Raw genomic sequence first — 144,179 nt, 5'->3', positions numbered from 1 at the left:
TGAAGCCACATAGAAACAGAAGTAAGGGATTCCGGATGGTGATTACGTTAGGCTGCCCGGGGACCGTGACAGGATGGAGACGGAGGAACCGCAATGTTGGACGCAGATGACTCTCCTTATCTGAGCTCGATTTGCACGGTAGGGATCTGCAGGTGCTGATTACCTTATTAGGGAGAAGGGAAGAAGAAGAAAGAAGGAGAGAGGGAAAAGGGGCCTTGCGTACATCAATACGATAAACCCGATTTAAGCCCTCAAGCAAAGAGACAGGGAGAGAACACACAACAGTTGATCAAAAAGCCTTTTCTTGCAACACTCGGCAAAGGTCTCTTTCTAAGTTTATCTGGTTATCTGGGGTGTGTTGGGTAATGTGTTTTTCCTGACCCACTTGTCTATATTTCTGTGCATCTTATCGGAGTTAAAGGCATCCCTCTCTGGAAAGTCTTAACAAAACAAAACAAACCAACTTTACACTTTTCTGTCTCTCCGTCTCCCTCTCCCTCCTGTCTGTCCTGTGTCCTGCGTGTTCTACCTTCTAGATGTCTGCCGAGTCATTCATCCTTCTCCACCTCCAGGTCAGGAGGCGACCTCTCTGCTAGCTGCCCGTTTCTAATGCTAGACTTGCGTTCTAAAGAGCGGCCGTCATCTTCTCTCTAACGTGAAACTCTGCAGCCCGCCCTGCTCAAACCCTTTCATCAAAGTGTAGGATAACGCCAAGCGCCTTAGGATGGTAGGTAAGACCTTTTATAATTGGACCAGCTTCACACCTGCTCCCCGCCCACACGCACGGTAAGTTGCTGTCTTACCCTGATTGCCCTGATTGCCCTTGTTCTGGTGTTTGCTCTCCCTTGTTCCTCCAGCTAGCATGCTCTTCCCTCTGTCTCCCTGACCAGTTTCTGCTCTCCCTCAGGTAGTGACTTCTCTGTTTTAGGAAGGGTTTGCTTCCTGACATTCCCCAGCACTGCCTTCTCGGCCTCTCTCTGCTCCCCGAACCCTCCAGAGCACGTGGACTGAGGGCGGTGCTGCCGTGAGCCCAGCATCCCCAGCCGGGGGTCTGACAGCCGTAGGTTCTCAATCAGTGTGTGTGCAACAAGTGAACGGGTTAAAAGCAATTACCATGTGCTTAACCTGCTTCGAGAAGAAAAGTGGTTCTCTTCTTATTCCTTCTGCAGTTGAATATTTCTCTCAGTAGAGAATTCTAGTAATACCTCTCCTTTTCTCAAAATAAAATTTAGTTAAGTGTTGTGACCCAAAGCTCAGAAGATTCAAATATTTTTGAAGGTAGAAGTAGACCAGATGTATTGAAACTTCAACCACATTTTGTGTAAAGTGTAGACTATATTTTTTAGCATACAGAAATGGTCTCTATTGTTTCAAACATCTCTATTCATATTAAGCTTCAAAGGTGGTTTAAGTAATAGTGGCCTTTTTATATAAAATCAAAATACAATATGTCATACGTATACAATCTAATTCTAGAGGGTCCAATGAAGTGGAAATATATACTCACGAGAGTTACATTAAACAAATCCGCATTTGAAAAATACTGTCCTGAAATTAAAATGCTATCAAACTACAGTAGAAAATATTGTAGCATCAATTAAGTATCAGCAGTTAAACTAAAAAGAGCTCAATCAAAATTACTTTTAAAGAGAGAAAACATTGGCAACTGTTGCGCTGTGGCTGTGGAAGTTCAGGGGTTTGCTGCTGTGAAAGCTGAATCAAGCCTGCACGTGACTCAGAATTTCTGAGCCCTCCCAGCCGAAACCTCCTCCTTCCTTGGGGATCTTATGATCCAGGGGGACCCCCTGATACTTGCAGGCCTTTGTGGCTGCAGGTGGAACAGCAGGAACTGAAGGGCTCCCGCAGGGAAGGCTGGAATTTGAACTGTATTTTAGCCACTATTTGTCTGTTGCGGTCATTTTCTTAGCTCATTGGGCGTTCTCTAGGTTGGCAGGGCTGCCATTCAACTTTCATGAGCTCTTTTCCCACAGAGGAGAATCTGGTTTTGATAGAAGAAAGTGATTCTTTCCAATTCTTTGTCCACATCTTCATCCCTCCCTGGAGAAGCTGAGTTCTGATTTGTGTAGTTTATGTTTCTGTACACTTTGGGGAGCTTGGTCTCTATTTGTAAGCAACACATTCCCTCTAGCAATGTTCCCTGAAGTTGCATTATACGTTCTCAACATAATGTAGGCGGTGTTTGAAGTTTCGGCGGAAGTTTCTGAATCTCTTCCAAGCTCCGAATTTTCAGTCTGCAAAAGTGTTCACTCAGTTTGAAGGTTTTTGTTTTTTTTACTTGTCCTGTAAATTCTTAATTCGCATGTCTTGTCTTCAGATAATTTTTTGAGTATTTATTTTTCTCCTTCAAGTCTTTTAAAAGAAACATCTACATATAACAACATCCGTGAGTTTTTTCAGATCAACTTCTGACTGATAGAGTAGTTGATCTCCCATGTCTAATGCACACTTTTTCTCGAATTCCAAGATGCTGTCACCCTATAATCTTCTCTAAAGAGATCAGGCAAATTTACAACCTTCAGTACAGTTTCAGGTGGAGATTTTAACTGGCTCTCTTCATCGTTCACAACCTGTTTCGTTTGTGTGTTTGAGTTTTCAAGCACGTTCTTCTGTTCCTTCGGCTTGCAGGTACTCTTTGCTTTCATACTGCAGTTTCTTAGGCAAGCAGTTTTTAGACTTTCCTGAAGATATTTTCATTCAAAGCATGCACTGTTTTCTCCTGAAGTCGTTCTGCGTTCTCCTGAGATGCTAAGCTGTTTTTTTGCGTTAGCAGATTAGAAGGACGCTGATGCCTCTTGAAGCGGCTGTGTCTGCTCCTGAAGGGGAGTCATCATCACCAGCCGATGAATTATTTACTTTTTTGGCCAAGCAGAGTAGCTGGCTAATTTCTGACACAGGTGAATCCCAGGACAGTGGCAGACTCTGGGACGAGAGGGTGGGTGTAGGGGCCGGGTGGAACCACACCCTGCACGGGCGCCCTGCACGGACAGGGCTCTCTCGCTGTCCATCACCTGACGCCCGGCGCCCGGTGCCGGCCGCGCCTCCGCTGCTGCCACGCACGCGTCGCCCTGGATGGAGGCGGGGGTCAGGGTTCCCTGGCGGTCGCGGTCCTGCCCCGCTTGCCGGCCGGCAGCCTCCAGCCCGGCCCGCGTGCCCTGCACCCTGCGCTGGTCCTGCCCGCCGGGGACGAGCGGAGCGCGCGTGAGCGCTCGAACTCGCCGTCATCCGCCCGCGGCAGGTAGACGCGCCAGGTAGACCCGGCGCCGGGCGGGTCGCCCACCCACCCGGATGGGCCTAGAGCGGCCCCTTGGGGAGCCAGGGACTTTCTGGACAAGGGGCGCCGACCTCCCTTTTCACTGAGCTCACCTGGTGCCCCCGCCAGTCCCTGGGCTTTGGGGACGGCGGTGCCGGAGTTGGGGTGCGCGGGGCCTCGGTCAGCCGGGCCTGCTCGGGGCAGTGCTTGGGGTCCGAGCTTGAGGCCGGCGGGCCAGGGTGGCAGGCAGGGTGGACGGCGTCTCGTCCCTGCGGCTGCGGGGGACACGGGTGGCGGCACGTGGGGCGTCTTTGCGGTGCTCAGGCTCTCTGGGTGATGCGAGGCCAGGTCGCGGTGGCCTGTGAAGGTGGTGACAGCGCCTGCTGGGGGCAGCTGGGGGCTCCCTTTTCTGTTCTGTCTTGAGAACGTGTACTGCGCCTTCAAGTGAAGCCCTGTTCCATTTTTATTACGCGCTGCCAGTCGCTGGGGTTTGTCACCAGGAGGACCGGCTTCCACCCCTGGAGACTTGAGGATTGCGTACGCTTGTGCCGTGGGCTGTGGGACGGTCCTGACTCGGCAGACGATCTTCTGGCTGTGACTCTTTTTCCCTCCTTAAAGTGCGTGGGCTGTGCACTGTGGAAACGACCACGAGATTGTGTGACCAGGATCGCCTGGGGACACCCAGGGAGACCCGGCCCTGGCCTCAAGCAACTGGACGGCGCGAGCAGAGACCCCGTAGCTGCCCGGGGTCGGCAGGGCAGGCATTCCTGCGAGGTCAGCAGGCCTTCCCTGGCTCCAGAGGTCCCCGGGTTCTCCGCTGACGGCCGGGATCCCGTGGGCACAACTGACTGCGCAGAGCCCTGAGGACTGTTCTGTCCCTGGAGAAAACAAGCGCCTGACCAGCAGGACGAGCATCGGGTGGGCTGGCAGAGGGGAGGGTGGCCATGTTCTGGAAAACAGTGAAGTTCTGGCTCTGCTGCTGGCTGCACACCCGGGAGAATGGCATCGCTAGTCGGTGTGCTGAAGGCGGTGGAAAGAGCTGATTGCAGCCAGAGACCAGCCTGGAACTTGGGCCTTACGGCAAACATGGAGGATCAAAGTCCTGCCGCGCCGTCCGCTTCCCGCCCTCCTGCGTGGGTGTCCCGTCACAACGGAGGGGCTGCCGTGAGGGCTGCTGACATCACGTCCCTGGGTGAGGCTGAGTCCCTTGGTTTAGAGTTTCCTTCTGCAGCAGGGAATGCTGCTTCTTCCTGCAAGGGTCACAGGGATCTCCGTCCCCTGCAGGCACCTGCTCTCCTTTGTGTTGGTCACTCAGGCAGGCAGGGGCAGGGGACTCAAGGGTGTCATCAAAATGAGAGACTTCGATTGCACTCGCAAGAACTCAGGTGAAATCAGTTGAAACTGGCAAGGTCTTGACATTTTACAGGTTTTCCGTGGAGCTAGTGTGTCCCCGTTCAATCCCAGTGTTCCTAGAAGGGGTGACGTTCCTCTGGGGCTCAGGCTGTGACTCAGTGGCTCGGGCTCCCTCCTTCACGTGGCTTTGCCATATTCAGCACGTGCCTCCCAAGGTGGCCCTGGGGATGGTCTCCAGTCCACCGGGTCATCTCAGAAGTGTGCCTCTGCAGAGAGTGACTCCTTCTTTGGGCTAAATTTGCCAACTTTCATTTCTTCAAATCTCACTCTCCAGGGGCTTCCCTGGTGGCGCAGTGGTTGAGAGTCCACCTGCCAATGCAGGGGACATGGGTTCGTGACCCGGTCCGGGAAGATCCCACATGCCGCGGGGCGCTTGGGCCCGTGAGCCATGGCCGCTGAGCCTGCGTGTCTGGAGCCTGTGCTCCGCAACGGGAGAGGCCACAACAGTGAGAAGCCCGGATACCGCAAAAAAAAAAAAAAAAAAAAAAAAAAATCTCACTCTCCAGATTCAGGCTCAGAGCCTCCTTGCCAATCACCTGGGACTCTGGCATGAAAGGCTGGTCCCCAGGACTACTTCCAAGACTCTCTCTGTCTGTGTTCTCTGGGTCAGAAAACGGCTTCTGCATCTTTGGGCAGGATTCACTCCCTGGTTTCTCCTCTGGAGGGAACATGCTTACTGGCATCTCTAGTCGCAAACTTGCACTGGGGGTGTTTCCTGCTGGCGCTGGCTCTTCCCACTGCTGACAGGAAAGGAGGCCCAGGAAAGGAAGATGTGGTCTGCCCAGCGGAGGGGAGCTTGCACAGCAACGCAAGGATGCACCTCTCCCAGGGCGTTCCAGCACCCAGACCGCAGGGCGTCGGGTTCAGAGTCCGAGGGGTAAAGGTGCCTGGGCCAGCAGAGCCGCTGGGCGGGGCCCCCAGAACCGAAGGCCTGTTGCTCACATCCTCGTGGGGGACCATCAGCCCATGGCTTGGAGTTAATGATGATTATAGGGGCTGGCAAGTCCGAAATCCATAGCACAGATGCACAGGCTGGATGTTTAGATGAGAGGTGATTTTACAATCTTGAGTCTGAAATGTGTAGGGCAGGCCAGGCAGGGTGGCAGCTCAGGCCATATTTCTAGGTTACAGTCTTTGAGGTTGAATTCCTTCTTCCTATGTTTTCCTGTATAATTTTACTTCTATATACTGGAGACAAGGCAGACTTTCTAAAGAGGACCAAGAATACACACTATCACAAGAGAGTATAGGCAGAGTAAATAGGGAGAAAAGAACCTCCTTTTCAGGCATTGACAGAGGTTTACAAGGCAGAGGGGTCACCTGCAGTGTAACTCAGAAAGATCAAAGGAAGAGACAAGTTCTCCCTCTTGACCTCACTCTGAAAGCACAGTGTAGGTAAGGGCTGGCCTGCCTCAGCCCAGGGCCCATGCACAGAGTCTCTAAGATGCAGAGCTGTGCCTTGGGAAGGGAAAGAAAACGGTTATGACTTTCAGTCCTGAGGGTTCCCGCAGGCTCGAGAAGTGATTTGGACAGTAGCTGCTCCCGAGGCAGGGCTGGTTTTACCTCCTTGAACCCGAGTGTAGTGCGTTCCCAGCTCAGTGGAGGTGTGACAGGACGTCTGCTCTGACACAGGAGCTGTTGACCTGGTTGGCCCCAAGGCTTGCTTTGAGAAGATTTCCTGCCATGAGTCAGGTCAAGGAAAGTTTCTCACTGATGCTTAATTTATTTTTAATTCACTTTATATGACCACGTTGCCTTCTCCCTTCTTTGGGAGTGCCGGTAACAAAATACTCCACTCACTTGCCTGAATGACGTTCACGGCCCCAACGTGAGAATATCCTCAGTTTCTTTGTGTAGCCCTGGTTGGTCTGTTAAGGGTGTTTTGTTATTTCAGCAGCTTTCAAACAGGTAATAAATAAATTTCCACTGGGTTGGCACTTCCTTTCATTTCCTGAAGGAGGGGCTGATTGTTTCTAACAGCTCCCCAGGGATATTCCAGGCTCTCTCAAAATGACTGAATGACCACTGCGTCATTCCCTTGTGGCACTGTCACACAGAAAACCCAGGGAAGGTCATTTAAAATTATACCATCAGGGCTGGGAGTGTCTGCATCGGAATTGTTCTGAAGCTAAAGAAACCACCAAATGGAGTTACTGCAGAAAATGGTCGAAGAGGCTTCAAACCTGTTGAGATGCTCTTTGGGAATACGTGCCTTGCATGCAGTCATCTGCAGAAGAACAGAAAGGCCTGGTTTCCTCTGAAGAGCCTGAGGGTGATGTGATGTCCAACACAAAGCACAGAGAGTCCTGCCTGACAGGGGGCAGGCAACTAGTAATCAAATACGTCTTGCCAAGATGATGGAGGTTTCTGAAAGATGACTTCTTGTCTAATAATTACAATTAGATTTGAGTGCATATGAAAAAGAAACAAGCAAAGATCTAAAAGCTGTACTGCTGCCCACTCAAAATTGTTAAGTGATTATGCAAAAGAAGATTCCTCAGAAGTGTGGAATGTACAGGACTCAATTGCTTCCAGGCCTGGAAGAAGGACCTATAGTTTGACAGTCCCTTAAATGGATATTTCTTTCAATAACAATGCACTGCTCATTTTGTTAATGAACTCCAAACTGTCAGTCTTAGTAACTCACTAAACTTTCCTAACACCCTCATTTCAGCGATTTAAACATACAATTAAGAAGTGATCAAGGTAGCACACAAAAACAATTAAGTATAAATAATCTTGAGGATTCAGTGGGTCTATCTAAAATGGTAACATTATTGGAATTATTATTAAAACAAATTTGTGAAATACTTATCTTCATAAGTGCTATAAATCATTGTGGTTTTTAACGTTTTTTTTGTAAGGAGAGGAACAACAAAAGAAAAGGGTTAGAAAGAAACCTCTTCCTCTTCCTTTCCTTTTCAGAATTTGAGCTGATTTAAATGTTAAAGATTGGTCACTTGGTGAATGCTCTATTTTCCCCCTTTTCACTCCAGACCCAATGTTATTTTATTCCTTTTCCATTACCAAAGCATCTAGAATGATTTGGTAATGGAAAAGGATATTCTAGAATTCCTAGAAAGTATAGATAAATTATAGTAGAAAAGTAAAGTATCCTAAATTCCAACCCAACACCAACACACCGTAATTTTATCATGAAAAATAAACCCGAGTCCAATTATATTAAATTCTACCGATATGCACTGCAATATAGCAGTGGCATAACCTTAGCTCACTAAGTGTATCTGATGTGAGATTATTAGGGATAATTTATATATATATAATTTATTCTGGTTACAGGCTTTGGAGTTAGACTCCCTGGGTCAAACTACTGGTTTTGTCAGTCACAGCTGTGTGGGCTTTTCCATTCTCCAGTTTCTTCATCCGATAAAATGGGAACAGTAGTACACATACTTCATAAGGTTCATAAAGATTTGTGACTTAATAATTCAAAGCACTTAGAATAGTGCCCACTTTATAGTAAGAATTCAATACATTTAGCCATATTGATAGTGATACAATAGTAATGTGCGAGAAAGTATATTGAAAGTTTTGATTATGCAAAATAAAACCAACTTCCAATAGCAAAAAAAATTAATAAGCCATTGGTGAAAATATTCTCAATGTGTAACACTGAAAAAGAGCTAGAATCCTAATCATATTTTTAAAAGCCCTTTCGAATCAATAAGGAAAAATATTCAGAGGGGAAAAAGCGGGTAGAACATGAGAAGATAGTTTACAATTTTAGAAATACAATAGTCACTAAGTATATGAGATATGTTTAGTTTCATCAGCAATAAAATAGTGCCAGTTTAACCAAATATTAAATGCACTCTTCGGCTGTTATATTTTGCAAATATTAAAAGTAACCACTGTTGGGGAAAGTGCAAGGAAAGGGGACTCGGCTGATGGAACCATAAGTTAACACAGCCCATTTGAAAACCATATTTCTTAGGACTTTTCCATTAAAATAAATATCAGTGTATACAAATATTTATCTACAAGCAAGTTCTGTAGAGAATCTTATAAGATTCTTAAGTAAATGATGTACTTAAGAAATAAAGTGAAATGAATATTTATTGACAGAAGGATGCACACAATTGTTCAACATCCCACTTGGAGGACCAAAACACTCACTGCCCCAGATGTTTCAGGAATGCGTTTTGGCCACTTATGGCTCACAGCTGTGACCGCCCCCCCCCAGGAACTGTCCTCAGCTGAAGGGAACTGGCTCCCTAAGGTCACACACCCGGCTGGGGGCAGCCAGCATCCTTTGCGCACCTAATGAGTCAGAGGATTCTGAGCCACTCTGTTGGGGAATCCCAACTCGAGCTCCTGGGATTGTCTGAAACCTTTTACAAGACTGCATTATACTTTAACTTCTCCCTATTGCCTATGCTGGTTCCTTCACTTCCTTACAGGTACTGTTCTTAATAGCCCAATAAACTTCCTGCAGACAAATCTTCATCTCAAAATCTGTTTTCCAGGAAAACAACCTAAGACAGTAGGTGCCAGAGGGGACTGGAGAGGAAACCAGTGGTGTGCAGGTACATGTTAAAACACTGGCTCTCTGGGAAAAAATACGCCATGATTTGTGGTTGTCGCCAATTTCCATGGTGTAAACACACCCACCTTGGAAGATCTGACTGAATGCAGAGTTGGGAAAAGATGTGTCCAGTCGCTTCTTGTGCTGTGGTGTAGCTAGCTCTGCACTCTAGTAGAAGGAGCAGACTCTGACATGAGATTCGGTACTCGATTACTCACTACTAACTGGTTGTAGGCAATGAGTACTCCATCCAGTTAGTAGGTGGAGTGCTAATCGCCTGTTGTGGCATTTCAGTTGTTAAGACTTTCATTCCTGGTGAACTGTGATGGGATGTGGGTGGAAAGGAATGCTCTGGGACACATAGCAGTGCAATACCACAGGTGTTTGGAAGACTGGAAGGTGATATAAGAACAGTGGAATCGGATGGCTTCTCGTGAGTACCATGGGTGAACTAGAGAAAGGAAATAAAAGACTGAAGGGAATTAATCACCAATTGGAATGGAAGTGTGAAAGTCAGAGGGTCTCTTTGGCTGCAGATAAAGAGACCTTCACCTCCTGCATCCACAGAGCAGTAAAAAGCAGACAATTACAAGCCCAAGGATTGAATTATGTTATGACTATTTGTTGGTGACTTTTGAGTTTCTCATGCCAGCGGTGAGCGGGAAGAAGAGTCACCATCCCGGCTCCGGCGAGGGACCCTGTCTATCAGGAGGAGTTAAGGCTACTGTCATGCCATGTGGGCAGAAAAGACTGTCTGTGACACCTAGGTCATCTGCTAGGGCATCTTTGACAGTCATTCCCTTGCTCACTCTTGTTTATAAATGGACACGCGCTGTAGTCACAACCTGAGAAAGGAACCCCACCTAAGACGTGAGTTAAGAAAACATATTAAATTTTCTGGGATCGGAAGCAGAACCCCTGAGGTTCCTCTGGACTCAGCTGGCGTGGCAGGAGGCGAGCGGTGAAGTGGCTGTTGCAGCGTGGGGCAGATAGGGTGGAATTGGACATAAATTCCACATCCTCGTTCACTGAAAATCCAGGGTCAGGTGTGGCCGTCAAGGTGACTTAATCTAGATCATGGTTTCTCCATCTTGTCACGACTGAAACGTTTTGCTTCCCGGAGCACTCCCTCACTTGTGACAACTGATAATGTCTCCACACGTTGTCAGATGTTCCTTGGGGGACAAAATCACCTCCAGTTGAGACCACTCATGTAAGTATGTGTAGGAAATCTTGAGAGCACAGAGGACAGATCAGTAAACTTTATTTTAATATATCAAGAAAGGCTTCAGACAGCAGGTAATGTTGATGCTATATTAAGGGCTCTGTACACAATCAACGTATTTGGGGGAAGAATCCACAGTGAGCCTTTATTAAAAGAAACTTGGAAATGCTGTTTATTAAGCAAATTAAGTCATTAGGGGGACAGTTTCTAAGTGAGTTACTATGTAAACTGAGGTAAATTTGTAGCATGTCAACATCACCAAAAAACCATCATTGCATCTCTTTGTATCTAGAATGAAAGAACCCTACATCTTGATTAAATTACCCCTTTTAGTGACCCTGAAATGTCCAACTACTGCAAAAACGGGCACAAATCAATTAACACAAAGATGTCATAGAGTAGAATTTTTCTCACAGTTGGATTTATGACTGCAAACAGATGGTGAAAAAGCATGAGAATGACCCTGTTCATAGTTGAAACCGTATAGTCCAAAGCATATACAATCCTCGCCAAATGTTAGATTCTAAGTCATATTTTTAGAAGACATCTGAGCTATTTTAATAGTGTCCCTTCCCCTCACCTGTCCTTAGTTTCCTCTTTAGTGTGCGTGTTTATGCCTAGTGTATTACATACCAAAATTGATGCTGAACTCAAGACCATACTTATATAAAGTCAAAATCATGATAATTAGAAACACCTACCTGATTGATTGTATAGCTACTTTTCATTCAGAATCTTGGCCTCAAGAAAATATTACACAAAAAGTGACTTTTAGACAGAGTACGCCTTTTCAGACTTCTTATACTAAATACCAGAGCCTCTGCAATGAACTGCTCTTCTCACCACTCAGAGCATTTGTATTCTGTGGCCAATTCTCATTTAGTTTTTCACATCTATTATTTTTATGGTGTGATAACCTCCTAAGTGAAAATAACATGGATGAAAATTATTTCCTCATCTGGGATGTGAGTTGTTCTTTATGGGCCTCAGTGGCCTGCTCAGCATCCGTATTCCCTGAAGGCAGTTTTCTGGATGGTTTTCACCTTGATAACTGGGTTGGTGAAGTCAGATGAAAATGATATTCACAAACTGAACAAACTGTGGGAAAAGTCATTCAGTTCAGGCCGATGATGCAAAGGCATTTCTCATGTTATATGGTTTCCTCTTTCCCATCAAAAATATGAGAGAGCATTATAATTTTGGAGTCGTCTGCCAACAATGTTCTGTTCCTAAGTAAATTTTAGGTAACTGGAAATACACTGACATATGGGATTACTATTTATGTTAACATGCCTTTAATCACAAGAACACTCTTTAAGAGTATTTTCTATGTGTAGGTTCCCTATAGTAGTTCCTCATGAAAGTCCTCCAATGGTCGTTTCAACTTGAGGCTAATGGTGTTTTGTAAAATCACTGATAATGTGAATTTTTTCACTTATGCCTTTGAGACAGCACTGTTTAAAAATCACACCAAAAGACTTTGCTTCTGGGAAGAAGGAGTAGACATACTTTTCCCTCTAAGGACAACTAAAAACCACAACCGTTATATACATAACAAACTCTAAAAGTGAAGAGAAGAAAGAGGACTAGCTGGGAAACTCGGGACCCAAGGATTAAAACAGGGGTGCATTCCCCTGTTTTTCTTTTGCCCTCATGTATCCCAGACTTGGAGATGAAGAAATTGGCGATCCAGACCCACCAACAGGTGCAGACAAAAAAAGCCCCAACAAAAACCTCCTCGCTGTAGTCAAAAGACAGGGAGAGGGCACTTTAGAAAGAAAAGTTTTAGACAATAGCCACTCTACTCCAGTCAAAAACCACAGAAAGTATTGTGGCCTCACTCCCACCCCACCCGTGTCAGTAAATGGTGAGTGAGTAGCCTAGACCTCCACTCCCATCAGACTGTAAAGAGGGACCCCAACCCACCTGCCAAGGTGATGTCAGAGAAGGTCAGGTTAGGAGCTGGAACTTTCATCTCTGCCAGGTGGTAGTGTTGCACCCCTTCCCCACTCAGTGTAGGGGAAGAAGTTTGAGGATCCAGGGATTCCAATCCCGTCAGTCAGTAATGACGTATCCCTCCCACTTCCTGCTGAAGTTTTGTTAGTGGATTTTCACCCCAGCCTGGTGGCCATGAGACCTATGCCATGGTGTCAGTGGAAGACAAACGGGGAGCAGTAACGAAGGAATTCCCACCCCTCCCATCCAGAGTGGTGTCAGTGGAGACTCAGAGGGAAGATAGAAGTCCCACCAACACAAGAGTAAAAAGCAACCTCCCTCCTCCCTTCTCCTTATTGCCCCCGTCGTCAACAAAAGCCAAGTAGATTTCTACCCCAACCTGGCTACAAGTAACAAGGCAGCAATCCCCATTTCCCCAAAACAGCTAACATAGAAGATTTAAATAAGATCCAGAGTCTCATAGCTTAATACACAAATCATTCAGGTTTTTACTGAAAATCACTTATCATACCAAGATCCAGGAAAACTACAATTTGAATTAAAATAAAAAACAGTAAATAGACTCTACCACCAAGATAGCAGAGATGTTAGAATAATCTGACAAACATTTTAATGCAGCCACCATAGAAATGCTTCAGTGAACAACTATGAACATGTTTGAAATAAATGAAAAACCCTCACCACAAAATACAAAGTATCAACAAATAGAAGATATGAAGAAGAACCAAATAGAAATTTTGGAACTGAATGTATTAAAAGTGAAATAAAGGGTCCAGCAGATGGGATTAAGAGCAGAATAGAGAAGAGGAAAAATCAGTGAACTGGAAAACAGAACAAGAGAAATTAGCCAATCTGAAAATCAGAGAGAAAATAGACTTGGAAAAAAACGAACGGCGGCTAAGGGATCCTTGAGAGTATAACAAAATATTTAATATTTGTGTCGTAGAAGTCTTAGAAGGACAGGAGAAAGAGGATGGGGATGAAAAGTACTTGAACAAATAATAGTTGAAAACATTTAATATATAGCAAAAGATACAAATACTAACTTGGGTGGGATTACACTACCCAACTTCAAGATGCACTATATAGTTATAGTTATCAAGACTGTGTTGAATTGGTGGAATCACAGATACAAAGATCAATGGAACAGAAGAGCGATCCCAGAAATAGAGCCAAACAGATAAGCCCAACTGACTTCTGACAAAGTTACAAAAGCAATTCAATAGACGAAGGATAGACTTCTTGACAGATGGTGCTGGAGCAATAGGAAAAAAATGAACCTCTATCCAAACCTCATACTCTGTACAAAATCAACTCAAAATGAAACAAGGATTTAATGTAAAAGATAAAACTATACAACTTTTAGAAAAAATGGAGAAAGTCTTTGGGAATCTAGCACTAAGCAAAGAATTCTTAGATTTGGTTCCCAAACACAGTTTCAATAGTCACACCACATATACATATGCCTAAAATCACTATTACGCATAAATCAAGTCCAAAAATATTTATGTTTTTCCTCAAAGAAAAAAAAAAAAAAAGAAGGAAAAAAGCATATTAAGTAAAAGCCACACAAGATGAAACAGAACAAAATGGCTTCGATGAGACATGCATTTCCTCCTGAATCATCAGCGTGTTTCCAAAGTTTACGTGAAGCCTTTCTTTATAAGGTCACCATGCACAAAACTTTATGTTGTGGCTTCTCAAGCTGTTATGGAACATCTAACAGGTTATGATACATTATTTGCTCAGTATTCAATGCAAGATTTTCTCATGGACGCTGACAGAGTAGCAATTTCGGAACGTCTTAGTATTCAGCCGTTTTAACGCAACCACAGAGAAAATGATTATCTTACACTTGTGTGTCTATGGAGATCTCTTATTAATCAGTAATGGCAGTTATATTAAATATATTCTAGAAGAAAATATTTAATATTTAGTTCCTTAAGTAAGTTGCCCCCACCCCCTGCCTCTCTCTCTCTCTTTTCACAAAATAAGAAGTCATTCCAGTAACAGTGAGATGGGATGTAGAGAAAAAGAGATGAGTTGGGTGGTATTTTTTTACACAAAAGTACATCATTAAATTAGTTCTCCACTTTTTTCACCACTGACATTTTTCAGCCCTCTTTATGAAAATGAATTGTAGAAGCGCATCATATATATTGACCAGGTTTCTGGGAAGTTGGGAACTTGAGATTTTTTCCCATCTACTCTGCCCCATTTGAGTCGAATATTCCTTTATGCTCTACGGAAATCAGTGTGAGTTTGAAATCTACTTATCATCCTCACTTATTATATTTTTTCTTGGCCCTTTATAAATAATATCAGGGAAGTCCACAGAGCTAACAAGATGTCTAAAATTTGGCCTCACAATTTTGCCTAGGAAAAATATTATCACACTGTTCCTTTAGTTACTTTATTTCTCATCCTGAAAGTTGATTTGGGGGTGAAGGCACACTCTTTCTTTTTCACATTCACACACTCACCAAACTTATACCCCTCTCAAGCCTTGTTTTCTCAGACATATGGAGTTATATAGAAATATATATGAAATACGTGCAAAAGATTCCCGAAGTGTTACTCTGGTGCAGGCTACTGAGACACTGACAGATTTCAGGCTCTTGTACCTTCTTGTACACGTTCTATTAGCAGAGAAATCCATTTTCAAAAGATTGACATAGCATTAGGGAAAGGCTTATAACTTGCAAAATATCTCAAAATATTTTGATCTTAGACCCGTTGAATTTTTATTTAAAAGAAGACAGATTTGTGAACTGCTGCCTTGGCGCACATGAAGAACAAATTAATCTAGCATCTCTTACGTTTAACCAACTCCCTGAGGCCACACGGTATCCTGGAAGGAAAACAGAAAAGGATCAGGGAAGCTGTTTTAGCCTCTCGCACTTGCCTGAGACTGTTAGGCATTAAGTAAACCTTTGTGTTTCAATTTCCTTATCTTGTAAACTTGTAATATATGCCCTGCTAGTCTCCTATGGATGTGAACTATATCAGCGCTTATATAGTTGGCACTGTTCCGAGTACTTTACACGGGTGGCAGAGTGAAATTATAAAGGCTTACTGTGTTTTTCAGCTCTAGCACACCCAGCTATCTCTATCCTTCCCCATCTCCTTCTCAAATTCAGGGAGCAGTGGGGAAATGGTGATTTATATTACTGCCCTCAGGTAGAGATTCTTGCAGTAGTGATACAAGCAATCTGATCAGCTTTTTTGGTGGTTGTTGTTTTTTTCAATAGACTTTGGAACCTCAAGGCAGAGTACATGTCATTGAGAAAAGGCCTTTTTGGAGTTTTAATCTCTATCCATTGAATAGCAAGAGCCGAGGTTTCCTATCCAAACAATAAGCAAAGAATATACAGTAAGAGCTGGTTTTTCTCCCCTCAACCTCCTAGATCATATTTAAGATTCCATGGGCTGGAAAAGGAGGAAAAACTGGAGAGAGAAGAGGAGCCCAGGGGCTGTATCTCTGTAGGGATCAGGTATCCCCTACTCCATCTCCAGAGTAGCCTTTGGAGGTTTAGCCTCGAGTTGAGAAAATGTGGCACAGAGGCATGCTTTCAGCTTCCTCGAGAAAGTGAGCAAGCAGGGGCTGGGGTTTTCCTGATGTGTGCCCACCTGTCACAGTAGCAGAAGTATAGAAATGGCAGCAAGACTTCTTGAGACAGAAAAGGCTGGATAAGGTTCATTTGCCTCTGGAGGTTTGAAAACCATCTCTGTGTTTCTCCAAGTCCCCCAAAAGGTGGTTGAAAATGAGGTCCCTCAGAGTCAAGTAAAGGAAGATGTAGATCACACAGACCAACGGAGAATCCAGGAAGGCAGGCATCTCAGCATGTGCTGGTGTTCCTGGCTGACTGCATCCAAGGACTGTAAACCACAATAACTCACAGGGGGTTCCGTGTGAACAGACGTCAGTATCCAGCTATAGGTGCTCTCTCCCAAAGCCAAGGTATTATGTCACAGCTAAGAGGCTATCTAGTTGAATGTAAATCTGGGATGAGGGTTCTTCCGTAGTTGGCCAATGTTTATTTCTTTTTGTCATCAGACACATATTGCCTCAAAAGAGATGAAATTATAGAAAAATATTACAATTTTTCGCATGACTGAATAAATGAAATGAAAGACATGGAGGAACCATGAACGCTTATTACTAAGTGAAGGAAGCCAATCTGGAAAGGCTACACACTGTAGGATTCTAACTCTATGACAATCTGGAAAATGCAACCCTATGGAGACAGAAGAAGATCAGCGGTTGCCAGGGGTTGGAAGGAAGTGTGGGGGGGGAAGATGGATGTCTGCCAAACACAGAGCATTTTTAGGGCAGTGAAAATACTCTGTATGATACTGTTATGATGGATACATGTCATTTTACATATTTCCAAACGCAGAATGTATAACATCGAGAGTGGAGTCTACGATAAACTGTGGACCCTGGGTGATGATGATGTGTCAGTAGGTTTATCAGTTGTAACAAATGGACTATCTTGTGGGGAGACTGGGCATGTAGGAGGCAGGGCATTTGGGAAATCTCTGTACCTTCCTGTCCGCTTTGCTGTGATCCTAAAAATGCTCTAAAAATATAGTCTTAATGAAAAAAAGGTGACTACTGTTATTTCTGGAATATAGTCTTTCTTTACTATCTTCACAGGAGACCATTTCCTAGAAAATAAACAAGCGTAATACTAATTTAAGGGAAATATTAACGTGATTTTCTGGTGATGAAATATAAGGATATGCAGAGATTTCTGGAATACCTTAGATAGAAGAGCACAGTGCATTTTATATTCATTCTTCCTAAAAGCTAAGCTCTGAATAAAAATTTCAATTAAGAAAAATAAGTCTATGCAGAATTAAAGTGAAGAATTCTGAATGAAACTAAAGTGAATATGTCAATTTCTTAGTGAGCCTAACGTTAAAAAAAACTGACTAAAATAGATTAAAGATAAGAATAGATTTTCCTGATCTGTTGAGAATCCATTTCATAACTTCCATAGTAACTGAGCAAACTATTAAAACATTTAACTCAGTCTCAGTATTTTAAATGTATTAATTACTGTATCATAACATTGGGAATAATTTCATTATTTTTGTTATATAGGTGGCTATTTTTATTAAATTATTAATGTCTTATACTATCTAGCAATGTTAATGTGGAAACCTAGACAAAGCAGAGAGTGAATTAATACCTACAGTCTTGTTATAATTGTTATGGTTCCTTGAATGAATCTACATTTTTCGTCCCTTTCCTCCAGTACAATGGTTTCCATAAGACTGAAATAGAAGAGTGCTAGGAGCAGAGGATGAGGAAGGAATTTGGTCGAGGGAATTGGTAAATGAAAGCCGAAGAGTAAAAGAAAAAGGAAAATTTATGTTCTCTATTCAAGGTGAAAATAACCACTACCTGCATACAATCATTTCCAGTTCGGTATATCCTGGGGCCATCCTTGCAAACACCATGTGGTCTGTCACATCTAGATCCCCTTGCAATGGAGAAGTTATTTTTATTCTCCAGCTGAGCTAGAAACCACACAGTTCTGGCATGCACAAAGGTTCTTAAGTAATTTAATCATGTACGTGCATAATTGTTGCTCTCCAGTAAGCTAGTGGCAAGAACACACCAGATGTTTCTAACTGGCTCCTGCTTTGTGAGTGCACATTTTTTTTTTTTTAACATCTTTATTGGGGTATAATTGCTTTACAATGGTGTGTTAGTTTCTGCTTTATAACAAAGTGAATCAGCTATACATATACATATGCTCCCATGTGTCTTCCCTCTTGTGAGTGCACATTTAAAAATCAAAGCCAGTTACCTGAACTGTGAAGCAGGGACCGTGAATTCCCAGATTCAGTTTCACGTCCAAGGGATTCCCAGGTCCCTCTTTAACATGGATCCATCCACTGCTCAGGTTTGAAACACGCTAGTCGGTACCCATTCAGAGATTTTTTTCCATGCAGTCAAAATCTTGGCTTTGATGTGTTGCCCCCATTTTTTTGGTCATATGGATCCTTTTAAAGATCTTATCAGAATTTGTTTTGTTTTAGAGAAGTTTCTCTCTCTTGAGCTATCTTCCTTTTTAGAGTCTTTTCTGATACAATTTATTTTAACAAATATTTGAATATTTGTATTATTTACATAATATAAGTATGCTATTATTTGCTAATTATTAATATTATTCATTATAAATTAATTATGTAATAGTACTGTGATTAAGAAAATCATTTATTAACTATTAAATACATTGTTTAGGTGACAAATTTTCTTATCTGTTTTTTGTATACAAAACAAAATGTTACATAAAATTTAATTAAGTCACTAAACATCTCTGAATTTGTTTTTATTCCAATAGTTGTAAATAGACAAAAGTTGCAAAACTACAGTATATTATTGATTGTACATTGATCTCTGTGACTGCATGTCACACTCTGTGCTGGATGCTGCAGGGAACACAAAGGTGAAGGATACACAGAGAAGTAGTCAAGGAATGAGGTGTGAAAAGATAATATTAGCATATCTATCGTGTGGTTGCTAGTGAAAATATAGCTTATGAGAGATTACGTACAGCGTGATACCATTTTCAAAGTATGTACTACAACAAAGTTTAAAGCCTGTCAAGGATGTTGCATCAAAATGTTAACTATGAGTATCTCTTGATGATAGAATTAGAGTGAATTTCATTCCCATGTTCATGTATTTTCCGAATGTTTTAGAATGGAGTTACATTCTTTTTATAATCTGGTTTGATTTGAAAATCATTTTTGAGAAGTTGTGGCATTACTAGGAAGGGTAAGGTATCAATCAGGTGGGCAGGAACGAGGCGGCTATCCCCAAACAGGAAAGGTCGTGGTGGGAAGGGTGAAGGGTCCAGTCCGAAGTTATCAGAATCTGGATAGTAGTGGGAAAACCCTCTGGGGGTTTTTGTGGCGCACTCTGAATGCTAAGGAAAGGATCCCGCTTCTGATTAGTAAGGCAGTATTGTAAATTCTTAGGCAGGTAATAGATTCAGAGTAGTGTTTCGGGAATATTAGTGTATTTGTGGTGCTTGATCTGAAATATAGTGAAAAATGGGGGAGAGGAGACTGGCTAAAATAATGCTAAGTTATTTGTCCTTTACTCGTAAGGATAAAAGAAATATTTAATTATGTACACAAACTAATTTGAGAGTCAAACCGGCTTTACTGAGGGTAAGGAAGAAAAATAATACAGTATGTAACATCTGATCATACTGTATTCTTCCTGAATTAGAAACCTACCTGTTTCTCTGTAGATCTTATGAAAACAGCCTTACTTACAAAAGAGTTTCTACATTCTAGGTTTTCCTTACTAAAGTCTTTGTTATAATAGTCTTTGCGAGTTCATAAGAACTAGTAAAACTTCCATCTTAACTTTTTAATTGAGAAAGTATTTCTGTGACTGGTACTTTGGATTACGAGTGATTTGGCAATTGAAATACAGCTCTCAGCCCAGCAGGAGTCTTATGTAGCTTGAGTTATTTTGTTGGAAGCGTACCGGCCAAATGGAAAGGAATGAGCAAAGAATCAAAGAGAATTTAGACAAATTATCCAAATAGGAAAACAATTTGCATTTACCTCTTGAAAGCTAATTTAAAATTTTATCTTAATATGTGTGACTCCTCAATCATTTATTTTTTAATAATCATAACTCTAACTTTTGAATTCACCTACATTTCCAAAGGTTAGAAAATTTCCAAAAATTTAAAAAACTTTAATTGGGAAATAAAATTTTAGAGTTCTCCCCAGTAATCCATTTCCAAAATCCTTTTAGCTTTTTTTTTTTTTTCCTTTTGCAACTCCAATGATAGAAACCAGCTCTGTGCTTCCAGATTTCTGGAATAGTTGCAGATGAGTCGCTATAAATGCCAGCCTTCTGGTCTGGTCTAGTATGATGATTTTGGTGGTAGTTTTTCATAGTTGGTGCTTTTGAATTCATTTACAGAAGAATTGCAGCTCTTTTCACTTTTGTCTTCTGGAGAAAATTACACTCAAGCAAGACATGTTTTTCTAAGCTTTTTTTTTTTTTTTCAGTATTGGTGAAAAAAAAACAACCAGAAACATCTGTTTTCCTTCACATCTCTGTGACTTTCCATGTCCATACCTCAGTTATTACCAATAACTGATTGTAAAGTGGATGATTTTTCTATAATGCTCTGTACAGAAAAATAGGAATAAATAGACTTAGGAAGGTAATATTTCTGAACCCATAAGATATGCACTTTGGATTGGCAAGCAGTTCTTAGTTCTTAAACCAAACTGTGACCTGGGTTAACTTGCTATTTGAATTTGGTTTGTTTTCATCTCATTTCAACAAGCTGCCTCCATGAAGTCGAGGGTAGAAACCTTTGGAAGGGGTGAGAATGACGCTGAAGGTAGCATTATGGCGCGTGGGTTTGTGTAAGACTTGGGGCTTGCTCTGCAATAAGAGATGACTGTCCAGATCCTGCCATTAACTTATTCAATGATCCTGGAGGAGCTACTCAAATCTCAATTTTCATCAGCAACATGGAAGTAAGTACACTTACCTACATCATTGGAATTTTCTGAACAATGACAAATATAGGTATTAGTAACTTACTTTATAAATTAATAGAGAAAGATATGATTAATATAGGATCTACTCTCAAAAAAATAAGCTTGTTCTGAAATTAACAGAACATTTCCAGGGTTTATTGGCATTATCCTGAAATCAAATTTACCAGATGTTTATTAGTTTTTTCTTTTACACTTGTCAAATTCTCCCACTAAATATACATCGATATTAATTGGTGTAGCCCAACTCCATAAATAACTGGAATTATATTTAAATTTATTTTAATATTTAAAATTAACTTTAAATATTCATTTGCCGGTGATTTACCGCTCTGCCTTCATTTGAGTATTACATGCAGCAAAAGATTGACACATGATGGATGCTCACAGAAGAATACTGATAAAAGATGCTGAATACCTGAGGTGATGGGGATGGACAGTATATTTATAGCTCACCAGTAATTTTATAGAAGAAGGGCAGACAGAGCTTGGGGATTTCTTCTGAATGCTCTCACTAGGTATCAATAAAAAGCATAGGACGAGATACATTTTACACTTATTAGCTCACTTAATTCTCACACGAACCCTGTGGAATGTGTAGTATCTCCTCCTTTTTTCCCCCAAATGCAGTGTGATAAAGGGATATATCTGACATGACAGAGTTGGTCAGAGTCAGAAGGGGAACTCAAAGTATGCTTTGTGACTCTGAAACTCAGACCCCGTTGACAGGCCACAGTGCTGAAGAGCTGAAACTGGCCATCTATACAGGGAGGGCTCAAAGTAAATTAGAGGATTTTTTTCCCCTCTTTTCAACAATGTGGTTCCACTGATGTTGGGATGACGAACCAGTTCACCTTAAAACAGGGAGGTGGTGAAGGTGGGCCTAATCTAGTCACACGAGCCTTTTGAAACCTTCTCCAGCTGGTTGCAGACTGAGAGCGAGTCTAAGCATGAGAGGGTCCTGTGTGAGGCAGGGAGCCCTTGGAGGACTGGCCTCTGCCAGCAGCGTGAGTGGGCTTAGAAGCAGGTCCTTCCCCTGGCCCACACGGGGGTCCAGCCCAGCCCAGCATCTGGCATCCAGCCTCGTGAGATTCGGAGCAGAGGGCTCAGCCCCTCTGGACTTCCGGTCTGTGGAACGTAAGTAAGTTCGTAAACAGGGGTCGTTTGAAGCTGCTCAGGCTCTGGTCATTTGCCCTGCGAAGACAGAGACCCACTGCGTTGAGCGAACGGTCCCGTTCCCATTGTTTACACTGGGTGACACCTGCCCGTGTTCCTCTTGACACAGTTCTTAACCGTGAACCTGTTGCCTCCTTGGATAATTGCATCCATGTGTGATTGTTCTTTAGGTAAAGAGACTTGCTCACCTGGAAGTCTTGTTCTCCCTTATTTGAGCAGGTTGTCGTGTGCCAAATCAGAATAATACATGGATTCTGTCACCTTTTAAAACGTTGTTTATGGGCTTCCCTGGTGACGCAGTGGTTAAGAATCCGCCTGCCGATGCAGGGGACACGGGTTCGAGCCCTGTACCGGGAAGACCCCACATGCCGCGGAGCAACTAAGCCCGTGCGCCACAACTACTGAGACTGCGTCCTGCAACTACTGAAGCCCAGATGCCTAGAGCCCGTGCTCCGCAACAAGAGGAGCCACCGCAATGAGAAGCCCGCGCACCGCAACGAAGAGTAGTCCCTGCGCGCAGCAACGAAGACCCAACGCAGCCAAATATAAATAAAAATAAAAGGAAGAAAAAAACACGTTGTTTATAAAGAGGATATAATTTGATCTAAAAGCGAGTATTTCTCATATGCACGAACACTGAGCCACGTTTTCAACAAAGGATGAAAAGACCTACCCGGTGATAGCATGCTGCCTGCAAAAGGCATCCGTGTGTTTGTGAAGGAAGCAAGTTATCACAGAAGAAGCGTCTGTGTGCTGTTAAGAATTAAGAATGCTTTGAATCCACTGGAATATCTGGCAACTTTGCTATAAAGTCTTGTTTTCATTAAAATGGTTTGGGCTGAAACTTTCTTTGATAATTTAAAATTCCTTTCCACTCTCCCTCCTCCCACCTCCAACCCCCTTGCTTAAAACATCACTGGTATTTTGGCAAATCAGGCGGACTTGAAAACAAACGACTTGCTTAACGTTTGGTCAAGCATCTCTCTAATAATGACACAAAAACGCACTGATGGGCATGCGTCCCCCGTGCCACTATTGTGCATGCATTTGATCTTCCCGTATTAATCACGAGCTGTGTGCGGTGCACGGAGCACTAATGGCCCCATTATCCACGTCCAGGGCCTTTATACCCCACGAAAAGCCCAGCTGCTGACATTGTTGAGGCACGTAAACGAGATCAGTTGTAGTATTAATGTTTGTTTACCTCTCCAAAATTTCCTTAGTGACTTCTTCTTTTAATTGGTACTCTTTGATCATCCTTGTTTTGGTTACTATGTAACAAACGATCCATATTAATTACCGTAAAACTGCATAATTGTATTACGTTCACTGATTCTACTGGTCAGGAATTCAGATAGGGCCCAGCAGGGATGACTTGGGACTGCCAGAGAACTTCTGGGGCCTCTGCTGAGGGATTTTCAGATATCTGAGGGCTGGAGTCATCTGGAGAATGCTTCACTCACATGTCTGGTATCTGGCCTGGGGTAACTCAAAGGCTGGACTCGGCTGGGACTGTTGTCGGGGACTTCTAACCATGGCCCCTCCACGGCGGTTAGGAGACCCACGGCACAGTGAGGAGTTTCTGTGGGAGAACATCCCAGAGGCAGTGTCCAAAGAGAGAGTCTCAGATGACTGGGACCACAAAAGCAGCACAGGATTACTGACCCAGCCTAGAGGTCACGCACCAGCACCTTCATTGTACTCAACTGACTGAACCTGCACAAGCTCACCCGGATTGAAGGGAAGAAGAATAGACCGCATTTCTTGATGGGAGAGTCGCAAAGCACGTTTCAGAAAAGTATTCTGTGTGGGATGCATTTGGTGGCCACCTTCAGGAAATAGAGTATGCCAAATTCACCCTTGGGCCACAAGAGTTCAAATCTCACAGCCCTGCAAAATACAGTCACTCTCTTTTGAGACTCCAGAAGTCTCATTCTATTTTGGTTTCCAACTCAGGCTCAAGGTCCAGACTCTTGTCATCTAAATCAGGAGACATGTAGATAAGACACCTTGGATGCAATTCCTCAAGTATGGTTTCTCTCAATCGGATCTGAGAACAAAAGAGCCAGGTTATCTGTCCCCAAAATAGCAAATATGTGATGGTCAGACTTAGGATAACCAAAATAGACCCTGCTATTCAAGAACAGAATCACTGTTCCATAGCAGTTCTGAAATCCAGCAGGACCATGTTACTGGTTCCCTGATGAAGGCTTAGACCTACAACCTGAGAGATGCTCTCTGAGGCTTTTGGATCCATCCTGGGCTCTTCGTTCCTCTCCCAAAGACATTCTTCTTTTTCATAAGCTGTAGCTTATGTTTACAGCCGAGCAGATTTTTGTTTGTTTCTTTATTTATTTTTGTTTTTATCCTGTATTTTGCCTATAGAAGTTCAGGGATTCAAAGACTCTTCATTTTGTACTATCTCTGTTCCTTTTAGTTTCAGTGAATACACTTCTTTAAGACCTTTGTGGGTTTGTTATATTTCAACTTATGAACCTAATGCTTTAGAGGAAATCCATACTCTCTTAGCGATATCTTAGCGATAAGCCCATTTCTACATTGGCCACTTGTGCAACTTCTTTGGAATAACGTCATTAAGATTTTTTAAAATCCAAATTTTTTCTTAACAGAGGTAGACCCTGAAGAGCCTTAGAAAGCTGTTTGTCCATCTAAATGTGTCTGCAGGTCATGAATGTAAATCTCTCTGAGGTCTTCACGGTCAGACATAAGGTTTCCTCTTTACTCTGTGACGATGTTTTCCTGCTAGCACTCGGGTTCAATATTTGAACCAAAGATCCTTTCTTATTTAAGATTTTTCTGTCTTGAATTGCTTTCCTAAGCCCTCTGTAGTTTTTCCTGAAAACGGAATATAGTTTGTTTTCCAGTTCATCTGTCTGCTCTAACCTTCTACCATAACCAGCTAGAGAAGCCACACGTACCCAGCTCCTCTCCTGAAACCCCCTTACCCAGCTTATTGAGTTCATTGGTGTTTTTCTGATTTTCCCCAGGACTGAGGGCTTCCTTTCCTCTACTTACCAATAACAATCTCCTTAGTCTCTTTCAACCTTCATGGACTTTCTGTGGGCTACTGCTTTCTTATGACTGCTAACGAATTACCACAAGCTGAGTGGTTTAAAACAACAGAGATTCATCTCTCCCGGTTCTGGAGAACCAGTCTAAAATTAGTTTTACTGAACAAAATCAAGGTGTCGGTAGGGCAGAGTTCCCTCTGAAAACTCCAGTGGAGAATCCATTCTTTGCCTGTTCTAGCTTCTGTGGCTTGTGGCTGCATCACTCCAATCTCTGCCTGGGTTTTCACATGACCTTTTTCTCTGTGTGTCACACCTCCCTCTGCCTCTCTCTAATAAGACACTGTGATGGCACTTAAGGCCCAGCCGGATAAGTTATAATTGCCCCATCACAAGATCTTTAATCAAGTCTGCAAAGAACTTTAAATAAGGTTATATTCACAGGTTCCAGGAATGAGGATGTGGGTGTCTTTCAGTGGCAATATTTCACTTTACCACAGGCTTTTCAGACTTCTCCATCACACATAGTCTAAAGACAAATTCTGCCTGGTTTAGGGTTTGTTTTGGCAGTTCTTCATTTCATGGCACCCAGTTCTATATAATTTACTATTATTGCCTAAACATAGCACCTGGGACTTTGCACAAAAGAAATCTCAGGGCTTCCCTGGTGGCACAGTGGTTGAGAGTCCACCTGCCGATGCAGGGGACGCGGGTACGTGCCCCGGTCCGGGAGGATCCCACATGCCGCGGAGCGGCTAGGCCCGTGAGCCATGGCCGCTGAGCCTGTGCGTCCAGAGCCCGTGCTCCGCAACGGGAGAGGCCACAACGGTGAGAGGCCCGCGTACCGCAAAAAAAAAAAAAAAAAAAAAAATGATCATCATTCATAACACCAGGTGAAGAAAAACATGTGGAAGGCTGCCAGGTATAATGTTTTAAATTTACTGTTACCTACACTTGACTTCTGTTTGGAAAAGGGAAATGCATTGTAACTGGAAAAACCACTTCATGGTTCAAAGAGGTCAGAGGCTACATTCCTGTTCCTTTATTATTTTTTATCCCAAGTAGCATAAGCTTTTAACGCACATCACTCGGCTTGTAAGCAGACACATTATTTTGAAGTCTCCTAGGTTTGATAAGCTTCGAGCTGCCAATTAGGGGTTGACGTAAGAGAGTGTAGGTGCAAGAAATAGAAGACTTGGGAATTAGAAGTTTCAGAGAAAGTAAGCACGTTCATCTGGAGCGTGCCCTGGGCACTACTAAAATCACTGGAAAGATACAAAATGAGAAAATACAGAAAGACCACTAGCACTTTCAAATTTAAAATGTTAGTTTTAGGTTCTCTATTTGCAAGTGTTTGGCTCGATGTTTTTGTTTTTATTAGGGACAATCTTCTTTAAAAGTGAAAAAGTAATTATTTGAAACATCACAGTCCATAGTTTGAAATCTTTTAATCATACAAGGGTCTATCTTAGTTACAAAAAGAATGGCTTTTCTCAAGTTTATGGAATTATGTGATCCAAACTTGGTCATCTCCACATTGTAACTTACGCCATGAAATGAATGAATGCATATTTATTCAATGTTTCCAATTGAAAATAACCATAATATGGGGAAAAATTGATACAAACTCTAAGAAAACTGAATGCTTTAGAAAGGCTCAGTCAAGGAGACTCAGTAAAAAAAAGAAAAAAAAATGTGTCCAGTTAGGTCTGGGAAAGCCAACTATCAATGTTTAGGGCAAATGTAACATAAGAATTTTTTTCAGATTGCTTTGCAAGTGACTTTAATTTCTCAATCCCTTTTAATGAAATAAGAACTACTAAACAAACAAAGCATTGCAGTATTTGTATATAAAGTGAATATCCAACTCCAAAGACAAGGTCTTGTTTCTACAGCAAAGCCTAGTGAATCAGTATACATGCATATAAAAAATAAAATTAGGGCTTCCCTGGTGGCGCAGTGGTTGAGAGTCCGCCTGCCAATGCAGGGGACACGGGTTCGTGCCCTGGTCTGGGAGGATCCCACATGCCGCGGAGCGGCTGGGCCCGTGAGCCATGGCCCCTGAGCCTGCGCGTCCGGAGCCTGTGCTCCGCAACGGGAGAGGCCACAACAGTGAGAGGCCCGCGTACCGCAAAAAATAAATAAATAAAAAAAAAAAAAAAAAATTATACTTAAATCATGATTATATTATACTTAATGATCCTCACTTTTTAGATTAGATCCAACTTTTTCGATTAACCAACCACCAACTATGAGTTAAGATTATCTATGGTAAGACACATCCATTCCAATAGATTTCAATCTTGAGGCACAAATTGTACCACAAGCAGAGTCTAAAGACCCTTATTACTTTAATGTCTTTAATCTGAACAATAAAAACTATGCACCTCATGCATTCCATACCTACTACCAAAGTTAATGCCAAAGAGTGTATATAATTTGACAAAAACATTTCCGTTGAGGTTCTGTTAACATTTTCATTCAGAGGGTGCCATTTCCCCCACTCTTTCCTCCCACCCAAATTATTTTTTACTTTAACAGAGAGGTTTTATATTTATGTCTAAAGGCCAATAACCCAAAATGCCATTAGAGAGGAAGAAGTAGTCTTATATATTTCTTAGGAGAAAAGGTGTTCACAAGGTTTCCTTGAGCTTTACCTGGTGGGTGGTGACAAGCTCTGGTATCAGTCCTGTAACCACCTGCGAGCGTCCCTCCCGTACAGAAGTGGTTAAGGCCGTTTCCAAGTTCAGGCATGCTCATCCTTGGCATGTCAAGAAGACACATTGTAAGATGTGACTTCTTCCAATAATTGTGTTCCATGAACATTAAGGTCTTAAGAGGCAGTGGGACTCGGGGATAAAATACCACCTGCCCTCTAGGAGTTCATCATTCCCCTCAACTTTGTAATAAAATTCTTATGAAGACTACTAAAGAATGACACATGATAGGTAGTGTCTGGGAAGAATTTACCCAAACTAGAGGGTTGAAGAGTTAGATTTTTTTTTAAAAAAGTTGTCTTTTGCCTTCTGAAATAGTGCACTCAGGTGGAACTGAATAAAATAGAAAGTCATGCTGTAATTATCCCATAGTGTGACAGTTGGTTTGAGAGATCACCAAGGCCCTAGGCAGCTCTCCTCTTACGTCTTGATGGTAATTTTGAGGTGACTAGGCTAATTTTCTCCCCTTTCTCCATCTTTATACATCTTTCTGAGATTATAATTTCCAGAATACCAGTCAGGGAAGTTGTGGGGTGATTGATAGTATGTCTTAGGAGATAGAATCCCTGTCATTTTCAGGAGCTAAGAAAATTAGGCAAAGGAAGAGAAAGGAGAGACACCTGTTGTATCTAAAAATCTCCGAGCACTGATGAAAGAATCAAAAACAGGTGGATAAAAAAAGTCAGTGGCCTTAGAAGCAACCAAGAGTGCATAAGAAAAGAATATATAACGGATACATAGAATAAGAACACACATGCACACACACACACACACACACACACACACACACACTTACTCCTCCCAAGGAAATAATTATTCAAAAATATCAGTAGGGCAATTGACTAAATAATTGGGGCAAAAGTTAAATTAAGCCATACACTAAAATAAGTTTCTGATGGTTTAAAAAGTTAACTTTTGTAAATGCTACCATTAAGGAACCATTTAGTTTTTTATAATAAGATTTTTTTCTAAGATGAAATAATTAACATTTATGTCATAGATTCTCTGCAATCTTACTTGTAAGTTTGTTTCCTCCTCTAGATAGTTTTACTTCCTTCTACCAGGAATTCTACTACCCTAGGAATTTTATATCCTAGGAACAAAGCATGTCCAGTGACATTAGCACTGAAGTTACAATTCTAAGGAGCATCTGAACGTGCTGACCAGGACAGTCAAATGCCATTCTTGTAGAACCTCGGAAAGAAAAGAGGCTTGAAGTCAGACTTGTCTGTAGTGAATTTCCTCTCTCTGAGAAAGCACAGATTTAGCTCCTATCCCAGCTCCAGTCTTATGGTGCCTTGTAGATATTCCTCTGTGTGATTAACAATACCATTTTCTCCATCATTTTCATAATCCTGAAATATCTTCTGACTACTGCAAAGGGAAGGAGGCTTAACATAAATGAAATGAAAAGAGCAGATAGAAAAAAATGGTTTGACTCCATAAAATTTTTGTACCGAGAGACAACATAAACTACATGACCAGGCCAACAGCAAACAAGGAAAAAAAAATATGTGAACAAGCAGAAAAGTCAAAATTTAAATAGGGGACTTCCCTGGTGGTCCAGTGGTAAAGAATCCGCCTTCCAATGCAGTGGACGTGGGTTCGATCCCTGGTTGGGGAAATAAGATCCCACATGCCGCGGGGCAACTAAGCCTGTGAGCCACAACTACTGAGCTCGCATGCCTCAATGAGAGAGCCCGCGTGCCACAAACTACAGAGCCCACGTGCTCTGGAGCCCATGCGCCACAACTACAGAGCCCATGCGCCACAACTAGAGAGAGAAAGCATGCACGCCACCAATAGAGAGAAGGCCTTGCACAGCAATGAAGACCTGACGCAGCCAAAAAAATAAAGAAAATTAAAAAAAAATTTAAATAGTATTACTGTTTTAAAAGTTCATACAATTTGATAAGTAGAGCAACCTGATACAAATTGACAAAGACTGAAGAGGACTGTCACAGAGAAGTGATTGGTTAACATAGGGAAGTATATTCTACCTCACTATTGATCAAAAGAACTACAAATTAAAATAAGTTACCCTTTTAACCTAAAAATTAGCTGAGATTCTTTTAAAGATAATATTAGTTGAGTTGTGATGGGAATTTATTAAAGTTCTCAAAATGGTAGTGAGAGTTCCTAAGGCAACAATCTTTCCAGAAGGCAATATTGGGACTATGTATCAAGATCCCTAAAAGATTAATGCCTTTGACCCATAGGTTCTACAAATAGGAGGCAGCCTAAGGAAATAGAGCTATGACAAAAAATGCATAAAGAATTGCAGATAATGATTGTAATGGTAAGAGTGAAAATTATAAGCAAATTAATGTTCAAATGTAATAGAACCATGAAAGAAATTTTTGTTCAGCTGTGCTGTTATGCAGTCATACAAATTTGAAACATTGTAAAAGAAAAAAGTATACACAAAAATTAAGCACTAAATCCATGAAACAAATCTGTTTAAATCATATGATCCCAGTTTTGTATATTCATGAAAATAGTCATAAAAATATACACAGTGTACCATAATGATTATGTTTGGACAGTATAACAGGCCACCTAAATTGTGTTATAGATAGACATAATAGCTTATAGTAGATATTTTTATGTGAACTTTTATTTCATATTATCTGTAGTCTTGTGTCTTCCATCCTGCAACATAAAATTTGCTCCTCAAAATCCAGAATTGTGGTTTTTTTCTCTGATCCTTCCTCACCCACCTTGCACCTACCTAAAGCGCAGATTCTAAAAGGAAAGATCTGATGGAATCTGACTAAGGGAATTGACCTTTCTGCAAAGGAGTAAACAAATATGGGGAAAATGAAGTAGAGTATCACCTTATGATATGCCTAACTCCAAAACATATACACACACAATGAATGATATTGAATAACTGTTTACTGAGCACACGTTATATGCAAAATCTATGGTCTTCACACACACTGTTGCATTAAATCTGAACAGGAACACTGATATCAATGTGGATTAAGGAACTGCGGCTTAGTGAGGTCAAGTGGTCTTACAGCTTTTGAGGACAGTAAAGATTCAAACTACTAGACCAAATGAACTTCCATTAGGATGGTTGATTTTGATCAATCTACTATTTTTTGTAGTTTATGTTGATAAAATGAGATGTACAACTTTACTTGGTAATTATTTAAATATAGTTTTGAAATACTGTTATCCCTACATGTAGGAATTTTTCCAAAATGATAAGATTGCTTAGAATTTTGGGTATCCAGCCACCTTCAAACTTGGAAATATAATCTGCAAGGTTTTGTGGCTGCCGGATTGAAATTCATATGGATGAGTGTTTTATTTCAGGACCAGCTGAGTTCCCTGATGTGTGCAGAGTGAGTCATTAGAGAAGAGCTTTATATGGTTACAGTAAAATAAAAGTATCACCTGAAAGTTGAATCTTCTTTTTTTTAAATGTCTTTATTGGAGTATAATTGCTTTACAATGGTGTGTTAGTTTCAGCTTTATAACAAAGTGAATCAGCTATACGCATACATATATCCCCACATCTCCTCCCTCTTGCATCTCCCTCCCACCCTCCCTATCCCAACCCTCTAGGTGGTCACAAAGCACCGAGCTGATCTCCCTGTGCTATGCATCTGCTTCCCACTAGCTATCTGTTTTACATTTGGTAGTGTTTATGTATGTCCATGCCACTCTCTCACTTTGTCCCAGCTTACCCTTCCCCCTCCCCGTGTCCTCAAGTGCATTCTCTATATCTATGTCTTTATTCCTGTCCTGCCCAAAGGTTCTTCAGAACCTTTTTTTTTTTTTAGATACCATATATATGCGTTAGCATACAGAACTTATTTTTCTCTTTCTGACTTACTTAACTCTGTATGACAGACTCTAGGTCCATCCATTGCACTACAAATAACTCAATTTCTTTTTATGACTGAGTAATATTCCATTGTATATATGTGCCACATCTTCTTTATCCATTCATCTGTCGATGGACACTTAGGTTGCTTCCATGTCCTGGCTATTGTAAATAGAGCTGCAATGAACATTGTGGTACATGACTCTTTTTGAATGATGGTTTTCTCAAGGTATATGCCCAGTAGTGGGATTGCTGGATCATATGGTAGTTCTATTTGTAGTTTTTTAAGGAACCTCCACACTGTTCTCCATAGTGGCTGTATCAATTTACATTCCCATCAACAGTGCAAGAGGGTTCCCTTTTCTGCACACATTCTCCAGCATTTATTCTTTGTAGATATTTTGATGATGGCCATTCTGACTGGTGTGAGGTGATACCTCATTGCAGTTTTGATTTGCATTTCTCTAATGATTAGTGATGTTGAGCATCCTTTCATGTGTTTGTTGGCAATCTGTATATCTTCTTTGGAGAAATGTCTATTTAGGTCTTCTGCCCAATTTTGGATTGGGTTGTTTGTTTTGTTGATATTGAGCTGCATAAGCTGCTTGTAAATTTTGGAGGTTAATCCTTTGTCAGTTGCTTTGTTTGCAAATATTTTCTCCCATTCTGAGGGTTGTCTTTTCGTCTTGTTGATGGTTTCCTTTGCTGTGCAAAAGCGTTTAAGTTTCATTAGGTCCCATTTGTTTATTTTTGTGTTTATTTCCATTTCTCTAGGAGGCGGGTCAAAAAGTATCTTTCTGTGATTTATGTCATAGAGTGTTATGCTTATGTTTTCCTCTAAGAGTTTTATAATTTCTGGCCTTACATTTAGGTCTTTAATCCATTTTGAGTTTATTTTTGTGTATGGTGTTATGGAGTGTTCTAATTTCATTCTTTGACATGTAGCTGACCAGTTTCCCCAGCACCACTTATTGAAGGGCTGTCTTTTATCCATTGTATATTCTTGCCTCCTTTATCAAAGATAAGGTGACCATATGTATGTGGGTTTATCTCTGGGCTTTCTATCCTGTTCCATTGATCTGTGTTTCTGGTTTTGTGTCAGTACCGTACCGTCGTGATTACTGTAGCTTTGTAGTATAGTCTGAAGTCCAGGAGCCTGATTCCTCCAATTCCGTGTTTCTTTCTCAAGACTGCTTTGGCTAATCGGGGTCTTTTGTGTTTCCATACAAATTGTGCAGTTTTTTGTTCTAGTTCTGTGAAAAATGCCATTGGTAGTTTGATAGGGATCGCATTGAATCTATAGATTGCTTTGGGTAGTATAGTCATTTTTACAATGTTGTTTCTTGCAATCCAAGAACATGGTATTTCTCTCCATCTGTTTGTATCATCTTTAATTTCTTTCATCAGTGTCTTATGGTTTTCTGCATAAGGGCTTTTGTCTCCTTAAGTAGGTTTATTCCTAGGTATTTTATTCCTTTTTGTTTTTTCTTGTGGTATGCGAGCCTCTCACTGTAGTGGCCTCTCCCATTGCGGAGCACAGGCTCTGGACGTGCAGGCTAGCGGCTGTGGCTCACGGGCCCAGCCGCTCCGCAGCATGTGGGATCTTCCCGGACCAGGGCACGAACCCGTGTCCCCTGCATCGGCAGGCGGACTCTCAACCACTGCGCCACCAGGGAAGCCCTATGAAACACTTTTAAAAGATTAATAGTTCCTCTTAATGGGGTCACTAATCACAGGAGTGGGGCTTCCCTGAAGTTCTCTAAAATGTTCTTTTTTTTTCTTTGCCCCACTCTGTATGTAGTTTAGTACAAAGTTTGTAACTTCAGAGTTGGACATCCTGCACAATTTAATTCAACTCCTTCTTTTCACAGATTAAGAAGCTGAGACTCAGAAGATTTTGGTGACTTGCTCAAGGACAAAGCAGAAAAGTCAGGATTAAAAACCTGGCTTTTGATTCCCAGTCCAGTGATCCTTTTCTTACAGAATGCTTTTTTTTAAAGCAATTAGTTGTTGGCTACGGAATGAAGATAAAAGAGCGTGTGAAACTTTGGTTTAAATTTTTTTTTCAAACCATCAAACCCCATTTACACTTCCACAAGTTAACAGATAGCTATTCTCCACTTAAAAAAATAGCCAATATATTAAAAATTCAAATACGAACATATAAACCAGTACTTACTTTATAATGTACGTGTCATGGACTTCCTTAGACAGTTCTCTGGGTGGACTCTATGCTTCTTTAGGATACAATCATTGGATTTATTCGGAACTTTCTACAATTCCTCTAGATAAAAAATCAGACATGTCAACACACTCTCTTCTGTTGCAGTGGTGGGCAATACTATTTTTTATGTTATTCTCATTTTCAGTTCAAAAGGTAAAGTCCCTAAAAAGCATCCTTTGAAAAATCTGCTAATGGGAGCTCATATCTTGGGAAACGGTGTAGAAATGTAGACAAAGTGGAGCCACAGGAACTTGGTTCAGCTCTTTGCCATGGCACTTCCTAGGGAGGTTAATATAGAAACTTGACCACATAAGGAGTTGCATAAACTTTGGCAAAATGCCAAAACAACTGCTTCAATGTGATCTCTCTCACCTGTTGGGTCTGTTTCTCTCTCACACTCATTGAATAAAATTCCCGCAGAGCAGGGTACCCCTGGAGGAAGCCTGGACTGTGTGGAGGTAAGTGAGTGACCTTTATCCCTCCTCTTAAAGAAGTGTACCCAGGGTATGCCACTGGTGGTCACCCCTCAGATTTCTGCTTTGAGCAGTATGGGTATGGAGGACAAAATTTATTTTTAGAAATTCTAATAATGAGTCTGTTTCACTCAAGCAGTTAGCAAATGTCAAAACCCACTTCCAAAAAAGAAAAAGAAAAAAAGATATGGAAGCTAAATCTTATAACCGCTTACCAAAATATTTTGTTCCATGAGTCTTTTAAACAGAGTATACAGTGTTAGGTTTCTAGACATAAAATTCTGTTTATCAACTTTTCAAGATTTGGATATAGTAACTGTTGCTGCAAGCTTCCAGTGTTTTCTCATTTTTATCCTTGAGATTTGACCAACTGGTAGTTGGAGACTCTTGCAGAGTTTATGAAAATGCTCACTGTCTATTTTAGCTTCTTGCTGAATCCTATTTGCTAATATTTTAAATCACCATTTAGCTTGATCTCTAGTCCACTTTCTTAACCAGTACCACAGAATCTCAATTATTATAATGTAGTGAAGTGAGATTTTTATGGTCCATATAAAATTGTTTGCAAGACTCTCTGGCAAAGTATATTGTCTTTGTTGATGTTACTTTCGCCTTTCATCAAAATTATTACATCTCCAGGGACAAATTACATGTTATTTTTTCTGGCATGCCTCACGCTTTATATTTCGGTCTAGTGATTTCTTTGGCTTACCCATATATTCTGAGAAACCAATTGTCAACACATAGTTTAGATTTTTTTTAAGCTGATAACTTGTAACGGTCATTATATCAGATCCTAATATTCTCTACATGGCCTCAGGGGGCTCACTGGAAACTTAGAATAGACTTTTTCTGCATTATCTAAAAAAAATTAATATATTTAAAATGTATCAAGGCTAAAAATGATTGATGCTAGATCAACGTAACAGATTATATAATGTTTGTTTGCTTACATTCTTGGTTGAAATGTGGTGAAAACTTATTAAATTGGATCTCAGTGGAATTGTATAGCTGGTGACCATTTTATGCACCAAGGGATTGTGCCTCCCCAGCAGGTGGAGAGATATTGTTTATTATGATTCCATTCTTCCTTTTGTAATGACTCCCTAATTTGTTCTGTTGGGGAAATTTTGATAAAACTATAGCTGTTGTCAAATCTACTTATCTTTTGCTTTTGTTTCATTATTATTGTTGTTGCTACTGCTGTTGTGTTTTTGTGTTCGTTTGTTTGTTTTTGCTGTTCTCAAGTTTGAAAATTACCCAGAGCGTAGCTGGTTCATAGATTGTACAATGCATATTTTCATATATTTTCTGCCTACAGGCTTCAGATTCACCTTTACTTAAAAAATACAAAGATGGCCCATAAATGTATAATGAGAGAATTTCAAAAGACTACTTCATTCTCCCAGTGCGTAAAAAACAATCTGACTTTATGAACGAGATGTTCAAGTTGTGCAGGGTACGCACCTGTAATTCAGTAAACCTTGCATGTAACATTGTTTTAAAAGTCAGTATTGAAAACAGTGTTTCAACATTTTTAGGGCATCGACCTTCTAATCAAATATTATAAAAAATAGATTATTTTGTAGCAAAACATATAGATACTAATATTTTGTACTGTACTGAGTAGTCACCTATACCATTTAAAATGTTTTTGTTATATTAAATTTGCAAGTTTTAAAAGCCATTTTTACATAACTTTATAGATTCTTTTTTTTCCTTTCAGGACTACTTATTTTCATGTATTTGCTAGTAGCTATGTATTTTTATTTGCTAGTAGCCATGTCCTACGAGCAAATAATCAATACTCTGTCAACAAGCCAACCACTTATGTGGTTGCATTTATGTAGGCAAAATATTTGTTCCCAGAAAAGGAAATTTGAGTGTGCTGCCTTTTTAAAAAAAACAAAACAAGTGCTTTAATTGTGTGACTGAAAGGTTTCCTTTTTCGCACATATGAGCATTTAACTGTCATTTCCAATTTATTTTATATGTATTGGGTAGGAGTGCTTCAGCTTATGAGAAGTATTTAGCTGGTCAGAAGAAATTAAATATGTGGAAAGATTCTTCTTAAGAAAAATATTTTAAAGCCATTTTAATATGTACTGAGAGCTATTACATCAGGTTAAGAGTCTGAATGCTCCAAGGGCACTGAATAACTTTCAACTGCATAACCATGCTAAGCATGATATGTTTTCTATTGATTCATTTGGATATAAATTCAAAAGTGTCATGTGCCAAAACATTTCTACTCATTAAATATATTAAGAGATGAATTTAAATAAAATTAATAGCAACCTCTGTCCCTCTGAAACTTTCTTTTCCAGGATCACACAGCAGTCAAAATCTGACATCCAATTAGAGAAAAGGGGAAAGGGCAGGGGGAGATGACAGTTTTCATAATATCAAGTTTTGCTGATGGCGTAAGATGGTAATGGACTCAACTTACCAGCTTATAATACAATTTTCATTTTATTTTAAACATTTTGCATGATATAAAAATATTGATCACAGTGAGCTTTACCAATTGTTATTGCTATAAAAATGGATGCAGAAACAATATTTTTAGTGGAAATAAATTATATAGTCATTATTCTTTTTTAAAATCACAAGAGAAAAACCTCAGCTGTTTGGTCATTGACAGAAAACCAGTCTTTTAAAGAGGTCTTTTGCAGATGCGCTCCAGTCCATTTCTGTAACATTATCCACATGGTTCAGTCCCACAAAGTCTCTGCGCTCATAGTTCTAACATGGCAACACCGTTTTCCCACGATAGAAAAATGACGAACTAGAAAAGATACAATCTTAGTTCATATGTGGTCTTTTCCAATATGAAGGGACACAGCGACATACTTCTTCACTAAATGAAAGTCCCTGCTCACAATGCTTCACTCGATTTGTACACGGTCGTCTGTAACAACTAGGGGAACAAAGAAGGACAGACTTTTGTTAAAGACCAAGGAGATGAATTTGTTATGCTACAAATGCACTTTTGTGTTTTTCTAAGTTTCAAACTAGAACAGAGTTACTCATTTTATCATAAAATTGTTCTCCAGTTTATAAATTGCTAAAGTTTGTGCCTGGAATTACCAAATTTAAGAGGAATGGAAAAACCTAAAAAAAAAAAGAAAGAGTCTAGCTTGCAGAAATAACGAATGGAAGAATGAGGTGTTGTTAGCATTAGTTCTTTTGAAGCGCTCTGTGCTTCACAGATGAAAGTAACATAAAACAGAAATTTTGGATGTGAATATTTAAGGTCTGCCGATTTAGCGTGATCACGTAAGAATGGCAGAATTCACAAGACTCTGGGACTCGTTTGGAAGCCAGACTTTGGAGCGATTAAACCCAGCCGTTCTGGCAGGGCTGTGGTCCACAGTGAGGGCCCCATCCTCACTCTTGACTTGACTAGACTGGCAGCTGGCTGGCTGCACGAGAGTGGCTCAGCCTCCCTCCTCCACCTGGGCTCCATGTGAAAACAGTGCGGTCTGGGGGAAGGCACTGGGAGGGACAGTATTCACTGTGAGGGTCCCTTTCCTCCTATCCCAGATGTCCAGTTTCTAGTAGTGGCAAAAAGACAAACGACCCAGCAGCCAATCACATCAGCAGCCCTGTTGCTCCAGTGAATGGGAGCTATCTCTGAAGGATTTTTCTGGAGGATGAGTATACGTAACATGTGGCAGTGGGGATGGATATAATGCAAGAAAAATGCAAGGTGACCTGAAGATCAAACATGCACCACAGAAAAACTACAGATGTGATTTTGAAACAGCATTTCTTTTGCTCCAGAAAAGAAAGCATATCTAGTTAGAATGTTATTTATTTATTTTCAGTTCTAAATACAATTACATTATTATAAGGCCACCGGTATTCCTTTACTAAAGAGATAAAATTCTCAATGATCAATGTAAGTTGCTGACTGAGGCAGTGAACCACAGAATGTATACTCTGCCTGCCACAATTTTGGAATAAATATGAAGAGAAAATGAGGAGTATATATATTTTCAAGATATTAAACTATCTTTTTTTCGCTCCAGTATATGCATAAAGCCTGGAATTATACACTTAGAAAAATGAACATGGGGAGAGAGTTAGTAAATAGAAAGCCATTAAGGAACAATGTATATGATGAGGAGAAATACAATGACAGAAATCTTTTCTACTAAGTTAATATAAGAATTCTGTAGACAAATATGGCTGGTTAGTTTTTTTTTTTTTTTTTTTGCGGTACGCGGGCCTCTCACTGTTGTGGCCTCTCCTGTTGCGGAGCACAGGCTCCGGATGTGCAGGCTCAGAGGCCATGGCTCACGGGCCCAGCCGCTCCGCGGCATGTGGGATCTTCCCGGACCGGGACACGAACCCGTGTCCCCTACATCGGCAGGCGGACTCTCAACCACTGCGCCACCAGGGAAGCCCAGCTGGTTAGTTTTATGTAAACAAAAATTTCAGGTTTTTCAATGTATACTGGGTTCACTCGGATTCAATATGAAAAAATGGTTTCATGATCTTTAATAAGATTTAGTATCTATATTCTGCATTTTTGAAATATCCTTTTGGTGATTAGAGTAGGATGTGCAAGTAAAATTGGAATATCATTGCCCAGAATATTCTAAAGAGGAAAAACAAGGATTCCTATCAGGTCTTCTGAAGTGATAATGGAAGAAAATAAAAGTCATTAATGAGATACCTAGATTCATGGAAGTCTCCTCATGCACTAGCTAACATGTTAGTGTGGACAAATCATCAGAAAGATAAACTGAAGTGGGAATACAAACTCTTGAGAATCAAAAAGAAGGATAGTTTATTTACTGAAGATAAAGGTAATGATGAACATTCATGCAGATACTAAATTGTAGATAAATGGAAGTATTCATGCAGATACTAAATTGTAAATAAATGTAAATAAATTGTAGTTATACAATTTATAAGTGTAAATAAGGTTTTAAGTTGTGTGAATAATCATCTGTTGAAGGGGTGTTATCACCATCTGTAAAGAGTGGGTGGAAAAAGAGAACCCAGTGAGAACTCCAGTGATGGACAGCAAGTGGTCAGAAAACCTAAAGGACAACCAGGAAAGCACAATGTTGTCTCACTCAAAACAGAGGAGAGCCTACAGAGAAACTATGGAAAGGACAGTTTTACAGAAAGACCAAATTGTCCATCGGATTTGACAATGAAGGGTCTATTGAACTTGATCGTGGAATATTAGGGCATAAACCAGGTTCCAGTTGGTTGAATAAATGAGAGATGAAAGAGGTGAACAGACAAATGCCAAATGCCTGGTCTTGGTGCAACTCAGAAGACAAGGACAGAGCTTGGTTGCTACAGAATGCTCAAAATCGCAGCGAGATGCCAATAAAATAGAAAAAATTGAGGGGGACGAACACTAGAGTTGAGGACATTGAAGGTATAGAAGGGAGAGGGCGTGACTGGTGGAGCGAGATGCTGAAGGAGAGTGGGAGCAAACGTCAAATGCACAGGTCTCGCTTATTCTCAGATCAAAGAGGAAGAGGTTCAGGGCTTAACACTGAAAGTGTCTGAGTCCAAGAGACTCATTTTTTTCTGGTGAAGAAGGGAGCAGAATCAGGTTTAAGGAATGTCTTGAGTAACCCTGAACAACGTATTAATTTATTTCTCTGATTCCATTAAATATTATACTTAGCTTAACTATTTTCATTTCTAGATACAATTCCACAGTAAACGGTATCATCCTATCCTTTGTAAAGCTTGCATATTTTCTGCACTTAGAACAGCTGTACAAAATTACATCTGATGGCATCATCATTTTGTTGGGGGCAGGTGTGCGCTACCTGGATCTATTTTGAAAATGCTCCGCAAGTGACTGTCCTATGCATCTGTTCTCTAACTCATGTGGAGAGCTACTACCTTAGTCTCTGGAACAAGGATTTAGTGCAGTCTGAGCTTGGATCTGGTTTTGGTTCCCAGGACTCCCACCTTATTTTTTGGGGGGCAAAGTCTCACAGAGATTTAGCATTGGTTACAAATATCAGAATTCATCTTCCAGAACTTAACTAGTTCCATTCTAACAAAGAACCAATATCTTGGTTGAGAAAACTGCTTTGTGTTGAGAAAACTATTTCCAGTAAGAGAAATGAATACTGTTTATGAAGATTTCTTACCTGCATGTTTGATGCTGAAACTTCTTTCCTTTCAAGAAGCATTTCTGTGGTGTTTCTGTACATTCACAGGCACATTTTCCAGGGTTTAGGGGTTGATTTCTTGGGCAGGTTCTTTTACATACGCACTGGCATGTGTTTTCGTCAAATTCTCTGTTGGCCGCACATGAGCTGGGGAAGAGTTTGTTTTTACAGACACACTGGCATGAGTTTCTGTCCAGTTCCTTGTGGGGTCCACAGCTGGAAGGCCAAAGCCCCCCTCTGCAGACGCACTGACAGGTCTCTTCATCCAGCTCCTTGTTGGGCCCACAGATGTCATGGAATCCGTCTGCAGAGTCTAGACAAACACAGTCAGGACATCTTTACTATCCCTTACTTGGTTCTGGGTGTGGTGGGAAACAATAAAAAGCCTTTACAAGTGTTTTCATTTCCATGTTGTTCATTAAAGGGTTGTACACACACACAGGTAGGTTCCTTTACAAAGAATTTCAAAATAATACCAATACAAAGCAGAACGTGTCCTATTTGGTAGTGAGTGATTTCAAAGCATGAAAATGAATATTGTACATGTGATTTTAATATTACAATATTTGTTAATCAAAATAGAGACATTTAGTCTTTAATACAGCGTTTGGCTTACCGTCTCCAACATTAGAGGAAAAAATTAAATCTTGCTGAGCCAGGCATCTGCAGATGTGATTATTCCATATGTAATCTGTGGGGCAGGTCTTGTTTGCAGCCTGGCATCTATGGGAGAGGTGGGTTAAGCAAGAGAATAATTGTTACATGGAAGGGATCATCTCTTTTCTTACCCATGTGTTACAAAATCAACAATGCTCGTAAAAAAGCACCAAGATGACGTAAGAATATATAAAATGAAATGCAAACATTCCCTCTCAAACTGCTCCCACCTACAGGTGCTGTCAAATTCTAATCCCAGAGGTGACCACTGTTAGTGGAATGGTCTTATATCATTCATTCCAGATTTCTATCTTTTTAAGGCAAATACATTTATTTGTATAATCACATACTGTTTTACTTCATGAAAAAATGGGATAAAGCCTTTTATACTACTCTGAAATTTCCTTTTTCCATTAAACAATACATTATGGACCTCTTTATATGTCACTTCATGAAGTTTGCTCCATCGTTTTTACTGGCTGCATCGTAGTCCATAAATGGATGTACTATTATTTACTTTATTAATCTCCTATTGGTAGTCATTGGAGTTTCTTCCAATTTACGGTTTTTTCAAACAGTTCTACAGGAAACATCCTTATACATGCACCTTTACGGCCTTATTTCTGAAGCACAGATGCCCATAGCTGTAAAGCGTCCATTAATACAGATTTCCCACTCCTCGCTCCACAGAAAGGAATCAAAGACCATGTTCTTTGTTGTTATTCTAGTTTTTCCTTCCCTTCCTCCTTCTGTCTTCCTTATTTATTTAACTAAAAATCTGAACATATGGGCTTCAAATGCTCCTTTGATGTGCCAATTGTCTCACTGTTGCCTAACTGGGACCCCTTCGTGTTGGTGCCTGTATGGCATGACCCCTTTATTTTTCCAGCTTCTCTGCTTTCTGGGATGAACAGATGCCATACACTCATGTTGCCCGATTTCTCCCCCATGCCTGGATCAGCCATCCCTTCAGGGAGCCCTAATTCTCTTTTTTGGAGAAGAGCATTATTATATTTGGGGGAATAGGTTATTGATCTTAAGCAAGAAATACCTGTACATATTTTTAGGGGAAAAAGTTCATAGTGCTATTTCCAAATCCAGTTGAACATTACTGGGGTTTTAAATTTGGTCCTTTGACTGCAACTAATAACTTCCATTAAAATCTTGGTTTCTAACCATTCTTGCTAAAAGTATATATTGAGATATTTGCTTTATCCTGCAAATACTACATGCTTTTTCTTTTCAACTCATTATTTTGAAAGTGGAAAACATTTATGTGATCATCAGAGTTAAAATTATGAGAAAAAGTATATTCAGAGAAGGTCTTTTGGATTCATATCTCCAGCATGCTGTTTTCGTAGCTTTTGGTTTATATCGTCAGTGTTTCTTTTTGCAAAGAAAAGATGTAAGTCTATAGGTATGTATTTTTTTCTTATTTTTTTACACAGAAGATAGCATCCCTTATACACTGTTCCAGACCTTGCTTTTTCACTGAATAATATTTCCTGGAGAACATTATACTTTCCTAATAATTTGAGGTATCCCTGAGAGCAAATCTCTACTCATTACATATTTTTGTCATTATTTTCTTGGGAAGTCATGAACATGTTTCTGTTCCACATAAAATCTAGACAGTATTTATCAATTTGCCAAAATAGTATCATTGTGTTTTTAAATTTACATCCTACCCAAAACTTTAGCAGCCTTCCATCAAATAAGAAGCAGTTATGTGTAAGTGTATAACAGCAATGCAATTAATCCTGGCTCACGAAACTCAAGTCACTCTTCTGTCTATCAATGATGATGAAACCATTCTGGCTAGGCTGTCCCAACATTGACGTATATGTCGTTTAAGTAATACATTCCTGGTACCATGTTGGTATCAGGTGGGTACAGAGCTGTTCTGGTCGCAGTAGAAAACATCTTTAATTTTGCCAATATGTGATTTATACTGCTGTAACTTAAGCCAGTGTTTTTCCAGCTGTTAGCAGCAACCCATTAGTGGATCTTGAGCTCAATTATATGGGCTGGGAAATGCATTTTTAAAATATAAAAGAATAGCATATAATAAAATATGAACTACTAGAGTGCACGTGGTAAAGAATGTTTTCTGCAACTTTATTTCAATTATATATATATATATGCATATAAATATTTTTGAAATGTATGTAATGTGCACGGACAGAAACGTGTGTATAAATATGCATATACAACCCCCCCACACAACCTCCCTGTCTCCCACATGTGTGGTGTATGTGTGTTTGTGTATAGATGGTTGCAATGCCAGATGTATTTGTTTTAGTTACAGTCATTAAAGTAGACAAAACACATCTAAGCTATTTAAATGGGAAGTGTCAAGCATAATCTCCATCACTAGCCTAAGGGAGGTTGGTGAAAGATAAAATCTTCAACTGCAGGAGTATGTGTTAACGTGTCTGTGTTTAAGTATAAATATGTATGCAAAGTTGCTTATCCCAAACAGGTATGAAGCAAAGCCAATTTCCTCTCTCTTATACAGTGAGGAAAAATATAGTTTTCTCTCTAATATTTCACATCTTCAGAAGTATGAATTCAAAAGTATGGACTGTGTGTAGAAATGAATGTAGGAAATGACATTTCTGGAAGTGTCATAAAAAACAAGAAGGTGCCTTGCCTAGTTTTATAGAATTAAATAGTGATTTCATAGTTCTTTTGCTTTTGAATGTTCATGATAAAAATACGGCCTTCAGAATAACACTTTCAATTGTGTTATACCTGAAATGTTTTGCCAACATAAACTTTTATTGCCAACTAATTATGGTTTGCTCAAAGTGAATTAAATATTTTAATTTCTAATATTCTTAAAACTTAAATTTCTAGAAAACTATAGCTTCAGAAGCTTTGCCAAAAATAAAAAAAAACTTCTACTCATCAGTGTTAACACACAATTCAATGCTGAAATTTGGAATCCTGGTAAGATACGACTTAATTAAAGAAACATATATTTGACTATACTTCAGTAAAAAAGCATATTTGGATAGAATATATTTTTAAAATTACTTCAAGTTCCCTGCTCTAAAAGTGAATAGCATCTTCTAAGTGTTTAAAGCTTCTCATGTGAAAAGATGGGAGACACAATTTCCAAAATACTGTTATGTTAGAATGAAAGGAAATGTTTTCATGGTGGATAGAAGATTTAGCACAATTTACTTACCTTCTACACATCTTAATTTCCAAAGCTTTTTTATCCTACTGAAATTTCTCTTTGAGTTCTGAATATTAATGTGTGTAAACATATTTTAAAATTTTATAAATTCGTTATCTTGTATACTGTGTTTATAAAACCTATTGATTCAAAGACACATTTTGTTTGCATAGAAAAGCAGAACATTGTGCCATTATTTGTGAAGTAATTTATGTTGAGAATCATATGTAAATAGGTTTACTTTCCTACTTTTCCTTTCCCATCCCTACACACACTAACACATCCACAACCCTGTTTATCATTTGTATGGAGGATAAAGATGCTTTTCTAAGAATTACTTCATTAATTGTTTCAAAACTTCACTTGGCTGGTTTGGTAGCTATTGCTTTTTGCTAATTAAAACCGGGGAACAGGGCTTCCCTGGTGGTGCGGTGGTTGAGAATCTGCCTGCCAATGCAGGGGACATGGGTTCGAGCTCTGGTCTGGGAAGATCCCACATGCTGCGGAGCAACTTGGCCCGTGAGCCACAACTACTAAGCCTGCGCGTCTGGAGCCTGTGCTACTCAACAAGAGAGGCCGCAATAGTGAGAGGCCCATGCACCGCGATGAAGAGTGGCCCCCGCTCGCCGCAACTAGAGAAAGCCCGCGCGCAGCAACAAAGACTCAACACAGCCAATAAATAAATAAATAAATAAATAGCGTTACCAAAAAAACCCCAAAAAACCGGGGAACAAAAATTTAACGGTTTGTGTGTTAGAGAACAACAAATTTAATGATCAAATCAATCTTATTTTGCCATTGACCTTCCTTTCGAAATGCTAAAAGATTAATCTGCTCCAAAATGTGTTAGGTTAAATTCTACACATTGGGTAATAATTACTAGCTCTTGTGCACTGAACATTGTAGTAGGCTATTTTGTGCATCCTATGTTTTGGACTCTCATCTCTACTTTTTGCCACTCGGGTTTTTATATACTTGAAATTCCCTGACTCTCCAAATCAATATTTAAGGAATGAAGACATACTACCACCTTTATTTGGCATTAGTTAGAGCTGAGCTGAAATGTTATTCTTTTTCAAATAACTATCATCTTGGTAATATATTTCTAAGTGGAAAAAATGAACTGCATCTTGATTTATATTAAAATGCTTATTGATATAATTTACTAAGTATCTCTTTAAAAATATTTCACAGGTTGCTCAAAATGAATGTTGACGTTAATTGAATACTAATTCAACTTGTAGCACTCAATGACTTCTTTAAAAAGCAAATTCTTTCTATGGAGATGAACTGTGCTGTTAATCAATTAATCTCATTGGAAGCTCTTTTAATAAGGTATCTTTACAACATCCCAGCAGATTAAAATTCTGCTGATCACGTGGCATCTATAGTCCACAGGTGTGTTCTTCAAATAGCTATCCTTTGCTAAGTCTTGTTAAAAGTGGTGTGTGATCCAGTAATATTAGTTTGAAAGCATGTACTACGAGCTCCAAGGAGCTTTACGTCATTCAGTTGGACATTCAATAAGATGTTCTTGTACTCCATTGTGAAAACCGTAAGGGGAATTCTGACTACATAATTAATTTTGAAAAAAATCAAAATAGGGTTTTGATTTCCTAACGGCCAACTGCTGATGTCGTTTGAATTTCGCCCACTATGATCAACATCACTCAGACCTGTAATACATTATGGGTTAATATCAATCCAGACCCTTTTTGCTCAAGATTGCTCTCAGCATAGGAGGTGGGGGGGCAAATATATTCTCTCGTTATCAGAGCCACAGAGCCCTGGGCAAAACCAGCGCCCTGGTTTCAACAATTTTATTCCAAAAGTCTTTGAATTGCTGTGTTCATCTTGAGTTCATCATGCGTGGCCCTTGAATACACTCAGCAATCTACACAGATGTTGATTTGCTTATATTTTTGCAAGAGTGGTAAATATCAAATGAAAAGTGGTTAAGTAAAAATGGCCTTGAAAGTGAATGTTACTAAGTAGCTTCTTCAGTACTATGGGTAGAAATCAGAATTATAGTCATTTTAAAGGCTCTATATAAATTGTCTTTAAAAAGGAACATGTTTAACAGAAATACATCTAAATAAAACGCATATATTTATCATACCTGGTATTGATTTTTTTTGATTTCATGCTCATTTGTGCTTACATCTGCTTATGTTACTATTTTGCTTGTGACTGGAAGAACAGTGGATGGAGTTGGGTTTGTTAAGATATAAAAAAAAATAGTAATTATGTCTGATTAATGAAAATCCATAGTTTTACTAATTTTTCTAGACTTAATAAGTGAAAGGCTAATACAATCATTGCATTAGTATAAAAAGTGGGCTTAGAAATCTAATCTTTCACTTTTTGTGCGAATATAAATGATTGTTTTAAAGCAGTAACCTGCTATATACAACCACCCAGCTACCATCTAAGACTTGGGTATAAAGCACGGGTTATGCCATGTAGTCACTGCTTGGCTAGCTGTGTGCAGGAGTGCTTGTTTTTGAGTTGGATGGTCACTAGAACCGGAGCACAGCAGCACAAGAGGCTGGGAGAAGTCTAGAAGCCTAGGTGGTTTCCTTTTTTAAACTTTTAAACATTTTGGATTTGGTTGGATATACAAGGTTGAGAGAGGTACGGTAGGTTGAAACAATGGAAATCTAGCAGTTACTCTATTGGTCAGTTTGTCAGTTTTTATTGCTATATTTAACTCGAACTAACAGAATCAGAACAGAGAAATGATAAAATAGTAACCAGGAATTCAGTAAAAATGTCCTTCAATAGCCACTGGTCTCATCATCTCATCACAGTCACATCTCAACAAAAAAGCAAAACCAAAACAATGACAACATGTGTTGAGGGCATGAGAGTGTCGCTACGACATCAAAATGACTGGTTGAGGGCAGTGTTTCGGGGAAGGGAAGTAGGGCTGAACAGGGGTTATGAGGGCAGTGAAACATTCTGAAAGACAATATAACGGTGGATACCTGTCATTATGCATTTGTCAAAATCCATATAATGTGCAACAAAAAGATACTAAAGTAAACTATGAATTTTAGTTGATAATGTATCAGTATTGGCTCATCAATGGTATCAGAGGTACCACACTAATTATACTCCAATAAAGACCTATTTTAAAAAAAAAAGATGCTAATAATAGGGGAACTAGTTGGGCGAGAGCAATGGCTTCTTGCTCAGTGTTTCTATAAACCTAAAATTTCTAAAAAAGTCTATAGATTTTTTAGAAGATTATTGGTAGATGTGGTCTAATAATATGGACATTTATTAAAAATAATCATCAATGTGATCTGGGTAAACTTGACATTAGATGTCACAAAATCTTTGATCTAATAGCCCCTACCTATGGGTAACATTACAGAAACAGCCTAGCGCAGAGGACGTACTGATGAAATCTTCTCAGTCATATACATTTTGCTGTCATTTCTACCAGTCAATCAGCAAGCCACAGGGATGCTGTGCTCTCCATTATTAACTTTTAGAAAGCAGAAACAGACAGCCCAAAGACAGGCACACTCTACAGCATGGCTGGCTTCCTTTTGGAAAAAAATACGCTTCAGGGTCTGGAATCTCTTACCTGAGTTCATATCATAGGTGCTCATTTGAAGGTGTTTGACAATATTTAGATGATGAGCTTTGTAGGAAAGAGGATGAATAGACATATGAATTAAGATTTCAAAAATAATTGCATATGAACCTAGGGCTTGACCTGCAAAGAGGATATTTTCAGGGAAGAATAAAAATTCATGTTTTAAAATGCTGAAAAAAAGGGTGGTTTCTGATCAACTGGTGCTAGACTATGTCACAGTTTAACTGGCAGGTAAATTACCTTCACATTTCTGCTCTGAAATAGTTTATTAAAATCAACATGCTATTCTGTTTATCTCTATTTTGTGTAAAGCAACAATGTACAATCTTGAAATCAAAAGGGAAATAATGAAAAATTAAAAGGGGAAAAAGAAAAACTCATGGATATTCAAGTTTCTAAGCATTAGGACTAAGGATCCATTGTAATAGATGAACAGTCCAAAGACACCCAGATTCTAAATCAAAGGTTTTCGTGGCTGTAAATCTACTCTGTTTGTTGAACAGATGAACTGTCACAAGAATGAAGTTTCCCTAATAAACCTGAGTAACTGTAACTTCTTAGAAGCAGGCATGCTTTACTGGGTATCTTAGTAAACATTGTTAACACTTTTGTAAAAGAAATAAAGGCAGTAAACAAACTCACAAATTAGCCTTCAGGCTAGATTTGTCAATTTTCGCACCTTTCTTCACCCTTCCTTTTTGTCTTTCTCACCATAACATGACTCTCCCCCATGATACAGCCTCTTTATCAGGCTGAAATAATACATATCCTCTATCTTTATTAACCATTAAAACAACTCAAGGTACCTTGGCCATGGTGAGCAATGTCTTGTCATTTCTCTACTCACAGAACTCCCTATGCTTCCCCAATACCTGTAAAGAGGCAAAACACCGCAGGCTGTGCTCAAAGCTCCAGAAGCATAGTCTCAGCATTGCCTTTGTAATTTCTCTCTACTGCTTTTACAGATTTAAATCCAGTTAAATTACTCGATTCTGTTCATTGGCCCCAGAACGTGTTATTTTCTTTAGGATACCTTTAGGAACATTGTTCATGATAACCAATTGGCTAACTAATAAATTTACCAGTGGGTAAAATTAACTGCAAGGCACTTGGCTCTCAAATGTGACATCTCTCTCCTTTGATTTTATTCTTTTCCTAATGCTTGAATATTGCCTTCCCTATAGTATGTCATAGAATAATCATGAAAAAACTCTCTCTCTATCTGTATCTATCTATCTATCATCTATCCATCCAATGGAATACTCTACAGCTGTTTAATGAACAAACCAGGCCTACAGAAATCAATATGATTACATCTATAAAACATACTGTTGAGACAAAAACTAATGGCCCAATTTTAACACAAAAATTTAAACACACAAAGGTGTACCCTATAATCTCTCGTCGTATGTTAATACATCCACCTGCTATAAAAAGAGCAAAGCACGAATGAGAATAGTACAATTTCTGCGTAGTGGTTACTTCTGGGAATCAAGGATGAAGAACGGTGACTGGGGCTTTGGGTTGTATCTTAAGTGAATATGACAAAATGTTTGTTAAATTTTGAATTGGGGCAGAAAGATGTCATTTTTTGTCCTTTACTGTATGCTTGAAGTTATTGTTTTTAATTTCAAGAAGTTAAAAATGCAGTAATGACTGCACCCCCAAAGGGATGAATTGGCTCCTAATTTAGTTGGAATCTCTGCTTTCCTACATTTTTAGTTGTGCGACACTGGGGAAAGTTACTTGATCCCTCTGATTCAGCTTCTCATGCGTAATTGAGACTTTCTCTCTCACTCTCTTGCTTACCCTCTTTCTTTCTCACCCTCTCTCTCTGCGCTTAGCACATAGTAGGTCATTAATAAATGCATATGTTATCTCTGTATCACGTCCTTCGGGTCATGGAGTCAGTCCTAACCATTCTTAAGCTTTTTCTGATATTTGATCCTCTCACCACTTCTTTCCTTCAACTCTTGTTGGCTTTTTGCAATATCTTTTGGATTTGGTAATATATTTCTCGCCCAGTTTTTATGCCTAAATTTTCTGATTGGTCTCTCTCAGTCTCGTGCTAGTCTATGATTTCTCCGAGTTTCCAAAACATTCATACTCCCCATGGTGTCATCTGCTGCCCCTCTTCCCTGCTTATGTCCCATATTTTCCTTGGCTGGTTTAATTTCTTCCAATCGCTCTAAGTGCCAGTTACCTATTGGCAGCTACCCAATGGGCATGCCCCCCCACCCCAGTGTCTCCCCAGCCCCAGATCCACTGTCTGCTGAACGTTCCACTCTGATTTCTCAGAGATGCTGCAAAAACTCAAAGTGTCCACGTAAATACTAAATTCTCCTTTACAAACCCATTCTTCCCGTGAACAGGTATTCCCCCCGTCTTTTTGAATATCATACATGCAGTTTCATCTTCAACTTCTCCCTTTGTCATCCCACACACGCAGTTGCCAAGTCATATACTTTCTTATATTTCAAATGTCTTTCCATCCCCACTTCCACTGCCTTGGTACCCACTCTTATTATTTCTCTCTTGGATTATTTCAGAAGTTTCCTCTCCACTTTTTCCAACTCCTGTTTTGCTTCTCTAATTCACGTACTACATTGCCACCAGGCTGTTCTTTCTATCATATAAGATGTAAATATCACGTCCCTACATGTGTCTTTTAGTGGTTCCTGAGCGACTGGAAGGGAAAGAGAGGAGAAGCCCATCCCTGGAATGGCGTTTGCACTTCTGCTGGCCTCTCTGGACTTCTGTAGATCCTCTCCATCACACATTCTGCTGCAGTCATGCATCCACCGTCACCTCCTCTCCTACACCAATTCCAGTCCTAAGGTTACATGTCTGACTCACTTGTGGGATTTCTTCTGGAATAGCAAACCTATCTATCTCTATAGCCTAGCACAACAGTAGTACCTAGAGGGCACATAATAACTGTCTGCTGAATGGCTGAATGAAGCAGAGCGTAATGTATTGTACACTTATTATATTAGATTTGTTTGTGTATGTTTGTACTCTGGTACATAAGTTGCTTTAGTTAAGAAATTACATAATCCATTTATAAAAATCCTACGTTTCCTAGCACAGTGCTATGCACATAGGAGACTCAACGTAAATACTCATGAATGAATAAACACCAAGTAGAAAAATCTTGGGCATTGCTTCTTAATCATAAACGGCTCCCTCCATAAAAAGAGAGTCTCCATCATTAACGGGGCCATAGAAATTCATGGAATTTAATCTGAAGGAAAATATAAGAGGAAATAATTGGAAAAAAGAGAATAATCTATGAGAACATCCATATGAACATGATAACTAACCCTTTCTGTTAGAGATACTCTCCTCCACCTCTGAATTTATGGTATTTTTTGTTGCTGCTGCTATTGAGACTTGAATTTTGTTTTGAAAATACTAGAAATGCTATATGCTATTGGGGGAGAGCTTAGGGTTAAGAAAAAGGAAAACTTGACTTTTTATCTCCTTCTGACACTTTTTTTTTTTAGTTTTTAGCTTTGTATATGCTAATTACATTTCTAAGACTCAATTTTCTCATTTGTAAAATGTTAGTAAAAATAGCAGCCAATGTTTATTGAACGCTTACTGTGTGTCAGGCACTGGGCTAATATTTCACATGAATACTGACAATAAACATCATTACACCCTCATGAGTTAGATGTTATAATCATCATCATTGTTGTTCTATCACGGTGTTATAATCTTAGATTAATATGTAATATAGTGTCATGTTATTGAATAGATTGTGAGGACTATAGGTTATAAATCTTACACTGTATTATGTTATATGTGACATTTTATTGTTTTGTTTTAAAGATGAAAAAGTGTCACAAAAAGTTTATAGAACTGAGCAGAACTCAAAAGGGCTAGTGAGCAGAGGAGGAATTTTCAAACCAAGAAGCCACCTACAGCGAGCACACTCTGTGCTCTGTGGTGTGTGTCATCAAGGCCACCACCTGGCAGCACTAGTTACGAGCATGAGTGGCTTGGTGCCCAGTAATATTTAGGAAAACAAATAATAACAATAATAATATCAACATAACACACGTTGTCCCTTGACTCTGAATGTGCAGAGGTTAGGGGCAACCAAGCCCATCTCTGTCCTCTCGCACAGAACCTAGAAACATTCTTTGTCCTTTTTAGAGACTCAAGAATTATTTTATGAATGACTCATCTTGTGAATGATTCTTTCAATTACTTAGTGATATCTGTTCTTAAATAACGTAAAACGAATGATATGTTACTTATTTAACCTCATAATAATGTAAACGTAACACCAAGAGTCTGGAAAAGACATGATTCGTCTTCCTCCTGGCAGCACTGAGCGGGATTTCATCTCCACAGGAAGGAGTGCTGGGAAGCCCTCCCCCCGAAGGAATCATTATAATCTTGACTTAAAGTGTCACCATAAAGATGTTAAGACATCTACCATTTTGAACCTCAACTAATTTCAAAATTATAGTTAATGAAAGGGGTCTTTTTCTCTTGGCATTTCAAAAATCAATTTTACTGAGGAATAATTTGCATATAAGAAAATGCTATTTTTTTAAAAACCTGTTTTGTAAAAAATATTTATTTATTTAGGTTGGTCTGGGTCTTAGTTGCGGCATGCAGACTTCTTAATTGCAGCATGCGGGATCTAGTTCCCTGACCAGGGATCGAACCCAGGACCCCTGCATTGGGAGTGCAGTGGACCACCAGGCAAGTCCCAAAATGCTATTTTAAATTCACTGCCTTTTTACAAATTTGTGCACCTGTGTAACGCTCACCACCATCAAAATACAGAACATTTCCATCACCCACAAAATGTTCCCTTTGCTCAATCCCAGTCAATCCCCACCCCCTGCATCTTCGGGCAACTACTGACTGCTTTCTCTGAGTCTAGATTATCTTTGTCTTTTCTAGGGTTTCATGTAAACTGAATCATGCAGTATGCATTCTTTTTAGTCCAGCTTCTTTCACTCAGCTTAACATTTCTGAGATCCATTCACGTTGTTGTGTGTATTAACAGTTCATTCCTTTTAGACTGCTCAGTAGTATTCCACTGTATGGATATACTGCAATTTGTTTATTCATTCATCTTTGATGGATGTGGGTTTGTTCCCAGTTACAGGCTAAAGAGCTTATATGAACGTCTGTCTACAAGTTATGGTGTGGAAATACGTTTATATTTCTCTTGGATAAATACCTAGGTGGGAAGTTATTGATCATATTGTGTGTATTTAAGCTCAAATAATGTTTGAGCTTAAACGTTAATCAAAACATTAGTATGTCATATGCCGAGAAGAAAAACTGTTGATACCCTCTAATGAATATCTAGTAGTTATATAGGTTAAACATTGTTTTCTCATATGAAGCTGAAGTTAAATTCTCTTAAAAATTTTTTAAAGTTATTTTTAAAAATTATTTTACTTTTGCTGGAACATGATTATTTTGAATGTTTTAAAAATTATTATATTTGTATTGTTAGTTTATATAAATTGCTAATTTCCATATGTAATTTGACATATTACCATTCTTATAAGTAAATAAATTACTTTAAAAATTTCTCAGCAAATAGTTATGTTACGTTCAATATTGATAGCTTTTACATTTTTATTTAACTTTTCACTATAACATTTTTATTTTGTCCTTTTTAATCCTACGCTGAATAAAAAAGTATGCTTTCTACTTCCTTTTAAATGTATGAAGCCCAGATATACTTAAGGTATATAAAGAGATATAAATGTGTCTGTGGTATTCAGATTTCATGGGGGAGGTGATTAGGAAAAAAATGCCTATAAAAGGATCCTTAGGGGGTGATAATGGGAAAAAAAAAAGGTTGACTAGCACTACTCTAAAGGAAATATTTTAAAATAATACTTTGCTTTATTTTTATAGCTATATATGGGTATATAACTACATGTAAAGTTATATATAGTTATCTACTTTAAAATTATATATATATTATAAATATTACACACATACATAGATGGATATTACATATACACATAGTTATGTGCCCACTGGCTTGGAATATAAAATACATTTCTTATTGTACACAGTGAAACACACTGAAAAACACAAGAGACAAGGAAATGAATCCAACATGAATCTTAACGGTAATAATAAATCTACCCTTTAATGACTATCTCTTAGATGCTGGACACTATACTCAGCACTGCGGAAACATTCAGTATTTCCTTCAATCATCTTTACATTTTACACATAAACAAACTGAGGTTCAGAGACATGAAATACCCAATGTTAAAACGCTAATTAATGGCAGACCTAACTCAGCTCTGCTTACTAAGACCCAAGCTCTCTTTGCTCAAACATTTGTCTCTTCTTGACCTCCAACAGCATACAGTATAGTAGTTAGAAGAATAAGTAATGATGAAAGTATGAGTAAAATACACAAATGCTATGAGATATATACAGATAAATACGTTATTTATTTAAGAAGCATTTGTTGATGAGTGTAGTATACTTGTTTAGCTCCCAAGTTTGGAGCGTGATTACCAACTTCAACTGTAAAATAAGGCTACGTACCACCAACTTCACAGATGCTTTTGTCAGTGTTAAATGAGACAATGTGTGTTAGGGCCTGAAAGTAGTTAACAGCTCAATTATTTTTAAGCGTTATTAGCTGGACATTACAGAAGACATAAGCCTACCTGAAATACTCTCGTGATCCAGGTTCACATGCAACAGTTACAGACCCCTAAACAACCCATGCAAGGATAAAGTAAGTATAGTAATTGCTATGGGAATTCACGAAGCAAAGGTGACTGTGGTATTTGGACACGACAAAGGCAGCAGAAAGACCTTTACCTGAACTCTGAGAAATGGATACGGCTTTGGAAAGGCAGAAAAGAAAGTTAATTTATTTTAAGCCAGGTCAGAATAGAAACAGTTACAGAGCAGGAAATAAGCGTGGTATTTAGGGAACCAGACTTTGTGAAACACAGACTTGGTGAAGAATGAGAAGCAAAACAAGAAAGGAAGGCTGACACCAGAAGACAGAGGTGGAAAATCGGTGCCCAATTCTTTGAGAAGTTGGAAGTCACTGACAGTTTCTGGTCAGATGAATGAAATGATGCCTTTGAAAGCTTACTTGTGACATTATACAGCAGTTGGAGACACATTTGACACAAGAAAGCTAGTATTGAAACCACTGCATTAAATCAGAAATCCATGCAGAATGAAGTGGATCAGGGTGACAGTGTTGGAAATGAATAATAAGTTTACGTTGGAGCAGATATCTCCCTTCTCCCCCAAAATAATCAATAGCTTTTGGGTGTGATATAAGGGAAAGACGGAATTAATGACAACTGCGTGATTTCAAGGCCTCAAAGAATATGAAAGGCCATTACTGTGAATAATGTAGAGGTAAATAAACGGACTTAATAAATCTTTGACTTTGTACCTATTACGTCTAATATAATAATAAACACAGCTATATAAAAGGGACTTAATAAAATATTATAAGTCATCAATATGGTCAGATCTTGAACTGTAATTCTGGAAACCATCAATACAGAGGTAACAACTGAAGTGCTTAGAATGGATGAGTTGCCAAGGGATACAGGTGAATAGAGCTCCCAGGGCTGCGTAAATGAAATCGCACCTACTACTTCAGGGGGCCGTTGTCTCCACTTGCATCAGTGTGAATTTATTCACAGATGCCTATAAGATTTTTTCTTTCTGTCAGTCAAATTAGGCTATCCTTGAGTTTTTCCTACGGTGTCCCTGGAAAGGTAACGCCTCCTACCTGTCACACTAAGTAAAGCAGCACAAAGAGCTCCAACAGGGAAAACTGCTATTAGCCCATCACTTTTATTGTCAAGCCCACGAAAATGAAAGGTTTCTAAAAAGGTTTTTGGTAAATGTATATGTTTACCCATCAATTTATTTATACTTTTGTTACAAATGTTGGAATTATCTAAGGTTTATTTACACGCCCATTCCATATTCCCTGGCTATACTAAAGAACAAAGAGCTACATCCTAACCTGGGGGCAAAAAGTTCCTACGTCTCAGATGGCAGTGCGTGATGATTCATTATAAACTGTTCATAGAGGCAATACGTGATGCTCTATCCAGGCCCTTTATAAGATCTAATGAAGCATATGTTGCCATATACCAAACTAAAAAATAGGATGCAAAAAAAATTTGAATAACAAATGTTACTTTGATTGTTAATTTGAAGTAATATTAAGAAAAATTATTTCAAGTATTAATCAAAATTTCAGTATTCAATCCTTGCTGAAATAAAAAATATGAATCGATATACAGAGAAAAACTAATTGAGATTGAAGAGAGGCAACTGAATGCTAAGAGATGGAAAATAAGGTATTTATATTTACTTTTTGTTTTGGACCAAAAATCTTAGGCTCAAATCTTTTTAGTTTTAGCATCGTCTATGAATTTGCACAGTTGATTTCATGAATGTTGAATGTCTTCTTTTTATTTGATGCAGAAGTATATTATCGCAAATTTCACAAAAATTCTTTCAATCAACTGTGTTTACTTGGAAATAATTTTATATTAGTAGAGGATGAAGAAAAAAATAGATTTAATTCATACTCACTGTGGTAGTGTTGCTGGCAGGGAACGTCTAATAATTGAATGGACTTGTCTGTAAACATCCAGCTTAGACATGCATCGGCAGGAAGTGTGATTGGCAAAACTGATTGTTACTGGTTTGGGGCCTTGAGAGAGAGGTACTGTAATTTCAAACAACTACAAAGAAGGGACAAAAGAAGAAAAATTATATAGATGCTATAAAGCATTTTTATGGTACATGTTGGAGTCCAAAAAGAGTGAGATTAACTCTTCACGATTAGGTACTGCTGCATAATGCATGCAGGATGCTAAAGTTTTTTATGATTACAACGTAAAAACTGTTTTGCGTCTAATAAGTATCCTTTATCAGAATAGTAAACAGTCCATATGCTTATCTCATGTCACTATTATAAAGCATATTAGAATTTTGATAACCAACTAATGACTACAGAGCAGAGATGTGACAGACCAACATGTTCAAGGAAAAAAGGATTGTTTCAGAGTCCTAGATTATTCCAGGGGTTTAAAAAAATGGCACTGATATAAATATCTTTGTGATGTAAGAGCAAATCTATTGGTCACACAACCTTGAAATGTTTGGTTAAGTCCTATTTTATGTAAATTGAATACACAGACATAAAATACATAGATGTAAAACTGACTTTCATTCCAAATTAAACTTCAACCTCAAAGTAGTTTTACATTTATCTGAGATATCTTATGAATTTATTATGTTTAAAAGAAAAATAAATACATTCATTAGTAAAGGATCGTTTCTGCTATTTTGACGAAGGCATTATTTGAATATAAGTGTGAAACAGGGTAGGACATTATACATGATGGTGGATTAGAGTCTTAACATTTCGTTTAAAACCTCATTCTGAATGCCTCATTAGTGGAGAACTTCAGCTTTTCCTCTTCCTTCCACAAAAACAATGTTTTAAGTTGAATATACAAATAAATTAGTGATTAAGTAAAACTAAGAGGATTTAAATTCCAAAGATTCTTAAAATCTAAATTATGATCAGTAATAATGGTGAAAGTGAAATCCTGACCATTACCTGCTTGATAAGATCAGTTCATAGTAATTTAATTGTAGTTAAACCATGTGTTGTTTGCTACCTTTACAGACATTTGTGTAGTGCTAAAAAAGACAACACACCCCGGAGCCTTGTGATTCCACCCTTTGCTGTAATTTCATGCCAACAGTTGAAGATTACTGCAGATATTTAGGGAATAGACTTAGTTGCCCATTCTGCCCATGCCTACCGGGAGATTCACTGAAATGAATTTTGAAGAATGAAATATAGAAATATCTCAATTATAAATGCACATTTTCTTCACTTGAAATGTATTTCTTATATATTCACGTAAAACTTCAGCTACTTTCTTAGCCTAAGTGCCTTAGGAGGAATGGGCACAAGACAGGGCACCTTTATTGGCAACCCCACTTGTAAGTTATGTGAACTTGGAAAGGTCATTTAACTTCTTGAAGCTGTATATTTCTTTAACAACCAGTAAATTCAGGGTAACATTTGACCCATTAATTCATGGGACTGTTTTAAAAATTGTGTAAGCTAACGTATATGATATGCATTTTGATTGCTGTGTAGACGTGAGTTACTATTATTTGCATATATTCTCAAGATTCTAGATGTGTTCCAGAATACTTTCTACTCTATGTAGATAATCTCAACATATGGCCTCAATGTATCCCAGTATTATCATTTTGACCAGTTTCTTCTCTAAAAAGACATTTGTTTATGCAGTTTGGATGAAAGCCTTTTATTAGGTAAAATGTCACACTGGCAGAAATCTTTTGCACAATGGATAACTATTTTAAGAGAGAGAATTCTGTACTATCTATATATACTACAGTTTTTCTACTTCTTATGACATCTCTCGACCCTACATTAAGAACCAGCATTATAGAAGAAATATAAAGTGGTTTAGAATTGCTTATTTCATTTTCACATTTATATATTTATAAATTACTTAATTAAACTCTGCCATAGTGGAAATGATAGAAAGATGTACAGGTCAGCTCAGAAAAACCTAAGAATTTATGTTTAACTGGCAATTAGATATATGTACTTAGAGCTTAGGAGAGCCCCTTAAAGGCCACTGGTATTAAAGTTGGAATTAAATTCTTGGGCATTGATGAGAATACTTGGTGAGCTCATTCTGAATGAAAACAGAACACGCCTAATAATAGAAACCTGGGCAACAGGAACGTATAAGGGGTGAAAAAAGGCACGTGAACCAGTGAATATGTTTGGGAAGAAGTCTGACCCTCCATGGAGAACCAGGAGGGGAACTGTTAAGCCAAGGGAAGCAAAAGAAAGAGAGGAGGGCTTCCCTGGTGGCGCAGTGGTTGAGAGTCCGCCTGCCGATTCAGGGGACGCGGGTTCGTGCCCCGGTCCGGGAGGATCCCACATGCCGCGGAGCGGCTAGGCCCGTGAGCCATGGCCGCTGAGCCTGCGCGTCCGGAGCCTGTACTCCGCAACGGGAGAGGCCACAACGGTGAGAGGCCCGCGAACCGCAAAAACAAACAAACAAACAAAAAAACAACAAAGAGAGGAGAGCCTCATGAAGGTGGGTGTGGTCACAGGGTCAAAGGTCTTCAAGCGCGATAAGGACTGAGTGGCGATAACTGGGTACCAGAGTGAGTCTGAGGTCTGGAGCAGGTGGGAATGAAGAAACAAGAAGGGTGGCCTCATGCGATTGGAAAGAAAGGGATCAGACGGGTCAGGCCACGAAGGCATTTCTGCTTACAGAATGCGTGTAATAACCACTGCAAGATCTGGCATCGTCTCAAGTGACACAAGGCAGAACAGGGCCTGATGGCGAGGGATAAGGCACTATGAGATAACAGCTATTGTAGAAGAGTGAATGATGCTTTCCCACCCCCAGACCTCAGCGGCATCTTTCCTTTCAATGACTGCTGCCATTCCAGGTTCCACCCTGGCATGGTTTCCAAAGGGGAAAGAGACCACAGTGAGTGGTAACAGTGATCGCGGACAGATTTCGGCCATTCCTGGGTGGACAGTGTCCCCATTCAGGACCTGCCCCAAAGCACCAGGTGTGTATTCAGGAACTAGGGCTTCGAAGAATGTTCTAGTGAGATGGAGATCAGTAAAATGCATATTAAGAGGCATCTTCCTGGTAAAATAAGCCTGGCGCTATACTTTCAAAGGGTGGAAGGGATTCGTGTTGGTGAATACACTGACTAAAAGGATAAAGGGACAGGTAAAGAGGCACTGAAAAAACGAATCACTGTTCAGAGAACTGTTTTTTTCCTGTAAGTTGAAGATTTTTCATAGGCATTAAAACTGTGGTGCAGTTTGAGAGAAAAATTATTTCTAATTAAGGAAAATAAATATTTAATTATTGATGTCATAGAAATGTCTCTCGTTTGAGTCCAAGTAGGCAATTTGACAGCTCAATTCAGTTAATTTGATCAAAAGGAAGAAACAGGCTGAAGATTAAAGTAAAAACCCTTTTCTTCTCTTTGAAACACACCTTCCACCTCCAAATTTTGACCTGAGATTTTCATGCAGTTTCCTTAACTTTCTAATTGACTGTGTCAGTGTGGAAAAAATTTAAGGGTCCAGAGAAAGATGCTTTTGACCAATATTAAAGGGAAAAAGATTTTTGATAATTGAGTTTTATTCATCTGTTGACTTCAGAAGAATTAGAAACACCTACTGAGATGTGCTGTATGTGTGGACAGTAAGATGTAATGGTGCCAGTGCCAGCTGCTGTCACACATTAAAGGAGCCGCTCTCATTTCCCACCTCCTTTCTGCACTAGCTTTAAATGTGAGTATTGACTGACTTTTTTTTCATTTAAAGTGATTAAATACAGTTTCTACTCATTTTTAATAAGTATAATAAATTCCATTTTCTTTTTTACAGACCAATTTGTGAATTTTATATTGCTATATTTAATCCCTATGTTACTAAGAATGTCTATAGCCCTTTTTCCTAATTAGATAGTATGCTCAGAAAATGTAAACTTTTTTTGAGCTGAGAAATATTAATAATTAGAATCACATTATAAACTCACATGCTTCCCTAAATAAATAAACTTTTCAAATAACTGGCAACTTCCCTTTTCTACTAGAGATATAAGAATAACCAAGATCCTAGTCTTAAAAAGAGACAGACATTAATTAGAGTCCTGCATCTGTGCTACTTCTGTGATTTGGGAAAATCACCTAACTTCTCTTAGCTGCTGTTTCATGATTTACGAAATAGGGATAATAATGGTGGTGATTTCACAGCAGTGTTGTTTGGATGATTCTTCTTCCTCTTCTTTAAAACTGAGTTGAGCCTTCATGAGAGGAATTACAATTTTTTAACTTATTTAAAATCTTTCTTTGTTCAGTTTTCAAGAACTATTTATTGAGAACCTATACGTCATCAGTCATCTCAAGCCAACAGTCATCTCAAGATAACAGTCATCAATCAATGACTCTTGTCCCTAGTTTTAGTTAAGCAAAACTAACAATGAGAGCGAATTAGGGGGAAAAAGATCTCTGTGTATGTATGATGATACTAGGTTAGAATTTTAAACACAGCAAATAGTTTACCACAAATGCTGTTGGTAAGTAAGAACCTGCAGTTTAACTCCCTTATGAAATCTGTGCTTGTCATTTATATAAAGACTGAAACCAACACAGTGACTATAATTTCCTCTCAAAAGAGTTAAGGTCTATCCAAACACATCAGTCTTTGAAACAATAAATAGATTCTTTATATTTTAATGCAGTAAAAATCCTTATATTCTTGTCAGATTGTTCTGTTCTTTAATGTGTGCACAATTGTACTCTCTATTTTAAATTTAAACTCATAGAGTGCAAAATTTATGTACTATGTTCAGCTTTAGCTAATAACTCTATGTATATACGTGCACCTAGTAAATACCAATGGATGTGTTTAGTATCATCATCCATCATTAATGGATGATGATAATTATAACTTGGTATTTTGAACATGATGATTTTCCTAAAATAGTTTTATACCATAAAGTGAATTGTTCTTGAACAATAGATGGTATTAGCTTGTATATAATTAAGCATCTAAATAATAATAAAATTCACTATGGAGACTGATGCTATACTATCAGCACATGCCTATTAAAAGAGTGGCTGGTTTTGGAGAAGATCAAAAGAATTTACATAAAGATGACATTTAAACAAAGATGGAAATTGAAAAAAATTTTTGATTGTGTAGTCAGTAAAAACTGTAATAAACAAGAGGAAATGACAAACATTTCCAACAGACAGGTCCCCATTTGCTATCTACTGGAATTCTTTAATAAGAATATTTAACAGTCCATTCCCACCAACAAGAATGGCCTTCAAATAAAGCCACATTTTGAAACAATAGGTTGTTTACACCAGCATAGCAACAGTTGTAAAACAACAATTCCTAGTTCTACTTCTCTTGCAGGCTATCCAAGAAAAAGGTGTAGAACTTCCTTTTTGAGAAGATCCTGGATTACAGTTAATACCAAATTCTAGAGAATGTTTGAGTGGATAAAAATATGACACAAAAAGTGCCTTCCTTTACAACTTTTTATCTCAAAATATGACCAGTTTCTCTCCAGTGAATAATATTTCACTACCATATGTAATTTAAATATTCCAACCCTGAGTCCGTTAATTAAGTGTAGACACATCTGTAGCCCCTGGAGAGCATGGCTAATAACTGCAAAGTCAGACAGAAAAACTGCACAACATTTAAAGAAATAATCCCTAAACATGGGAAAAGACAAAAATTGAGGGTGTATTTTAACCTTTTAACTGAGTATATTAACCACATGGCCAGCTATCAAGGGTCTATGGAACTTAACTTGGGTCTGGGAAGAGAGCAGGTCCTAACAGATTTACATCTGGTATTGAATTCATTTTACATGTTTTTATAAATAAAATGTACATACAGTGCTACAATTAAAATAAAAATCCCAATTCAGGAGTTTTAGAAATACTGAATAAAACTTGTGGACATGATCAGTACATTAAGTTGGAAAAAAAATGGTATGTTTAACAGATGCATTAACTTCTGATAACTGGTATTGGTATAGAGTTCTTTTCCCACATCTGGATAAAACCTGATTTCCAACAACCGTGCTTGCCAAATATTACTTAGCTAAAGATTCAGAACTAATTGCATTCCACTTGTTAAATACATATGAATGTAATAAAGTAATCCTTCAGACTGCTGGTGTTCTGTTTAATTAACGGAAGAACTATCCCTATCGGCAGTGCAAAATAATACTTCTAAGTTTCATTCCAGAGTTGCACATTTTACTTAGGTTTAAGTGAATTTTGCAGTAAAAGACAATTTTAGGAAACACTTGAACTCCAATATGATCTGGCATGCTTTTGCTAGTCTATATGCTCATATGATTTCTTTATAAGATAACACAAACATAGAATAGCTATTTCTAAGACGGCAACACAGAATTTTAAATAATGTAGTTCATGTATGTCAGAACGAGGAAAGGAGGTTTAGGGCCCAGACTGAGCTGCTTCTTCAGTTGATACTAATGAACACATACAGTTTCTCCAGTTCTAACTCCAAGATGCCCAAGGAAAGCCCATAGATTTAGCAGCTATCTTTTCATTCCTATCTTCAGTGACACTATTCAACAACAATACCAACATTTAAATAACTTTTTGTCCATGTGTTTGGCTCAAAAACAGATGACTTTCTTCTGCTTCTACTTTGGCCATCAAATAATTTACATTCTGCAAAATCCACTTTCTACTTTTTGGTTATGTGTCTTAAACGTACAATTTCTCATGAGAAAATACACTTAAAGCATATGTTTAGGAAAGAGGTCAAGAAGACATCCGATCTGTGTAACTTTTCAAAGTCACTTAGATATTAGTTGGGAAGGACTTCGGAGCAGTTGTTATGGATTAGCTCACTCTGGAATGCTCAGTGCATGTGGTTTTACTTTTCAACTCACGGCTGGCTTCCTCACACACGCTGATAACCTGTCCTTCATGGAACCCCATAAAATTTTTCTAGGAAGTTTCTACTAAAAACTTGGGTTTTACATTACTTAAGGTACATTGTTATGTGATTCTAACTGGTGACTTGTTGCCAAAAGATGTGTCTGGAATTCCTGGAACAAAACACTTTTTTCTTTCCCCTTCAGAAAATATCGGTAAGAAACTTCCTTTTATGTTTGAAAGCAAACTTCACATGCTCCCATTTATACTATATTGAAAGTATAAAAAAACAGATAAACTCAGGAAAGAGTGTTACCTGAGTGCAAGCTTTTACAAGCTGCAAAATCAGTAAAAAGGTCAAGGGCAAATGAAAACAGTGCCATCAGGAATTTCATGTCTTGTTCTCCTTGGTTTGTAAACCTCCTTGATAAACACTACTTAGTAGGTGCTTTACCACATTTGCTTAATTGAATTTAAATTCAAATCATCCCTTTTACCTTAAAAAATAAATCTGAGTGGATTCTTTGGGTGGGAGAAGGGCATGCTATTACAAAATCAAAGGGAGAAATGGGTGGGATATCAACGACTGAATCTTGGCTTTCCCTGGGTATTAGCTTCCGATCTCTCTCCTGATACAAGAATTCTCTCAGCAGCAGCAACCACATAACGGCTTCAAACCACATTCATCAATAGGTTTCCTCCCAAGTCTATAGCTGGAGATCCAATCACTGCTGTAGAATTCTAGAATTATATGCCCAGTCTTCCTCTGGTATCTCCACCTAAATACCACTCAGATGCTTCAAAACCAGCCTATTCGAAACTCTGCCTTTGACTCCAAATCTGTTCCCTTTTATTTAAGTATTTAATTAGCGCCCAGTGTTCACTACGTGCCAACTACCGCGCTGTTATGCCCCATGGTAATAACCAAACACAGCCTTTGCTTTCACGGGGTTTAGAGCCTGGGGAATAAGATAATCTGACAGACAGATAAGGTAATGATGCTATGTTGTATGGGTAATAAAGGGTGCTATCGGAGCACAGGACAGGATGCTGTGAAGGCGACGTTTATGTCTAGGCCTAAGGATGTGTAGAAATCAGCTCGATAAGTGGGGACGTGGTGGTGATGTGTAAGGAGGTGTTTCAAAGCCAGGCTGCAGTACTGGAATGACTTGGAGGTAAGAGATTTTGACATAATTTAAAGAGTAAAGGAATTGGGGTATTTGTGGAAAGCAGTTTTTGCGGGAAAGAGCAGAGACGATTGAAGCTGCAGATTTAAGTAGCAGCCAGATCACGGAGGGCCCAGGAAACCATGTTAAAGGATTTAAACTAAAGAAGACACCTGAAGAGGAGCGTCATCCAAAATATTTCACAACTTAGAAGGTTGGTATCAACCGATCAGAAGAGATGCTAGCCTGGGCAGTCCAATCAGAGAAGGCCAGCTTATCAATACCCTCGCTGTACGCTGGCTCAGTCGCAATAGGCAGTGTTACAGGAGAGTTTTGAGCAGCATCTGATTTCTCATTTAGAAAAGAAAAAACTCACTGCTTATAATGTGGCAAAGGGATTGGAGGGAAGTAGGAAGGAGGTATGACATCAGTTAGTGGGCTGGTCCATGCGTCATGCCCCAGGTGATTGACGGATGCAGCCCAGATCAGAGTGGAGTCAGCAGAATGAAGACACAGATGGGTTCTAGAGACGTTTGGAAGGTAGAGTTAACAGGAATTATTGACTGGGCTTCTGGTGAAAGCAAGAATAATCAGACTGACCAACTAAAAGAACGGCATCATTTACTAAGAGAACGCTGGAAAAAGAAAAAGATTCATTGACTTTTTTGTTTATTTGTGAGGGTGGGTGGAGGTGGGAGACAGGCCGTAACTCCAGCGTGACACAGGCTGACTCTGACCTGTCTGGGGAAAGCTGAGTCACGAGGCTGAGTTGGTTGTGCGGAAACCACGAGAGAGGTCTGAGCTGGAGATAAAGATTCGGGAGTAATCACCAGGAAGGGCAGAAAGAGAAGGTGAGGAAAGAGGGTGTGTAGAGTCAGAGGCGGGTGTCCGGAGCGGAACTCGGAAGACTAAGTACTTCCTTTCCAACTGACTTCAAACTTTTAACTCCAAAATTCTGCACATCTTTAAAAACTTGAAATGCTAAAATGAAAACTACTCCGTTGTTACACATTTTAAAGCCACTGCTATGCAGATCAGAACTTATAAGAATTGTGATTATCGCAAGTATCAAGTCTACCGAAAAAATCCAAACAAAATGTGAAAACATACACCAACAAGAAACCAGACAGACTTCAAAAATGGCATAGGTAAATCCCGATTTTTTTTTTCATATGAGCAGATAATTGGGAGGAAGCAGGTAAAATGAATCACAGCAACATCATAAATGTATTATAAAAGTAATCCTAAATTCTGTGAAGCTTGGAGGTGAAAGAAGATTAAGTACAGCTCAAGTACCATAATAATGAACAGTATTGTCTAGGACCCATGTCATACTGCTGAACTGAATTATTTTAAAATATACACAATTAAAGGTATTCAAAAAAATTTATTTTAATTCCAAAATCCCTCATGTTTATTTTCTCTAACTTTGAAAAAGATAGCGTTTTCTTTTCAAGAGACTCAGAAGGCTGCCATGCCTTTGATAGAGTTTGGCTTGAATATAAAAACAGCATCATGTTTTTAAATCTTAATATCTTTTTAAAATGAATATTACTTTCTGCAGAATATGCTACTGGCATAAGCATTTCTATTTGACCTTTAAAACGTGGCTTGGATGCCACTCTGCAAAGAGAGTTCACGAAGCATCAATTACTCTTTCGGTGATGGTCTACCATGGAAAGCACCAACTACTGGGACGTTAACTTCGTTCCCCAGAGACAAGACAAGAAAGTGTGAGCGGGACTAAGGCCCTCTGAAGGCCGCAGGGATGAAGGCGCCCGGGTGCAGGGCTCACGCAGAGCCCGGCCTACCGCCTTGCTGAGGTAGCTGGCGCTGGTGTTCGTGCACCGCTGGCCCTCGCTGTTGCAGCAGCCGCCGCATCTGTAGACGGACACGCACGGAGGCTTGAAGAAGGTGTTTGTCGCTGCTCCGAACTCCTTCCCCACATCCACGCACACTTCCCGCGGCACGCACTGGGTCTTCCTCCACTCAGTATCGATACCTGTCGGGTCACAGGGAAGGCCGTGAGTCGCACGGAAGCCGCCAAGGCGGAGACACCCACAGCAGCTGGAAGCCACTCACATTTGATTTCAGAGTGAAGAGTTAAGTACAATGCATAACTTTAGAGGAATAGTTGATGGGATCCTACATCGCCCCGTGAATTGGAATAGGATATAATCTTTAACAGAGCAGCTAAAGGTATTCTCTAAAAGAAAAAACAGCTAACATCCAGACGCTTTCTCAAAGTGAGAATAGAATATTGATTCTACGGCCCTTATGTTTGGTTTTCTTAAGAAAATGAACATTTAATATACAGATGTTTATAAAACCCACAGAGACTCGTGCTCATTTGCTATCATACGTAGCATTTTTGACGTCTCAGAGCAAACATAAACGTGTTTAATTTTTCTTTTTTAAAAGGAGATGTAAATGAGAGGACGGCTTTGGTTTTGGATTCAATTCAAAACTCATTTTCAGGCAGGCGATCTGGCAACCTCGGTAGTGTCCTGGTGATAGGTACTTGAAGTGAGAGGGTATTTTCCAGCAACTGGGACATGTATCCTGAACTTAAGCTTTTTTAGGAAAGTCAAAATCTAGTCCTTTCATGCTCTCTCTTGGAATTCTGTTCCCAATGAGTCAGTGCTTTACCTATAACACTGCTGACTCTTTAAAGACTGCATTAAAAATGATGTACTTCTTAAATGTTCTAGTTTATTTTCCCCCTATTTCCCCTCAAATAAAGTTTTGGGGAAAAAAAAGATATAAACTACTGCTATTCAACCATAAAACCATTTTGCTTGTTTGCTTTTGTTCTCAAAATAATTTGCAATCTCAAACCTTTACAGCAGTTAACATCCAACAACAGGAAGGAGTTAACGTTTTAAAAGTGTCCACCTATTTACGCTATGGCATTTTGAGCAACATCATACTTTTTTGTGGCTGTAGCTTTACCAAAGTCCTGCTCTCAAGCAAGTTCCCGAAGCAACACAGAAGCAAGTAGCAGTTGATAAGGTGATTTTGGATGATCTAGAAATTAAACGTTTCTATATCCAAAGCTAAAGAAAATGTATGCGCAATTATTTTTATGATGCAGAATGTTTAAGTGATTAAACTGGTACAGTGTGTAAAATGTATCTGTATGTTTTAAAATTTTTTCCGATGGGACATCACCTCAGTTAAAAAAAAAAAATTACAGTGTGTTGATATGCACGCACCTCCCTGTCTTTATTTTTCAAGAAATCATCTTAACCACTCAGAGTGAAGTCATAAAATTCTGTAGTTTGAAAATAATTCTTGATTTTGTTGGTTTATTTACTTTCGGCCCTAAAGGTATTCAGTGGTATCACAAATGCTGACAGCTTTTCCTGGGTGGACGTGTGAAGCTGACTAGATATTCTCTTCCCCGTACTTACTTTTTAAGATCTCTGGGTTGTAGTGTGCTGCGGCCAACTTTAGAGTCCCTTCTGTCCTCGTATTGGCGTTGGCCTGCTCTCTACTGTGTTGCCAGCCGCCTTTCCTTAACTGACACTTGTACATTTTCCAGGATTCAGGGTAGAGCAGAGTCATGAGCTCGTCTACACTGGACGCCGACCGCAGCTGCTCCTCCAGCTCTCTGCCTGCATAAGCCTGTCAAAGTGGCGTGCAAGATCAGTTACCTGTCAGAGTAGGCATGTGGGACAGATGCACCAGAAAACCTTTAGCCTTGCTTTATGTCTATCTACCTACCTATACAAACAAATAAATAAATAAATATATACATAATATATGCATTAGAAAACCTTTAAGCTTGTTATATATGTATAAATATATATGTATATATAGTTATATATGTTATACATGCTAAATTTCTATTAAAATATTAGTTTTCCCCAGATTAACTATTCTTGGTAAAATTACATTCATCTTTTAATTTGAATCGATACAATTAAAATGAAATTAAATACCACAATTAAAATGTAAAATACATACTTAGTTTTTTGTTTGTTTTTTTGCGGTACGCGGGCCTCTCACTGTTGTGGCCTCTCCCGTTGCGGAGCACAGGCTCCGGACACGCAGGCTCAGCGGCCATGGCTCACGGGCCCAGCCGCTCTGCGGCATGTGGGATCTTCCCGGACCGGGGCACGAACCCGTGTCCCCTGCATCAGCAGGCGGACTCTCAACCACTGCGCCACCAGGGAAGCCCCCTACTTGTCTTTTGATGGACAAAGTATGCATTTGGGGGACTTCATAGCTAGAAACAGAATTGACAGTTCAGGAGGTATGTATTTATAAATACGGCCAAACCATTTTCCAAAGTGATTGCACCAACTGACAATTTATACTTCCGAGGGTTGTTCCCTGGCTCCATGCCCTTGCCCACAACTAGCAGTTTTTAAACTTTAGTCACTCTCCTAAGTATGGGATACTAACTCATTGTGGTTTTAATGAGTAACGCCTGGAGGACTGATGACACTGAACACTTTCATTTTATTTGGACACTGGGTTACCCTCTCTTAAGACGTGCCAATTAAAAGGTTTTGATCCATTTCTGTTGGCTGTTTTATTTGTTGTTGATTTATAAGAGTAAGATGTATTCTGGATACAGGTTCTTTGTCAAATATGTGTATTGCAAACATCTTCCACTACGAAACTTGTAATTTTACTCTCTCAATGGTGTTTTTTGATGAAGTAAAATTCTTAATATTAATGATGTTTGAACTTTTCTTTACGGTCAGTGCTTTTGGTGTATTTTAAAAAAATCTTTACCACAAAGTCATGAAAATATTCTTACGTTGTCTTCTAGAATCTTTATTATTTTACTTTTCAAACGTGGACCTACGATTAACTTAGACTTGATTTTTTAGTATAGTGTGAGGTTGAGGTCCTGATTCTCTTCTTTCCCACATCTAATTTTAATGAAAAGCCCACACTTCTGCCATAGCACTGCACTAGTTCCTTTGTTGTGAATCATGTGACTATTTACATTGGGTCTGCTTTGGAACTTTCGTTCCACTGGTCCTTTTTCTTTATTTAAAATTTATTTATTTATTATTTATTTATTTGTTTTTGGCTGCGTTGGGTCTTCGTTGCTGTGCGCGGGCTTTCTCTAGTTGCAGTGAGCGGGGGCTACTCTTCATTGCGGTGCACGGGCTTCTCATTGCAGTGGCTTCTCTTTGTTGCAGAGCACGGGCTCTAGAGCGCAGGCTCAGTAGTTGTGGCGTACGGGCTTAGCTGCTGCACGGCATGTGGGATCTTCCCGGACCAGGGCTCGAACCCGTGTCCCCTACATTGGTTTACATTAGGCACTCAAGGATAGCAATAGCTTAGTAATAGTAGTAGTGGTGGTAATAGCAGTAAACATGTGGGCAATAATTATATTAAGGGATATTCATTAAACTCCATAAAAGTTTCAGTTCTCAAAGCATACTTTAACATTAATTCCTATTCACTTAAAACCTGTGTTCCTTGTGAAATCTCGTTTTCTCCCACCACATCTACACAGTACTTAAAATCACATAATGCATACACAGAGATACATTTCTAACAAAATATCTAACTGAATTCTGATTTTTCTATGACAGATCATGTTTTGGAGAACCACACATACCTCATATAGAATAACACTAAGAACATGTGTTTGGGGCACAGATATACCTGCGTTTGAATTTCACCTTCTCCACTTACTATGAGTGTGACCTTTGAGGCTCATTTTCCCCTGTGAAATGTGACGACTGCTGTAAAAATGAGCTACTTTGAAATAAAGTATGTAAATAGCCCAGTGCTTATTTATAGTAGGTTTTTCGTAAGTGTAGAAAATGCTGATACTAACAATACCCCAAGCCTCTGGTTTCCCATTTATAAATGTAGATATTAAAATGTATTGTGCAAAGCTTCTGTGTATGTAAATAAGACAGTATTTGGAAAGGTAAAAGCTCATAGGAAGAAGGCTGGTACACTAAGCAGTCACTTGTCCCTAATAAGATGTTTAAAATAAATACCAAAGGGAAAATTTTATGCTTTTACAACTTTTACTGAATGACTACTCCGTGCCAAAGACTGTCCTAGGCATGCTAGTTGTAACCAAGATTTCATTGAGTTTACCTGCTAGAAATGATATATAATTTTTTGAGGGCTGAGAATATTAATTATAAGATCCTCAAACTTGTTTTTTTTCAAAGAATTTGCTAATTTTAAGGCATACCTGTTTTGTATATTGCAATTACTTCCAGATTAAATTTTTTGTTCCTTATGTGCTTCTATGTCTAAAAGATTCCAGATTATTTACCAAAGTGTCGGCGGGGGTGGGGGGAATTTGTTGCTATGAAACAATGTTGAGTAAAGCAAAGTTGACTTATTTAACCAGAAGTACTGTGTCTGAAAACACAAAAATTTCATTTTGCATTTTTACTAACCTTTGAGCTCTTAAATTTCTCTTTATAATTAAAACCCATTCAAGGATTTTTTTTCAAAATAGCAAAAGCATAAATTCTAAGCATGCTTTTATTTCTAAATTCATTTACTCAACTACTTATTTTTCTTTGGTACTGATTTTGGACCACAGTTGCACTCTGGCTCTGAAAGGGGTGTGCGTGTGAGTGTGTGTGTGAGTCTGTGTGACAGTGTGTGTGTGTGTGTGTGAGAGTGCATGTGTGTGTGTGGTGGGGTATGCTGAGCATACACACTCAGTAGGTAACGGAGCTAGAAGAATGATGAGAGTCTGCTGCCATGTGGAGTTCAGCGTTCCGGATCTGGAATGTTTTCTGGGGGCAGGACCTCTCAGTGTTGGGAGAACCACAGCCATTCCCTTATCAAGCCAGGTACTCCTAGATCCCCAGCTGCTTACTTCAGAAACAACTCTGCTCAACCCTGATGAAGTTCTCAGTAGTCTTCCTTAGGGTGTTAGCCAGTGTCAGAATAAGTTTTCCTTTAACAGTGCTCACCACCAGTTCATTTATCCCATGCTGGTTTATTCCCGTGCTAATTTCAAACCATCTCCACTTACTTCCATTCCCTCATTCCCGCATTCAGTGGACAAACCTACTTCACACTTCGTAAAGGAAACAGATGTTAAAGAGCAACTCAGACACAAAGCGAGTAAAATGTTTTTCCTCATCCTGTCCAAAGATAGCAACCCGGGCTTCCCTGGTGGCGCAGTGGTTGAGAGTCCGCCTGCCGATACAGGGGACATGGGTTCGTGCCCCAGTCCGGGAGGATCCCACATGCCGCAGAGCGGCTGGGCCCGTGAGCCATGGCCACTGAGCCTGTGCATCCGGAGCCTGTGCTCCGCAACGGGAGAGGCCACAACAGTGAGCGGTCCGCATACCGCAAAAAAAACCAAACCAAACCAAAACAAAACAAAAAGCTGGCAACCCCACAGGTGCTTGGAACCATCCTATTCTAGCAACACTACTCTTGTTCAGCCTTTCTCTCGCTCTTTCTCTACTGTACTGTTCCTATTAGCATAGGAAACTGTGGTTCTCCCAGGTTTTAAAAAATAAACACAAACAAAAGCATCAACAAGCAGAAGAAAACCCTGTGTAAGCCCACATCCCTACTGAGCTATTGCCACTGTTCTGTTCTCCTTCACAGCTTCCATTCTGGAATGTTCTGTATGTATCTGTGCTTTTCCTACCTCCTAATCACTTGTCAAGGCTCCCACAATTAACCCACTGGAACTGGCTTCCCACAGCTTCTGTGCGAACCCTCTGTACCCCACCATACTTCACACCTCCATCCTGCGGATCACCTGCTCTTATTCCAAAACCTTGAGTTCTTTTTCTCCCTGAGTCACACTTTTCCGCTATTCCTTCCGCTATTCCTTCCGCTATTCCTGGCTGTTATTATCAGTAACCTTTGCTGACTTCTCTGATACATAATCCTGAATGTTTGCATTCTCAGGGCTCAGAAATAGTTCCCTTACATCCTCCTTACACTTCTTTCTGAGTATCGTCATCCATTCCCAACCCTGAAAAAATGATTAGGTTTCTTAAGGTCTCATTCTTAACACATCTAAAACGGAACTGATGAATTTCCTCTCCAAATGCATTTCCTCCCGGGTTTTTCCCAGTTCATTAAAACTTACTAATCTATTGCTCATTCAAGAGTCTGGGAATTAACACTTATTATCTCTCTTTCCCTTACTCCTAAATATAATGTATCAGCCAGTACTAATAATCTTACCTCTAAAATATAGCAATTTTTCTCCATGTCCTTTGCTGACCTCCTAGTTTCTGCCACCAATATCTCTCGCCTGATTTATTGCATTACCTTCGTAACTGATCTTCTCAGCTGCCCTGTTTACCCCTCCAATGGACTCTCCACCCACAAATCACAAGAATCCTTGAAAAACACTCATTGATGGAATGATCCCACTCATCCAGGTTTCCGTGGCTTAGACATCAGATAAAATCCAATCTAAGGCCCTGAGCATCGACTCCCATCAATGCTCCAATCTCATCTCATACCATTCCCGCCCTCAGTCATAGAACATTGGTATCTCCAAAATGCCAAGCTTTTTTCAAATTTAAAACCTCAGAAAAATCTGTTCCATTCCTAAAATTGTATGTAGAGGCACTGTACACGGGTGGTACTTTCTCTTCGTTGAGGCTTCAACTGTAAGGTCACATAATTACTGCAGCTTTCCATCCACTGTAACTAAATAACCTAATTGACATAAACTATTTCAGCACCTTTTTGTTCCCTCCATATTATTTCAGACATTGCAAACACTAGTTTATTTACTCCCTTGCATGCCTATCTTATTGCCTACTGTCTACTACCTTTGTAGGCTGGCAAATGGCATTTAGTCAAAGAATAAATGAAAGAGTAGGATAGGTTAAAATCAGTTTCCTGTCATTTTTCATGACATGGAAGAACTCTATAAATAATGCTTTCCTAAACCCAAAGAGAAACATTAGAAAAATATTTAAATGTAATTTAACTCAAATCTTATTAAAATGGCCCCAAAGTAATTATTGATAATGATGTATTTTTTTCTTAAGATGACAAAGGTATCATTTAGGAAAGAGTTTCCTGTTTAAACTGAATCAAGGAATAAGAAAATAAACACAATTTTCTTTTTAAAAATAATATTGAAAAACAGTACAAGATTTTTATTTTAACTATTTCAACATTTAATATTTAAACTCTTTGACAAGGTTAAGTCAATGGTAGATAGTAAACATAGGAAATCCACAATACTTTAATCTGGATAGTTTTCTCTATCTTATTTTCATACTCAAAAATCATGTATGGATAGGAAAAAAATTTTAAATCCAGGAATACAAGAAAGACAGAAAGAAGGAAAAAAAGAAAGTCTGATCCATGCAGACTTCATAAAAAGTCACAAAACAAGTGTTTATCCATGAAAAGATAAATAAATAAATATTGGATTAAGGAAGACCCTATTCATTTTATATTTTAAGTGGAAATTTTTTAAGCACTTAATTGCATTTTCCCCCTTGAGGTAATGCAAAGTGAATTAAAGCACATGGCCTCAGAAATACATTCTGAAGTCAGTAGTTTGGGGCATGAACAGGAAACACAGAATTATGTTGTAACTGAAACATTACACTTTTAGCTCCTTTTTGCCTCACATCATAAAGGTTATCAAAAGCGTTGCAGAGCTCTATAAGGCTGCCATTCATCTTATTCCTCAAACTCAGGGATCTAAAGTCCAGGACCTTGGAGAATGATCTTCCTTTCACCACCTCTGTATCTCTAGTACACAGAGCCTTACTGGACTGTCACGTACCCTGTCTGGCCCTAACCTCTTATTGGCTAGAAAAAGCAATAGAAGTTTACAACTATCCCCATTTCATCAGAATGGAAGTCCTGCCACCCAGAAAACAAAGGTGAAAAGGACATAAGGACAGAGGTGCTTGCCAAAGACCCAAAGCAAAAGGGTACCAAACGAAAAACCAACAATCACAAAGTTCACAGAAAATTTAGGGGTAAGGACCATGAGTTCAGTATCAGTGAGAATTAAATATTTAATGTATACAGCCTTCCCCTTGCGATGGTAAAATATCATTAGATATAACATTTCTAACGTGCCGATTCTTGTATCAGTCAATGAGCAGAAGCAGTCATGGGTCATGACAAATGTATGACGAAGTAACATCAAAACCTGTCATCTAGTTGGTTTCAGTTTTTCTGATAGATCTGATGCTTCTACACACATTTTTTTTAAGTTTACTAACGATATTTATTGGCATCAGAGCTAAAACCAAGTCGGTCATGAATGAAAAATTAATCTTTCAACTTCCAGTTAAATTTGGCAAATTCAAAGCAATCGTACAGCTCTGCTTTCCTCCCCAGAGCTTCACCCTAAAGTAGGGGTAATGTATTATGAGCACAGAGGTAAAAAGAACAGGATAGGAGAGCATGGTAGATGAAAGATACTGATGTTTATTTTAAGATAAATACATAGAAGTGTTATCAGAGGAGACAGAGCTGAAAACCATGTGCCTAGAGCTGGGAAGAAGCAAGTCATTTTATGCCTCAGATCCACAAATGTATTTACTCACAGGTACTCGGCTAAACGGAGGTGAAGAAACAGGTGAACACGGGGAGACTGGTTGAAGTTAACGTAAAGCCCAAATTGAGCCCTCAGGTACTCCATTTATCCCCTCCACCCAGTCAAGGAGATAAGTCTCTGAAATCCTAGCCTGATCCTAGAGGCTCATTCCAGGGAGAAACTGAAAGAGGCAGCTCCAGACCCAGGGTCACTAGGAGAGCGAAAAGCAGGACAAGACTCACTGAAAAGAAGAGAGAACTAAGGAAAAGCCTACACAGAAAACAGTACATTTTCAAGCTCCTTACTTTTTTTGGTCCCCATCCTGGCTGGCAGCCGGACTCACACACCCTCAATAGCCGTCCACCACCGTGCACACCTACCCCCGCCCACCGAAGTCATAGAATGTTTTTTCTCTGGAGAGTCTCTGTGGCCACAGGGAAAAGATATATAGTTGCTTACAGAGATGTCTCCCCCAGTGAGGAAAAAAAACCCCAGATGTCTACCCACTCGCTCTATATTAAATCCTATCAGTTGACTAGCTCCACACTCAGAGGGAACTTCCGCTGATTTTTTTCAGTGATTCAAGCCTTAAATATAAACAATAACAACAGCAAAGGAAGGTAAGAAATTTGAGGGAAATCTCCAATGTAACAAAAAGAGAAATAAAACAAACAAATGGAATCTAACAAAAACAGAAAATACAGGAAGTAGAATAACCCTTAAAGAAAAACCCTATAATATTTTCAGATATTATTAGAGAAGACATTATGAAACATCAACAGCAGAAGAAATAATACCAAACTTACACAAACACTTTGAAAAAATAAAGTAGGAAAAATACACGTACCATCTTATTCGATGAAGCCGTTATTACTGACACCAAAGTGAGATAAACACATACAGGCAAAACAATTTCTTAGAGGCGTATTTTTTCTTCAGGCATTTAAGCAATATTTTTAAATTCGTCTCTTGGCTCCTGATTATTCACTTTTTTAACATGTGGCAATTGCAGTTATCACTATTCAACAAGTACTTAAGTTATTGTGTATGCGAGACTATTCTCTTTGTGGACATGGAGTCGGGTAATTGGAGAGCTATTGGGCATTGAAACCTGGACTACTTCATTTATATTTGCACAGTGAGGGAGACGGGAAAATATCCACATGAAAACCCAGTTTCTAGAGTGTGCGACAAAGGATGAAAAGAGAAGACTATGGGAGGACCCATTTTGAGGGCGAATACTGATTCCAGTCAGAATGGCCACCATCAAAAAATCTACAAACAATAAATGCTGGACAGGGTGTGGAGAAAAGGGAACCCCTCTTGCACTGTTGGTGGGAATGTAAACTGATACAGCCACTATGGAGAACAGTATGGAGGTTCCTTACAAAACTAAAAATAGAACTACCATATGACCCAGCAATCCCGCTACTGGGCATATACCCTGAGAAAACCATCATTCAAAAAGAGCCATGTGGGCTTCCCTGGTGGCGCAGTGGTTGAGAGTCCACCTGCCAATGCAGGGGACACGGGTTCGTGCCCCGGTCCGGGAAGATCCCACATGCCGCGGAGCGGCTAGGCCTGTGAGCCATGGCCACTGAGCCTGCGCGTCCGGAGCCTGTGCTCTGTGACGGGAGAGGCCACAACAGTGAGAGGCCCGCAAACAAACAAACAAACAAACAAAAAAAAGAGTCATGTACCACAATGTTCATTGCAGCTCTATTTACAATAGCCAGGGCATGGAAGCAAGCCTAAGTGTCCATCGACAGATGAATGGATAAAGAAGATGTGGTACATATATACAATGGAATATTACTCAGCCATAAAAAGAAATGAAATTGTGCCCTTTGCAGAGACGTGGATGGACCTAGAGACTGTCATACAGAGTGAAGTAAGTCAGACAGAGAAAAACAAATCTCGTATAATATCACTTTTATGTGGAATCTAGAAAAATGGTACAGATGAACTTACTTGCAAAGCAGAAATACAGACACAGATGTAGAGAATAAATGTATGGATACCAAGGTGGGGGAGGGTGGGATAAATTGGGAGACTGGGATTGATATATATACATTACTAGGCATAAAATAGATAACTAATGACAACCTACTGTATAGCACAGGGAACTCTACTCAGTGATCTGTGGTGACTTAAATGGGAAGGAAATCTGAAAAAGAGGGGATATGTGTATACATATAGCTGATTCACTTTGCTGTACAGCAGAAAGTAACATAACATTGTAAAGCGACTATACTCCAATACAAGTTAATAATAAAAACGAAACAAAAAAAAAGATTCATTTTAGGCATGCTTGTCGGGAAGCATTTAAGACATCCATGTGGAAATGAGGTGGCCGTAGGATATATGGTTCTACTGATCAGGAGAAGCCTATCCTGTAAATTTAAATATGACAGCTGTCTATGTGCCTGGTTGGAAAATGAAGCCATGTGTGCGGTTAAGAAAGTAAAGAGTGAGCAGAGAGCTGCACAGAACCTAGGTTGGGGAGCTACAACCTGACCTTCAGAATCCAGAGGATGAACCAGTGAAATAGCCAAAGGAGAGAGAGGTATGGTCATGGAATCGAAAGATAAGAGAGTGTTTCTGGAGGGAGGGAATAACTTAAAATGGAAGTCTAGGGCTTCCCTGGTGGCGCAGTGGCTGAGAATCTGCCTGCCAATTTAGGGACACGGGTTCGGGCCCTGGTCTGGGAAGATACCACATGCCGTGGAGCAACTAGGCCCATGAGCCACAACTACTGAGCCTGCGCGTCTGGAGCCTGTGCTCCGCAAAAAGAGAAGCCGTGATAGTGAGAGGCCCGAGCACCGCGGTGAAGAGTGGCCCCCACTCGCCACAACTAGAGAAAGCCCTCGCACAGAAATGAAGACCCAACACAGCCAAAAATAAATAAATAAATAAATAAAATTTAAAAAAGATTAAAAAAAAAAAGGAAGTCTAATTCTTCTGCACACTTTGTAAGATGACAACCGAAAAGCTGCGTCACTGGACACTTGAGCGAGGGTGGTGACTGGTCTAGCAGCGTGCAGGGCAGAGAACAGGTGGATGAGACAGAGAGGTGGTGAGTCATTGGTTGATGTCTAACCCAAGAGATTGAGAATTTTCCTAACCAGTTCTTTCTAATTTGTTAAAAGAATGAACTTGGGTTTCGGGGTCTCTGAGATATAGATTTGAGGAACCCTGACAAGAAATAGACTACTAAAAACACACCTACAGGAGGTTTTCAAGGGAGCCAAATATTAATAACAATCACAAAATCCAAGATTCTCCAGTTTTTGAGAATAGACTTTGAAACCGCCTCACCTTCTAGTGGAATCCATGAAAGTGGCTGAAAAAGGCATGAATACATGACTTAAACATATCTGATAAAGCTCATTCCAAAATATAAAAATTTCCATTCAAATTCAATGGTAAGAAAACAAAAACAAAAATGGGCAAAAGATCTGATCAGACACCTAACCAAAGAAGATTACCAGACGGCAAATAATTGCATGAAAAAATGCTCAACGTCATTGATTATCAGGGAAATGGTCCTTATAACCTTCACAGGATGCCACTTCACATCCATTAGAATGGATACAATGAAAAAAAATACAATACTAAGTGCTAACAAGTATGTGGAGAGACTGGAATCTCATATCGCGGACGGAAATGTAACATTGTACAGCCACTTTGTAAAAACCGTTTGGTGGTTTCCTATAAAGTTAAACATATGCTTAGCAGCCATCCCACTCCAAGATACTTATTTAATTGAGACGCAAATTTAAGTTCACATAAAAATTTGTACACATGCATTTATAGAGAGTTTATTCATAATCATGAAAACTGAAAACAATGCAAATGTCCTTTAACAGAGTAGATGGACACAACTATGATACACCCATACAATGGAATATTATTTCAGCAATAAAAAGGAACTACTGATATTTGCAACAATATAGAGAAATCTCAACTGAATTATAATGAGTAAAAGAAGCCTTTCTACAAGGAGTAAAAGGCTCCTTGCTATATGACTCTCTTTATACAACATCCTGAAATAGGCAAACCTATAGGGAGCAGATCTGAGCAGTGGATGCTAAAGGCTGGAGGTGGAGAAAAAGGTTGACTCCAAAGTGGTCCAAGGCAACAATTTTTGGAGAGGGCGCTGACTGAACTATACTACATCTTGACTGTGTCAATGGTTAACACATGTATATAATTTATCAAAACTCACTATAAAGGGTGAATTTCTCTATATGTAATTATATCTTAATTAAAAAGAATGGAACCTAAATCTAACTGAAATTTAAATATACGTAAACTGAAGGCTAAAGTACAATTTTAAACATCATCAAAGTACTTACACCAATAGAAACTAACAGGTCAGTTTAAAGCGGAAACACAACCTTAACACTACTGTTTTTTTCTTTAAAAAGTTAAATATATAATTTAGCTTTTTCCTAGAAAAAACTGTTTGGTACACACAGGACTTCATGAGATTCCTCTTCTTTTTTCATTTCAAATAGTATGATTTTACCTTCTGAGTTGAGAGCAATACTGTACTATCTTGCAGGACTTGAGAAACGTGGTAAACTGCCGTCAAATTTGGGCTTTGTTTCTAGTTACTAGCTAAGCAACTTTGGAAGAGTTACTAAAATTCTCTGGGTTTGTTTTCCCATTAAAAGGATACTGATTTTAATACTTGTATACAAAGTTGTTCTATTGACTTGTTTTTATAGACACATGCAAAGTACGATTAAGTAAAAGATTGAATAAGAAAGTCAAGTCTACTTCGGGTTTAGGTGAAAACTACATGGTGGTCTGCTACATTATCATCTGTAATTTTAGCAAATATTTTATAATTTAAAAACATTTAATAGTTACAATAAATGAGTTATATTGTGCTCAATACAAGCACTCAATAAATAGAAGGAACTAACACATTCTTATGTTAGAAAACCCATCTTTAGACTGGTAACAAAAAATGCACAACAATTTCTAAAACAAACGTGATGGTTATATTTTTAATTAAAAACAACTACCTTTACAAAACCTAATTTGTAGTCAGCATTGACTAATTACTTTTAGGAAAAGTGAGTGAAAGGAATTTGTAGACTATAAGAAACGGGTAAAAACTGCAAAAGTAGGAGAAGCCTAAAGGAGTATAAAATTATTTGAAAAGAAAATGTTTAAAATAAATATAATGTTGTCTGTATGTATATGTATATAAACATATTCATTATAAATTATATACTCACATGCAAAGTTTAGGATGTCATTAATAAAATGGTTGTGGAGAAATGTTTACCCAACTTCTAAGTATGTGGACTTACAATAATAATTTCAAGAAAATATTAGACAATGATCATTTTATGACTGTACCAAGGCAGAAGTTTCTTCCTTTTCCTTTAAACTATTGGCAAAGCAGCTATTTCTGATTTTGCTAAAGATGTCATCTATAGCTGTTGAAGGGGCCATTCTTGTTTGGAAAGAGTTTCCAGTGGATTCCTCTGTAGTGGAATTTTGCTGTTTATTTTTCAATGTACAGGGAATCTTTTTTCTGGCAATATTCAGTTCTCTCCTCTCTTGGAGCTTCTTCCTACCACACATACTAACTCTAAATAGATCCAAACACACCTTTCAATTCCCCAACTTCTATTAACAGTTCTCAAAACTAGTCTTTCGGGTACAATGAAAATCTGTCTTTCATTCTTTATTTTTCTTCACATATTTTTCAAACATCATTCTCTCTTATCCAACACTTTTATCCACACTTTCAGGATCAAAAATAAGATTGCTTTGTAATCTTTCTACTTCACCTTGGTAAAACTGGTGACTGCATGTGTTTTTACTTTTAACAATTTAAATTTCAACAGTATAAAATAACTTGCATTATTCAGAACAGTGAAAATCTTTTGCATGTAAAAAGATAGAATTCTGACTCATAGGTTTTTGACCCAGTTCTATTCTTTATATATTATAAGACAGAAAAGGAAAAGAAACAAAATATTAGTAGATACATACCACCACTACCTTTTCTTTTTCTTCAGCACTGGATGCTTTGGACAGAGGCTCTTAAAGGAAATCTTCCCAGAAACTAAATTCTTATCTTTGCCTATTTTGGTGCATAGGAATTCAGTGGAGTAAGAGATTGTGAAACATATAAGAGCTTGCAACTGCAGGCTTATGAATGCTGACACTTTGAACAGAATACCGTGAGGTTTAATCTTGGGGGACCTAATACTGACCTACAAGTGTGAAGGGACATTGGGCCAAGTAGCATCACACCTACTGCTTCAGGAGGTGCTTGCCATTTGGCTCAGTTCCAAAATTACTATTTGAAAAGACTGTTGTTTCCGTGAGGTATGTAAAATTCTTTCTCATAGTCTTTTGAAATCTATCTTATGTAAACTGGCACATTTTAATAGCTCTCTGTAATATGGAAAAGAGCAAGGGCTTTGGAAATTAATTGGTCTTAATTGAAAAAGGGGTACCTGTTTATTCAAAAATGGATTTACTTCCATTCTTTCCTGCTAGAGCAAAGGCACCATCTCCCGCTTTGAGGATCATCTCCTCCACGGAGATTTATGCCTTAATTTTTGTAAGCAGAGAATTCTGTAAGGGCTCCAGCTCTGAAAATTTTTTCTTGAATGAGAAGAAAAATATTGGAATAATTTGCACCTAAATCACTAATACAAAAATAAAAGACTGCATGCTTTTAGACAATAGATAGCTTTGAATTTCATTATTTGTTAAAGTTCACCCACATTTCAAGTGAGGTTTTCATAATAAAGTGACTATATTCTGTTTAAGTAGCCTATAGATAGATTTTGTGGTGTTTTCTCTCGAATTGTAACTTTAAATAACTATTAGTCTGTCTATGCACTCAATATATAAGTTAAAAGCCTAGATTTTAGATCTAGCCTTAGAGGTAAAACTCAGCTGCATATACATTATTTAGTCTCTTTGTGCCTCAATTAATTCTACTCTAAAAAGGATATAATAAACGCAGCTGCCTCACGACTTGCGATGGTTAAAAGAGATGATGTGCATTAGAATTCAGTGTAATTCTTGGTATACATAATAAACACTGCATAAGTATGAAACTATTTTCTCTGAGGCTGCGAGAGAAGTATTTATTTTAAAGTTAAACTTATACACATATAAGGAATGAAAGATTATCTTGGATATAAAAATTCATTTCAATGAGAGTATCTTTTGTTGTGATTTTTAAAATGCTTCTTCTTTTACAAAATTGTTAAGTATTTTGTAATTGCTTCAACATTTTTCATATTCCTAAATGGGGTACTGTTAACCAAATTAAAAACAATTCTTAGCTAAACACACAGACATAGAAGAAACACAAAGAAGAAAACTATAGACTAAATATTTATTAGTAAGCTACACAGTGAATCATAACTCATTTTATTTTTAAGGATGCATTTTAAAATAATGATTCTTCTAGTTCAACAAATGATAATTGTTTTTTAAAAAAACTCTTCTTAAAAAATATCTAATGTATCAGTGTACAAATTCTAAATGGTTATACAAAACGTATTATTTATAAACCTGAGTGGTAGTATTAATTAAAAGACCACACAGTTTGTTACATTAACTAATAAACACCCTAACATGTAAACCAACATTGAAAAAGAAATGTAAATGGATATAAAAATTTACTAAAGGGGAGGGAATTATTATAAAATAAGTTTGAAAGTATTCTATAATTGTTAATTTAACATAAAATGTTAAATGTGAGATGTTTCTCAGATCAATAAGATCTAGATTAATCCAGAATTTATTGTTTCTAAAAAAAGAATTCATCTTTTAGTATCCATGTAATACTCATAATTAAAAATTATTTGAAAAGGAGAAATACCTTCCTTCATCTGATAAAAAAAAAAGGCCACAAATAACAATGTAGTGTTCTGAACAGAATAATCATAAAGATAGTCTAGTTATAAAACTTTTATATGATAGCTTTGCTTTTTTCCCAAAAAAACACTCCCTGGGAAATCACATCAATTCCTTATAATTTATTTTTCACATTTTATTCCTTAGTGGCTATTTAAAAGTAATCCATGAGTTCCATTATATGTAATTACATTATATTACAAAATTTAGTTCAAAACATATTTCTATATCTTTATAAGCTGCAGATGCGGAAAGCAGAAAATGAGCAGAATGTTTAGCAAACTTTGAGAGATATTGTTCCACATTCTGTAGCTGCTGAATTAAGTTTATTGATTTTGAGGATGATAAATTGAACAAAAGTCTCTATAATGTCCACTTGACAGAGTAAGATGCTGAACCCAGGCAAAAGGTGGGAATACACCTCAGCTTGAGAAGAAGGTTTTAAAATATTTTAAGAAAAGACCAATAAAACTAAAAGCTGGTTCTTAGAGAAGATAAACAAAACTGATAAACCATTAGCCAGACTCATGAAGAAAAAAGGGGAAAAGACTCAAATCAACAGAATTAGAAATGAAAAGAGAAGTAACAACTGACACTGCAGAAATACAAAGGATCATGAGAGATTACTACAAGCAACTATATGCCAATAAAATGGACAACCTGGAAGAAATGGACAAATTTTTAGAAAAGCACAACATTCCGAGACTGAACCAGGAAGAAATAGAAAATATAAACAGACCAATCACAAGCACTGAAATTGAAACTGTGATTAAAAATCGTCCAGGGCTTCCCTGGTGGCGCAGTGGTTGAGAGTCTGCCTGCCGATGCAGGGGACACGGGTTCGTGCTGTGGTCCGGGAAGATCCCACCTGCCGCGGAGCGGCTGGGCCCGTGAACCATGGCCGTTGAGCCTGCGCGTCCGGAGCCTGTGCTCCACAATGGGAGAGGCAACAAGAGTGAGAGTCCCACATACCGCAAAAAAAAAAAAAAATTAATTACTTCAAAATCGTCCAAAAAACAAAAGCCCAGGACCAGATAGCTTCACAGGCGAATTCTATCAAACATTTAGAGAAGAGCTAACACCTATCCTTTTCAAACTCTTCCAAAATATAGCAGAGGGAGGAACTCTCCCAAACTCATTCTACAAGGCCATCACCACCCTGATACCAAAACCAGAAAAAGATGTCACAAAAAAGAAAACTACAGGCCAATATCACTGATGAACATAGATGCAAAAATCCTCAACAAAATACTAGCAAACAGAATCCAACAGCACATTAAAAGGATCATACACCATGATCAACTGGGGTTTATCCCAGGAATGCAAGGATTCTTCAATATATGCAAATTAATCAATGTGATAAACCGTATTAACAAACAGAATAATAAAAACCATATGATCATCTCAATAGATGCAGCAAAAGCTTTTGACAAAATTCAACACCCATTTGTGATAAAAACCCTCCAGAAAGTAGGCATAGAGGGAACTTGCCTCAGCATAATAAAGGCAATATATGACAAACTCACAGCCAACATTGTTCTCAATGGTGAAAAACTGAAAGCATTTCCTCTAAGATCAGGAACAAGACAAGGTTGTCCACTCTCACCATTATTATTCAACGTAGTTTTGGAAGTTTTAGCCACAGCAATCAGAGAAGAAAAAGAAATAAAGGGAATCCAAATCGGAAAAGAAGAAGTAAAGCTGTCACTGTTTGCCGATGACATGATACTATACATAGAGAATCCTAAAGATGCTACCAGAAAACTACTAGAGCTAATCAATGAATCTGGTAAAGTAGCAGGATACAAAATTAATGCACATAAATCTCTTGCATTCCTATACACTAATGATGAAAAATCTGAAAGAGAAATTGAGGAAACACTCCCATTTACCATTGCAACAAAAAGAATAAAATACCTAGGAGACAAAAGACCTGGATGCAGAAAACTATAAGACACTGATGAAAAAAATAAAGATGATACAAACAGATGGAGAGATATACCACGTTCTTGGATTGGAGGAATTAACATTGTGAAAATGACTATACTACCCAAAGCAATCTACAGATTCAATGCAATCCCTATCAAACTATCAATGACATTTTTCACCGAACTAGAACAAAAAATTTCACAATTTGTATGGAAACACAAAAGACCCCAAATAGCCAAAGCAATCTTGAGAAAGAAAATCGGAGGAATCAGGCTCCCTGACTTCAGATTATACTACAAAGCTACAGTAATCAAGACAGTATAGTAGTGACACAAAAACAGAAATATACATCAATGGAACAGGACAGAAGGCCCAGAGATAAACCCACGCAAATATGGTCACCTTATTTTTGATAAAGGAGGCAAGAATATACAATGGAGAAAAGACAGCCACTTAAATAAGTGGTGCTGGAAACACTGGACTGATTTACATCGGTCCATGTAAAAGAATGAAATTAGAACACTCCCTAACACCATACACAAAAATAAACTCAAAATGGATTAAAGACCTAAATGTAAGGCCAGACACTGTAAAACTCTTAGAGGAAAACATAGGCAGAACACTCTATGACATAAATCACAGCAAGATCGTTTTTGACCCACCTCCTAGAGAAATGAAAATAAAAACAAAAATAAACAAATGGGACCTAATGAAACTTAAAAGCTTTTGCACAGCAAAGGAAACCATAAACAAGAGCAGAAGACAACCCTCAGAATGGGAGAAACTATTTGCAAATGAAGCAACTGACAAAGGATTAATCTCCAAAATTTACAAGCAGCTCAATATCAAAAAAATAAACAACCCAACCTAAAAGTGGGCAGAAGACCTAAATAGACATTTCTCCAAAGAACATATACAGGTTGTCAACAAACACATGAAAGGATGCTGAACATCACTAATCACGAGAGAAAAGCAAATCAAAACTACAATGAGGTATCACCTCACATGAGTCAGAATGGCCATCATCAAAAAATCTACAAAACAATAAGTGCTGGAGAGGGTGTGGAGAAAAGGGAACCCTCTTGCACTGTTGGTGGGAATTTAAATTGATACAGCCACTATGGAGGACAGTATGGAGGTTCCTTAAAAAACTACAAATAGAACTACCATATGACCCAGCAATCCCACTAATGGGCATATACCCTGAAAAAACCATCATTCAAAAAGAGTCATGTACCACAATGTTCATTGCAGCTCTATTTACAATAGCCAGGACACGGAACCAACCTAAGTGTCCATCAACAGATGAATGGATAAAGAAGATGTGGCACATATATACAATGGAATATTACTCAGCCATAAAAAGAAACAAAATTGAGTTATTTGTATTGAGGTGGATGGACCTAGAGTCTGTCATACAGAATGAAGTAAGTCAGAAAGAGAAAGACAAATACCGTATGCTAACACATCTGTATGGAATGTAAAAAAAAAAAAAGGTTCTAAAGAACCTAGGGACAGGACAGGAATAAAGATGCAGATGTAAAGAATGGACTTGAGGACACAGGGAGGGGGAAGGGTAAGCTGGGACGAAGTGAGAGAGTGGCATGGACATATATACACTACCAAATGTAAAGTAGCTAGCTAGTGGGAAGCAACCACATAGCACAGGGAGGTCAGCTCGGTGCTTTGTGACCACCTAGAGGGGTGGGATAAAGGGGGTTGGAGGTAGACGCAAGAGGGAGGAAATATGAGGATACATGTATATGTATAACTGATTCACTTTGTTATAAAGCAACACACCATTGTAAAGCAATTATACTCCAATAAAGATGTGAAAAAATATTTTAAGAAATAAAACAGAACAAGATAAGTAATGGGTTGAAACTTCTGATTCTAGATGGCAGGCTAATATGTGGTTATGCTTTGTAATTTTAATAACTTGTGATGGACAAGTGACTGAGAAGATATTTTGCACAAAGTTGGCTCTGGGCCAAAGTGCCTCTGCTGTAGCTGAAACCAGACTTTCAAGAATCTAAAGTCACTTTGTGGATCACCTTCTCAAAACAAATCAGACGCAGGAGTTTTCATAAATGCCACATTTAAATTACATGGTGACTTGCTAGTTTCCACACTGATTTATGGCACCAACCATTTGTTTATAGCTTGATGATGGTTAGACTGGTCCTCAAAGAAATCAACCCCAAGATCTCTTAGTCTTGTGCAAGAAAATGTAAGGAGCCCTAAGCTAGGATCAGTTTCCTCCTCTTATAAGTTGTCTGGAGGATTTGTCCTCAGAGGCTGTGAAAAGGGCTAGGAACAAGCCACAACCAACGGTCTGAAATGGTTTTCAGAATACAAAGGAAAAAATCATCTCATCATTTTATAGTTATATAGACACTTTGATCAAAACCAGCCTTCCATAATAATTGGAACACTTACACTATTACCAGACTTGGCTCCAAATGATTTGGCTGATATTATATTTGGCATCATTTAGATTCAAAAGAAAAAAAAAAACTCTATAGCTCATGGAGATATTTTCCAAAGTAAATATTCCAAAAATGTCTTAAGCAAAAGAAAACTTCTCATTTGTCCCAACTGCAGGTAATTTTTTTCATTGCACCAAAACCAGTTCTTTATGTATAGTAGGACCTCAATTAATACTTATTGATTTAAATGAATAACTCAATGATCAAGGAATAAACAGCAAGTTCTCAACAAATGTTTGTTGTATAGTTATTAATCCATTAATTAATGAGTTAAAGAGAACTCCCCGAATTTGAGAGATAACCAAAAATTGAAAAAAGAAGCTAATGAATAAATATTTAGCTTTACATTCTTAGTTTATCAATGTCACTATCCAATACCTATTATAAGTTGGATCTTGTTTTTGCCACACAGAAAAGTCTAAGTACTCATTTTTAAACCCAAAGCTCCATTTGATGTACTGTCCGTATAAAATCATTCTCTTAGACTCCATATTTATGTGTTAGCATACAGTATTTGTTTTTCTGTTTCTGACTGACTTCACTCTGTATGACAGACTCTAGGTCCATCCACCTCACTACAAATAACTCAATTTCGTTCCTTTTTATGGCTGAGTGATATTCCATTGTATATATGTGCCACATCTTCTTTATCCATTCATCTGTTGATGGACACTTAGAAAAATGGTCATGAAGAACCTAGGGGCAAGACGTGAATAAAGACGCAGACCTACTAGAGAATGGACTTGAGGATACGGGGAGGGGGAAGGTAAGCTGGGACAAAGTGAGAGAGTGGCATGGACATATATACACTACCAAATGTAAAACAGATAGCTAGTGGGAAGCAGCCTCATAGCACAGGGAGATCAGCTCCGTGCTTTGTGACCACCTAGAGGGGTGGGATAGGGAGGGTGGGAGGGAGGGAGATGCAAGAGGGAAGAGATATGGGGATATATGTATGTGTATAACTGATTCACTTTGTTATAAAGCAAAAACTAACACACCATTGTAAAGCAATTATACTCCAATGAAGATGTTAAAAAAAAAATCCTCTTACAGTAAATTGGAAAGCTATAGAACACAGGGAAGGTTCCATTCATTTGACTTCAATCCTAACACTGTAGCACGAAAACATTCTTAATATAAGAAACAGAAAACAAAACAATTCTTATGCTAATTCCAGCTGATTGAATTGTTGGAATAATGACTTAGTTTATGTAAATCTCTTTAGTGCCCAGGGCTGTACCAGCTGAACAATCAACACTGATGAAGGCTGTATTGGGACACTCTCCAGGCATATTAAAACGTGAGAAATCCAGGCCGGCGTCTACTTTGGGGCTTGATTTATCTGCCACGGTTATCTTTAGTATCACCGAAACTGGGAAACTGCCAGATTGCTACTGAATGCCTTAGACCTCGAGCTCCTAATTGTAAACCAATAAGAATGTGCAGTGTCCCATACATCCTAAAACACACCGTGCTGTGAAGAATAAACAAGATAAAGTGTAACCTTTACTTGAAAAGTCATTTAAGGTGTATTTTAAATTGAAGTGTTCGGTGCAACTGTTACTGATCATGCTGTTCATTAGAAGAAGAAAACTCTGGACTGTACCCAAGACCTACATAATGCAAAGTAAAGGTGAACTGGAGTGATCCTCATGCTTTTCCTTGGCACGAAACCACCTAATGTAGGAAGAAAAGCTATAAATGATGTAGTATTAATTAATTCTCTTATTTAGTTAAGTGTTCCTTCTGTTTTCTTCTCTTCCTTATCTTTAAGTGCATGGTTTAAGGGAAGATCACGAATTTGGGATCACACGTACCTCCAAATTGTTATTAATAATCATCCTGAGTTACAGTTTTATGAGGTTTAAATGTTCCCTAATAACTAGCGTCAGGGTGACTCTGAAGATTAAATGTTCAGTGTATTCCATAATTGCATGTCATCATCCTCATGCATTTTGTTGGCACTAATTATTAAGCTGTAAAATTCTAAAAACAACTTTACCCTTAGTCAATTCTGTTCAAATTTTTCCATGATTGGTGGTGTAAGTCTTGCTTATCATGATGTGAAGGGCCAAACATTAAATTTATTCCAACAAGTATTTATTTGGCAAGAACAGGGCCAGGTGCTAGAGATGGCAGGTGGACACTGTCTCCTAATCTGAGACAGCAGTGATGCTGGCATCAAAGCAACCAATGCTCCACCCGTAAGTTCCCCCTTCTGGGAATTCCAAACTTATAAAGAAAATGCAGAGGAGGACAGTCTTTGGAACTGAACAATCTGAACATAAATATGTCAGATAAAGAGATGAGGTTCTACTGCTGAAAAGCAGAAGCAGCCAGGAACCGTCCAGACTCTTGACTAGGCAGTTTTTACTTGGTTCTTTGCAGTTTACCGGTCACAGGTTTTTTAAGGGGGAAAAAAATCCCTTTTAACTAAGTTTAAGTTAGCAGTTAGTAATATTCGGTGTGTGTTACTTGCTGAATAATGTAGTTTTGAAAATCTCCCACTTCCCATAATCATTCTTATATTTTGACTTGTTTTCTCTCTTGGTGCTTATATTTTGGAAAGTTGCACAAGCTAGAGTATCTGTGTTAAAACAAAAGGCTACACAGGCTTTGGTTGGAAGATGCTGTGATTTTCAGTATGAGTAAAGCAACCAAGAGGATGCTGGTTACAGTATCAAAATTCACAACAGCACACTGACACTATTAAACCACTGCTGAAATTCCAAGCAACCCCCCAAATTATCAAAGGTCACCAGGCATCAGCTATTCACATAAAGCTAGTAAAGTAAGGCAGATGCCAGACGTTGATAAACTCCTGTTTGCTTAATTGATTAACCGGATGTAGACATTTACTTACTGCTTGAGAGGTTAGCTTCCAGGGAGACATGCACTTTAAGAATATGTAAATAGGGGGATACACAGCATCATTTCACTGCTGCATGGCACTGCACACTGAATAAGGCATATGCTTCTGCTTCACGGTTCCCATTTCATAATTCAAAGCTTTGACATCATGAAAATGTATCATGGGATTGTATCCAGTGACATCATGTGTGAAATTTAACAGCATGGTTATATATGCTTTGAAAGTGGAAGCACAGGGAAATGAGATGCTTTTTTTAAAATTACTTTTTAAAAACTAATCAAGACGGATACAAATTGAAGTTATGAACTGAATATGATCTTCTTCACTAGGGCACTACATTAAAATAGACTGATTTGGGCTTCCCTGGTGGCGCAGTGGTTGACAGTCCGCCTGCCGATGCAGGGGACACGGGTTCGTGCCCCGGTCTGGGAAGATCCCACATGCCGCGGAGCGGCTGGGCCCGTGAGCCATGGCCACTGAGCCTGTGCGTCCGGAGCCTGTGCTCCGCCACGAGAGAGGCCACAACAGAGAGAGGCCCGCGTACCGCAAAAAAAAAAAAAAAAGACTGATCTGAATGATTTACCCAAGAATGGTGATGCCAATCTTATTTTGAGTAATTAGTAACAGTAAAAATAAAAGCAGAGATAAATTAGATAAAAACAAATTCACCATTTTTTAAAGAAATATTACAATCAGTCTTCCTTCAAAAACTATAAAGAATGTGACTGCAAACTCTGGGTCAGAAGCAAAGACGGGACTTGTTAAGTACACCATGCAAATAACGATCAAGTTCTGTTTCATTAAGCAGATTATAAGAAGAGCAGATGAAACGATGGTCAGGAGGGAGGGAGAAGCCAGCTTAGACCAAACAATATTTACTTTGCCTAGATACACCTTGGGTTTAGCCAATATTTCTCAAAATATTAAAACAATTCCTTTGGGGTTGGCAAAGGCTTTTTATGTATTTATCGAGACATTAAAATGTGAACAAAAAATCCTGGAAATTTTAGACTATACTAACACTGCACTAGATTACTTTTGTATAGACCTCAAATGGGTCACATTATCATGTGATGACATATGTAAAATCTGTTGTAAAATAAGATTTTTTGTGTTTTAAAAACAGTTCTTAGGTAGCTGTTGAAGTAATGAATAATTACCTTGCTATAAGATAACAAATCAAACTGACATTGTAGATAGAGCATGGTTCTGCAATAAACAAAGACCTAAATCCAAATTCGAGCTTTACAAGGTTATGCTACAAAATATTTGGGGCTGTTACCGAACATCATTCTCAGTTTCTTTAACTACAGCTATAAACTGAGAACAATAATATCATATATTTAGGTGGTTTGTGAATTACATACAGAAGAGCAATTAGTAAAGTGTCTGGATATTTAGGTACTAGATAAATAGCATTAGATCGAAAGCTATAAAGACAAAAGAGAAAGAGAGAGGAGGAAGAGAGGGGAGAGAAAGAGAGAGAATAATTAGATGAACTGATTTCACATTTCATGTTACATCTTTCTGCTTTGGTTTCCTCATCTGTAAAATCTGACTAACAAGAAAAGTCCAATTTAACTTGCATTCTGTAAAGTGTGATACAAAATTACTGCTAAATATAATAATTTTTCTTTAAATTTCCATTAAGTTGCATTAAAACTTTTGAAATGGATCTTTCCTGGGCTGGATACTTCTGTCTCCTCAATATTAAAGTGGAGACCTCCACACAATTAATCAAGAAGTTCTTAGAAATTTTAATACACTAAACAAACAGAAAACATCAGACTGTCCAGGATCCTGTAAATGCCAGGAAAAAGCAGGACATAATTTATATGGAAAATAGAGGCCTGAAGAGTAAGTCCTCTCCTATTGGTGGTGTGGCTTAGACATAGCTCATACTGGCATTTGTAATGGTCTCCTGACTTTCCATAGTCTGCATGTAATACAGACAAGATCTTCTAGCTCTAAAGATACAAATGGGACTGCCAACAAAAAACTGTCTTCTCCTTCACTCTGATATCTTTTGACAGAGTAAAGTCACTTAGATATAAAGGGATGAAAAATGCAAAGAGAATCATTCCTTCTACTCACTATTAAAATGGAAATTTCTTGAGTCTTTTGTTAGTTCAACAGTCTTGCAAAGATGAGGACATCCTCTAATAAAAGTTTTCCATGTAAGATATAAATGTGCACATTTTATATAACCAAAAAGGGTGTCCCTCACACATAAGTAAGAAACATGACTTTCTCACAGAAGAATCGAAACTTGGCTAATAAAAAGAGAGGTGGTATTCCGAAAGAGCTAAGATATCCAAGTCCATCAGCTCTGCCGCTTACGAGCTAGATCCGTGACTTAGAAGTCTCAGTTTCCTCATTTGTAAAATAAGAACAGTAATACCTATGATCGGATGTTATTTTTAAGGACCGAAAACTACAGTGCAAGGCATACAGCGTTCAGTGAATGGGTTAGTTACAATTTATTGATGAAAGGCAGGAACTAAACACATAGAAACAGGTCCAAAACAGCTCACTGATACTGACCGCAATGAACTCAAATCTATAAGAAGGAAAAATTTTGACACACCCTGGCCTTCCCTGCCCCTTTCTTTTGCCTCCAGCCTGATCCTGCTGAAATACTAAGTGACAGGTTGCAGCTGTGGCATTCTTAAGGGCTGTTTGATGGTAGTGCTGTCTAAAAATCAAACAGCAAATTGTTTATTATTGTTTTGTTTGGGGCTTATTTTAGGTAGGGGTGGGAAATGGCAGGGGATGTCAAAGAATGATGCATGGCCTACAGGATAAAAAACCTGAGCACCAATGCGTTATGTCTAGGGCTTAAGAAGAGAGAAGCCAGCAATCACACCTTCTGGAATTCATTAGTGTGTCGATTCCTCACCCCTGAATCCTTGTCTGTCTGGAGTATGGCTACAAAGCTTCTCAGCAGGCACCTCTTTTGGTCACTGGCAGCTAGGATGACCCTTTCATCAAAGACGGTTTGTTCTTCGCTGTGCCCCCAAAGAAAGTTTGCTAATATTAACACAGATGCAAAGGAAGACTCAGAATCCGATTTTGCCAAAGTTTTAGAAAATCTAGAATCAGAACACAGTCTTATAACCCCTCCAAAGTAGATGATGCAGAGTTCAATGTCTGATAGACCACTGAAATGTTTTTATTCCTACATAAATGAATTGGTTTAAAACATTTCTAATGAAGGGATAGAAAACAATGCAATTTTAAAATGTATGATAGAAAAATAACAATGAGATTTTTCACTCTCAGTAAACAGTCAATCTTTTAACATAGTTATGGCTTGTTCAATATAAATATAACATATACTTGCCATATTTATTCAGAAACACTACAAAATCTGTAAATTGACTAAAATTTTGTGGCTTAACATATCTTTTGCATTTTTGATTTCTGAGATTAATTCTTTGGCACTACCATTTGCTAACAAAGCCAATTAAGACTGCCTGTACTGATAAACCCACGCACATATGGTCACCTTATTTTTGATAAAGGAGGCAAGAATATACAATAGAAAAAAGACAGCCTCTTCAATAAGTGACCGTGGGAAAACTGGACAGGTACATGTAAAAGAAGGAAATTAGAACACTCCCTAACACCATACACAAAAATAAACTCAAAATGGATTAAAGACCTAAATGTAAGGCCAGACACTATCAAACTCTTAGAGGAAAACATAGGCAGAACACCCTATGACATACATCACTGCAAGATCCTTTTTGACCCACCTCCTAGAGAAATGGAAATAAAAACAAAAATAAACAAATGGGACCTAATGAAACTTAAAAGCTTTTGCACAGCAAAGGAAACCATAAACAAGACGAAAAGACAACCTTCAGAATGGGAGAAAATATTTGCAAATGACACAACTGACAAAGGATTAATCTCCAAAATTTACAAGCAGTTCATGCAGCTCAATATCCAAAAACAAACAGCCCAATCCAAAAATGGGCAGAAGACCTAAATAGATATTTCTCCAAAGAAGATATAGATTGCCAACAAACACATGAAAGGATGCTCAACATCACTAATCATTAGAGAAATGCAAATCAAAACCACAATGAGGTATCACCTCACACCAGTCAGAATGGCCATCATCAAAAAATCTACAAACAATAAATGCTGGAGAATGTGTGGAGAAAAGGGAACCCTCTTGCACTGTTGGTGGGAATGTAAACTGATACAGCCACTATGGAGAACAGTATGAAGGTTCCTTAAAAAACTAAAAATAGAAGTACTAAAGGACCCAGCAATCCGACTACTGGGCATATACCCTGAGAAAACCATAATTCAAAAAGAGTCATGTACCAAAATGTTCATTGCAGCTCTATTTACAATAGCCAGAACACGGAAGCAACCTAAGTGTCCATCAACAGATGAATGGATAAAGAAGATGTGGCACATATATACAATGGAATATTACTCAGCCATAAAAGGAAACGAAATCTGAGTTATTTGTAGTGAGGTGGATGGACCTAGAGTCTGTCATACAGAGTGAAGTAAGTCAGAAACAGAAAAACAAATACCGTATGCTAACACATATATATGGAATCTAAAAAACAATGGTTATGAAGAACCTAGGGGCAGGACAGGAATAAAGATGCAGATGTAGAGAATGGACTTGAGGATACGGGGAGGAGGAATGGTAAGCTGGGACCAAGTGAGAGAGTGGCATGGACATATATACACGACCAAATGTAAAATAAATAGCTAGTGGGAAGCGGCCACACAGCACGGGGAGATCAGCTCGGTGCTTTGTGACCACCTAGAGGGGTGGGATAGGGAGAGTGGGAGGGAGACGCAGGAGGGAGAAGATATGGAGATATACGTATATTTATAGCTGATTCACTTTGTTATAAAGCAGCAACTAACACACCATTGTAGAGCAATTATACTCCAATAAGGATGTTTAAAAAAAAAGACTGGGCTTCCCTGGCGGCGTAGTGGTTGAGAGTCCGCCTGCCGATGCAGGGGACATGGGTCCGTGCCCCGGTCTGGGAAGATCCCACATGCCGCGGAGCGGCTGGGCCCGTGAGCCATGGCCGCTGAGCCTGCGCGTCCGGAGCCTGTGCTCCCGCAAAAAAAAAAAAAGACTGCATGTCTTTTTTGCATGTCTAGATGCAAAAAAGTACATGCCTAGAATGTACTTTCATGTCAATTGCCTAAATTGATTCTTACAACAAATTCCTGAGAGAGGCAAGAATATTATTATTGTCACTAGTTTCCAGATGATGAACTTAAAGCGAAGAGAAATTAAACGTTAACTGAGATCAAATAGAGAGTAATTAGGCAGAATTCCAAACCAGTTCTGTTTTCTCAAATTCCAAATTCTTTACAATGTTCAAAACACAGCATTTATCACCACATATATATTAATCGATATGATTTTTAAAATGCTGGTCAACGTTTTCTTTACTCAAAGTGACAGAAGCAGCTATGTGTTTGATTAGGTAGCCCATGATTTTCCCATTGCTGCTGGAGTAGATCACCACACACTGAGGTGATGGTTCTATGCTGATTCCCAGAGTTCCGCAGTGGAATTAAACTCCAGATACTCACAGTGGTAGCTTCCTCGATTATGGGCCATTTACTGGGTCCTCTCCTATCTCGTCTTTTCTTATCATTTCCTTATCAGTGTACCCTGGGATCATCTCCCAAATAAACTCCTTGCCTCAAATCCCCATCTTAAAGTCTACTTCTATGGAAGCCCAAATTAAGACACTCAGAAGTAACACGATGCCACTGATACACACACATTCATAGTTATATAAGAAAACTCCATACAAGTGAAAGCATAATTTTCCAGGACATTGCCTGTATTTCATAAATCTGCAACTGTGTATCATATGTCTTGGCACTATCCCATGGCCATCCCTAGAAGAGACCCTGGTTCTTCCATGTATTAGTCTTGACTGGCGTTTTCTGAGTGCTACCCCAGCCTTTGCAAGCTCATTCCACTGTCATCCAAACCCAGTGATAGCAGAGCCAAGGTAACTCATCTTCAGGTCCATTGTTACTGAATTGTATTTTAAGTGCACTAGAAGAGTTTCCTGTTGATATGATTAGGGGACTTTCCAAAACACTAAGAAACTCCCACTGGAAGGACAATTTTCAGTGTTATGAAAATTATCTACCTTCGTGAAAGGGAGAACCAGTAAAAAGTCACAACTGAATTGTAAAAATTCATAAACACAGAAAAAGCTAAAATAATGTCTCATCAAAGTAAAAACTCAGTAACTATACTGTTCGTTGAAATTTAGAATTGTCAGGATAAATATTCCTCAATTTATATTTAGAAATTAAATTTAATATGCCTCCCTTTGGAAAGACTTCTTACACCTGGTATTTGGGGGCTGAGCCAATTCATTTAAGAGAGCGGGGGAAATAAAAGACACTTGTGGAAAAATCTAACCATTAGGATACTTTGGACATTATTTTAAAATGAGTGAAGCATATTGAAACAGTTCATACATGAAGATATCTGGGTTTGTTTGCTTTATTTTCACTTTACAATCTAAATGGTGACTTGAGTGCATATTTCTAACCCCATTCCTCCAAGATTCTCACTGAATGTAAGTATAGAGAGAGGGAGTTTTCATTGCATATAAAAAGGGACAGAAGCTGAAAGAATTCAAAACTCTTATAGCTATATTTTTGGACCTAAAATATTCTATTTAACAGGAACTCATATATCCTCTAACAAAACCCTCCTCAACTTCTACTATGCGGTCATTTTCATTCATTTATAAGGCCGGAGATCAGAGAAAAATGATCAGCTGTGAAAGTATAAAACAGCTTCAAAAAATTCACCTTAAAAATTAGAATAAATGACTTTTTATAATACTGTATAACATAGGAGATTATTTCAAAATATCACACTGTGTCCACAAAAAAGGGCCCAAAAAACCCCTTAAATGAGGAAAGCTGAAATTAAGATAAGCATCAAACTACTTAATTCAAAATTGCTAAAGAGGCACTCTGTGACCAAAAAATCAGTGAATTAAAAGATAATCCTTGCAGATTCTTTCAGAATTCAGAGGAAAGTGGTAAAATTATAAAAACAAGAAAAATTATAAAATTTCAAAACAATTCCAGGAGAATCAATACAGGAAATTGGAATTCCACAGAAAAGAAGAGGAGCTAGAGAAGAAGCATCATCTGAGGGACTAATATTAAAGAAAATAATGGTATCATCAGCAATAGCTCCAAATGCACGAAAGCTTTGTGGCAGAACGCTCACTTATTACCAGTCTGAGCACCAGTCACAATTTGTGAGAACTGAATAATATGTAGACACATCCCAATGAAATATTTAAACTCTAAGGATAAGAAAAGTTTTCTGTAACATGTAAACAAATAAAAATAAATAAAAAGAATCCCCCCAAACCTGGAAATAGAATAATTACACAGGTAAAATTCTATTGATATCTTATATTTCTCTTCCATAACATAAATGCCAAAGAGCAATTAAAGAATGTTTATAGTTTGTTCTTGTAGTTGGGGGTAGGGGGGTGGATGAAGTAGGGGATGCTGTGTGCTATGAATTCTACTGCCTAGTATTTTGCCATTAATGTGTGAATAAAGCAGAACGAAATGATATCCTCATATGTATAAGGAATACAATCCATAGACTCCCACACTTTTTCCTAGCATTTGTTTAAAAGACATCATTCAGCTGACTCAAAACTAAATCAAAATAAAGAACTTACATTATAAAATAACTGATAGTGAGCTTGGAAATCATTTCACAGGGATCTGGGTTTACATACATCTCAAGGTAGTTGTAAATACATGTACAATATGGTTGTAAAAAGCACCGACATGTAAATTACATGTGAATGTAAATTATATGGGGTTGCATGTCTGTAAATTACATGTGCATGAAATACATGTGCAATGTGGTTGTAAACCCTTATTCAATTTTCCATGAAGAAGAGATAAATGTAAAATATAATAAGATATTAAAATAATATGTCTTGATTCTCCAATTACATCACCAAAACTAGACATGCTTTTTGGAGAGGATGGATGCAGCAAATGTTTTATATCTCTTTGCCAGAGAAATAAATTTTACTACTGGTATTGTCAGAGTAAAACAGATTAAGGTATTTTTTAAAACTTAAAAGGTAAACAGGAATATCACTGAAGAAGGCACACCTCTCCAATTACTAGAGAAAATATGTAAAGAAATAAATTTACAGAGAAAAATGAAAATAGTTAACAGCAAGGAGGATACAAAACATAAGTAGAAATGCAGTCATTAAAATTCTTAAGGAATAGTTCAGGATATGAATAATAGTGAATATTATACTTTAAAAGTGGGCTATAAAATAATATTTTAAGCATGACTTTATTTTCTCTGAATATAGTTTGAGAATATATAGAGCAAAGCATGGCAGGTTCTGATGGTAATGTTACAGATAATTATTTTAATGTATTTCTGCTTTTAAAAAATTACCTATAAAGACCCTTATATTTTTTCTATATTTAGGAAAATAATTTAAAATAAAAGCTATTTTTAATTGAATTGTATGCAGACATTTCAATTACGTTACTAAGCAATGGGCTTTTCTCTAACAGTTACTGCCGAAGAATAAAAAATGTCTCCAGGCAAAACCATCTTTCAGTGCTTCGCAGGATTAATCTGACTTAATTATGTCTAGCTAAAATGTCTTCTGATGTTTTTAGGCTATACTGTCTATACATTTTTAATAAACATTTATAAGCCAACAGACTAAAGGGTCCCCAGAGTAGCAGGTACCAAGGAGATGTAACAAGAATTCCACTTTGTAACAAACTTTTACTGTTTCCTTTTCTTATCCAACACTTCACAAGTTTATTCCAGAAGTTTTCTCATATAACCTAAAGATTCTGTGTGAAACATGGAATGAAAGAAAGAGCTCTTTTTCTGGCCATTTTTTTCCCCATGCATGGGCCTTCAAAAAGTCCTATTTATTCCCCAGAAACATGCCATTCATTAATAATCTGCTGATTCCAAAACAAAGAATTATATTTTAAATAATTGAACAAACACCACATCGAGGCAGCTCCAAGCAGCATCAATCTTGTTTAAGATGTCATTTAAGCTTATTATTACTCACAGTACCAGCACCAGTGGTCTGCACATGGTAAAATCACTCAAGGTCAGTATAAAGAAGTCTGGAACCCTGCAAGCCCAGCCCAAAGAGCAAGGTCAGGGATCCTAGGAATTTAAAGTGATTTGTTCCCTAAGGTGAAAATATTCTGTAGATTCCTGCTATTGATCTAATAAAAGCAAATGACAATCAAAAACAAACTAAAAAGTGTTATGATTACTGATCTTCTATGGAATTGTCCTAAGTTTGCTAGAATATTAAATAATACAATTGATAAACAAATATATTTACCTCTTCTTGCTAAGCCTTTTCCCTCAAATATCAGTGGGCATTCTAAGTATCTTTAACCTAATATCTGTGAATATAAGAAAAGCTGATATAAACTGTTTAGTGACATATGCACATGTGAGTTTTCAGAAGAACAAATATACAGTTTTTGTAGGTGCTAACTAAAAAACAAATAAATCCCCCCAAAACTGTCACAGATTTATGAAGATTATAGGATTTCTACTGTTGAATATTGCCTCAAGGACAATAATGAATTACTCTATGTGTGTGTGTGTGTGTGTGTGTGTGTGTGTACACTCTTTGCCTTGGTCAATCTGCTCCCCCATGCACATTATATACAGCCCATGTAACACCAGAAAAATAAACATATACTTAGCACTTATGTTACTTATATCTTATGGGACACAAAAATAAGACAAAGTGCATACAGGCTCCTCATAGGCAGATGGAGAGATCCAAGGGGAGAAAGAAGGACATAGAATATAAAATGAGATGACAGAGAGTACTAGAACTCATTCCGAATTGGAAGAAATCATTGTCTGAGAAGAAAATCTGGTCAGAGGCAGAGAAAGTTTAGAAAGTGACAGGTAGACCCAGCTGTCTCTGACCTGTTTATTAGCCTTATGTAGCATAAATTTAATCACTATGACTAAGCACTGTGCCATGCCTTTGGGCCAGCCACGCGCAGAGAGGAGAGAAAATCTTCTATTTCACCCTGTATCTATGATTCAATTGCTCATGGCTGCGCAGAGCTGAGGTGAGAGGCAGACTCAGAACATGAGTCCTCGAGTCAGCAGGTCTTAAGACAATCCTAAAATCTCTTATAAATTAGTTATTTATGTTTCTGACAGTTTGGTAGAACAGATTCTTTCTGATAAAGTGCATCCATTCATCTCTTTATCTTTCTATCTACACACACACATATATACATATACATGTATGTGTGTGCGTATGTGTCTCCATATATAGTGAAGATCTAATAAGAAAGTAAGCATTTTTAGGAAGCCAAAAATGAAGTGAAAGAGGGAAATCAGAGATTACATAAGCACTCAAGTCGTACTCACCCTGGGCAACAAATTCTTTATGTGCATTTTTTCCCATTAATCCTCACAAAAATCTTATGAAAAAAGTCTGATTTTCTGATTACAGATGATAAAACTGAACTTCCAGTGGGTAAGCATCTCAAACACAGTAAGTGGAATTTAACCCATGAGCCTATCCAGAAGCTTTGTTCCCTCCGTCACTAAGCCATGCTAACCTCACGATAATGACTCAGATGGCTCATTTAGTGAATTCCACTTCTAACCATGATGGAGCAGCTTGTGACAAAACAATGCTCCCGCTGAGAATTAGAAAACAGGAGATAAAATTTAAAACAGCCAACACCTACTTGAAGGCAAAACTGTAGAGGCATCCCAGGCTTCAGTGGCCGAGATCCTGGGTAGGAAAAAAAAATTCAGAGAGGTGAACTGACATTTTGAGGGCTACTTTTTCCCTCAGGTAATACGCCAGTCAATGGATGGGAAAGAGGCTGAGAGTCCAGGAGAAGGTCAAAGAGGTAAAAGAAAAAGGTGAGGCTTCTGGCATTCTTTCTGTCTGGCACACTTTCTACTCTGGATGGACAGGTAAAACACTAAAGTTTGAGGCTGCAGGAGTCAGGATTTGAGGGGCTCAGATCCTGGAGAGAAGGTAACACAAGAGACACAAGTCTGACACTTATGGTTTTCCTCTTGAGGCACTTGGCTTAATGTCTGAAGCGCCCAGGGCAAGAAGCAAAGTAACCATACAAAAATCTGCAAAGCACAAGGATGTTTTCAGCAGTATTACCGTGCTGAGAAAACCAAAATCGGAGTTCAGGACCTGCCAAGGAAGGACCGCATAAACCCATAAGCTCTCAAATGGTTCTTCTGAATGACAACTCCCTAGCAACGTGGGTAAACCAGAGCAGAATGACCTTCACAAAGACTGGAGACAAGCCTCCAGCCGTGTCACACTCCGACTGAATTGGAGAGATCTGTCCCCAGTTTACCTGACTACCAGAGGATACCGGAAACCTTCTCTGGATAATCAAACAAACAAAAAACCCAAACAGCATAATTCTGACAGTTATAATTTTTCATAGACAATGTGAGACACTCAATAAAAAATTTCAACTATACTTACAAATAAGACTAAGAGGAAAAAAATCCTAGAAAAAATAGACAATATAAATAAAACCACAGATGAGCCAGATATTGAAACAGGTATTGTAAAACACAGTGACTAGTATGTTTAAGAAAATGGAAGGCAAGATGAAGAATGTTTGCAAAGAAACTGAATTTCTTAAAAAAATTGAAATTTGAGAACTGCAAAATATAGTAACTAAAAATAGATCTCAACAGATTGGATTGATAGTATTAGGGCAAAAGAGAGGACTAGTGAACTGGAATGTAAATCGGTAGAAAACATCCAGAGAAAACTAGAGAAAAAGCATAACAGACATAGACAACACAGAAAAGTGACACAGAGGGGACAGTGGAGAGTGCTAACATACATTCAACTGAAGGATAGAGACTACAGGGCAGAAGAAATATTTGAAGAAATAATAGTCTAGAATTTTTCAAAATAATAAAAAAAAACCCAAGCTATAAAATCAAGAACTGCTATGAACTCCGAGCAGATTAAATACAAAGGAAGCTACACCTAAAAGTATAACAGAACTACTTAAATCCAAGACAGAAAACCTTAAAAGCCAACAATGAAAACCATTTCTTGTTCAAAGAAGTGATAATAAGATTGGTCAGAAGATGATGGAAAAAATCTTTAGAGTATGGAAAGAAAATAAATGCCAACCTAGAATACTTGACCCAGAAAAACAGACAATAAAATACAAAAACAAATCCCTTTCCAATAGCTTCAGAAATGTCAAATACCTAGGTACCAACAAGGAAGATGTGCAAGGCCTCTATGCAAAAGGAAAAACTTAAAAAGTTTTAATATTATTTGAGAGAAATTTTAAAAGACCTAAAAGGCGGCTCAATATTGCTAGCATGCCAGTTTTCCCCAAATTAATCTTTAGATTCAATGCAATAATCCCACCATATACTGTCAAGGCAATATTAAAGGACAAATCAGAAGTATTTGTGCCATGTATCAAGTTTTTCTATGGAACTACAGAATTTAGGACAGTGTGATACTGATGCAAGACAGCAGAGTGAAATATAAAACAGGGAGTCCAGAAAAAAACTGTATACGTATAGAGAGATCATTGATGGCAAGAATAACACTGCAGAGCAGTGGGAAAGACACTGAGATACTTAGACATCTAAGTGGAAACAGTTAATCCTGATTCATACTCTCCTCCCTATACAAATATCAATTCCAGGTTGATTATAAATCTAAACATGAAAGGTAAAGCAATAAAGCTTCTATAAGACTATCATCATGACACTGAATAGACAAAGATTTCTTAAACAAGATATGAAAAGCCATAAAGGAAAAAGAAGAAACACCACTCTACATTAAGGAAAAAGAGGGAACCACTCACTCTACATTAAAATTTAAAAGTTCCAGTCATTAAAAAAAGAAAAAAACAAAAACGAAAAAATAAAAACAAGGCCAGTAGGAGATGGAAGAAGATATGTGTAACGTATGTATCTTACAAAAACCTGGGGTCCAAATCATGTAAAGAAATTCTAAAAAGTCAATTTAAAAAAGATATATAGCCAAAGAGAAAAATGAGCAAAATACTTAAACAGGCATTTGAGAAAAGAGAATATTCAAACGGGCAAAAAACTTATAAGCAGATCTCCAGCCTCATTAGTCACTCTGGAAAGGCAAAACAAAACCACAATGAAATATCATTATGGAACCACCAGAACCACTAAAATGGAAAAGGCTAATAACAAAACCGAGTGTTTGACTAGGACGTGAACAAAAAATAGGTTGGGATATATATTCCCCTCACTGCCTGCCTGCCTCGCCGTAGACACGAAAGTGTGTGCGTTCCATGGTTCCAGAGCCTGTTGGGCAGCCCCTCTGCCATGGTGCCCCGCAATTTCCAGGGTTGATTACACCATTCCCTTCATCCTGGCCCTGCAAGAATAGGATGGTTAGGACTTCCCGCCACTGCTGGTCTCTGGGTGCTTCATAAACACCTACAGTTCTATAAAACAGACCACTCATTAAGTTCTTTTCAACTAAAACATTTGCAGAACCCTGACTGCTATTCCTTTGCAGAGATTTTGGCTTTTAGTTTGTGTAAAATAGGGAGCTATTCTAAGGCCTTAAATAAGAGACGGATGTAATGTGACTTACAGTGTAAAAGCGTTAGTGTGTCTGCTCTGTTGAGAATACTCCACGAGGTGGCTGAGTGTAGACCCAGTGGGACTAGTGGGCAGACCGTGCTGTGAACCAGCTGAGAGACAATGGTGGCTCAGGTGAGAGAAGTGGCAGAAGCCACGTGCAGAAGTGGTTCGATTCTGGATATCCTTTGAAGGCTTAGCCACCAGGACTGGATTCCCTGATGAATTTGGATATGAGGTAGGAAAGAAGTAAGCCAAGGATGACTCCACAGATTGGGACTTGACCAAATTAAGGAAATTTGTCACCCTAACTGAGTTAGGGCAGGCTGTGGAAAGAGCAAATCTGACCAGGGGTGGAGGAGATCAGAAGTGTGGAAATGCCAAACAGGAAGTGGAAGAGTGAATTGGTTATATCTTCTAAACTTCAGAAGAGAGATCTGGACTGAAGACCCAATTTGGGGGCTATTTACAACCATAGGACTGGGTTACACCACCAAGGGAGTGAGCGGTTGTAAGAACAGAGGACACGGGGGGGAATCCCTGGGCACTTCAATATTAAAAATTCTGGAAGAAGAACAGCCAGCAGTGGAGGAGAAAGAACCACTGAGTCAAAGAAAACCAAGATAGACAGCGTATCAAGAAAAGGAGAGATCAACTACTGCGAATGTTGCCAAGTCAAGTAATAGGACACACTGTATACATTTAAAATTTTCTGCATATTCCGATGTTTTGACAACTGAAAATTTAAACACCTTTCTGGTTGGGGAAAGACTGCCGCTCTGAGGCTGACCAGTTCTTAGAAGCGCTCAGCTGGGAGCATGCCTTTGATAGACAAACTAACCCATCACAGAGCCTGGCCTTCTCTTCTGGCCCAAACACTCCAGGAAGCAGTGTTCCTCTGCCTTAACCATCCCAGGGCCAGGTACCAGGCAACGAGGGACCGCCCCTCTAGCTTAGTGCCACTGAAATTATTCAAACTCCCCAATTCCTAACTGTCCAAGCTGCCCTGCCTCGTCTTTCCCTGGGAAACCCCAAGGGAGGCTGTATGTAGTCTCAGCTTTCCCCCTCGCTCTTGCCTTCTGCCTCTTCACCAAAACCTCCCCTGGCGACCCGTTCCTCCGGGTACGATAAGACTTTGCTTTCTTGAGCCTCTCTTGTGGCCACACCTGACTGACCACTGCATAAAAGAGCACAGAACAAGGAGTTCTAACCGTCGTACACGGGCTTTGGCAATGGGGAGGTCACAGCTATGCTGAAAAGAGCAATGTGTTATTCATATGTTATTAAAATGTATTGAGCTAGCAGATACTACATTAATAAATGGATATTTAGGTGAACTTTATTCCATCTGTGGACCTTGAATCACAGAACCTCAGGTAGGGACACTGAAGGCAGGAGTGGGGAATCCCACTGATGCACTGAATGGTTTTGACAGGCCCTCGACGGAGAACTCATGTTTACCAGTAGCTAACTTGTGAGACAGCGTTTCACGTGAGTTTACAATGCTGTACGGTACACACTCTTTGCCCCAGTTTATAGCTGAGAATCTGACTCAGAAGTGTTAAGATCATACACCTCCTAAGTGCAGTGCTAAATTCAAATAGAGTTCCCTCAAAGTCCATGCTGTTTCCACTACCCTATGCACTCTAAAAACAAAATAAAATAGAATATTTAAAGAAGGCATACTTGAATTATCTGGGAATCAAATCCGGGCCCCTGTATTCCCTGAAAGTCCTATTTCCTGGTAACCCTACATATTGAAACTTCCAATTGTAGATGGATCTTATTCCTCTTTTCCCATTAAACTGAAAATATTTAGAAATGTTAAATGAACAAAAACCAAGTTAACTTCTCTTCCCAGCTACCTAATGATTTCAATCAGTATTACTGCTTAAAATTAAGAGGCTATGTTAAAAAAAACTTTATATTAGTAAAAGTCTTTCTAAATATACTTAGCAAGTATATTTGGCTGCTCATAAAGTCTCTTTGAAGACTTGACAAGTCATTTCCAATGCAAAAGGGTAAATCCTAACATTACCAACATTGTTATTGTGGAAACACTTTAAGATATTAGTCACTAGAATGATTTTCTAAATATATTTAGCAGGTTTAGTTGGCTACATATGAAGTCTCTTATCAAACCTGACATGTTATTTCCAGTGACCTGAATAGGCTATCTCCCTGAGGAAGCAGAGTGGAATAAATTCTCAATACAGACTTGCCAAACAGAGAATAAAAGTAGTATCTAACATATACTCAACTTTGAAATTATGTATTTCTATTATCGTGTCCTCTGGACCACTGCCCCTGAAAAATAACTGAGCTCCTATTTGAGCAACAGATGCCCTGCCAAGCTGGTTTGAAGTGATCAGGATAAAGAGTTCAATAAACGTTACGAGAATTCCACGGCAGCTGTCACACACGAAGGTCTGGCTTTTCTGAATGACGAGCACCTTCTCCTCTGCCTCCCCTCCACCCTCAGAGTAGCCAATTGTGACGTGACCTCTAGGTACATACCCATTCCTTCTCTCCCTCTGCCCTAACACACTCTCATCATTCATTCACATAAAGTACAAATCACCAATGAATGTGCAAAACTTAACTTTTCTCAAGAAAATGCACTTAAAAAAAAAAGAATCAGCGCTTGGCATCAAATAATTAAATTCTAATGGAGACTACTTTGAAACATCAGCACGTATGAAAATTGTCCCTAAGGCAGATTAGGAAGAATAATTCAAACCATTAAGGATAAATAATCCAGTTGCAGGGGGAAAAGTTTAAGATAACATAAACTGGTCCAATCTTATTAGTGTATCAGGTGATGATCTATGGAAATTAAACAAGGTAAATACTTGAACTTCAAACACTCATAATAGTCGTTTCCTTCTCTGTTCGAAATGTCTTTTCATGTCAAATTCCCATTACATTTGATACATGGTCTGCTCACTGGAAAAAAAAAATGTGTTTAACACATAGGTTTACAAATTTGAATAACAAAATCAATATGGCGAAACATTAAAGGTAATGAAGAAATAACAGAGAACTGTGCCCAAGGGCTCCATGAGCATCAGACATGCACTGAATACATGCTTATGAGCTTCCGTTTCCCATTTTCCTTCTCAGTAAATGTATAAGACACATGAAGAGGTGCAGGCAGAAACCACAGAACACACGTGAAGATTCTTGTATCTGGTAGTAAGACCGTGGACACTCCACCTGGGAGAAGTAACCCCTGCTTTTCCTTTGTGAGGACAACCCAGCTGAATCTGTACCTGGTGTTTTATTGGTAGTGTGAAGAAATTTTAATCATCCATCTCCCTCTTATGCGTACCTTTTTTGCCATTCTCACAAGCTGGTGATCTGAAAATCAACACAGTAAGGTCATTATCTGTTATCAGATTATCTGTTATCAGAGTAGCCTGTGATCTGACAATAGTTGTCCCTCACTTTCCACACAGACACTGGAAGTCTCCACAAACACCAAATTGGTCTCACAAAAGTTATAGCTCAGTGAGAGGAAAAAATGAGCATGTTGGCTGAAGAAAGTCCTATTACAGTTAGGCATGAAGCAAGGGAGATGAATCCATTAGAAAGAAATCAAGTAAAATCAGAAAATTTTCTCTTTCCAACCTCACACAAAATACAGAGTAAAAGGAAAACCAACACCAATATTAAAAACATTTAAATTAAAAATGTTATATTTGCTTGATTTGGTATTGATTTTTCTTACACAGAAATCTACATAACTTGAATATCTTTCAAGGGTACTAGCTTTCCCAAGTTTTCCCCTTCTGTTACTACACCTACTTTTGACACAACAAAATTAGTAAGTTTAAATTCTCATGTTCTACAAATGTTTCAGGTAAGAACTCTCTCTCCAGACTAAACTTGAAATCTTTTGAACAGTCAAAAGGTCTTACATAATAACATTCATATAACTTAAAATTTAATCCTTCAATAACATTAATCTTTCACATGAGTATACAAGGAAGGCACTAAGTTTGCAAGCATGAGAAAAAAGTGAGAAATCTGTGGGAAAAAGAAAACAAAATTAGAAACCATATTGATACAATGTTACAAACCAAACACAGGCTACTCAAAATCCATTCTCCTTTTCTTCCTTATAAAGGGAGCTCCAATCTTGTTCGAAGTTGCCTGTGCTTTATTTCTCAGCTTCTCTTGCAGCTAGGGATGGCCAAAAGACAGTTCTGTCCAATAAGAATAAGTGCAAATCTACTACAGATTTCAAGAAAGCCTGTGCTTTCCTGTCAAGGCACCAGATTCCTGTCTCCTAATTCCTCCTTCCTTGAAATCAGACATAATGCTGTAGAGGAATTAGTCTTGTTGCAACTTTGGGGGAGAATATGTGGGAGAGTCTGGGACATTGATAGCCAAATAGAGTTTCACATGGCACCAGCCCTTAACTCCACTGGCACGAAAAATAAACTCAAATTTGCTTAAGACACCGAAGTTAGATTCTTGGTACATACAACCAAATCCCATTTCAAATGCTATTCTTGAAGTAGTTGGTGAGACCACCAGAGGCTGAAATAAAATTCTTTAATGGTGGGGTCATAGCTATAAAAAACAAAAACACCTCCCAAGCATCAAAGAACAGAAGTATAGGAGAAGCCTTGGGGGAAAGGAGGCAAAAGAGAGAAGAATAAACATAAATTTTAAAAACGTGCAGAAGTGACTGCATAGCAGAGGTGGTAAATAATGGTCACAAGAAGGGCAATGGAGGAATGCAGTAATTCTTGTTTTCATTATAGCTGAGTCATTAAAATGAAGTTATGTATAGTACACTTTAATCAACGCGATAACTTTGAGTTTTTATACTTAAAACTGCTAACTTTTTGGGAGTCCAGAAAATTCACTTATGAAGATAACCTTATTTCTTTAGAACATTGAATAAATGGCAAGTGCCTTTAAAAATAAAATCACTAACACATAATACAATATTCCCTTCTGTTTCCCTCGAAGCTCTGGGCTCTCCAGCCAAAGGGGTCTGCTCCCAGTTGCCCAAAAACCCCCTGACCGCAGTGGCATTACTAGCCTCTGTACTCTGCTCTCACACTCCAATATTTGAAATACCCCTCCCTCCCTCCCTTCCGTAACCAGCATCTACCCGTTTTTCACAGCTGACTCAACATCACCCCACCTTTCCCATGACTGCCCATGCATACCCCAGAAGCCTAGCCAACGACTTCTGGTAAAGTGGCAGACTCTTACAAAAAAAATCCCTTATACTGTCTGCGTTTAACTCATTTCTGGTATTTTTAATGAGTAAGTTTCTTGATTCCTGTCATAGACAGGAATCACTCACTCTACATTTTTCTGTATCACTCACTGCATTGTAATTTCCTGCTTAGAACTGAAGCTGCCGCTAGTGAGAATTAATTAAAATGCCCCTGAATCGAAGTAGATTTAACTATGAGAATCTGGAGTGAAAAGTACATAAACCTTGTTCTAATGGGTAAAATGGAGGTAGGGGTGTCCACAGGGCCTCCTTCTTGAGTCCTTCAATTTCCCTTCCAGGCTGTCACTCAGGCAACAGGTGACTGAGGAAGGAAGCCCTTTGGAAAAGAACAGCTCTCCAGTCCAATCCCTTACCATAAGCCCTGGGGATTGCATGAACTTCAGATCCCAGAATTTTCAAGAAACCCAGTCCATATACATTTTAATTCTCTCCCAACCCCCAGCAAGGTCTATGGCAGCATCTCATAAATACATCACTATTTCTTCAATGAAGTTTAGATATATTCAAACTTAGAGGATAAATAAAGACTATAAATAGCTTTATGTCAGATCAGATCAAGGTATAGCACCAAACAATTTACAAAAATGAGGTTTGGGGTTTCAGAATTGCAGAAAAGGAATCATCAGGAATCCCTTCTAACATCTGAAAGCTACTAGGGTGCTATCAGTACCAGGAAAGGGTAAGAATCCACCGGCAAAAGGTATTTCAATTTAAGGCGCCTATTTGAGTCTATGATGGATGCCCAATAAAGAGAATTAAATCAACACAACTTCTTCTCTCTCCAACAGTTAAACTAGGAACTCTGAAAAAAACAGTAACTCAGTTGAGGGCTGGAAGCACCTGAAAGATCTGCCTGAGTAAATTTCAGAAGAAACGATTACACTGACAGATCTAAACTATGTACAGTAAACTTTAGCGTTACATTATAAATCAAATGAACTATTACCTCTTATTGTTTAAAGTTCTCTGCTACGCGAATATTTCTAATGTGAAAAATTAATGATACCGTAATTCACAACTTGTACAAATGGGAAGTGACAAATATGTGTTTTGCAACAAAAAGTAGGCCTGTGTAGTACTTAGAGAATGCTTTTATCCGCCAGGAATGATGTAACAGTTCACTGAAAGGGGGGACAAGGTAATGTTTAGACGTTGGAGGAAGTATCATGCCTCTGCAACTAAAGTCTGTTCTTTCCAAATCCAATTAATCCTGAGAGGTCACTTGACATAGTAAGATCACAATGTTTCACAGAAGTTATATTAGTGCAACTTAGAAAAACTGTTCAATTATCGTCAGGAGGCCTGCTTAGGCCTCCAGTTCTGCAGCCATTCTTACAACAGTACTATGGATTAGGCCAGTTATGATCCATCTTTAATCAGAGGGCACCATATGGTGAACCCTGGAAGAAAGTCCAGGTTTCTTTCAGATTGTTCCATTGTGGGGAATGTGGCCGAAATAAAAGTAATGAGGGGGTCCTCGCTGTACAGCAATACTTCTCTCTGCCCCCTTGCACACTGCTACAGCTTACAGGAAGGAGGAAGGCAGTATGGACAGTGGGTCTTTAGCAACGCCCAAAGGCTCAAACCCATTACCACGCTTTTCTAAAATACATGCTGCAAAAGTTTTTCAAAAAGAAAAAAGCTCTATTCTTGCTCCTGGTTGAGTCACTCGAGTCTTAGATTCGTCATCTTTAATAAAATATAATAACATCCATCTCCGGGGGATGTAGTGAAAAACAAAATGAAATTAACTTACAGATACTCAGGACATTACAGTTATAACCTAATTATGTCAGACTCGGAGCCTCTAACATGAATTGATGCAGAGTGAGGTAAAGAGAGGAAGAGGGTTCAAAGGTTTCCATTTTCACAAACATTTCACATGTCCCTAATACTGAACTTCGTTTCTAAAGACTGATGGTTGGTTACTGCGAAAAAGTATGGGTATCTGAAGTACATCAGAGAAATATCATGAAGCAAGAAGCAGCACCGAGGGCTTCCCTGGTGGCGCAGTGGTTGAGAGTCCGCCTGCCGATGCAGGGGACGCGGGATCGTGCCCCGGTCCGGGAGGATCCCACATGCCGCGGAGCGGCTGGGCCCGTGAGCCATGGCCGCTGAGCCTGCGCGTCCGGAGCCTGTGCTCCAGGACGGGAGAGGCCACAACAGTGAGAGGCCCGCGTACCGCAAAAAAAAAAAAAAGAAGCAGCACCGAGCAGGCTGCAAGTAAATGATTAAAAATTACAGCCACATTTATGGCCTATTTTATTTGAATAAAATTTACCTTCTCATTTCTAACGCAGGGTAATAGGATATGCACACTGGTAATTTTCCTTTCAGGATTGTAATAATACTTGTCAAGAGCTCACACAGTTCTTGAAAGTTTAAGTCCTATTGATGCTAGACAGTTATTTTCCTTTTATGGGATGTAAATTTGTAAAGCTTATTTTACTTCTCCAAAGAGTCTTAGGTCTAGTGAAGTCTTAAGTGACTTACGGAATAATGCCTTCAGCTTCCAGCATACATCAATGAAAACCAGCCTCTTCTATTCTCTGAAGTGCGCTAGTCCTACAAGTAGGACCAACGTTTTCCTATGGTTAAAATACTGATGCCAAGGTTAATGTCTCCCACTCCCTCACTTTTCATATTAATCAGTCACCAGATCTATGGGTTCTTCCTCTGTAACATCTCCTTCTTCTGTCTCCACTGTCCTCACTCTGCTCTATTTGTCACTTCCCTTCTAGACTATTACTGCTGCCTCTCAACTAGATCAGGCCCCCAGCAGAAGTCTGTCGGACCTCTAATCAATCCCATAAATGATTTCCAATAGCCTTCTTACTACCTATGTCTTTCAGGTGCTTAAATCATGAATAACCCTCCAAGACTCACAGCAAGACTCAGAGCATTCAAATTCCTTAAACTGATTCAGGCCATATACACTGTGATCTCCATCCACCTTGAAAGCTTATTCTTATTTAAGAGTCTTCACTGTTACTCTATATAACCCCTCGGCTGTCATCAAACACTTCTACTTGCGCTCTCACTTCCTCACTCCATCCAAGACCTGAAAGGGATGTCTGATGTAGTCATCTGCTGGAAATTCCTATCCAAGTTACAGCTCAAGTTCTGCCCTAAGTCAAGGCACCCAGACCGACTAGGCCACATGGATGACTCTCTTGCCCAAACCTGAGGACACAGACAATGCTTTGGTACTCTTCTTCCAATAACTCACAGTATTTTTGTGCTTCAGGCTTTATTTTTCCTACCTGAGTTGCAAGCTCCTTGAAGAGAGGAAAATGGCTTCTGTCTTTTAAGATGCCCCATCCCTAACAGATTACCCTGCAAACACAAAAACTATGTAATGAATATGATAAAACCAATGAAATTAGTCATTGTTACACACCAGAGATACTGAGTGTAAGACTGTCACTGTGTATGAGAATGACTTAGGATGCTAGTTAAAAATGTATGTTCCTAGACCCAAGTCCAGGGACTGCTTGTTCTCAGGTAAGGAAAAAATAAAAAATTAAAGACCCGTAGGGAGTTCAGATGCAGTTAGCACAAAGATGGTAGTTTGAGAAACACTGCCACTGATTACTTTGAAACAGTAAATAAAAAAATAAAACAAATACAAAAGTGTGCAGAATTATAAATGATGAGAAAGAAAATAAGGCATGTTACAAAATAGTTGCCATCATTAGGAAGTTTTTTTTGTGCCAGTCACCATAAACCATATGCACTTTTACTATGTTAACTGAAAATAGCTATTCTCATTAAAGCAACTAGTGTTAATACTAAGCTAATCAGTTTTTTTGCACTTAAACTATAAATTTAGGGATATTTAAAGTTATTTATGTAATACAGAAAATTAGATAGTTACATTTGTCTATGTAATAATATTTGATCTTTTTTTTTTTTCTTGCGGTACACGGGCCTCCCACTGTTGCGGCGCACAGGCTCCGGACGCACAGGCTCAGCGGCCATGGCTCACGGGCCCAGGCGCTCCGCAGCCTGTGGGATCTTCCCAGACCGGGGCACGAACCCGTGTCCCCTGCATCGGCAGGCGGACTCTCAACCACTGCGCCACCAGGGAAGCCCTGATCTTTTTGATCATTCACTTAATTGACACAAGATTGTAAATCTTTAAGCTTTCTTTTGTTGAGTTCAATCTTTATTAACAAAGGCATTTGCAATGTAAGATATGCTCTCCTTGCATTTATTACTCTAACAACCTGTAAGGATCTAGATATTTAAACTCCCAGTCCAACCCACCTTTTGGAATAAAAGCATATTTCATGATATGAAGTAATGAAGTAACTCCTCCTTTTGTTAATCATAAACCAACCTTTCTCTTAAAACCACACTCAACTCCAACCAACCACGGTGAACTGGTTGTTCTCAGGTAAGGAAAAAAAAAAAACTATCTAATCTCACATTGGCAAACGATTATAGTCAGTAATCTAGTGCTTTTTCTAGGTTTTGCAGGTTTCTTTAGTTTGATGATAATTTTAAATATTTCCTCTTTTATCCCCATTATGTGTGGTTAATTTTAATTATATAATTAGGCAATGCTTTGCTTGCCTTACTTTTCTGATGTTGACTTGCTTGCACTAACATCCTTGGGAAAAACACTTCAGAAGTTTTTAGTAAGTCTACAACCATGAATAATTAGAAAGAGGAACCTAATAACAGTAAATATAGGTCTAGAAACAAGGAGATCTGGCTTCCATTTGTGATTTTACCTCCAATTTTCTGTATGGCTTTGGGGATGAGGTGAAGAAGGGTATGGCTAACATTGGTTCACACCCTGTGAGCTGTTTTCTATTTTATTTTAATATTAAAAAACACTTCTGAAGCGTAAATTACCAAGAATCTGCATTTATTGGGGACTATGTATATCTAGCATCTTCTATTAACCTTCCTCTAATCTCTTCTTGGGGTTTATGTAAAGCACAGAAAATTAACAATCAGCTCCCGTCCAGGGCTTACGTCCAAATGAGGGACTAGTCTTGTCCACTAGGGAGAGACATGGAGTCTTTGGACCACGTGTCTTGGACTCTTCCTGGCAAGGACACAGCAGTTCGCCACAGGCATTAATGACACATGCCCTCTCAGGCTGCTACTCAACCACTGGGGAACACTTCGGTGCGGGAGTAACACTGCCTTGTGGTCTGTGGAACTCAGAGCCTTAGAACGAGGTGCCGTCATGTGTGGAAAAGCGTCCATACCGCATACAGAGTTATCAACCCATACTCACCATACAGAATATATAAGAGACGGTCAAATATGAAAAGCCAACAAGAATGCACAAAGATTCTCATGGCAAAGGGAAGCTCTCATTACATCACCAATGAAGACAATTTTGAAAACTAAAAACACATTAACTTTTATCCTCTAGCCACACAGATGTAAACACAGGCACACACGGGCCTATCCATCCATTCAGGATCCACCCAGCAGGCAGCAACTCTCACACAGGCTCTAGGCTTATCAGGACAGGCTGCTCATTTCACCTCCTATTTCACGCTTTCTTGCCGTAAACCAAAGTGAGTTAACATAGGCAATAGGGAGGAGTTGCCTTCCTAAGTCATACTTGGAATAAATCATTGGAGGAAACAAAGTGAATCAATACCATGAAATCCAAGGCATTTAAATTACAGGAAGTGTTAGTGGGTCTAAGGTTACATTTTTGTGGCATTTGAGGATAGGAAGACTTTCTCAGGGCAATAATTACACCAATGTAAATATCTGTGTTGAAAATTATTTCACAATGCACATAGAGCGCTCTTTTCTGAACTTTAATGTATATGTTTCTACTCCATAGTTTTTCCCGCCCTTGATCCCACAATTGAAATTCCAATATTTCAATTTTTTCCCAAAACTTAAACACGAAAGTATTTTGGTTTTTCAAAACTCAGTCTTACAGCGTATTTCAAAATAAAACCGGGAAGGCAATTTAATTTGCACACGTTCGATAGATGCTAATCAATAAAGTCCACTCAAGGGTGGCAACTGCACACCCCTGGCCCTTCACTTGCCGTCAGGTGAAATAAAGTGCTGCAATCTAGTTCCAGCCAGGGGTACTGCCAGTGTGTGAACCGACACTTCCAGTCTTCTGTGGAATATAAAACTTCTTCAGGAATTTAAGAACTCCTCTAAGCATACTCTCCATCCTTAGGTCAGTTCTGAACTTTTAAGGTAAATAGATACTCTTTCAGGAGATCAAGGGAGAAGCGGGCACCAACACGATACGACACTTGAAAATCCCAAAGTCTCAACAGTCTCCTGGCAACATTTTTTAGGCAAAGAGTTAAACATCGCATTTAAAAAACCAACAAGGAAATCCACCTTACTTTTCAGTACTTGACGACCAAATTTCAGAAACGCAGCGTTTACTAAGTTGAAAAGCCATGCGTGATGGTGATGGGAGATCCTGTTGCACCTCCAGCTCGACCAACTGCTCCGAGTGAATCTGCAGTCTGAGGCCCTCAAGCCCGGTTACTAAATGCCACATCGGAGGAATTCTCCAGGAAAGCAAGCCTCGGAGGACTGCTCACCTAAGCCCGGGAGCCGCTGGAGTCCCGCTAACCTGCCAGGTTAGAGCAGAGCCCTCCCGACGGCTTGAACTCGGGCTCTCCCCGCGCCGGGTTCCAGGCGCGCTCGGCGCACCGGCGGGGGCCGCCCTCCGGCGGCTGCACGATCGCTGTCACCAGCCACCTTCCGGACCCTTCGCTCGCCTAACTTGCTGTCCTATTTTCTATGAAAACCTTCCTCCCAGAAACCCTACCTTCAGCGCTGTAACTGTGGAGCCCAGGCGCACAAGGTGAAACACAAACCCGCCCTCTGCTCCCGTTCCGGGTCCTCAGCGACCCGAAGCCCCCGCGGCTCGACCCCGCAGCGCGCGGGCGCGCACCCACCTTGGCTTCGCCCGCGTCCGGCTCCGCGTCCGAGAAGCCGAGTCCCGACTCGAAGGCGGCGGCGGCGGCGGCGGCGGCGGCGGGCGCCCGGCGCGGACCCGGGAGCAGCGCGGCGGCGAACAGGGAACACGCCAGAGAGAAGCCCAGCAAGTGCATGGTGGACGGGCCGCGAGCGCGCGGGGCCGGGCGCCCCGGCGAGGCTGCCTCGCGGCTCGGCCCTGTCCGCGAGGGCCGTCCGGGGACCCCGCGGAGCCGCGGCGGCGGGAGCGGGTCCGGGCTCGGCGCTCCCGACGCTGCGAGCCGCTCTCCCGGCCAGCGCCCGCGAGGCGACGGGGTCAGGGCAGAGCCTCACAGGAAACCGGACATCCGAGCGCCCGAGGCCGGGGCCCGCGAGGCGAGGCGAGTTGAGGCGAGGGCGCGGGAGGACGGCGCCCCGCTCGGCGGCTCGGCGCGCGCCTCGGTGAGCGAGGGGGGCAGACCGAGACGCCCCGCGAGGCTCGGGCCCTGCGGCGCCCCCGGAGCCCGCGTGCCCCCGCCCTCCCCTTCCCCGCGGCGGGGCGAGCCGGGCGGCCGGGCGGCGGGAGCGGCGGCGAGGCCGGGGAGCGCGGGGCGCGGGGCTGCGCGGCGGCGGGCGCAGGGGCAGGGCATGGCTGACGCGCCCTCTGCCTGCGCTTATGTGAGAGAAAGCGGCCGAGGGAGGGAGCGTGCCGAGCCCGGCCGCCCTCCCCTCGCCCTTTCCTCGGAAACGGCTCCCCGCGCCCCGGGTCGCGCCGCCCCCCGCCCCTCCCCCCGCCCCTCCCCCCGCTCGCTCGCGGAGCGCGGCCCGGGGCTCTGGCGGCGCCGGGGCTCGGGGGCGATGCTCTCGCGCCGGGCACGGGGGCCGCGGGAGCCGGGAGGTGGCTCGAGAGGACCAAGCCCGCCCTTTGTCCTCGGCAGCCAGGGGCTCCGGTCCGAGTCCCGGCAGCCCGGCCTTGGGCGTCCCGCTCGAGGGGTGGAAGGAGCCCCGGATTCCAGAAGGGGCGAGAGAAAGTCAGCCCCGAGGGGAGACCCCGCCGGGGCCCGGGAACCCCCGCCCGTTGGGCCACACGGGGGCCCGGGGCAGCCGAATGAGGGCAGGCCGTGTGGGGAAGGCCCGGGAGCGCAGACTCGGGGCAGATGCGGAAGGAGCAACTGGCTCCTCACCGAGAAGCTTAGGGGCGGCGTTGGCTTTCAGTGAGAAAGGGGGTGACGGAGAGACACGTGTTAAGCACGCTGTCGTCGGAAGCGACATCTGCCGAAGGCGACAGCATCTCCTGGTTGGCAAGGCACCCCGGGGACGGTTGCCCGGGGTGGAGAGGAGACTTTCCCATCTGAGGCAACGCGCTGCAGGTTCTGAAACTCCCCTCCCCCCGGTTTACTTGAAGCCTCGGTCCTGCCCGGGACGGGAGTCCCCGCTCTGCGCGGCTGTCCATTGCCCGTTTGACGGTCAGCATCGCTGCGAAGTGCTTCCTCCCATCTGTCCTTTGCTCTGACTTCTGGACTTTACACCGCAAAGCGACTCTAACTTCCTTATGTGAGTTCTTCACATACTTTGAAAGTATCTGTCGTGTTCTCCCTATGCTCTTTTCCTCCCCCCCGCCCCTTTTTAAAGACAGCTCCAAGTTCCCTCATCCACCATGATCTAGTTCTCCATGTTCTTCAGACAGTATACGCCCCAGAACGTAACTCCGTACTGAAAGGGTTCCAGCAAGCCTGCAGAAAGGGTCTTCCTTGTCCAGACATCATACATTTGCTGATGCCGCCTTGGATGGAGTTTATTTTCTGGCAGCCAAATCAGCGTTGACTCACACTACGTTGAAAGTCAGCTGAATTCCTCAAAAATGTTTCACCTGTACTACTGTTTAGTCACGTCCAAGTTACCCTACATCTGTGTAGTTGGTTTACTGTGCCCAAGCTTTGAGCTTCGTGGTTTCTCTTGGTTAGGTGCTGCCCTCTCAGAGCGAGTCCATCATCATAGCTTGTTGAGGTGTTCGAGGATGCTGGCGCTCTCAGGGTAGCAGTGTTCCCGCTGTCTTCCTGCTATCTGCCTGTTTGATTAATTCGCCGTATTTGTCTTCAGAGACCGATAAAGCCCTGGAAAGGAAAGAGCTAAGGACAGATCTGGGTGGGATTCAAGTAGACGCTGGAGCTTCCTTTTAACCATTCCCTATTCCAGTGGTTCTCAGCTTTGCGCCTGGAATACCAAAAGGAGACTTCACAAACACGCATGCCTGAGTGCACCGTAAGAGATTCTGCTTGATTGGCCTGGGGTAAGATGTGAGCTTCTGAATCCTGATAGGCAACCAAGCTGAGAATCTCAGGTGTTTCCACCACTCCTGGAGCCTAGCATAGGGTGAGGACTGTGAAATCAGCAGAATCAGAATGTGTCATATTGAGTATATTATTTGTTTTCTTTGAAATACAGCAGTAAGCACGTACAGACTTTATTTTTTTTTTCTCAAAAATGTTATCTTCCTACTACAGTTATTATTTTAAGTAAAGGAAATCCTGCAAAAAGTGTACCTGAGTGGGGAAAAAGAAAAAATCCCAGGAAACAGTCCTGCGTTAGTTGTTTCAGGGCTTGTTTCTTTGTTTGTTTGTATGTTTTGGTGTTGCCTGCTTTCCCCCTAGAAAATGTTTCCTACCACCAGCACACTCTGACGCATAAGAAGGGCCTTTTTCCTGGTTTGTGAGTCCAGCACTAGCTTCATACAGGACCTGTTTAATAACCGGGCTTCTAAAATGATGATTTTTCAGTGTTCCTCAGCGGAAGGAAATTGAGGAAGGGGACTTAGGGAGCAGGCCTCCTCTTGTCCTCTCCCCAGACCGCAGCCAGAGTGACACCTCTTGTCTGTCTTATGTATTGGGTTTCTGTTTTGTTTGAAGGCACATAATGAAAATACTGTATTCGTTCTATGTTCTCCAGTATCCATTCGGACCATCTTCTTTAGTTCATTTATTTCTAATTTCAGTTATTCTGCCCTCTTGCTGCTTTAATTTTACTTTGTTGCTGTATTTCAAACTTCTTTAGTTGAATTCTTAGACTGGTTTTCTTTTGTCTTTCTATTTTCTGATGAACATACTTTAAAAATATGCTTCCATCTACATTCTGCTTTACCTGTATATTTGCCACTTTTGGCCTGTTGTGCTTTCTTTGCTGAACAGTTGTAAATTTATCTTAATTTCCTTATGATTTTTTCTTTACCTGAAAAGTTATTTTATTTTCTTTTTCTAGTTTACAGACTGATGGAATTTTTGTTATTAATTTTAAATTTTATTATATTTAGTTGTATTATAGATTATGTTGATTTTAGAAATGCATTGAGGCTTTCTTTGTGACTGTACATGGTCAGTTACTGGAACTCATTCTTTGTGTGCTCTCTTTGTTGGATATTGAGTTTGAGCTTATTAATTATAGTATTCAAATCTTGTTTGGAAGTGACTTGTTAAAATCTCCAGTTATAATTATTGACTTTATTTTCTGGTTCTAACTCTAATTCTTTCAGTTATTTCTTTATATAATTTGAGGCTATATTGCTAAGTCCTGGAGGTTCATGATGACTGTATCTTTTTGATATAATTTTCCTTTTACCAGTGTATAATGTCCATTTTTGTAACTTCTGATGATTTTCTTTGAAATTCTACTTTCTGTAATATTAAAATCTTAGTCTTTGAGAATTGAGACCATCTGTGATCATGACTTAGATAAAATGATGCAGACTTAAAGTCAATGTGATTTAGTTGTTCCTTCTAGGAAGCTTTAGCCTGGGAAAGATAAGATTGTAAACTAATAATTAAGTCCACTGTTTGCTTCAGGAAATGCCCACAAGTCTGTATATTGAAGACAGTAATCTCATGTGACAGACAACCTGCTTGTCAATGACATTTTGTTCATCAAGACCCTCACTCCCCTGTGTCAGCCAGTCCTAAACTACTACATCATGAACTTTGCCCAGTCCTACACAGTTCTCCACTTTTGCAGACCCACTTTAACCTACTCAAGTCCAGACCCCAGAGTCCTACAATTATTCTACTTCTAACTTAACTCTCTTGAAACACGGCTTAGACTCTGTCAAAACAGTATTCTCCCGTACTGCAGTAAGTTATACTGTGACTTTTGTTTGTTCAAAGGTTTGCTGGTGATATTTTGGGAAGTTCAACAACCTGGACGTCCTACCAAGATCCTGTTGACACTTCCCTTGCCGCTGAAGCCTAAGACCTTCAATTCAGAAACATGGGAAACCACTGAGGCCTACGGTGAGGGGGTAAGTCTCACAGTGGATCTCAGTTCCAATTTCTGTTCATCAGGCTACCAAACGCTAAGTGTATTGTGTCCCCTAAGAATCCCTTTCAGGAATGCTTTGATTCTTTGATCAGTTTTGAAAACAGTGTATCCTTGGTCGAAAGCTGCCTCATTACTACAACGTTGCTTTTTGTCACTACTCTTCATTATTTTCTGTTGGTAGTTGGTAGCAGGAAGTTCATGTCCAAACCTTCCAAGAGCTTAAGACTTGTCAGGTTTGCCTTTGGAGATTGCCTAGCCACTAGGTTGGAGAGCCCAGGACATAAGGTGAGCAAACCACTGATTGGACTGACTGTTGCCAGACTGTCATGGGTTTGTCTCAGACTAAACCCAAGTTCCTGTCTCCTACAGGCCAGGTTCCTGCCCTGTACATATAGGTACATTCTAATACATGTGAGCCTCTTTCTAAATGGCATAATTTTCTCAGCGGTTATATAGCATTTCAGTGGCCATTCGGGGAAACTTTTCATGAGAACAGAATGGTTCCTTTGAGCAGTGCCTTAGAGTGGACATGGAGTAGATCTCCAAACATTCAGTGACCTGTATTTTTTTTTTAATTGTTTAAGGAAGCTTGCAAGAGAAATTCAGATTCCATAGTTGCCTCTCTAACTATTCTGTGGAAGAGGCAAATGAAAAATGCAAAAGGCTATCTCTCCTTTAGATCCACCCAAATCATAACTTGAATCTGTTATAAAACCTTTCATTTTACTACCCCTCTTCTTCCATCCCGTGGCCCTCTCTTATCCCTTGCCCCTACACTCTTTCCGACTAGCTTCCCTTTCCTTGTGGCCAGCCAGAAACTCTAAAAGCTGAATTGGCTCTGAAAGTTACCCGGATCAGAACAAGCCCCTTATGGTGGAATTTAAGCTCTGGTCATTGTCTGACCTGAAAGTGGTTTTCAAAGACTTTCCAAAAGCCTAGCCGGGTCGGCAGAAATTTAGAGAGCAATTTGCAATAGTTCTAGGAACATGTAATTCCAGGCTCCCAGATCTACATCAAGTCATTTATATGTTATTAGGAACCACACGTGCAATAAAACTGAATGGAAAAGGCACTGTGAATACCCTGAGTGTGACTTCAGAATCCTCAAATTCCGTAATAAAACCAGAGGAATTCAGAAAACTATAAATTACTAGACAGCGTTTTCGGAGGACATGCTCCAAAACAAGCAAACAAAAAGATGAATACGTTGGAGACGTTCAGGATAGGCTCTTTAACGCATTCAGAAAACATTCAGGTGTCGATCTTGGAGATGATGTGACCACAGCTCTTTCCCCATTTTTTCTGAGTGGCCTTAAGTCAGAAATAGGGGATTTAATAGACAAGCGAAAGCTGGAATGGAAACTAGTCCTATTGCCAGACCTCCAAAACTTTGATGAGCGAAACAAAAGGGGAAAAAAAGGGAAATCAATGGAAACTCCTCCAGTGTAGTACCAAGCACTCAAATTTCCCATTTACCCTTCAAATCCCAAAGACTAACTGAAGAGGGTTCTTTGCGACACAAGCTGTTTTGGAGGATGAAAAGAGTTATCGAGAAACATCACATGAGGATAATCTCTGTCACCTTCAGAGTGACTGCTTGGTGTCACCAGAAGCCTTCAACTGGAATGTTGCAAGAGTTTTATGCCAAACCCCAAGGAGGACCCATTGATCACTGTACTTTCTCAGTGTCGTTGAGAAAATTGCATTAAGTTTGCTGAAGCTATCGCAGTTTGCATGTCTCACCTGCACCAGATTAACCCCAGGAAAACTGTAAAGATGGGACATGGATGAGAACTCAAGTGTCAGGATACCTTTGAACACCTACGAATGGGTTCTACAATTACACCTTGTTCTGGAGTTTGAACGTCCTACTCAATATATGCTAATTTTCAAGGTGGAACAAAACTTTTTGGCTAGAAAGGTATGGTTCGGACGGTAGCAAAAAAGTTAACTTGACTTTGTGTTTCCAAACTGGAAAATTCCAACCTATCTCTCCACCATTAGAGGCACTCATTTTACTGGGATACTTACTGGAGAACTTTGCAAATCCTTGCTGTTTACCCAGAAATCGTATGGTCCCTATCACTTCCAATCCTCATGAAAAGCAGAGAAAGTCAGTGGTATTTTTAAGCTCAAATGTGTACTCATTGACTCACGTCATAAAAACATATCACAGGTCTTCCTTTAAGGCTGTGTATTTCTCCCCCCAGTTTGGGGGTCTACCTTGCAGATGTGGCAAAACACTGTAAGGGATTCCTGCAAGCAATAAAACCAGTCTTATCACCAGGAAGTATGAGTTGCATTTCCTTCACATTCTCCCAGGTGGCCTCTACATGCCCTAAAAAACAGAGACTTTGTCATCTGGAAAATACACCATTAAAAAAAAAAAAGAGGCCTAGGACCCACAATGGAAAGGAACTGTAGGGTAATTTTGACCACTAGAACGCAGTTAGACTCCAGAAAGTGAAAACCTATTTTCATGTGTCCTAGCTAAAAAAGACACAGGGTTTAACCCACTGGCAACAGAATTGACATCCCTTTAGGACATTTAAAATTAGGGATTCTTAAGAGTTTTTTAGAAGCAGATGGTCTTCAGATGGAAAGAGCTTGCACCGCAGGGCTTTGTGTCAAGGTGGTGGTTGTAGGACATGACCAGCTTCCACTCCAGACCTACAGAACTAGATTTAGATGACTGTGGCTATGCTTGCATCTGCATGCTTTTTTTTTTTTTTTTAAGCTGTTTTTCCTTAGCTATTTTCTTACGTGATTGTATCCTTGAGGTTCTGGGTAGTTAACCAACCACTGTTATTTCTTAACCAGTGAAAAGTCAAGGTCTGTAACTTTAATATTATTTCCTCTCTCTGTAGTCATTTCTTGCTATAACTCACATACTGGGAGAAATGTGTGCATATTTTGTCCAAAACAAACAAACAAACAGTAAAGTTCTCTGTTTTGCACACATTTCCCTGTGAGGGCCAACCAGCTAGTGGCAATCCTTTGTTAGGAAGTATTTGGTTTTATCCGTAATTGAACTCAACGACAAATTGGCTCTTTTTGTGGAAGAGAACACAACAGGACAGGTAACCAAAATTAAAAACTCCTTAGAAACAGAGTTTCTGCAACCACTGAAACCATACTCAAGGACCATTTCTCAGAGATAACGTCTATAAACAAACTTTCATGGAGGAAAGACTCAGAAAGGGAACAAGGAACAGATGGTTTGTATTTAAGACCTGTCTCACATTTACAGATCTTAAAAAGAAGGCTTACTATGGCGGTAACTTGATTGCCTATCAGATTTACCCTGCGTGACCCTTGGTGAACCTCTCTTCTCCACATGGGGCTTATGCGAATAGTATATTAGTTCATATATATAAACAATTTAAAATAATACTTGGCACTTAACAGTCCCTCAATAAACTTTGGATAGAGCATGAATAATAGTTACAAATTCATATATAATTGTAAGTTATTAATGTCATGTCTGAAATATTTATCTTGATTTCTTTCTTATTTTCTTTCACTCTTGTATTTAAATGATTATTCAAATAGATATAAAATTCTAACATGGACTATCTTTTCTTAAGCACCTTGCAAATGCTATCCTGTGGTATTCCTCCATCAAATAATGCTACCAAGAAATCTGAGAAAAATAATCATTTATAGCCATATAGTGACTACTAATGTATTTTTACGGGTTTCACATATTCTAATGAATTTAGTACTTCCAACAATCTTACGACATAGAAATTATTATTATCTTTATTATATAAATGAGGAAACTGAACTATGGGGAAGTTAGATGTCTTGTTTAATTTTAGAGCTAGAGCTAGTGTTTGCCATCAAGCACTGCCCCCTACTGCCTCCTAAAGAATGTTGATATGATGCTTTTCCTGGTTTCACAATCTGCCATTTCTTGTTGGGAACTTATAGAATGCTTCCTTGGTCTTTGATATTAAGTTTTACTGTAGTATGTCCAGAGTGATTTATTTATCACCTCTGGCACACTTTGGGATCTTTCAGTCTGAGTTTATGTTTGTTTATGGGTGTTTGTGTGTGATATATCTGTGAAATTATGGATCACATGTCTTCAGATAACTTATGCAAACTCTTACATTTTCCCCTTATATTTTTCTAGGATTTATTGTATACGGGTACTGACATTTAACCTTTATTTTCATGTGTGTCGGCTTTTCTTGTGTTTATTCCATCTATTCATCCTTTCCTCAGGCACTCTAGAATTTTTCATCTGATTTTGAACTTACCTTCCATGGTTTGTGTCAATGATTCTTCTCTTTCTATGTATATATACATATGTAACTTTCCTGCCATAATACACCTGTTTTATAAATCACTTTTTTGACACTTTCCTGTGATTATTAAAGGATTATTGAAATTCCTGATTATTAAAGGATTATTGAAATTCCACCACTCCCCAATTGTGATCGTACATCCTACCCTCACACTCAAGAAAGAATAGTGGAAAACCAGTTCATGAGTGTGATGTTATGAGAGTGAAAATTTTGAGTGACTTTTTAAAAGCATATAATTTACAAACATGAGTTTGTAAATTATAATTAACAAACTACTTGTGGCCCATCTCATAACTGATTGGAACAATTGGTGGTCATGCTACTGTTTTTCAGTGTCCGTGTGCTTATAGAATTGGTTCCAAACTGCCTCCTATGGGATGCAGTTTCTTTCACAATATTATCACAGCCCCGCCTTTTAGCTTAGTTTCCCATTACTTTCCTTTTATGTGTCCTGTTTGCCAGCACTGCTTGAAGAATTCTCATTCTCCAATCACACCAGATAAACTATCTCACGTCTGGGAATTTTTTAGCTATTTCCATAGGAGGAACGATAATTTACATTTTTTTTTTTTTTTTTGCCGTACGCAGGCCTCTCACTGTTGTGGCCTCTCCCGTTGCGGAGCACAGGCTCCAGACGCGCAGGCTCGGCGGCCATGGCTCACGGGCCCAGCCACTCCGCGGCACATGGGATCTTCCTGGACCGGGGCACGAACCCGTGTCCCCTGCATCGGCAGGCGGACTCTCAACCACTGCGCCACCAGGGAAGCCCCCAGATTCTTTCCAGTTTTGAGGTTCATTGAAATACTTTTTTTTAAGGTCACGGTCAAATATTTCTTTCTAATCCATCAGAGTGAATTCTTTTCTCCTTTTGTCACTAGAGCACTCTAATATAAATCTTCATCTTTGGTGTGTATTCCATGATCTACATGTACGTTTCTCTCCTCGGATGCTTACTTCTTAAAGGTATTTTCTCAATGATGGGCATAGTGCCTGGAAAATTATAAACATTTGGTAAAAGCTTGAACGGTGAGTGAGTCTCTTGTTTCTCTGATTGACCAAAGCACCGTTGCTTCTTCTTTTTCGACTCTTTCTCTTTCTTCTTTCCTTCTTCTCCTCCTTCCCGTCCTCCTTCTCCACCCCTTTCTCTAAATCACAGTCTGATAAAATTATATTTGCCTCTGCCTTAGCCCTTGCATTTAACTGTAACCAGCTTGAACGTAGGGACTGGATCTCACTCATCATGGTCTTCCTTGTAACATTAGCGCAGTGGTTTGTTGAATGTAATTAAAAGTGAGCAAGGAATTTGAAACAAAAACTTATTTATTTATTTATCCATCTATCCATTTATTGATTGATTGATTCATTTATTATTTTACAGCTTTTTTCTGAGATATAAGTGACATACCATAAACTGAACATATCTAAACTGTGGAATTTGATACATTCTGACATATGCGCACACCCATGAAATAATCACCACGATCAAGATTGTGGACCTATTCATCACCTTCAAAGGTTTCTGTGTGTCACTGCCTTCTGCTTTCTCATCTCCAGGCAACCATTGATCTGTTTTCTATCAGATAGATAAGCGTGCGTTTTCTAGAATTTCATGTAAATGAAACCACACAGTATGTACTCTTTTGGGTCTGACCTCTCTTCTTTTCAGCATGATTATTTTGAGATTCATCCATGTTGCTGAGGACATGTGAAGTTCATTCCTTTTATTGCTGATCAGTATTCCATAGTATGGACAGAGATACCATATTGTGTTTATCCATTCACCTGTTGATAAACATTTGCATTCCTGTTTTTAGCTATTACAAAGTTTATATGAACATTCATATACAGATCTTTGTATGACAAAAAGACAAAAGTTTTCATGAGATGGGCTTCCCTGGTGGCGCAGCAGTTGAGAGTCCGCCTGCCGATGCAGAGGACATGGGTTCGTGCCCCGGTCTGGGAAGATCCCACATGCCGTGGAGCGGCTGGGCCCGTGAGCCATGGCTGCTGAGCCTGCGCGTCCGGAGTCTGTGCTCCGCAACGGGAGAGGCCACAACAGTGAGAAGCCCGCATATCGCAAAAACAAAAACAAAAACAAACAAACAAAAAAGCTTTCATGAGATGATCAGACGGTTTTTCTTTTTTAGTTGCTTAGTATGGTGAGTTACATTGATTGGTTTTTGAGTGTTAAACTAACCTTCTGTTGCTGGAATAACCCCCAGAGTTTGTATAGAATTGGTATTCTCTCTTTCTTAAATGTTTTGTAGAATTCACAATTGAAGCCATCTGGACCTTAAGTGTTCTTTGTAGTAAAATTTTTAACTGTAAATTCAGTTTCTTTAGTGGATGTAGGTCTCTTCAGATTAATGATTTCTTCTTGAATGAGTTTTGGTAGTTTTTAACCTTTCAAGGATTTCTTTCATTTCATTTAAGTTGTCACACATTCATTGGCATAACAGTTTTCATATTACCTTCTTCCTTCTTAGTAAATCTGTATGGTCCATCATGATGGGGCTCATTCCTGAGATGTTAATAGCTTGCGCCTTCCCTCTCTCTTTCCTGATCAGTCTGGCTAGAGGCTAATCAGTTTCATTGATCATCTCAGAGAACCAACTTTATTTCCTTGATTTCCCTCAATTCTTAAGTTCTGTTCCATCGATACTACCCTTCATTATTTTCTTCTGTCTAGGTTGGGTTTAGTGTATTTTTAAAAAATTTCCTAAGCTAAAAGATGTCACTGATTTGAGACTTTTTGTCTTTCATAATATAAAGTTTTAGTTCTATAAATTTCTAAGTACTGCTTTAGCAGCTTACCACACATTTTGATATGTTGTGCTTTTATTTTCATGCAGTGAAAAGGACCTTCTAATTTGCCTTTTGATTTGTTCTTTGACAAATAGGTTACTTATAATTGTGTTTTATAAGTTCCAAATATTTTCCGATGTTCTAGAGTTCTTTCTGTTATGTCTAACTTACATTGTGAACAGAAAACATGGTATGGCTTGAATCTTTTTAAATTTATTAAGCCTTATTTTCTGGCTCAGAATGTGATCAACTTTGGTAAATGTTCAATATGCACTTGAAAAGAATGCATATATAGTCTTCCATGGTAGGGTGGAATTTTCTATAAATGTCAATTCAGTCAAGTTGACTGATAGTGTTATTCAGTTCTGTATCCCTTCTGATTTTTGGTCTACATGTTCTATCAATTATTGAGAGAGGAGCATTGATACCTCCAGCTGGGTTTGTCCATATATCTTTTGCAGTTGCATCAATTTTTGTTTCATGTATCTTTAATCTCTCTCTTGTGTGCTATATTTTATCCAAAAGATGTTTGAGGGTAAAAAGGGGCTCTGATAATAATTACACTGTAACAATAGACATAAACCCCAGTTGTCCTGGGAATACTGGTACATATATTCGATCTGCTTAAAAAGTGACAGAGATCTTTTCTTTTCTTATGTAATATGAGTCTGTAGGTGGGAAGTACAGGGTTGATGTGTGGTGGCTGCACTTTCACCAAGGTCAGAGCCACTCTGTCTTTCTGCTTTTTGCTGTCTGTCTCAAGGCTTCTATCTCAAGGTTGCCCTATTGCTCACAAGATAGGAGCTAGAGCTTCAGGCTTCATGCCCTCAGCCCTTGATTTCTCGTTCTCACTGGTCATTAGATTACAGAGTTCTGCATATTTTACTTGCTCAGACTGGTGCATCGAACAAGAAAGATTCACAGTGTATAATTAGAAATCCTTATTTTTTTCCACGGGTACGTGCTCACACTTACTCCTGCCCGTTGCATGAAAATTAAGGCGGGCTCAAAGAGTTTTCGGCTCATTTTTTAGATAATAAAAAGGCTTCCAGTTCCTTCTAGACATAGAAACAGTCTGAATTTTGTAGTTTGTTGCTGTAATTCAGTTTCTTAATAATATCTATAAAAAGAGTTTCTGGGCTTGGCTGGTGGCGCAGTGGTTGAGAGTCCGCCTGCCGATGCAGGGGACGTGGGTTCGTGCCCCGGTCCGGGAAGATCCCACATGCCGCTGAGCGGCTGGACCCGTGAGCCGTGGCCGCTGAGCCTGCGCGTCCGGAGCCTGTGCTCTGCAACAGGAGAGGCCACAACGGTGAGAGGCCCGCGTACCGCAAAAAAAAAAAAAAAGAGTTCCTATATTTGTTAAACTTGCAGCCTTCCTCCACTACTGGTCCTGTTGCCGCCTCACTACCAATGGCAGGAAGCGGGTGGTTACAGTTGCTACTCCTCAGCCTCCTTGCTAGCTGAAGGTTTTGATGCTTTGATATCAAGGGAGGGGAAGGGAAGGGACAAAAGGAGAGAGGTATGGGGATAGAAGGAAGAAAAGTATTTCCTGACTTTTACTTGCCTGATAGTCTACCTTCAGTATACTCTGAGCTTGGCATATGTTAGGAGCTAACTCTCTTTGTCTACTGCTGTTCTTTTGAAACCCCTTGTACCAATAGGAGTGTTACACCTGCAGTTTGCTTGAATTGCATGGACTCATTAACTTTCCAGCTGACAGCTGATGACTTAGTTCTCAGCCAGACCCCATAATGCCCTGGAGGAATTCATGATGATGTAGTGATATCATTAGACTTTTCCTTTTAAATTAGCACCCTTACTACAGTGCTGAAAATGGAATGGAAGAGTTTATGAGCAAATAAGAGTCAGGATACAATAATGAGGGTTTGGTCAAGAAAGGACATAAGTCTGACTAGGATAGTGCATAGAAATGGAAGTAGCTGGACTGATTCAAGAGAGGTAAAGTTTACAACACTTTGGTTTTATTGGACAGAAGAATGAGCAACAAGAAAGTTTTAGAGCTACACCTCAGGTTCTGGCTCTTACCATTGGATTGGTGATGATGCCACGCAGCAAGGTCTAAAAGCTGAAGAGGACCAGGTGTACGCAGGAAGATTTTAAGTTCCATGTCGGATACGTGGAGTTTCAGTCACCAGTGATTCATCCACGTGGAAATGTTGAATACTTAGCCAATATACAAGACTAGATCCCAGAAGAGAAGCCTGGGGCTCAAAATATACATTTCTGAGCAATCAATGTTTGATAATTAGAGCTGTCAGAGTGAAAAGTGATCCCTTCCAGAGAAAGTATTAGGTGAGAATGGAAAACTCTGAGACCAAGCCTCGGTGGACACGATCGTAAAAAGTCAAGAAGAAGAGGATGAGCCTGCAAAGGAGCTCGAGGAGTGACCTGTGAATTAGAAGGAAAGCTAGGAGACGGGGTTGTCACAGAGGCCAAGAAAAGAGAGTGTATTAACATACAGGTATCCACCAGCAGTGTCAAATGCTGCCAAGAGAGTAAGTAAGATGGGCTCTCAAGAGCACGCACTAGAACACTGCTGACCTGATAGATACATTTTGGTGTAATGTTGGAAGCATAAGGCTTATTTCAGTAGGTTGAAAAGACAAAGGGAAACAAGGAGATAGAGACAGTGAGTATAGAAAATGTTCTGGAAAATGTGTGGAGGAAAGAGAAGAGAGAGTTCAGGGCTAGCCAGAGGGGGAACTGAGGTCAAATTTTGCTACCTTCATCTCTAATTAAATATTATGTATGCATTAAAATTGTGTTTTCAAGGAATATGGAATTTCATGGACAAACATTCAGGATAAAATAGAAGTACAGTAGGATCACTCATATATACACTCGTACACCTCACGATCGGTGGCTTGTTGAATCTGAGAATGAGGAACCTCAGATACGGAGGAACCTCAGACAGGGAGGAACCTCAGATAGGGAGGGCTGACCATAAAGTTATAGGGCTGCTCTGACGGTCAGTGCCCCAACCTCTGCTGTTCAAGGGTCGACCGTATAAGCAATGTAGAGATACATTCAATGGAATATTACTGAGCCATAGAAAAATAAAAACAAAATAATGCCATTTGCGGCAACATGGATGGACCTAGAGATTCTCATACTGAATGAAGTCAGAGAAAGTCAAAGACCAGATGATACTGCTTATATGTGGAGTCTAAAAAAAGGCTACCAATGAACTGATCTGCAAAACCGAAATAGAGTTACAGACGTAGAAAATAAACTTACGGTTACCAGGGGTTAAGGGGAGGAGGGATAAATTGGGAGATTAGGATCGACACATACACACTACTATATATACAATAGATAACTAATAAGGACCCTGTACTGTATAGCACAGGGAACTCTACTCAATACTCTGTAATGGCCTATCGGGGAAAAGAATGTAAAAAAGAGTGGGTATACGTATTTGTATAACAGATTCACTTTGCTGTACACCTGAAACTAACACAACATTGTAAATCAATTATACCCCAATAAAAACTTAAAAAAAAAAAGCTAAGTTTAGGAAAAAAGATGATATGGGAATGCAGATGTCTAAAAGTGTTTGGAATTAAAATCTAACTTTACTAAAAAAATAAAGTATATGCGAAGGTGTACATAGGTTATGTGCAAAGACTAAGCTATTCTATATAAGGGACTTGAGCATCCATGGATTTTGCTATCCATGCGCGTCCTGGAATCAATCTCCCTTGGATACTGAGGGACAACTGTAATTTTTAAAATGGCATTTTTTGAATCCAATCCGAAGACTTTATTACCCAAAATTATTAATAGAAATTCCTTCTTTCCTTCCATCCTTCCTCTTCCCTCCCTCTCTCCCTCCTTCCTATCTTCCCTCTTTCCTTCTCTTTTCTATGACTCATTGTCTCTTATCTGTCTCTGTATGGCCATCCGTCTGGATAGACATCCATCTATCCATCTATTATCTATTTTTCTCACTTTTTTCCTGCAGAATTTATGTCAGTTTGTAATATTTAAACAGTATATAAATTAAAAACAATTAACAGGATAATAAGCTTAGGAAAATATAATGGAGAAGGACTAAAGAGGAAATAAAAAGTATGTGAAATAAATGTCACATAGAGCCGAGTGAATTACTTTATCAATGATCATTATTCATAGTCAGCCAAATGGCTATTTGTGTTTAAATACAACCTTAAGTTCATGACAGAATATATTTAACCATCCGTTTTTTCACAGGTTATTTTTGAGGTTTTGGTTTTAAAGAAAACAAGATATTTACAGGAATTTCATTATAACAAAATGGCATGCACATAAATATATAGTTGTTTTAGGAGTGGAATGATTTCATCCATAGTTATTACATTTTAGGATACAGATAAGCTGCAAAAGAAATAACAGGAAATGCCTCTTTTCTGAAAGAACACTGTAAAGTGCTATAGATAACATCACTTGCTATTTGCATTGAATAGGTCCTTTAGAGTTGACAGCATACATGAATAATTTTTTTACAGTAATCTATTGTTTAGTAAAATAACATTTATTTTGAGAGAAATTCACCTAACGTTGTCATGTTTAAAAATGATGATCATATCTAAGAAGGCGTTAATAGTTCTGAATGTCTGTAAACTAGTTAAAGCAAGAGTCAAGGTGGCAAAAGAAAATTCCTCTAAAATTATTGATTGGCAGAGAAATACGGCATGAGTTTCATAATTTTGAATTAATTTTTTTAGCTTGTGCCTTCTCACTTCTTTTCTGTATATAATCTGAGCTCCTAAATTCATATAGATAGAACGAAAGAACAAGCGGTGGACAAAAGTACAGGTGGAAACTGCAGATGTCCCATGCACGGATTCTGGGAAAAATCTATATTCAAATCATTCTAGAATTGAGATACATAAATACCCTGCCTCAGAAGCAACTTGGGTAAACTTTTTTTCATCACCACCCTTGGGAAGAATGATTTCTTACATTTGTCTAAATTCTTCATCTGCATCTTAAAAGAAATTCCACCTTGAATTGCCCTCGTGGAAGATGAGATCACCAAGTAACACTTTTTTGTTGTTTGTTTGTTTTTGTGTTTAATTTCTATTGGAGTATAGTTGCTTTCCAATGTTGTGTTAGTTTGTACTGTAGAGCAAAGCAAATCAGAAACAAATATTGTATATTAATGCATATATGTGGAATCTAGAAAAATGTTAGGTATAATCTTATCTCCAAGTAACACTCTTTTAAAGAAAGTTTACTCAACTCACTCTTAATCGCCTGGATAGCTTACATTCAACTTCTTCTTAATTATGGTCTCTTGAATTTATTATTATTTAGCTGATCCTTCTATATATTTATTGGACCTGTATTTTTTTTGTCCTTATGGCTTATATCACTTAAACTTTTAAAAGTGAATTCAAAACTGGTCAGACTATTGTCTTATCAGCCAAAGCAATTTTTATTTCTAATAGTACAGCACCTATGTCATTATTTAATTTTAACTGTCTATTGGGACTTTTAAGTCTCTCTAGGACAGTGGATTTCAAAGTACAACCCCCAGACCAACAGTGACAGTATCACCTGAAAACTTGTTAGAAGTGGAAACTCTCAGCCCTGCTCCAGAAGCCTGCTAAATCAGAAACTCAGGGAGCGGTGCCTAGCAATCTTTAACAAGTCTTACAGGTGAATCTGATGTACAGTAAAGTTTGAGAATCACTAATTTTAAAATCCCAATACCCATGCTGAACCCCAGACCAGTTCCATCAGAGTCTCTGGGGGTGGGGACTGAATATCAAGTTCTTTAAAATACTCCCTTGAGGGACTTCCCTGGCAGTCCAGTGGTTAAAACTCTGTGCTTCCACTGCAGGGGGGCACAGGTTCGATCCTTGGTCAGGGAACTAAGATCCCGCATGCCTCATGGCACGGTTAAAAAAATAAAATTAAATAATTAAAAAAAATACTCCTTTGGTGTTTTTTACAGCCTTGATTAAGAACCACTACTCTGGGAAATAATTCCTGAAGTCTGAGATATTGACCATATGGTATATCTGTGTCCCTATTTGCTTAGTATCCTCTGCACCCAGCGGATGACAGGAGCTCTTGTTATAAGTATCAGGGAACATGTACTACGTGTTCAGACAGTTGTATCAGTAAAACTTAGAAAAACAAATACTCAGAACTTAATTTTAATGATCAGATTTGGGATCAGCACCTGTCATCAAATCACTTTTACTTACTCTCAGTAACCAGCGAGTCCCCGGGTTCTACCTCCTGTCTCTGATTTTCCTCTTCTCCCACATGAATTCTATTCCAGCTTGTCTTTTTACCCACACGTTTTACTCTATAAATTTCTTCATCCATACTGTTGGTCTTTCAGAAATTCATATCTTTTTATGTTTCTTTTTTGCTTAAATCCTGTCAGCAGCTCCTTATCACCTATGAGCTAAAATGCATGTGTATTTGTGTAGCTCTTTTTCCATAGACTGCTCTCCAGCATGTCCTATCTTCTAAGATATTAAATCACTTGGAATTCCTTGAATAAGCTTTGCCTTTGTTAATGTATAGCACATTTTTAAGTTCTGATGAGTGTGTCTTTAATGAATGAACGGGACTACCATTTAGTGTGTTAAAATATAAACAGTGAGGGGTTTTAGCTTCTGGTAACGGTGGACTAAGCCAGCTACAGATAACAATGATAAAATCTGTCTCATTCCCTTCCTCCCCCAAAACTTCCGACCATTTGAAGTCGGTGAGAAAGTTGCCAAAATCAGACAGAAACTGGAGGAGTATCTACTCTCGAAAGGCAAAATGAAACAAACCTACACTGTAAGAAATGCTAATGGAAGCTTGTTAGGCTAGAAGGAAATTACACAACAGGTAGAACTTGGCTCTGTAGGAAGGAATGAAAATCACCAAAACTGTAAATATGTAGTTAAATATTTTTTAAAAATTAAAAATCTGTAAATACACACCCATATTTTATTTTCTTAGACAATGCAATAACTGTAACATATTGAGGGATTTATAATGTGAATAAATTATAAAGGGAGATGGAAATGTACCATATCTTGATGGGTTTGGGTTGCATAGCTGTAACCATTTGTCAAAATTTTACTGCTGAGATTCCAAAGCCTTTTTGTATATCTTATACCCAAATTAGACCTATAATAATAATATGAATAGTCCTTATTCATACCCATAAAGTAATTGTCATTATAATTATTATTGTTAATGTTATTGAGTGAGAAGTAGGAAGTCAATCAGGTATAGATGTAAGAAAGGACTTTTATAATTATTGAAGCTGAGTAATGGAAGGTGGCAGTTCATTATACTGTTCTCTTTGTATGTGTATGATATTTTCTGTAATTAAAAAGTAAGAGAAAATGTAAATAGTGACTATCTCAGACTTTTCTAACACCATTCAGTAATTAGATCATGAGAAAGGTATTTCTGAAAAGGTATACCTTTTGAGAAAGCTATTCTCAAAATCAACACAAGGGAACATTAATGGTCCTTTTCCCCTAAATTTCTTCACTGGGTGTTTTTCTGTTTTGTTTCTCAAAGCTGTTTCGTTACTAGTGATTTGAAATAAAAATCTCAATAATAACGATAAAAAATAAAATTAATAATCTAAGGATTAACTGTTTACAATTATTATGTTGAGATAGTCCAGAAGAGACCACATACATATTAAATACAAATCCATCTTTGCTTCACCCAATATTTCATAAAGCTAATCTGACCCTTGGGAAAGTTCTGGAGTAAACTTTTTATTATATTTTTTTTTCCATTTTGTAGAGACTAGTATATGATACAGAAATATAACCATTGTGAATGGTTATGTCAAGAATTATGAAATTTATCACCATCACCCAAGCCCTCTGGGGGTTTCATTCTATTTTAAAAGTGAATTAGATTACACTGACTTTCTTGTTCCTCACAATTCATAATGATTGCTGCCCAGTGTCTAATTCTATTAAAGGTCATGTCAGATTGAATCTATAATTCCAGTTTGCAAAATTCGAGAGTATGTTGTATGGTTTTGATTTCTAATGCTTCAGCCACAATCACTATTTGATACTTTAGAACTTATAGACTAAATTGTAAAGTTACCTGCCAATGACCCACCTTAGACACAAGATGGAATCAAAAATAAATTGGCATATAACAGTACCAGAAGAAATTAATGGGTCCTCATTTCTGCAGCACACTGTGGGTCGTGATCATTATTTGTTACTTCCTCCTTTTCTCTGCATTTTATATTTGTTTTGCCCTCAGGTAGCACCCCAGCTGGTCAGGATTTGTTACCAGAGGGTATGACCTGAACTTTTATTCCCGCAAATTCTGAGCCCTTTTTGTTTCTGCCTATGTGGGTTGCAGTAGTCTATAATCAACTTTTTCTTTTTAAAAAAATGCTTTCTTTTTATAGCATTTTAGGTACGTAATAAAATTGAGAGGGCTTCCCTGGTGGCGCAGTGGTTGAGAGTCCGCCTGCCGATGCAGGGGACACGGGTTCGTGCCCCGGTCTGGGAGGATCCCACATGCCGCGGAGCGGCTGGGCCCGTGAGCCATGGCCGCTGAGCCTGCGCGTCCGGAGCCTGTCCTCCGCAACGGGAGAGGCCACAACAGTGAGAGGCCCGCGTAACGCATAAAAAAAAAAAAAAAAAAAAAAAAAAAAAAAAAAAAAAAAAAAAATTGAGAGGAAGGTACAGAGATTCCCCGTATACATCCTGCCTCTACACATGCATAGTCTCCCCCATTGGTAACATCATTCATCAAAGTGGTGCATGTTTTACTAAAGGTGAACCCAACTGACACATCATAATTACCCAGAGTCCATAGTTTACATTAGGGTTCACTTTCAGTGTTGTACACTTTCTGGGTTTAGACGAATTTATAATGGCATATGTCCATCATTGTAATGCCATACAGAGTATTTTCACTGACTTAAAAACCCTGTGCGCTCTGCCTATTCATCCTTCTCCTCTCCCCGTGCCTGGCGACCACTGAGCTTTTTACTATCTTCATAGCTTTGCTTTTCCAGAATGTCATATAACTGGAAGCATACAACATGTAGCCTTTTCAGGCTGGCTTCTTTCACTTAGTGGTACGTATTTAAGGTGCCTCCACATCTTCATGGCTTGATAGCTCACTTTTTTTTTGGCACTGAATAATATTCCATTGTCTGGATGGACCACAGTTTATGTATCCATTCCCCTACTGAAGGACATCTTAGTTCCTTCCCAGTTTTGGCAATTATGAATAAAGCTGCTATGAAGATCTGTGTGCAGATTTTGTGTGGACATGTTTTCAACTCCTTTGGGTAAATACCAGGAAGTATGATTGATGGATCGTATCATAAGAGTATGTTTCAATGAACTTCTTACCTCCAGATAAGGTATTACCAGGAGGTTCCCTAGAGCCTTGCTAGTCGAAGGGTGGTCTTCCAACCAAGAGCCTGAGCATCACCAAGGACCTTGTTAGAAATTTGAGGTCCAGTGCCCCGCCCCAGACCCACTCAGTCTAAATCTGCATTTTAACCAGATTCCTTGGGTGACTGATACCACGTTAGCTGTTTCTTAAATACTGCCCCTCGAGCATCCTCTGAGTTCTTGGCGTAGAGTTGCCTGGCTGTCCTGTACAGCACCAACCCTATTTCCTCTCCGTCATCCTTATGTATCCTTACCAACATGATACCTCCTGGTGATCGTATTGACTTTATATTTCTGAGACACTTTTTGCCACCTGGGAGTTAGGGGTGCTTCTAATCAGTGGCAGAGTAGCTGCTCTCTAGGTGGAGGGAATTGAGGGGTTAATAAGCCCCGAATGTCCCCACTACCATTATAGGAATTTGGCATCCATTTTGTTGAAGGCAGTGGTGTTGAAACCGTGCCCCGTAGATGCTGGCATCCTACTGAGGGTCCCCAGCAGCCACTGCCAAGGTCAAAGGCATAGCTGAGGCAGGTAGCTCCAAGCTTCACCCTGGGCAGCTCCTTCTGTGCCCTCTGATATATTAGAGCTCCACTTATGCTTTCTTTGGGGGAAAAATACCATTTTCTGCTAAATAAAGGAAAGTTAAACATCTCTGGTGTAGCATATAACCAAAAGCCATTAAATTACATACCGTTCTCAGGAGAGGTAACCTGTTAACCTATTATCACTTATTACTTCCAGGAAATACTCAGTTTTTCAGATTTGTTACTTAGAGAGATCAGGGTGCTGAAAAATTAGCTTAGAAAGTTAACTTTTAATGGGAAAAGCCATGGTAGGACTGGCCCGACTCTAGTACGTAATAGGGAAAACTGGACAATCAGAGAATTATCCGTGGAGCCAGGTAAGGGTAAGAAAAAGATTACGGGGGACTTGTGTGTGTGTGTGTGTGTGTGTGTGTGTATGTGTGTGTGTGTGTACACAAAAATATAGAGATTCCATTACAGATTTTTTTTTTTTTTTTTTTTTTTTTGCGGTATGCGGGCCTCTCACCATTTTGGCCTCTCCCTTTGCGGAGCACAGGCTCCGGATACGCAGACTCAGCGGCCATGGCTCACGGGAACAGCCGCTCCGCGGCATGTGGGATCCTCCCAAACCGGGGCACGAACCCGTGTCCCCTGCATCGGCAGCCGGACTCTCAACCACCGCGCCACCAGGGAAGCCCAATTACAGATTTTTTAAAAACTAAATTTCCTCTTGGACTCAAGAAACCATATCCCATACTATGTTCCTTTTAGAGAACCACAGCCGGAATTTTTCCTCAGGCTCACTCCTACAAAAAAGACATAGCTTGCCAGAGTAACTGGTTTATTCTTTTGGTCACTCTGAATATTTCATCAGATTATCTTTCTCCCTTTTGTCTGTCTGCTCTCAAGCTCATCGACAAATATTTGGCCTGCCTCGTGCAGCGATGAAGTAAATTAGGTAGTATTGGCCCAGCTTTCCCTTAGCTGCATGTTATGTCGCTATTACTGTTTTCTCTTTGGCCAGTGGTCCTCCTTGGCCTGCTCCCAAACTAATGCTATATGTCACTTTAGATTTTTACCGTGTCTTACTTTATCAATATTTATCTCTAAAGAGGAATTATGTCTAAAAGTAAAAAAAAAAAAAAAAAGTGCTGCTTCTAAGAAAATATTCTATGAAGTTATTATCTTTAGAAACTGTACTTTCATTTTTAATATGGAAAAGGGCAGGTAAAGAAAAAACAAGTTTGTGTGATTAAAAAGGGAACACTTTCTATAATAGTTGTGGGAGTTGTTTTAAAAACACTGGTCGTATTGGAGGTTGCAACTTACAAATCAGCTCACATCTCAAATCAGACACAGGAATTCTATTGCATCGATTAACTGGGGACTGTATACTTAGTAATATATAGTATTGAAAATTTTAGGTTTTTAAATTTAAATCTCAATATTAAAATTATCTGTAACATGATGTATGACCTAGATTGACGTCCTCTTCCTAGGTAAGGAAGAATCTAAGAAGGAACTTATTTGGGGCTGTAGAAGCAGGAACAGAAATCAGTAGAATAATGTTAATTGTAGTTTCACTATCTGATTTTATAATCCTACCCCAATCCAAACCCAGAATCTGGGAAGGAGTGGGCCTGAAATTTATCCCCAATATTCTGTTGTAGCCAGCCCTCATCTACTTTTAATAACTTTATATTTTCTTACTAAATCATAAGACTACATATCAAAACTTTGTAAATAAACTAGCCCTCGCTTTTTCATGTATCAGCAGTCAGTAATAAGAAGGGATAGAATGATTACCTGAAACCATTTAAATTTCTAGGTCAACCCTTGTCCTTAGAAATATAATGAAAGCCACAAAGGTAATTTTAGATTTTCACACAGCCATCTTATTAAAAAAGTAAAAGAAGTAGGTGAAATTAATTTTAATAATATATTTTGACTCAACTCATCCAAAATATTCTCATTTCAACCTGAAGTCAATGTAAAATTATTAATTGGATGCTTATTTTACAGCCTTTTTATTATACTAGGTCTTCAGCGTCTGGTGTGTAGTTTACAGTTACAGCATATCTCAACTAGGACTGGCTACATTTCAAGTATTCAGTAGCCATGTGAAGCTGGTGGCTCCCATAACCCAATTCACAGTTTCTTCTCTTACTAACTCTGAAGTAGTTACAAGGTTTCAATGTTTATGTGGGTGAGCAACTGACATTCCAATTTTCAGTTCCTTGATCTCTTCAAATCAAACTCATTTCATCTCTCTTCCGCTTGCATCTTTCTCCCTGAGGGCTACATTTTGGACTCTGTGTTCAGGGAAACTGTTACACCTCTGCAGTCGTGCACTTTGATAATGCTTCTCTCAGACCACAGCCTCCCATCTTGGCCAGTCGCTTGTCTTTGCTCTTTGGCCACATTGAGAACACAGCCCCTCAGACCCTCCATTTCCTCCCTTTAGTCCCTGTCTTCTGCCTCATCGCATGTATTTACTGAGCATGGGTGGTCCAAGTTCAAAGAGCCAGGTCTGAGGATGGTCTGAGGAACAGATGTCTTGCAGGACTAAAAATTGCCTCTCATAATGTGGCATTCCCTCAGAATGGGTGCTTTGCCTGTGTTCTCTTGTTTCCTCTTTACTATCGGACCCCTAATAGACCTGTCCACACTGTTTTACTTCAAAGGTGCTCAGACATCTCTACATGCCAGGATTAGCTCAGCTTCCTCTCAAGCTGCCACATGCCTCTGTACACCCTTCCAGGGTGATTTCATCTGTCCCAACGTTTTAAATATCACGTACCCTGCTAGCTCAAGTGTCAACATTTCCAGTCCTGTCTTACCTCTTTAGTTCACATAGTTCTGTCTCCTACTTGATTTCTCCAGTCGTTGTTGCCTCCTCGTCTTGCATTTTTCCCTGGTTTAATGTCTTTCTTATCAGGCTCCCCAAATAGAAAATTAGGAGTTATCCTTTGACAACTTTATCCCCTCACCCCTGGTCTTGTACCTCATGGCTAGTTTCAACTCCCTGTTTTTCGGGCTGGGATCTCCCATGAGGAAATCTGAGTCATCTTTCCTGCCTACTAATCTCTGTGGGGATTTCCTCTAAGCGAAGAGGAAATAGGGTCTTTTTTTTTTTCTATTTTTATTTTTCATTTTTATTTATTTATTTTGGATGACCACAACAAAAGCAACAATGATTGCAATTACCAAACACGAAACACACTCATACTATGTCATAATATTGACATACAGTCCAGGAATCCTCCACGGCAACAGCTCCTTTACTTGCAGTGAAAATTGATTTGTATATTTTTTGCCTCGGAGTCCTTGTGGGATATTTTTTTCATTATTCAAACAGAAAGTCACAAAACTTATAATCATCCTCATCAATTCACTCAGTCCCATGTAATTAATTTTTTTTCCGTCTTGATCTTTTGTTAGCACTTTTATGAATTCATCAGTTTTCCATTAGAGTTCTGAAAATGCTTATTCATTCAGTTCAGCAGTATAGTCAGTTACCAGAAATCTGTACTTGTCAGAGTCTTTTCCATGAATTCCTTGAAGATGAAACCCTTTTATAGGAACATTTTTGCAAAAGCATCAGAGTACACCCAGAACTGTTTCACTCGGGAAATAGGGTCTTGATTGCTTCTTTCACAGGCAGTTCCTTGCTCTTTTGTGAAGTTTCCCAGCTCTTTCCCAGCAAATCTCGAGTTGCTCTGGGTACCAAGGAGTAGGGCAGCCAGGAACCTTTGCCAACACCAAAAGTTTGTTCATTTGGGCTGATTAATTTCAGCTACAACAAAAACAATAAGATAACTTTTAAATGAAGTGACCGAATCAGTCACCAAATTCTGGTACTTCTACTTTAGAGATCTCTCTCGAATTTCTCCTGTGTTCTGCTCATCCGTAGTCAGTGTCTTGGTTCAGGTTCTGACCTGTAGACTATTACAAATAACATCGGTACTGGCTGTTGTGGGTCCAGATGGCAAACCACTTTCCAGGCTGCCGTGAACGCTTTGTAATTAGAAAGCTGGTCCTGTTGTCCTCATGCTGGAAACATTTTATTATCTCTCCATTACCTGTATCAGGTTTTCACAGGCATTATTTTAAAGCAGAACAACTTGTAGAAACATTTTTAGAAATGAAATTAACAGTGATTCGCAATATACAAAGGAAAACAGATGTATGGGGGAGCCTCACAAGAGACTGAATTTGTGAGATTCTAGCCTTGCCCCATTTTTTCAGAAGGACCATGCCAGAAAATGTCTGTGATTCACTGAAAGCATCCCACTGATGCTTTAGAAAGAGGGAGAGACGGGGATCCTAGAAACAGTGAAGGAAGTTTCACTCAGAAGGTTGAGTGCAGGGCGATTGGACCTATTTTTCCTGGAAATAACATGTAATTTTAGGTCTTCTGTAATTTTTTGCTTTAAAAGAAAAATATGACTCCTAACTGGACTGCCAGGAGATAAGGGGGCTATGAATACTGGCCCTCTGAGAAGCAGATCCAGAAGCAATTCTGACCCCACCCTTAGGAGGCTACCCTGATGTTCTAGGAAAGGGTAAATATTTTATCTGTAATGATAAACTTAAAAATTTTTTTCATACTTATTTTTAGTAAACATTGAAATTACTATATCTCCTCATAGTCTAAGAGTATTTCATGTTTGTTTATTCTTTGAAAACATTTTGAGAAACATCTAAACTTACATGGAAAAGAAAAGTCATAGATTCTTAAAAATTTAGTATGATTATGTCTGTCAGCACCATCTTTCAAATTGTTTTTTGCCTGAATGGTTTGATTTTGTTTTCATTGACTGAACTATCAAAATGGCCTCAGCAATGGTGAAAGTAGACAATATTAGAATTAGAAAGCTTTAAATTTGCAGTTATTTCCATTAAAAAGGAAATCTCCAAATAAGAAATCTTTTCTAATAAAAATTTAGAGTCTAGATACATACCCTGACATAGATAAAATTTAAAGAAACTGTTTTCTATATAAGATTACAAATGTTGAGCCAAAGTTATAGACATTTTTGGGGACTTCCCTGGTGGTGCAGTGGTTAAGAATCCACCTGTCAGTGCAGGGGACACAGGTTCGATCCCTGGTCTGGGAAGATCCCACATGCTGCAGAGCAACTAAGCCCGTGCGCCACAACTACTGAGCCTGCACGCCTAGAACCTGTGCTCCGCAACAAGAGAAGCTACCGCAATGAGTAGCCCGCGTGCCGCGGCGAAGAGTAACCCCCGCAACTAGAGAAAGCCCCCGCAGCAACGAAGACCCAGTGCAGCCAAAAATAAATAAAAAACAAAAAAACGAAGTTACAGACATTTTCAAATTTTAAAGGTTGACATTTATGTTAGAAATTCATGTTAATTTTTAAATTGAGCCCATTGCTTCCCTCTGACAGTTTCAGTTATGGTTAAAGTGCTTATTTAAGGAAAACCAAAGAGTATGAATGTAGAATTAGTTAGGGAAGAGTTTCTTCTGAAATGTTCTTGGCAAAACACAGATGATAAAAGAATAGGAGTAGATTTTCTGAAAGTCATATTTGGTTTTCAGCTGATATTTCATTGAAAAAATTTAATATAATTCACTTTATTTAAAAGTTATTTTATTATTGTTGTTATAGCTGTAATCAGTCAGTCCAAAGGAACAAACTTTGGGTGTTGACAGAGATTGCTGGCTATTCCACTCCTTGGATTACAGAGCAACTCAAGATTTACTGGGAAAGAGCTGGGAAACTTTGCAAAAGAGCAAGGAACTGCCCGTGGAAAAAAGCAATCAAGATCCTATTTCCTTTCTTTTGAGGAAATCCCCACAGAGATTAGTAGGCAGGAAAGGACGCTATGATTTTTCTCATGGGAGATTCTAGCCTGATAGAGAGGGGTTGAACTTGGCAAGTAGGCAAAAGGTCAAGACCTAGATTGTTGTAGGGAAGCACCAATTGTGTAATCAATATTCCTGAAGCCAGAAATCTCTCTGGGTCCAGTCTTAATCCACTTGCCTGACGTTAAGAGCACTCTTTGTGTTTAACAGCCATGCACAAATGGTTTTCAAAAAATATAAAGGTAGGAGTCCAGATATCTAAAAGTATAGCGTGATCATAACTGAGTATAACTTTGGAAGGGAGCAGAGCAAGGAGACCTGCTTACCTCTCTTCTCCCAGGGTTGCCTTCAAAAGGTCTTGCTAGATTAGCAGTGAGATGACCGTAATTGCACAGTACTGAGGGGGAGCCACATGCAATACTCGATACATGCAATGGTGACTCTTGCTACAGATCTTTCTCCTGAGGAATGTGGAACCAGTACTTCCCTGTGCACCAGGTTTCCATGGCAATACCGGGATGGCTCTCTGAGGCTTCCCTGCTGTGAGTAGTAGTACCTAAAGCTGGAATTGGCTAATGACCATCTTTGGATCTTTAGCGTGGCTGTACCTGTTCCAAAGTCACCAACCAGCATCTGATGGCTCCATAATGTCCTTCAGCATCAAGGTGGTGTTCCTGAATTCTAATAACAC

The 144,179-nt window shown here is 39.3% G+C and overlaps 1 protein-coding gene across 1 annotated transcript; it reads right to left on the bottom strand.

Moving 5' to 3' along the window:
- Positions 1-36,877: 36,877 nt before the first annotated feature.
- Positions 36,878-116,574, bottom strand: VEGFC (vascular endothelial growth factor C). Its single transcript, XM_032618230.1, has 7 exons — positions 116,297-116,574; positions 68,141-68,354; positions 66,539-66,729; positions 56,620-56,771; positions 41,199-41,305; positions 40,562-40,895; positions 36,878-37,344 (listed from the first exon to the last, which is right to left on the bottom strand). The coding sequence occupies exons 1-7, from the start codon at positions 116,450-116,452 to the stop codon at positions 37,230-37,232; spliced, it is 1,269 nt and encodes a 422-aa protein (XP_032474121.1). The 5' UTR covers positions 116,453-116,574; the 3' UTR covers positions 36,878-37,229.
- Positions 116,575-144,179: the final 27,605 nt, after the last annotated feature.

The sequence above is a fragment of the Phocoena sinus genome, chromosome 21 (assembly GCF_008692025.1).
Source record: "Phocoena sinus isolate mPhoSin1 chromosome 21, mPhoSin1.pri, whole genome shotgun sequence".
In the NCBI taxonomy this organism is placed as follows: domain Eukaryota; kingdom Metazoa; phylum Chordata; class Mammalia; order Artiodactyla; family Phocoenidae; genus Phocoena; species Phocoena sinus.
Note: the sequence above shows the minus strand (reverse complement) of the source record. Positions and strands in the feature narration are given on the sequence as shown.

Excerpts from the sequence above, each read along its gene's own strand:
- VEGFC (XM_032618230.1), bottom strand. The coding sequence starts at position 116,452 with ATGCACTTGCTGGGCTTCTCTCTGGCGTGTTCCCTGTTCGCCGCCGCG. Across the intron at positions 68,355-116,296 it reads CGGACGCGGGCGAAGCCAAG|GCTTATGCAGGCAGAGAGCT; the intron begins GTGGGTGCGCGC and ends CCACTTTGACAG. Across the intron at positions 40,896-41,198 it reads TTCCTCTAATGTTGGAGACG|ACTCTGCAGACGGATTCCAT; the intron begins GTAAGCCAAACG and ends GTGTTTGTCTAG.